Genomic DNA, 144179 nt, shown 5'->3' with positions numbered 1-144179 from the left:
ATATTAAAATAGCCGGTGGGACCAGGAGTCCCATCCTATTACATGATATGATTAAAAGCCCGGCTGGGCATACCCAAAACCCATAATAAAGCATCAAAATAAGCAATTACAGTTGCAAGTCTTTTCCTTCCCTACTTACTACCAGTGACAACCTATCTTTGATAGCTCGAAGTGCGACCTTCTGCCTCTTGAAACCTCTCCTTAACCCATACCCTCATAAGACAGATAATCATAACAAGAACTCATATTTTGAAACTCTAGAGTAATCACCACACCCCAGGAGATAAAGTAGCAAAGAAAGATTATTCAGATTAAGACTAGTTTAAGCGAAAGAATAGTCTCTCAAGCAAGGTATTAAATTTCGACCGAAATTCGAAATTTCAGACCAAAATTTCAGGTTTCGGTGGAGACCGAAACCAAAATTGGGTAAAAGTCGAAACGTTACCAAATTTCGATCGAAATTTCGTTTTCCCCGAAATTTCGGTCGAAATTAAGGAAATATCACGAAAAAATCTGAATTTATTTATTATTTAATATTATCCCGAAATTTCAGGGATTTCGTCTAAATTTGGTACGGGAAGTTGTTTGATTTCGATAGATTTCGTTCTAAATTCCGAAATTTCAGTTTCGGTGAGGACCGAAATGCATTCCGAAACCAAAATTTAAAACCTTGCACTCAAGCGAAAACCTTTGAAGTTGCAGTTCCTATGGATATAGATCAAATACATTCTCTTTGCTATGTGACCATGACACTCATCCCACTATAGTAAAAAAAAACTAATAACCATTCTCTCCAATTCTCACCCAAATTTACACATCTAACAAAACAACCAGATAGCTTAGAAGAACTTTTCTCAACTCAGTTGTGCCAATGCCCTGAGGTTGTCTCCCCTAATCAACAAAATTTCTAATTCTTGAACGCGCACCAAGTGTTTAATGTGGAGAGGGAACTCGTTGATTATCAAGAAGCCCCCTCCCTAGTCTTCTTTTCAGCCTCTTTTTCTCTTTCCTTTTTTCCTTCCAAGTCACTTGCTGCCATAGCCAGGAACATTTCTTTAGTCGCCCCGAAATCCTCCTCATATCCAATCCCAAAGACGTCCCCCATTGATAACAAATCATCAAACTCTTCTGAGAACGACCCTCGACCCTCAGTATCTCCTGAGTTATCTAACATCATTACACCCTTACCTTTAGTGTCCACGCTAGGCCCTAAACGCTCAAGATTGGTAGCAATTTGAATTGCCCTTATTATCTCCGTAGAGATGTGTGGATGGGGGCAATGAGATACGAAAGTCTAAAATAAGAACTTGAAAAGCCATACAATCTCACTGGACGCTGCTAACATAGAGCAATATTCATCTTCGGCTGATGATTCGGAAACACCACCTTGCTTCTTGCATTTCCAAGAAATGGGTCGCCCAAGAACAAATACTACTCTGTTGTTGAGCTACGCATATCAGAGCAACCTACCCAGTCGGCATCAGCATAACCACTCAACTCCAAAGAAGCTAACGGAAAAAAAAGGCCTTGAGCCACTATTCCATGTAATTATTGGACAGTGGTCAAATAAAGCATGGAGAAGAGACAAATTGGCTTGTTATCTAAATTCTAAACTAGTAAATACACATGATTTGAAGGCTAACTTTCTTGAGCATATTGAGAGACCTGGTTTTATACTTTGGTGATAAATAAAAGTAATGGAAAACAAAGAGATTTTTGTCTCGGACCTTAGCATGATACTAGAAGTTGGGCCCATAAACAGGGTACAAAGCATCAAACCCTAAGGTTTAGACCTGCCTCAACAAAGAAAAGAATTTATGCTAAATGTTATGCTTACTTAATTCATAGTAACTCAAATTTTTATTAACGAACTTAAAAGAGCTGACACACAAATCATGTTTTTATAATTTCATTAAGCAATCCACTTTAAACATGATACTTAAAGTGTTTGCTAGGTGATAAAAAAATTTCCAGCAAGTTCATGACATCATCATGTTATAGATTTGTCACGGTATATAATGTTCCCGCTGTGATCATTATATGATGCAAAGTTTGTGTGTCAGAAAATGAGCTATTCTGTATCCATAAATACAAATCTGCTGAAATCTTTCTGTGACTTCCCCAAACTAATAAGATTCTCCTCATTTTTTCCTTACCATTTCGTAATATGTTTAATGTATTAAGCAAAAAAAAAAGTAGACATATTGAAATGTAAACACCGCCTCAGGTCAAAATGCATTTATGCTGATATGCATCACATTTAGGTGCAAAAGAGTCGTGGCCACATTTTTAGAAGGTAACTAAATACATACATATGTGTGTGGGTAATATAGGGAAATGATATCAGCACAACCATATTTTGATATTTGCACAAACCCAACTGTCTTTTCTTCTTTAATTGGCCCCTGAGAGCGTTTTGGGAAATGTAATAACCTTTTGACAGCTCTTTAAATACTAAAAGACAATATGTTTTGTAAAAGAGAAAAGGGTTCCTGCGCTCGAGTGCAGAAAACAAAGGTGGGGCCACATTGTTGGGGTGATCCTAAGCATTCATTTGAAAGGCCCCATCATGGATGGGGTGTGTACCAAAAATCAGCTTCATTGGATCATCATAGGGTGTCCATTTGTGGGGGTGAAACTGGACAGATACTGTTTGTCCACTAATCTGCCCATTTTTTCACCCCACAAATGGACACCCTAGGATGATCCAATGGAGCTGATTTTTGGTGGACACACTATCCATGAAAAGGCCTTCCAAATGAATGCTTTGGATCCCCCCAACAATGTGGGCCCACCCCTGTTTTTGCACTTGGGCGCAGATAAGCTTATCTGCGCTCAAGCGCAGAAACCCTTTACTCTTTGTGAAAATATCAAAATAAGGTTGTGCTGATATCATTTTCCTATATACATATATGCATGTGCGTGCGTGCAAGGATTTTGGAGAAAAGTAAAGGTACCTGCAAGGATTGCAGTTTCTTTGTCGGCAGACTAGAACGTTTCCTTTCACCAATGGAAACAGGTGATGAATGTTCCACTTCTCTGGAAGAGCTCAGCATGTTATCCTCTGCAATCGTTGTCTCCTGTTGAAAAACTGATACCCTCGAACTGTCATCTTCCAAAAGTGGCACAGCGGACATGGAATTGAGAAAACCAGGTTCATGATTCCTTTTCTCTTGAATATTTGTAGGAGATCCATAACTTTCCAAATGACCCTTGATCAAGTCAAGTTCAACTGCAATTCTGGTCCTTTCTTCATTGCATTCTTGCAAAGAAGCTTCAAGTTCTAATTTTTCTTCTTTACAGCACTCAAGACTGATCATACAGCACTCTAATTCAGGCTTCACCCTGTCATAATCCCAAACCTTTTCTCTCCTCTCTGCAAGAACTGTCCGAAGCTCAGCCTCCAATTCCAATATTTTCATTGATAGCTCTTCATTTCTTTTCACATGAGAAGCCTCACTTCTTTTTCGACTCTCAGTCTCATCAAGAGAATTTTGCAATTTCAATAACATCTCCTCCCCAAGTTTTTTGGATCCATATAGCTGACTTCTCAGCTCTTGCAACTTAGTTTCACACTGTTCTCTGATAAAAGCAATCCGCAAGGACTCCTGCATAGCAACTGATGGGCTTTCGGTATCTGTTTTTTCACGAGCTTGCAAACATTTGGCATCGGCTTTGTCTTTGAGCTCTTTTAGATGGATAGACAAGTTCTTGAACTCTTCTGTCTTCAAAATTTGTTCAGAGAATCGGTAACTAAGCTCATTGTGCTGGTTTCGTAACTTCATCAACTCATCACCAAATTCCTGCAACAATGATATCTGGGCACATTGTTCGTCCAGTTTGGATTTGAGGACTATTGCAGTAACTTCCAATTCAAGCCGTGAGGACCTTAGGTTGTCAATCTCTTCTTCTGAAGCCATTACCACACTTCTCAGTCCTTCAATCTCAACTTCGAGCCTGCCCATCTCTTGACTATTACCAGCTTCCACAATCATTTCCCTGGTCTTATATGTCTCAATTTCAGCACACATAGCAGTTCTTTTATCCACATAATCCTCAAGTTCTTTTTTCTCGCTGATAACGGTTTCTAATTCAGACCTCAATGACTGAAGGGCTGTCATCAATCGTGCATTTTCTTCAACGTATTGTGCTTCCCTAGCCATGCATCCATCCAGCCTTGTAACTACATCCAGATGCTTTAAATGAAGCTCCACATTGTGCCCATCTACAAATTTAAGTTGATCAAGAAGATCTTGTATCCTGCTATGGAACTGATTTTTTATGAAAATAACTTCAATGTCAGAAACTAATAAATATTCATGCATTGCAGCTAAATGAGTTTCCATATCAGTAATTTGGAGGTGAAGTAATGAAGCATCTTCATCTGCCTTTCTTTGGGATTCCTCACTGTGCAACAAAAGATGGCTAACTTTTGAATTTTCTAATTCTAGATCTGATACCTGTTGCTTAAGATTGAGTAATTCCACTTTTTTGTCATCAAATGAAAGAATCTGCTCCTGTTTCACATTCAATTGAGAAGTAAGGTAAGTAATCTGTTTGTGTTTCTCATTCAACTGGGAAGTAAGATCTCTAACTGAAGCCTCCAATTCCCCTCTGAAACCTCTCTCAGACTGCAATTCTTCATCTGTACATCTCAAACTTTCTTTTAAGCTACTAATATCGTTTTGCATCTGAACAGACTCCCCATTGCCAGCTTGAAAAGACATCATCAAAGCTTTGTTTTCCTGCATACAATCAATAACAGTTCTTTTAGTCCTTTCAAGCTCCTTGTTGTAACTCTCAGAAGTCAGCACCTCTTGAGCAAGATCCTTGTTTTCACATGTAACATGTTGCAATTCAAATTCCAACTCTGTAACCTTTGATGAAAGCACTCTGTTCTTCTCGGCACATATTTCTTCAGCTTCTGAGCTGATCTTAAGTTTATATGCAACTTCTTGGAGCTCTAGCTGAAGCTTTTCTAATGATCCTTTAGCAATATCTCTTTGTTCCTCCATATCCTTCTTCTCCTGACTGAGTTGAACAATATTTTCGTATGCTTTGCGCTGAAGCTCTTCCAAATGCAAGATGGTACTCGTGAGGTTATTGTTGTCCAATTCTTGCCATGGAGAATTACTAGTAGTCAATCGTTCATTGATTTGCTCGCTGTAATAAACCATGCTAGATCTCATATGCTCCAACTTATCTTGCAGAAAAGTGACAGTTTTATCCAAATCATCCTTCTCAGTAGAATTCTTTCCAGCCTCTGCTTTCAAGACTTTCAGTTCTTCAATTAGAGAGTTAATCTCACTCCGAAGATGACTTTTTTCCACAGTTTCCTGTTTCAACGCATTTTCCAGGTCACTTTTTTTCACAGTTTCCTGTTTCAACGCATCTTCCAAGTCAATTTTTTCTTCAGTGCAAGCCTCATACTTGCTTTTATAACTAGCGCATTTTGTGAGCACGCCTTCACATTCTGTGGCCTTTTCAGTAAGAAGAAGATTTAGATGACTTCCTTCCAACGTTTCCCGTTTCAACGCATTTTCCAGGTCACTTTTTTCTGCAGTGCAAACCTCATACTTCCTTCTAAAACTTGCGCATTCTGTGAGCACTCCTTCACATTCTGTGGCCTTTTCAGTCAGAAGAAGATTTAGATGACTTCTTTCCACAGTTTCCTGTTTCAACGCATTTTCCAGGGCACTTTTTTCTGCAGTGCAAGCCTCATACTTGCTTCTAAAACTTGCACATTCTGTGAGCACTCCTTCACATTCTGTAACCTTTTCAGTAAGAAGAAGGTTTTCTTCTGAAATAATAAATAATTTTGTTTCCATAATATCGTTTTCCGACTTCAAATTGTCACACTTGGCAATGCACTTAGCCTCAGACTCCTTAAGTACTTCAAAATCACACAAGGCAGTCTGCAACTTAAGCATCAACAATTCCTTTAATTCATTTGAATGCCCTAGCTGCTTTGCAAGTTCATCCATCTTCTCTTTCATGAGCTTAATCTTATCATTTGCTTCATGCAGAGTTTCTTGCAAGACTTCAGAAAATATGTTCAAATGTAAGTTCAGCATATACATTTCAAAAACTTCACCTTCTTCCTTAAAAAGGAGCTCTTGTTGCAATTGACATGGTCCTGTAATTTCATTTTCATCCAGCAAGTGTTTCTCTGGTTCAGCATTAACACCAGATTCATGGGGATTTAGTTTCGACTTAAAAATGGTGCAATTCACGGGAAATCCCTCCTTTGGATGGCTCAACGGACCATTGAGCTTTGACAAAAGCTCCTGCTCAGTTTTTCTGGGTATATCTGCTGCGATACCTTCCATCCTTGCTTTGTACTGTTCTCTCCGGAGTCCAGTCTCTAAATCATCATTATACAAGCATGAGTGTACCTCTTCAGAACAACCTTCTATATACTCCTCAAAACATAGTTGGGAAGCTTCTGTAAAGGCCTGCCTTGCAAGGTTCTGATTTGTCTCAAACATGGTCAAAACCTGGAAAGAGAGTAGTTCAAGGTCTTTTTGTATCTGATCAACTGCAATTGAATAGTTCCAGCGGAGCCTTTTGAGTGCTGTTTCCGAGGTGATAGCCCTTTGTTCAAGGTCCTTGTTAAGAGACTCCAGGTCACACCTGTCTTCAGAAAAGCTTACAAACTGCTCATTCATGTCTTGTTGCATTTTTTCCATCTGATTTTTTAAAGTCGAAATGGTGAAGAGACAAGTGGAATGCTCGTTCCTGAGGCTCTGCAACTCATCTATCACTTGTTTCTGACTTTCCTCAAGCTCCTGAATAAGAGCTTCATAGTAGCACTCCATCTGGTTCATTTTTTTCGTCAGACCTATGCAACCGGCTTTTGACTCTTCTAAGTCACTTAAAAGTTCACAAATTTTTGCTCCCATCGCATCACTAGTACCCAGGTTATGTTCTACAAGGTCAAGCACTGGAGGAAATTGATCAGGTCTAGGTCTACCTGAAGAATGAACCATGACTTCTAAGGGATATAAATCTGCGTCAGAGCCCTCCAGCCCTTCTTTTGGGGTAAATTGCTCAGACTGTACAGACATAGGTCCAAGCTTTCTCACATCTGTTACTTCCACTGGTTCTACATTTAGTAGAGAAGTTACTTGTGAGGTTCCTTCTTTAAGATCCTGCAATACATATTCCAGAGCCTTGAGGTCCGGGTGAAGAAAACCCAAGTCTCTTTCATTGTACCCCAGGCTGGTCTTATTTTGAATTGCTCTCACTTTCTCCTCCATTACTAAAACACCCTGCACCCACTTTGTCTGCAAATCATGCAATAGGCAATTCAGATTGTTTCCATTAGCATTCCTCTCAAGCTGACTATCAAAAGAAGCACAATCTAAAAGATCATACTTCATTACTGCAGGCAAAACTTGAACATGAGGAGATGGAAAACTGGAGTTTTTCTTATGATTTCCTACTTCATTTTTCTTTTGTTGTTCAAAATCATCTTTGAGTTTTGAACATTCTGATTTCAGAATGGAAACTGCTCTTGCCATTTCTTCTCCTGAGGTAATTTCTGCAGAAAGTTGCTCAGCTAACTTTTGAGTTTCTCCACCTAGCTCATCAGCATGACCTTGTAAAGAGCTTAATTCTAGCTTAAGCTCCAAAATAGATGCCTCGGCTACCTCCAAGCTTCCTCTAAGTCTACTGTTCTCCTCATAAGCTGTGGCTAAATCATTGTCCAGGGAATAGTCTGAACTCCACCCATGAACCCAATCACTGCTCCCTTGAGCCAAAAGTCGAGGATCACACTGGTCCCCTTTTTGAGGGTGAGGGCTTTGACTTAAAGAAAATCCACCTGATTCACCAGAGAATGTGCTCTTGACGCTATCAACCTCATTGGCGGTGGAAATGTCAAGCTTTTCAGCATAAATAATTTCTGAAGTATGGGATGAACCATCAATCCCAACAACTGAATCGGTGTAATCTTCATTCAATTCTCCCTCTTCATTGAGTGATGGAAGTTCCAGTGAGTCTCGTTTGAATCCAACTCTTGCGTTCATCTATTTCAAAGTGAACACAACAAAGAAATTATCACAATCACAGTCACATTTAATAAACAAAATTTAGAGACTTAGAGAACAGAATTATAAAGGAATGTGCTCCAAAGCACATAGCTAGAAGCTTCAAATTAATCTTACAGGGATTAGTAATCACAAGCTTCAATATTAATCTTAAGAAAACAGTAAGACACCTCTTCTGGTAGTTCAAAAGTGTCCGAGTTCAACATTTTTCTAAAGGTAGATAGACTGAGCATAAAACAGTTAAACATCCAAGAAACATCAGAGAGCATTGACATTGTCAAAAGGTGGCAACAATAAGTGTTTTTTTCCTTCTGTGTTTCTGTCAGTAATTGTTCTCATTTCCAAACATTTTATAATATTAAGCCATCTTCAACAAGGCTGATACGTGATTCTCATATGAATGTTTAAGAGTGAAAAGAAAATAAATCATGTGTCTTGGTGATGGTCCATACTCCACCTCTTCTAGTGGTTTGAATAGTGTTCGAGTTCAACATTTTTCAACAGGTAGGAAAAAATAGACTGAATAGAAAACAGTCAAAGGTCCAAGAAACATCAGAGAGCATTTTCATTGTCAAAAAGTGGCAGCAATAAGTGTATTTTTCCTTCTATGTTTCAGTCAATATTTTTTTAACCCGGAATATATCTAGGTACTAGGGCCAGTACCTTAAATTTTATTGTTAAAGGAAGAAAGTACACAAGAGGAAGACATGCCGCCTAGCCTCAAAACCCCCAAAAAATGAAAAAGAATCACCTGATCCTAATGTTAGGAAAGGCTAAAGCATCACATCCCGCAGCTCCCCTAGCCACTCTGGTATAATATCAAAGTAAGTATCATGTTCCTGGATACGCCACTTTCTTTGAATTCACTATCATGCGTTTTTCTTGTTAATATCACACATTTGAAATTATAATTTTGAGTATTTGAATCTTATGATGCTATTTTAGATTTACTTTTAATTGCATTTTCAGTAAAATTTAGTTTAGTTGTATGGAATGGTATTTATACATGTCTTGTGTCTAGCATGGATGTTAAAGTATTTGGTATGAGTGCGGGTATCATATCATGTCAGCATGATATGCTTTACCAACATAATTATCCGAGTATCATAGATTTTAAGTATCGTTTATCACACATATAACGTACCTAGTATGAAAGGGATTTCAGCTTAGGCAATATAGAAAGGCACCCCATATTGGAATATTGGGTATATTCATAGTAGCAGTGGTTCCATCATATGGAATGGCATGATGTGTATATCGGGAAACCATGACTAGAAATCCATTAGCTCTCCAGTGGGCTCACGACAAGGCTTTATCCAGCATTTGTCAGTTGTCACAGGGTAAAATAAAAAAGAGTAACTGGGACCTCACAGAAAAAATTATAAATCAGAAAATCATAATTAATTTTAACACTGATTTTCTAGTAAGTCATGATGATTTGAAGCTGTGTGAAAGGACAGCGAGGCATCATTCAACTTTCGAATTATTTGTTCAGAGATGATCACCAGTCAATAAAGAGAAAACGTAGGCAATGAGTAAAGGAAATGTCTATCCAGCCAATAGACTGGAATTTTAAGATATATCCAATCACACAAAGCTTGTTGGACAAATAGTGAGTATTTACCTTATCAATCTGATCATTGACCATCCCTGCAGCTGCTGATACTTTTTCGGCAGGTTCTTCATGCACACTCGGGTCAGTGATCACCTGAAATCCCTTCTCCCTGAGCTCCCTCTGTTGCTCAAACTCTCTGTGAGGATCCAATGGAACATAAGAGAAGCTAGTTGGAATAGTTAAAAATATAAAACTCAGATTGTCTTTGAAGCAATACCTGAAACCAGTTTTAGAAGTAAGCAGCTGGACTGTGACCTGGGATCAAATATAATAGTTGACCATAACATTAGCAAGACAATCTTTATGATCTGTACCTCCACTATAAGCTAGGAATTATCAGCTAGAGTTAGAAGAGACAAAACAACAAACCAAAATTGCAATCAAACATGAAAGTGAGTGCCAAAATTGGAAATTTTATTTTGTAATAGCCACATATATGACCACCTCTCATTTACGGCATGATACAATATACAGTAGCAACTGAGATGCAATAAGTTTGGTTATCCACAAGTTTAATTCACCACCAGAATTATCCTGAATATTACAATGAGAAAAGGGGTCACTCGAAAAGTTTTGATAGATTAGCATTCTTACATGCAAAACAGCTCCCAAGTCGCATCCATGAAGAGGCAATGCAAGAGAAGAAGGTTGTGATGCATCTGCATACTCAGCAAGGTTGATGTTAGCCTCACCAAGGACGCTAGAACGAGAAGAACCCTGACGGTACAAAGAGACAGTTTTACTTCAGAAGTTTCTGATTTACAAATGCATTTAGAATAAAATAAACGAAAAACAAAAGAATTAGACTTCAAAATTGCCTAATCCAAAGTCCTGAAAAATTAACAAGGAAGATCATTTCCATTCTGATTGACTGTGAATCAAAAAGAAAATGCAGATCGTAGGAAGCATTGGTACCATTGTCACCACAAGCTTATACAGCTTTTCATCATATTTTTTGGTTTTAGAATCTTGTAGAAGTCGTGTTGTCTCATATATAGGATCTGACCATCTGCAATTCCCATTCCTCACGTTTGCTTTGGTTGTCTTTGCCGTTGCCTTTCCAGAATCAGCAGGAATGAAGGACACAAACAATTTGTCCCACCCTGGCTGTGGAATCTGAAAAAAGTAAGGAAAAACATCATATTCAATCGCAACAGAATTTCAAAAATAGATGCACAGAACTAAATGCCTACAGCAGAATTTTTTTAATAGAATGAAGCATCCATTTGCTGAGGCTGCAGAACATGCATTATAGCCCAAAATCGCATTTAAAGTTAGAGATTAAATTTGATGGCAATTCGTGAGGGTATCAACTTAAAATCATGTCCATAACTTTCAGCTGACTAAATGTAAACAACCCTTGTATGAAACAGTGCACCACATAACGTTGGACAGTTCAAAGGTGGAGCTGAGGTCCCGGTTATGAACCGTTGTTTTGTGAACTTTCCATCAGAAATGTTTATAAAGACGTCATTTGGTACGACGCCGCTCCACTTGAGGAGTGTCATATTTTATTAGGCTGTCCATGGCAATATGATCATAAGACTACCTGTGACAAGGAGAAAAAATGCGTACTCATTTGTCAAAGATGGCAAGAAAAGAAAGTTGAACCCGGTAAGGGATACTCCTAGGCCATCAAAGGATGTGGCAACACCCTCGAGAGACAATGAATGGGGTACTAATCCCAAAGAAAAAGAGTTGGCACCATTCTTAAATCTTAGCCCTAGTCCACATTCTTGGCCTGTTAAAGGTTCAAAAACCTGCCCTAAACCCCTCCAATACATGACCTACACCCACCGAACACCTAATTACTCATAAATTCAAGAACTTACCTAAAATCTCATGCCTATAGTCCTATACCAACCCACGAATCCAATACAACCCCTAACCCGTCTTTTCTTTAATTTGTCATTAATCACAGTCCCCTTTACCTTTGTCTGCAAATTTCAGAACAGCCTCACCTCTAACCCCTACAGTCCCAAGTTCCTTTCAACCATCAATAGTCCAGGTCTGTCTTGACAATCCAGATCTGTTATAACAGCCCTCCTTTTCTACCCTATTGTTTATCTGTTCTGTTTCCATACCCCTGAATAACTTGTTTCCTTATTTCCTTCACTTTATATACCCATGGTCCATGTTATATGGATTTCTCCGAATGGGCGACATACCTGTGTCGAACACATGTTAGATTCCAATACTTTAGGATTCTCTAAGACACTTTCTAGATTTCTTTTTATATTTTTTTTTTCCTAAATACTACTACCGTAACTTTACAATTACCATATGTTTTGAGTTTTAGCCATCCTAATAGTGAATTAGTGAGTTGTTATAGGAAAAAAAAGCATTATTTTTACTTATCCGATTAAAATTTTCAATATGTTACTTATTATGCGTAACCATATTATTATGTTAAAAACTAACAGTTGAGAATTAATTTGAATATTTTAACAAATTTGCGAATCTTTCTTTTTGAGGTTTGTCAAATTCGACACTTTATACCCATGTCGGATTCTAACACGCGTGCCCGTACTGATGCCACATAACTTTATACCCATCCGATTAGAGTAAACCCTAGCCTATTATCCCTTAACTCCCTCCAACCGTAATTATAATCGGTCGACATAAGTTACATTTCCTAGATTGTCCTGCATTATTTTGGTATCAAAGCCTAGGGTTTACTCTAATCAGATGGGTATAAAGTGCTTTGGTTCCCCTTCATCAAAAGTTGCCTGTCCCTGTACTACACCAAGACCGGTCCCTGTAGGCTATCACCACTAATAGAAAAAGTACTTGCTTGACCCGGCTTACCATTTTAAAAAAAATGATCACAGCTGTCTTGATGGCTTTGGTCAGGACCAAATGATCAGAGCTGTCTTGATGGCTCTGGTCAGGTGTGCTAGAGAATAGTGGAGGACACAGAAGCCGAAACAAAACCTAAATCATTGGAATGACATGAGGGGCCAGTTGTTCGAAAGATTTGCACCAAAGACTCTTCAGTGGTTCAAAAGGCTACAATCGATAAGGAATCGAGAGGAGAAGTCCAAGGCGGAAGCAGTGAGGCAATCCGTTTGTCTGAGGATCCAAAACTCAAAATTTCACCCATCGTTTTCGCTCCTATTTCCAAACCGATTTTTTACGTCCCTAAATCACCCAGATTTCTCTGTCTATGAAATCCAAACGCCGAAATTGAGAACCTAATTTTTTCTACAATAGGCGCATTGCAGTTGTTATGGTATTTGTGAGATTTGAGACCTTGAGAGACTTTTGCACGTGGGAATTGAATCACTTTCTTTTTGAGTTGCTGCAATTTCAAAATTGGGAGACTTGTGATTTTTTCTATTCTTGAATTCTTGCATGCTTTTATTTGGATTGATGTTATAATTAGTTTTGCTCATGGAAAGTTTTAAGTTCTCAAATTCTGATCCATTTTTTATGCCATAACCCTAGAATCTTATTTCTGTCTAGATTTTTACTTTCTTTCCATCATTCAACACATATCTTCTTTGATTTCTTGTGTTCTAATTATGATTTCTAAGTAATTCTGCTTGGTTGTGATTCGTCCTACATCATGCCCTCTGATATATTACTGTAATTTTTTTTCTTGATTAATAAAGTTATCTTCTCAGAAAAAAGTGCTACGCAGGCGACAGATTGAAGCTCCAAAGACATTGAAGAACAGAGTGTTAAGACCATTAGAAGTAAAACTTTTATAAATCCTCCCATTGTTCATAGACCAATACCCTATTTCCTAGGATTCCCTCAACCTATTAATATATTTTATCCATCGGCTAATAAAACAGGAAAAGGAAAAATAACGAAGTTTCCTTACATCTCAATAACACATGCTTCCATGCGGATGGAAAACTAAATGCAAATTTCATTTTTGAGGAAACCATCGGCAGATTGAGCGCAAGGTAAAAATTTCTGAAAGGAGCCTGTCAATTCTCTAGTACAACAACAGTCGTAGTCTCATAGAAGGATCATCAAACAGGTAAGCTACTAAGCAATGTCCAATTGGGCATGAGAAAAGAGATCTATTCCAGTGATGGAACAAACCCATCAAGAAAGAAGTTCCATCAGCGCGGAAGATCAGCATTCTTAAAAACGTAAAATTAAAAGCAGAACTTACATGTGTGGCATGGAATTGCAGCCGAAAAACAACTTTTACTTTTGTCTTTTCAACCTTCCACTTAGCAACCCTCGACATTATTCCACAATCATTCGCTCATCACCAGAAACCAGACAGATTCACTTTATCAGCCCTGCATCATTCAATAAAAATTACCACAACTCCTTGCTTCGTTTGTAAGAAAAATGATGTGATGAGACAAGAAAATCTTATAAGTAACAACTCCGTCGTTGCTGTTTTTAGATGGCATCTAATCAACACACCAAAAGCATTCGAGCTGAAAGGCAAAGGCAAAGGCAAAGGCAAATCAATAGAGACGAACAAAAAATGGTGCTTCCTCAAATTTATACACTAGGCCCAAATCAGATAAATTTAAGTGCATAAAAAAGAACCTTAAAGGTGAACTTGTGCTGAGGTGGTTAGATAAATCTGACAAAGGGATGAATAAATAGTACCGAAAAGAGAAAGTTCCATAACCTTGAAGCCCAGTGATTAGATAAAAATGCACCCCAGAAACTACTCATTGATGATTTAGGCAAAAGTCAAATGGAGAAGACAACATAATAGTCAGTTCAACTTTCTCATACTCGAACACTAAACCTAAACCACAGAAATTTAGATTCCAAAAAGCGCATACAGGTGTATCAGTTGAATATGGAAACTAATGATTCTACTCTAGTAAAAGTTTTAAAAAAAAAAACTCAAGCTACTCCCATCCATCTTTAAGACTCATATCTAAGCATTCTACAATGATATACCTCATTACATAAAATCACATAAATCTTTGTCAGTTTCGTGAATTTCAACCTAGGACAATGGCAATCCATTTAGATGCCGCAAGGTGGCAAAAAATAGAACTCCTAAAAGAATGTCCAAATAAATCGAGCAAAAAGATGCTAATGTGATAATAACAAACTCAGCATACTCCCATCCCTAACAAAAACTACAAAGCAAAAATTCCTGATGCAAGCAAAATGCAAACAGGGGAAACCTGACAAAAAACTCTGTAAATTTCTCAGCTTCTTACACTAGATTTATTACTTCTGAGTCCAAAGGGCTCCACAAAAGACTGAGGAAGCCTGATAAATAACTTTGTAAATTCTTATACTAGATTTATTACTTTTGAGTCCAAAAGGCTCCATAAAAGACTCCAACATGTCCAACAAAATAAATAAAGATATTCCTAAACAGTTAAAAGAAATAATAGTCTGGTATACTCCATCACATAAAAAAGGCAGAAACCCACAAAAAGATCAACATAAATTCCTCATATTCAAACCCTAGGCTGTAATGGGATCCATTTTTGAACACTAACAATGACATGGACGCAATGTACACCAAAGTGTCCACGTAAATCTAGTAAAGAGGCGCTGAGAACGTAAAGGGATGCTTTGACAATGATAATTGTGAACATCTCAAAAAGATCAGAATCAGAAAAGGATCAAATTCCAAAGGAAAAAAAAATCGACAAAGATCATTGTGAACATCTCAGATTTACATTTTCCCAGCCAACAGAAATAAAACTCACACACTCCAGCATAAAATGTAAATAATTAAAATTCCAAAGTCAAAACCTCAGATCTCAAATTTATACCAAAATAAAGTGAGGAAAATCAAACACCAGACCTTCAACTTCAAATCTCAAACTGTTACTACTATATGACTGCAAAGAGACTACAAAATCAAACGCATCTGTAAAATTCTCCGATTCAAATACTAGAATCTCAATTCAAATTGAATTCGCACCAAAATGTAGAGCAAAATACAGAAGAAAAACTTAAAACTGCAAAGTTCACACTAAAAAAAAACCTGGAAGAGATAAATCCAACAAAATGTAGAAATCCTATCCCGTTTAAAACCCTAGAATTAAAACAGAGATGCTCTAGAGTGTGAGAAACGGTAAAAAAACAAAACTTAAACCAAAATCTCAACTAAAGTAAGGCAAACACTTTACAGAAAGTAAAGGAGAGGTGATAACGTACTCTCTTCCTTAATCAAAGCCTCAAATCCGAAATGTCCGTCCGAAAAAAACCTCGGAATGCAGAAAAAGTAGGAATCGGGAAAAGAACTGGGTAGAAGTTTCAGATTCGAGACCTAAATTTGAACGAAAGACGAATTTCAGTCTTAGAAAGTGAAAATAAAGTGATAAAAGAGAGTGCATCTCAATCTCATACCTAATTCCACATCTGATGGTGCTTAAAGAACAAGATAGATCGCGGAATCTTCTAACAGAAGCTTTGTTATCTATTTTAGAGCGAGATTTAGTGTGAGAAAACAGGAAATCTAGGGTTTTTTTTCTCCGTAGAAAAAAAATGAGAATGGGATTGAAGATGAAAATATTGCCCTTCAAAGGGGTTGATTAGAAAAGCGACATCCCGCCAAAGCCTGTAATTATTCAGTAATTAAACAGAAGAACTAAAACTATTATTGCCACCGACTAATTTTGGCGATTTCCACCGAATAAATGAAAAGATTCGTAATTAGAAATTTAGAAGAATAGGTGGAAATACCAAAAATGGTGGGGGACATTACTGTGGAATTTTTTCCTTTTTTTTTTTAAATAACGCTGTCATTTTCAAGTGACTTGACTTACGTAAGCACTTGCTTAGAATTTTTTTACAGATGAAAATCCCCTTGGATCGGATCCTCTTGTCTGGGTCACGATCCATTCATATCTCTCATGAATAGACATAATAAGGGTACCCTCCATTAGGATATAGGACCGTACATTGGATTTTGTTGCTATGTCTGTCTGTTTTTTATGGCCGCTATATCTACGTCATGTCCCAAAATAATTTCGGACCTTTTGATATGGATAGAGGACAACATTCGGATCCAACTGCTGTGCAAAAAAAAAATTGTCCATTAACATTCGGACCGTCTGGATCCAGATTAGATATTCCTAACCATGGTTTTAAATTTCGACCGGACCGAAACTGAAATTTTCCGAAATTTCATTTTTCGCCATTTACCAAATTTCGGATTTCGGTCCGAAATTCCATTTAAATGCCATTATTTATATTTTTTTTAAAGTGTCACAAAATTTTGTCCGAAACTTCGGAATTTTGAACCAAAGTACCAAATTTCCGACCGAAATTTTGGTTTTCGGTGGGGTCCGAAACGGTTACCGAAACCAAAATTTTAAACCATGTTCCTAACTATCCTATATATTGCTCGGACGGTAAGCAAAAGATATGTGCAATTTCCTGTAAAAATATTTCATTCTACAATATTTATCTATATATAGTTATATACTATCTCCAGAGAAGCCACCTCCTACAGTTTAGAGGGCAATTAAAGTGTTTTAACTAAGGCCCTATTTGGATAGTAGGAATTTTCTAGAAATGTATGAAAAGAACAAATATTTCTAAAAGTCATGACTTTTTTTACACACTGAAAGATAAGTTGAACCAACCTTGAGACCTTCAATTAATGATGATATCTCTCTAAATTAACCATAATCATACCATTTTCTTCTAAATTTGGTTAGAAATTTTTTCTGGCAAGGGGTGGACTAACCGACCATCCCACCACTAAAAATCCATCATACCTACAGAAGTGGGGCCTGGCCATCCTTGATTGATTAAATTTGTATGATGACGTCACCTTGGGAATTTTTTAGAAGAGATCAAGGTAAAGAACAAAATTAAAAAGAGTGCTACTCCTATTGATTTTCACGATTTTCTATGGCATGTCTCAAAACAGTTATGCCATGTTTGGCAATCATGATTTTTATTTTCATGATAAATTAGTTTCTCAAGTGTAGGGCGGGTGGGAGAAGGAGAGACTTGAGAGTCATAAATTATAAGAATATTTTACTAATCTTTGTTAAATTACAATGACCCTAACAAAGTAACAAGTGTTTGAACACTCAAAAGATAACATAGAAGGATGAGCAAGCATTGATTGTGGAAAGAGATAAAGATAGAAACATACTTATTTAACCTAATTACTAACCTAACTTAACCTAATTGCTTACTCAATTGATTGTGGAAAGAGATAAAGATAGAAACATTTTTAATACTTAAAAATTGCTAATACAGTTGCTTTTCTAATACAGTTGGTATCTTTTTAGTGCCCAAAACGTTTTTAATTTTCCCATTAAAACTTAAAACAGTTTTTATTCTTTATTCTCCCCCATACATTTTTGCTATTGACACCCCATTAATGGTGTGACCGTTTTATCTCCAACAGTCACAAATATGACTATAAAAAAGGAGAGAAACGTTTCAGCACTTTAATGGTGTGTTAATCTCTCCCCAACAATCGTATTACTCTCTATATAAGAGAGAGATGGTAGCAAGGTTGAGGGAGATCTAAGATCTTGCCACAGATTTACACACATTTTTGACATAGATTTCACATGTGGTTTTGCTACTATTTTACACGAACATATTCGTTTTTCTCTTTCCTCCTCCGTTTCTTCTGTCTAAGCACAATTCAAAGGTGGATCTAGGTGGACCAGTCAGCGAGTGTAAGTGGACTGGAGTCAGTTTGGATGTTTTATCTTCGAGCGTCGATTCACGGATCTCAATTGCATCGTAGGGGGCGAATACGATTCTTAAGGAGAGTGATCATATGGCACGACTCGGCCTCCTTCCTCAATCATCTAAATCTGAATTTTCCAAAGGGTTTTCGTCAAAGATATAAGTCCAAATTGTTTTTTTTTTTTTTTTCATTTATGTAATTTCTAATAGTGCTGGAATTTTGGGTCCGAGTTGCACAAACTTGGGGCCGAGTAACCAACTTGGGTTCAAGTATCATGTTTTGGCTCCGAGTAACCAAGTTAGATTCAACCTACTGATTTTTTGGTTCAACTAAATCATAGATCATTTATTCGTTATGTTAACAGTTCTAACACTATCAGATTTGTAGTATTCTGATCATCTAATTTTCCAACGCTAGTGTCGATCACAAAAGGCTATCGCGGATGGGCTGTTCCATCTGAGAGCAGCCACGTCATGAATGAAGACAAAATCTGCAGAAAAGTGAGCCTGTGTGGCAATTCTCACATGCAACAGTCCATCTGCGAAATGCCTTTTGCGATGGACGCTAGCAAACATATTTATGCACAAGTAGAAACCCCAATTCTCCCTCTCTCTCTAATACACCAGAGGGGGGGCTGGCCCAAGTAAGAAAAAGGGGTGAATTTGTTATTTCCCTTTACAATTTAATCAAGGACATTTTAGAACAATCCCTTTATAACATTTATGCAGAAGTAGAAACCACTCCTCTCTCTCTCTCTCAATGCGTAGTTTTGAATGTGTCAAGATGATACAATTGGGTCCATTGATCCCAACATAAGAAGAGTACAGGACAGCCGTTGCCTATGCACTGTGCATGTGGGCCAGACTGCGGGGCTCACTAGCAGATCCAGATAATGAAGATGGGTCCACTGTAGGCAAGGGGATGGGCCCACTGTGATTTTTGAACCCTTGATTAGATTACATATTTGTGTGAATCATCCACATGCTCCTAATTTTGTATGAATAAACAATTAAATTAAAAAAAACTCCATAGAAAAACCTTTAAATATACTTTAAACAGCTTTTTAATATCACAACATTTTTCTCAATATATGAGACAGAAAACAATTACAAGGTCGTTTTCCAATTTTCTCTATGTCATTTTATGCAGCAAGCATAAGATATTAAATAAATAAAATAGAAAACACAATTTTTTAGCCCAAAGACAACGTGAAGGGTTCCCCAAAGCCAGAAATCGTGGGTTCGAGTCTCCCGACAAGGTTTGTCTCGTTTTGACATTTTTGCAAAAGAAAATGGCGAAGGAATAATCATTAAAATAATCAAATATAGTGTTAAACTGTTAACTCGAAGAAAATTCGACACACCGTCTCATGATTTTTAAATAATTATATCAATTCCCGAGATATCGCCCGTATCTTAGTTGGGAACGCGAAATCCTAACTTCTTCCCATCTTTCAAATTTTTCTGACGGCGCGAGATCTAAAGAGATAATAAGTTAGCATGCATTATATTGCGGTATTTTAACTTTAAGGAAAAATTAGTAAAAAAATGCCAAGTTTTGGTTCCACTGTGAAGAAAGGGTACACATTTCAATCTAATCTAATCTAATCTAACTACTGTATATAAAGGCGGAATCGTGGGTTAAATTCTTCCACCCTTTGCCAAAATTCCCATTTATATCCCAGCTGTATTATGCCTATTATCTTTAATAATAAGTTATGAAATTAACTACTTTTTTTAGGGTAAAATCGTAATCTACATACGAAAAGTACCGACACAAGGTATCTGTCTATGACAATACGAAAAAAAAACACCGAGAAGAGATACAGACATATGACAATGACAAAACAATTACTTTATATTAATCATGCATGACACTTGCAAAATATTGACGTATTCCGGGCACCTCAAGAGGAACAACAATTATGGAAACCTCTATTGATTGGAGGGCTAGGATCAGCCTATATCGATTGGAGAGCTAGGATCATATTAAATAATATTAATAATTATTTAATATTATCCCGAAATTTTAGCCGAAATTATCAAAATTTCTGTCAAAATTCTATACGAGAAAAATAGTCGTTCATTGATTTAGTCAGATTTCAGACAAAATCTGTGAAATTCATAAAAATCAATTTAAAAGATACTTTAACTCGGTCAAAATTTCAGTAATTTTGGTCGAAACTTCAAGATAATATTAAATAAGGGATAAAATCCATATTTATCCATAAAAATCAATATAAAAGATACTTTAACTCGGTCAAAATTTCAGTAATTTTGGCCGAAATTTCAAGATAATATTAAATAAGGGCTAAAATCCATATTTTTTTGGGATATTCCTTAAATTTTGGAACGAAATTTCGGGGGGGAAGAAATTTCGATCGAAATTTTGAAAATTCGGTTAAATTTCGGAATAAAATTTCAAGGCAAAATGAAATGTCGTTAGAAATTTCATTCCATTTTGGGTTGACCGGATTTGGATTTGGGTTGAAATTTCAAACCATGCTTAAGAGCAAGATTTTAAATTTCAATTTAAGTTTCGATCGTCTTGGAAATGTGGACGTTTCGGTTTTAGATGAAAATTTCGATAAAAGGTAATGTAATACTGTTTTCCCTATTATATGAATAGATCATAGGTACTTATTCCTTTTAATCAACTCCAATATTAGATTGCCACTTCATTTTGCACTAATTGAACTGATATTTGGGTCTCACGTGCAACGCACGTGCATTTTTCCTAGTTTTATAAAAAGGGTGGTCAGTGAGAAAATATGGCTTTTAGGACAGATATACCCCCTTGCTTTTTTCCACCACTTTTTGTGGTTTTAATCCCAATGTTATTCACCTACTCATTTGACCTTTTTTCTTTCTTCTTCCCTAAGCCTTCCTCCTTCTAACGTGAAAACTCCATTGCCATAGTGAAAAAGCTCAATTGCCATACTGGCTGCTCTCTCACGCAACTCCACCCACGAAATGCCTTAATGCGAAAGTCCCTACCAAATCTCATATTATAGTTAGACAGAAGGTAGAGGATCTGAGGGAAAAAAATATATCGGGGCCTGCTTATTTCAGTGATTTAAACAATTTACTTGCTGGGCCCTTTCATGTAGTGCCATAAAATCTTCTTTACAGGATGATCATAACCCTCTGATTTGTTAAGGCTGTTTTTATGGGATCCATTCATTCTAACCCTCTATAATCATAATGGTTCAGATCATCCTATGGAGATCAATTTGAAAGCAAGTCCTATCTATCTATACCAGGGCCCAAACAAATAAATGGTTTATGTTCACAGGTCCGCACCTGTGTCCCACCTTAGAAATATGGGATCCATAAGTTTGATTAGATTATCCTAGACCCTTGATCAAACAAGTGGATCATCTAAGTTTGTTCCAAAAGATCACATCTTATACCCCAGAACCACTAAGAAACCAAATTTTATACCCCGGAACCACTAGGGAACCACATTTTATACCTCGGAACCACAAGGGAACCACATTTTATACCCAAGAACCACTAGGGAACTACATCTTATACCCCGGAACCAATAGGGAACCACATTTTACACCCCGGAACCAATAGGGAACCACATTTTATACATCGGAACCACTAGGGAACCACATTTTATACCACAGAACCACTAGGGAACCGCATTTTCTGCCCCGGAACCACTAGGGAACCGCATTTTCTGCCCCAGAACCACTAGGGAACCACATTTTATACCTTAAAATCATTATGGAACCACATTTTATACCCCGGATCCACTAGGGAACCACATTTTCTACCCCGGAACCACTAGGGAACCACATTTTATACCCCGGAACCATTAGGGAACCCTGCCTTAAACTCCGAGTCGGAAGTCCGAACCAATGGTCAGACTTCCTAATGGAAGCTAGTATAAATGGCAAATCTACTGGTTTCCGTCGGAAATCTGAAGGTTGGTTCTCGGAAGTCCGAAACAATCGTCGGATTTGCGACGGAAACCAGTAGAAATGGAGCTTTAACACGTTGGCAATGGAGTTTTTTTTTTTCTTCAAAACTACAATGGCAATGGAGCTTTATCACGTTGCAAATGGAGTTTTTTTTTTCAACACTACAATGGCAATGGAGCTTGGAAACGTTGACAGTTGAGTTTTTTTTCTAAACTACAATGGCAATGGAGCTTGGAAACGTTGCCAATGAAGTTTCGCGTTAGAAGGCTTGTGGAAGGCTTAGGGAAGAAGAAAACAAAAAGCTGATATGGGTAGGTGAGAAACATAGGGATTAGAGCCTCTAAAAAGGGTGGGAAAAGCAAGGGGGTATAGTTGTCCCAAAACCAAAATTTTCATACCTGACAGCCCCTACTTTATGAATTTGAAATGTCTACCCTTGATTCACAATAAAACTAAAACTTTGTAGTTTTTTAATAATTTTCCCTAACTTTAAATGTAAACTTTTTCATCGTCTCGTAATCCATCCTCCATTCGTTACAAGGATGCACTTGTCACACCTCACACGTACCATGTAGAAGAGACATGATGTCCACACTCTCTGTTCATAAGGTTGAGATTTATATGGTGAAAGCCCTTATAGTCCCCTTTTATTAAAAAAGTAATGTAAGGACCACATCATAGGATGATCCAGACCGTCCATGCGATGGTACACATCGTAAATAGGTTGTGCCCCAAAAAATCATTGCCACAGGTTGATTCCAGCCATCCAATCTATAAGGTTTTCATATTATGATGTTCCTCTATAGACCTGAGGGCTAGGATCATCCTACGGAATTGATTTTGTTTCTTGACTCTGGCAATTCGAATGGACCCTAAGGGCTGTTTGGACACGCGGATTTTAGAAACTAGGTTATAGGTTGAAAAACAATGTAAAAGAGAGTTCATGATAAGCTGTTGTATGTTGCGTGACAATGTTTCTTGGATTTCAAGCAAGAAAACTAGGTTTTAGAAATCTCTCCCCCATCCTGCGATTTCTAATACCTGGAAACATGGGGTGATCTGCTACTCTCTTGCTGCTGGAAAGAAAGGCGAGAAATAAAAAAAATGACGGCTGGTCTCCTTCTACTCTTGTCTCTCGTGTACAATTTTTGAGAAAATCTAGGTTTCTAAAATCCGCGTATCCAAATGGCCCCTGCTACGTTTGGTTGCCGGAATTTCTTTGATTCTTGAGACTTTTGTGGAATTTGCGCAGGAAACCCACGTTTAGTTCGTGGGCCCAAAATAATCCCAAGAACCAAAATAACCCCGCACGAAACCCCAGGAAGGAAAAAAAAAAAACTCCCAGGAACCAAAAATAATCTTGCAGAAGAATTTTTTTTCTTCCCAACAGTTCAAGCAACCAAACAATCCCACCATAGTCTGGTCAACCAAACATGGGATTTTTATTTTACCGGGATACTTCCAGGGAGTTTTTTTCCCACCAATCTCTCAGGAAGTTTTTTGTTCCACAAAAATCCCAAGAACCAAAAAAATTCCAGCAACCAACCCTGCTGAGGTTGGTGGTCTTTTGAGATTAAAGTTCAAACAGCAGGTGATCTTTTTTATATCATGAAAAGTGATTTTAATAAGTTCAATTATCCAAACGTGGTAGTGCCAATATCAGTAGAATTTAAGAATACCAAAACCAAAAGCAATATTGGCGTTTTGAATTAATCACGAACTTCGGTTCTTTGACGGTGGAAAGAGAAATAGAGAATAACAAATAGACGGGGTGTCGATATCAAACAGCATGGAGCAGGATCGTAGATTTCGATGTAACGCTTTTAGTCAGTTTTCCAAGTGATTGATTACAGCATAGCCACTGCCGGATGGGACGGACAGGATGAATCCACGTGGCGATATGCTACTGATCGGAATAGAGGGTATCGGGTGAAGTTGTATCCAAAAAGGTCAACATGAGCCACATGGTTTTAGTAGCCATTATTTTCAAACGTGTCAGAGAGGCATCATTTAGTCCAGCTAAGCGCGCGCTCCTATTATCACGTGATCTCACATGTTTCTTCTCAACTTTGAAGTCGCATGTAAATAGTTTTAGCCACAGATTTCAAAAGTTCTACAGAGCTAATCAAGTGTTTTATCATGGAGGTGGTGAATGGTACCGAGCCACGTAGCCAACACTCCAAGCTTGGTCTATCCTTGCTCCAAATTTTTTTAGTTGGAGTATAAATGATAAAATAACACAAACTCTCAACACCTTGCTATGTTTGGTTGCTCGTAGATGGCTGGGAGAATAGGAGAAAAATAAGTCAAAGAGAATTAGACAAGAATGGAAGAGAATGAAAGATGGGGAGAATATTAGGAGGGAGATTTGCGAGTAGCGTTTGGTTGCGAGATGAAATTAGCGGAAGATGTAGGGTGTCATTATCAAAACATTAGGAAGAAGAGAGAGAAAAGTAAGAGAGAAAAATAATAACACAAGAATTTCTCCTAATTCTCCCAGCAAATTTCTCCATTTTAGTGAAAAAAGGAGAGAGGATTATTGGGGGAGGGCATCTACGCCACGTAGGCCCCACCTAGGATAAAAACCAATAATGATGTCTAGAAGTTGTTTAGTGGTCAAAGGTGTAAACGACAACCTAACCTGCTTTTGGGAGATCTCTGGGAGACCTCGTGCATTTAAAACTCCTACAATCTCCCCAAAACAAGCAACCAAACAGAGCAAGCTTTTGGAGAAACTGGTTGTTTGACATTTAAACTTGGGAAATGATTTTAGCACTCCATTCTTTTGATAGGTGACGAAAGCTTCTCCTGTCTTTTAGTCTTTAAAGGGCTGTCAAAAGATTATTTACAGTTCCCAAAAACCTCTCACATGACCAATTAAAAATAAAAAGACATTTTACTTTTGTCACCTATCAAAAAGAGTGGAGTGCTAAAATCATTTCCCTTAAACTTTTGGAGTATTTTTTTTTTTTTTTTCACATGTGATCCGAGCTATTAGCTCTCACGCTAGATCCCGGTTTAAAAACTCAAAAACTCCATGATATTAAAAATCCGATGTATGGCCAACCCGAAAAAAGAAAGAAGGGCACATGTGAAGCGGAGTGTTGAAGTATAAATGATTAAATAAAACCAATTCTAACCACTTAAGCTTTTGGAGTAATTAGTTGTTTCACAAGAGGTTGTTTCACCTCCATGCCTGAAATCAGCTCATTCAGTTTACCGTGAATGGCTGATAAACTGTTTTTGTAATCTCACCCATTCAAGGAAATGCGAATGAGCTAATTTTAGGTGACACACTTTATAACAACGAAGGTGAAATCGACTCTACTTCTTGAAGTATGATGTTGGATTTCTGGACCTATAAACAAAGAAAATAAAAGAAGGCAACTGATTTCAGTACATCCTTCATGATTTGATAATAGGGGCGAACTCACCTTGTCATATAAGATTAACTAGTTGTTAATACTCCCAAAAAAGCTCTTAGTAAACTTTTGACAGTTGGTTGAAGCATATGCGACTAGTGAGTTTGTGCCTGTTATCAAAATATGGTTATGCTTATATCAGTTATCTAAAAGAAACCTATAAGGTGCCCCCCAGGGTCCATAGAGTTTAATGCACCGATCATCCTTGAATTCAGACTCTTTTTTGTAATTACTTGGTCCTTTTACTATAAGAATGCTAATTAAACTCAAGCACACCCAATTCAGATTTATGGAGAAAACCACATCTTTGGATCTACTTTAGTATGAATTAGTTGAATCCCAAATCCAGAGTTGTTAAAATCTCTTACATGTTGGGAGGCCCCAACTATTTTCATCATTCCCCAGGTCCCATTTCCATACATTGAAAGGCTTTAAAAGTCTCCTTGTCTATGACGATGTTGAGAAAATACGGGTGTAAAATAGATGCACCTGCAATTAGTAACGGCTTACTCCTAAAAGACGTAATTTCATAGAATATCAACATGAATGTGAACTCAATAGCATTAGATAAAGAAGTTTAGTCCTGTCTCTAATTACATCTATTGCTGAAACTTATACATTTCCAACTTGAACATACACATTAAGCAACATGTCAAGGACATCACGCGCTGAGTCATATGGAAAACCACTATCTTAACAAAGTCAATTTCTCCATATTTTACATAATGATTAGGGGGATTGATAGACCATATGGTCTGTTGGATCCATACGATCCGAACGATAATTATCGGGATTTGGGCACAACAACTGGATCAAACCGTATCCAATTGATCCATAACCTAGGGTTGGATATTATTTTGGATTGAGACCTAGAGGTAGCCACAAAATCTGGTGGAGGGTCCTAGATCATAATGGAGGGCACCCATCTACGAAATTGCCCTTCAAATTTAGTTTATTTTGTCTATTCACAATGTTGTTTTTGTAACATAAAAAACCCTACTCAAATTTATTTTTCTTTTAGCATTTTGTTCTTCTTGATTCCTCCCCCCCCCCCCCCCCCCCCCCAACACACACACACACACACAATGTCAAGCCCTAACTTTGTACAACCTAATTATAGGACCTAAGACACTATGACAGATGATCCAATTCAAAATGACCCAGACTCAGAAAGTAAGATCCGAAAAGCACTCCAAAAAAGATCCCGCCTGGTGAGGGACCCAATGGATTTGGACCATGACATACGTGACTAGATCCACTGGCACCCTTAATATGGATCAACTAAAACATAATACACATTTCCTACAAACTAAAACATAGATCTTTCCAATATCTCTCCTTTCCATATGTGTAAATCCATTTATATTTTTTTCACTTGTAAGGTACTGAGTTTGAAACCAAAGCCTTTCTGTTTTTTGTCGAAAAACCAATGTGTGATAAGTGCATATTAGTGGTGTTAATTGTGTGCGCAAGTAACAATTTGACAACACCAAATACCCAATGTCGAAAAACCAATTTTAATCAATCCTTGAAAGTGCGGATTGTTGGTATTACAGAATTGAAATGTTTGAAAAAATTGGATGAATGAAGGAGGGCTTTGGATTTTCTTTCAATAAGGAAATCAGCGAAAAGCCATGAAAAGCTAATTAGTAGGTGTAAGACAAAGTGCCAACATAAAATATATGGTAGTGCGGATATCAGACCCTTTGTATTTATCACAGATGGAGGTCTGTTTCGATTGCTGGAATCAGGAATCAGAATCGATTCCAATTCCAATTCTCCGTTATGCAGAATGAGGAAAAACTAAAATATAAAAATTTCAATTCAAAAAAATTATAATAAAAACTCTATTCCAAACGAGGCAGAATCAAAATACCACCTGTTGGGGGCAGGAAACAGATTTCGATATTTCCCCTCTAATTCCGCTCTAGTGTGTAGTGTCATCAATTCTGCCCCCTTTGAATCCCTTCTTGTTTTTTGTGAACCAAATGCCAAAATAGGTTAGAATTGGGGCGCTGATATTCCCCCCCCCCCCCACACACACACACACACACACACACAAGGCTGGCTAACGTTTTCCCACCATTTGACCTCTCTCTCTCTCTCCACACACACACACACAACAGGAACAGTTGGTGGGCCCAACAGAAACCGTTGGTGGAATGGTGGGCCCATCTTTGAACAACGTAGGCCCCGCCCATACCACACCACCACACCATAGGATAATCCAAACCGTCCATTTAATGGTCCATAAACGTAAATAGGTTGTGTCCCAAAATATTATTTCCATAGGCTGATCCTAGCCCTCCGATCTAAACAGAAACTACATCTAATGCAACCTCTATAGATTGTAGGGTTCTGATCATCCTACGGAAATGATTTTTAGGGCACAACGTATTTGCATTGTGGCCCATCAAATGGACGGCTTGGATCATCCTATGGTCTGGATGGTACACTTCATTTTCAAAAATATGGGTGGGGCCTAAATTGGTACGAACCACACCATAGGATGATCCAAACCATGGACGGCTTGGATCATCCTATGTTGTGGACGGTACGCTTCAATTTGAAAAATATCGGTGGGCCCTACGATTGGGCCTTAATATTAGTGTACGACCAACTCCATAGGATTATCCAAACCATGGACGGCTTGGATCATCCTATATTGTGGACGGGCCTTAATGTTACTGTACGACCACAGGATGATTCAAACCATTCATTTGATGGGCCAACCGTTTTAGGGGCACAACCCATTTACGTTATGGCCCATCAAATGGACGGCTCGGATCATCCTGTGGTCTGGACGGTACACTTCATTTTCAAAAATATGGGTGGGGCCTAAATTGGGCCTTAATGTTACTGTACGAACCACACTGTAGGATGATCCAAACCATGGACGGCTTGGATCGTCCTATGTTGTGGACGGGCCTTAATGTTACTTTACGACCGACTCCACAGAATGATCCAAACCACTCATTTGATGGGCCACAAAGTAAATAGGTTGTGCCCTAAAAATCATTTCCATAGGATGATCACAACCCTACAATCTATAGAGGTTGCATAAGATGTAGTTTCTATTTAGATCGGAGGGCTAGGATCAGCCTATGGAAATAATATTTTGGGATGCAACCTATTTACGTTTATGGCCCATCAAATGGATGGTTTGGATTACCCTATGGTGTGGTATAGGCGGGGCCTATGTTGTTCAAAGATGGGCCCACCATTCCACCAACGGTTTCTGTTGGGCACACCAACTGTTCCTGTTGTGTGTGTGTGTGTGTGTGGAGAGAGAGAGAGAGAGAGAGAGAGAGAGAGACCGGTCAAATGGTGGGAAAGTGACATATACGTTAAATCCTAAGGTTTAACGTTAGCCAGCCATCAAGGGCCCGGTGCACGGGGCGGGGCGGGGGGGGGGGGGGGGGGGGAGGGGGGGGGATATCAGCGCCCTAGAATTGGAATCGGATGCTTGCTCCGGTGATCAATTCCAGCAATCTAAACACACTTTCGGAAGAGTTTCTTATTACCATTTCGAACTTAGTCTTCTGATGTTGATAGCTAAGAAAATGATATTTCCACCCTTTTTTCTTGCATTTTCACCCCTCTTATGTTATCTTTTCTTGAAAAAGACCTCATTATGGGTGCAAGTGGGTCGATTTTTAGGAATTCGAGTTGAGCTTTCCGGATAGAATTTTTTTGGTTCTTGGGACTTTTGTGGAACAAAAACCTTCCGGAGAGATTGGTGGGAAAAAAAAACTCCCTGGAAGTATCCCGGTAAAATAAAAATCCCATGTTTGGTTGACCGGACTATGGTGGGAAAAAAAAATCCTGGTAAAATAAAAATCCTTATTGTTTGGTTGCTTGAACTGTTGGGAAGAAAAAAGTTCTTCTTTTGGTTATTTTGGTTCCTCGGATTTCGTGCGGGATTATTTTGGTTCCTTGGATTTTTTTTTCCAGCTTTGGGTTTCGTGCGGGGTTATTTTAGTTCGTGGGATTTTTTTAAGCCCACTATTTAACCGGCAACCAAACGTGGGTTTCCTGCAGAAATTCCACAAAAGTCCCAAGAACCAAAAAAATTCTGGCATCCAAACGGAGCTACGCCCCTACAAAAATAGTCAAATTACCCTCGTCTTTTGTATACCCCTACATGATAGTGTTTAGGGGAATTTTGCTTATTTTTCATGAGAAGAACTCCGTTTGGACAACAAGAAAAACATTTCAGATGGAATATTTATTCTGGCAAAAAAAATTTCCTTCCTCGATTCGGAAGGAAATGATATGATTATGGTTAGTTTAGAGGCATTTTCTCATAAATTGAAGGTCCCACGGGGTTAAAATTGGATATGATTTCTTCAAGTTATCTCTTTTCACGTGTAAAAAAGCAGGAAATTTTAGAAGTATTTTCCTTTCCAAACTTTTCAATAAATCCAAACAGGCCCAAATATTTCCCAAGATAAAACTTTACGCACAACCAAACATGCCCAAATATTTTCCAAGATAAAACTTTACGCACATCCAAACATGCCCCTCATTCTCTTGCCTGGAGGAATGATAGAATGAAGGGCGCCCTGGCAAAAACCAACTTCAAGGATCCGTCATTGGTCAATTTTAGCAAAAGTGAGTTTAGTATGGCTCGGAAAAAAGTGGATGGCGCTGTAAAAGATGGAACGGCTTTGACTTTTGCTGAAATTGACCAATGAGGGCGCCCATAAAGCTGGTTTTTGCAAGGCCGCTCTTCGTTCCCTTTTTTTTTTTTTGGATGGGCAAGCTGGGGTTAGGCAGGACCCCTACCAGAATTATAAAAAAGAAAAAAAAAGACATTACAACCTGTGAGGCTGTGATAAGAAGAGCCAGTGGCATCTTTCATTACAATCTCACTCAAGAGAGGGGAAATAAGGGATGGTTGAATGTTATCTCCTTTGATAGGGCAATCAGCTTTAGAGAGGAAGTCCGCAGCACCATTTGCTTCTCCACATGTGGATCAGCTTCCATTCCTCAAAATTTTGAAGTATTGCTTTTATGTGTGTTAGAATATGTGAGAGCCACCGTTGGATTAGGTATAGATCTCACCGTTAGATCTTCTTGTGGGAGATTAGGCAAGTTGGTTAATGAGGCAACCCACTAGAATAGGCGGCTAGATTTAATTAGTAAGTAGATTAGATTAGAATATTCCATCATTATCTCTTTCCATAGTCTGCTTGATCTCTTTCTATGTTTATCATGCATGTACTCAATATAAGCACACCATGAGCTCAATTGTAAATCATCCAAGAGTTAGTGAAATCTTCTCTTAATTTTACAATGTGTTCCAGGATTGGCGCTCTTCATTCGATCATTGATTATCTACATATTCTTAAAAAACTTTTAAGTCATACTCAAGATTCATAGACCTATCACTCCAAAAAAGAACCCACTTTAAAGATCTAACCTTCAATAATCCCAAACCACAACCTATGTCTGAGTCTCTAACCACTACTTTAAGAAGCTAAAGTCCCAACATCCCCCAATTATTAATGACACCCCACCAAACAAACATCAAACATTCCTACAACTCTCCATCGGTTTCTCCACAGAATTAGCCACGCTCACACAAGACTCCCCACTCCCATCTCCCGCCGGTAACCCATTCTCACCGCCAGCCACCTCCCCCTTCTCCTCCACGATAACGTCTGCCACCACCACTGGCCCCTTATCTTTTCCGGCGTTAATCGAAGCCGAAGCCGCCACCGCCCTTAGTAACAAAGCAAGCCCACAAGTATTAAATTTCCAAAATCTTACAGCACCGGCCAACATCTGACGACCGTTGAACGTACACCCGCCGCAGGCAGACGCCTTAATGCTCCGGCCGGCGGTCTCTACAGCTCTGACTACTTCCACGTAGGCGTGGATGCTGGCGTATGCTGACTTGGCATGGATTGTGGGCCCCATCGTGTCCACGTGGAAGTCGTAATTAATGGCCCCACGAACGAGTGCTTTTGAAACTAGCTTTGATATTGCCGACATTCTTATGGCTCTTTGTGTTCTGTTGCTGAGGTCGACCGTACCGGCCGATACGTTTGTGAATGATCTATCGGCCGATACTTTCGTCATCGCGTCTCTGATGCCCATATTTTCGAGGAGTTCGTTGCTTCGTTTCACGATCTTTGATGAGGCCCATGTCCAAAACTCGGTTTCGGTTCCCGTTTTTGTTTCGGATTCGGCCATGCAAAAAGTTGTATCTGCAATTAAGAAATGAACTGTGACTGACAAAACTACCCTTGATTAAAATGGTTAAATTTCATTGTAGTCTTTAGAAAATCTACTGCCTCATAAGGGGTAATTTTGACATTTTGTTTTAATCGGACATTGTCCACTCCCTTTTGCTTGTCTTTTCCTTTGGAAACACATTTGGTTTGATTTGGTTTGCTTTTTCCATGAAAAGGGGTTTTGTAATATCATTTATCAATCACAAAATATGAAAGGAAATGATATAATCTTCCCTCTTTTTTTTTTTACTTGGGAGGGCCCCTCTATTTATGACTACTCTTTTACACTATAGGCTCTGGTCACTTGTTTTCCCGAGAACGGAAAAGAAAAGGTTTCTCGAGAATCTGACGTGGAATTAGGAAAAGAAATCCAGGGAAACTGTGTAGGAAAAGGTTTCCCGCGCCTGTTCACGTGCGCAGGAACTGTGCAGGAAAAGGTTTTCCGAGAAACTGTTTGGCCATATTTTTTCACTAATTTTCTCGGAAAAGCAAATCCGACTATTCGACCAAAATAGTGGAATTTGGTTTCCCACACTTAAGAGTAAAGAGACATTTCCATGTCATTATTTGACATTTTTTCACCTAAGCTTGTTACTTTCTGAGGAAAGCAAATGAACATCAGTATTCTGTATTGTCATGGTCTTGTCAAGGAAAAAGGAGGCTGTTTTCCAAGAATTTGCTTTCACGGGAATGCAAGTGAACAGAGCCAGGGCCAGATAAAAAATGGGGCGAATATATCATTTTCCCTATATTAAAAAGAAGAGATTTGCTAAGCTCCATCGCAAAAGTCTTTTCGAGGTTGGTCTCTCGCAATTCAGACGAGCCACGAAAAGCAAACTATTACTCAACACCTCCTCTTTTGATAAATAAACCCATCTCTTTATTATAGGGTTCCTTTCTTTCTTTGCATGCTACATAACGACAAGTCCCGAGGACTAGTAATAGCCAATGGGGAGAAGTGAAGGACCTTTTGAATTGACCAAAATATCCCTAAAGAGAAACTGCATGGTGAGCTTATGGTCCATAAAATGTAGTGAGGGTAGGGGTATAATGGGTAATTTGTTTCATAAGTCATAACTAATGAGAAAGTGATGACGTGATGTTCTCAATCATCCTCTTTCCTCAAGATATTTTGGTATTCACACAACTTCATCCCATTGGCTCTTACGATTCTCAAGTAGTCGTCAGTTTAGCCTCCAGTGAGAGAAACTTAAATAGTTAAATATAAAGGGAGGGTTGTGGATATCAAATCAAGGGGCCTTTTTTGTCATTGTCCGAAATACCCAAATATATGCTACCTAATTTAGAAATACTAAAATACCTAAACAAAATCTCATTAAATTTTTTTTTTTTTCTGAAGGGACGCAAACTGCTCGAAAATTTTGAAAAACCAAAATACCCATTACTTCTCATATTGACGAAAATACCCCTCAGAGTACAAAATCAAATTCATTCGTACTTTTTTCAGAAGCCTTGATCTGCTATGCAACAAAAACAAAAAACAAAGGCTACTGATACTGACACTGCCATGTTTTGATAATGACACTAACTCATCCTGTTTTTAACCATTTAAACAGCTATCAAAGGTTATTGTAGTTCCCAAATAGCTTTCAGAATCCAGTCAAAAGGAAAAGACAAGCTGGGTTTGTGCAACTATCAAAACATGCTCGGGCCAATATCAGTGTCCAAAACAAAACACCAAATTCTAAACAAACAGAAGAGAAAAGAAACTCACCATCTTCTTTTCCCGAACAATCTTCATAAACAGAGTATTTCATCAGAATCCATTCGAGTTTCTTCAAATCTCCCTCCGAACAGCTCTCTGGCAATGTCAATCCATACACAAACGCCGGGAGAGCAAATGAGAATCGCCTAGGGCCCACTCTGAGAACAGGGGAGTCTTTAGCTACGGGCCATTGATGCTCATCAACCAAGCAAATGGTGAGAAAAAGCGGGCTTTCGGTCTGATTAACGGCCCGAATAGCAAATTCTCCTGCCCGAATGGAAATAGCCCTGGAATCTCCACCCCCCATTACTGCCAGCTCAGCACCCAAAATCCTCTTCATTTCCGTGTCCGTACCGGTTGGAAATTCTACCACACTCTCTACGTTCAACAGCATGCTCGAAGATTCCTCTTCCATTTTGGTGTTAGTTTCTGCATGAAAATAGAGGGTGTTAGTATTGTTATTTTAGGTAAAAATAAGGGTTATTGTAGAACATTCGAAAATTCTATGTGAGAAGGAAACTTGAGAAAATAAGATATGGGTTTTTTGTGTAGAGTTTATGAATGTGTTTAAAATGTTGTTTGAAGAAGAAGAAGAAGAAGAAGAGATAGGTGTGTGTGGGGGTGTAGTTTATAGAAAATGGGTAGAGGAGATTGAAGGGGAAATGTGAGGAAGAGGGATAGAAAATGAGAAAATAGAAATGGGTTTTCTCTAGAATAAGAAAATAAAAATGGGTTTTCCCTAGAATGAGAAAATAAAAATGAGTTTTCTCTAGAATTACCAGAGAGAGAGAGAGAGAGAGAGAGAGAGAGGTTTGAATGGATTGGAGGAAGACTTGGAGGGAGGAGAATAAATAGAGGGAGAAGAAAAGGAAGGAAAATGCGTGGCGTAGAGTTACTAATTGCGTGGTTAGCATGCATTTGATGATGTTTACGACCCTTGACACATGGCCTTACAGAGAGAGGGAAAGAGGCATGCATGCAAAAGAGCCAGAGGCTTAGGGAGATTGAGATGGGAGGGCTATTTTGGTAAGAAGGGAGGGTATTTTGGTAAAGAAAAGAGTAAAAAGAGAAAAACCAGGTTTAAGGTAATGTAATGTAGGCACAGTCCCCACGTGCCAAGGTGCTGTCTATTTTACCCGAAAATAAGGGTTGTGTTGGCTGTGTGCATGCAATATTAGTTGGGTCAGATTCTTCCATTTCAGGAAGAAGGAAAACGGTTCCACTGCCCACACCATAGTACCTCCTCATTCTTGAAAACTTTTCCAATTTTGTAAAACGCTTAAGAGGTATTCTTAACTGAAGGGCACACTTGCAAATAATAGGGTGAAAGGGCGCCCCCATTGGCTACAAATCACCAAAGTGTATTAATACTCTTTGGCTTTCGCCCATCATAAATGCATGATGGTGACCTGCAGCCAATGGGGGCTCCCTTTCACCCAATTTTTGCAAGGGCGCCCCAGACCAGCCACCTCATTGAATGAAGACAACAGCTTTTGTCTCCATTCACGAGGTGGGTAGTCTGACATGCGATGACCAGCCACAAAATGCCTTTTGTGATGGACGCTAGCAATTCTCTAATTATTAAAAGGGATTATTTCACCTTTATAGGTGCTGAGAATGAGGGAAGCCAAAAAAATCTCAAAAATCTTATTTGGCCACCTGACTTTCAATGCCCATTTTCATAATTTTTACCTTCTATTTTGACTAAAATATGAGATTCTTTGGAGCTATTCAGTGCTGATTTTCATTAATATATTTCCAACTGTTTAGGGCGTGTTCAGCAAGGCTAGGTAAAAAGGGTGTATTCCGATTTCTTAGATGCGGAGAATGAAAAAAGCAAACAATCTTTGTAAATCCCAATCGGTTATGCAACCTCCAAAGCCTGTTTCTATCCGTTAACTTACCAACTTCTCTAAAAGCTTAAGCTGTTGGAGAAATGCATTATTTATCTTTTATACTCTAACACTATCTTTCTACTTTTTTTATGCGACTAAATAATGAGGTTCTTCGGAGCGACTCGGAAGTGCTTCAGAGATTCCCGTTACTCTATTTCTACCCGCGTTTTCGGGAGAGCATGGGAAGCCTTGCCGAACATTTTCATAATTATACTAGAGAATGGTATTCTGGTAAATTATAGGACAGAGGTAAATTATCTAATCAATGTCATTGCTATTAAGGCCGTTATTAGCGGCCGGTTGTGGTAAATTATACTAGAATTCTGGTAAATTGTAGGAAAATACTTGCGAAATTGAGTGTTGTTCTGAAAATAAAAAATGAAAGTAAAATGACCAAATTGCCCTTATTTAAGGGTTAAATTTTCTAATCAATGTCATTGCTATTAAGGCCGTTATTAGCGGCTGGTTGTGACAAACTCTGACAGGGGGTCTCTCTGGAAATTATGGAGTCAGAGGGAAGTCTGGTCGTGGAAAAGTAGCTTGCCAGCTGCCAGAAAATCGATAAAAATATTCATTAGATTTCTGGCATTTAATAGGACACAATTTACTGGCCAAACTTTGTTGCGCTGCCCTATTGGTCATGTGGAAAGATTTTGATCGGTAGGGTTGTTAGATAATATTTTAAAATTTTGCCCCTAGAACATGGGTATTTTGATTATTTCTTTTGAAGCAAGATTCATCACACACATACGATTCATGTCCTCCTCCTTGTTTTCACGAGCATGTGTCATTAGGGCTGCAACAGGGTAGGGTTGGGTTGGGTCTGGTTTTTCAAAACCCTAGTCCAGCCCTAGAACCCATTATCTTGACCCTGACTCTAGTCAGGGCCGAAAAACCTCAACCCATTGCCCGCTCTACAGGGCTCAGTGCTGGCCCTGGCCCACCCTGATTGGGCAGGGCCGGCACTAATTGAACCTAGTGCAAATACCTGTTAAGAGTGCCAAAAATAAAGCAACCACTTATCATATAGAACAAAATGATTAATAAACAGAGAAAGGGAACAAAATAAGATAATATGAATTCAACAACATGACGGGCAATAGAGACAATTAATAATAATAATCTAAAGAAATATCAATCCAAGATAATAGAAAACATTAGCAAAAGAAACATGCACAGATGATTCAATTCTATAATAGAAAACTTAGGGTCGGGCCGGGTCAAGGTACCCGAGGCATTAACCCAGAACCCAATCCGACCTGAGTCAGGGTCTAAAATAATGAACCCTGACCCGCCCTCAAGGTTGGAAAATCCAGCCCTGGCCCTGTTCGGGCTCAAGGCTGACAGGGCCAAACTTGCACCCCTATGTGTCATGGTACTATGAACCCATTTTTTGGAGCGACTCAGAGTTGGTTCTAAAGATTTTCAATAATACATTTCCACCCGTTTAATCAGGCGATAATGGGAAGCCTAACAGACCCATAATTATACCAGAGAATGATTTTCATATAAATTATTGAAAAAACCTTCCAAAATTTGATTCTGTATGAAGATAAAAATTGATGCAATCAAAGAACTTGCCTAACATTTCGAGCTACATATCACTTAAAATTACATAAATCCCAAGTACGGAAACCAATTCATTTCCATCAATTTGGGGGGGCTATGTTTCGTAGTTTGAATTGTGGGAAACTTCAAAGATCTGAGAAGCATGGTTTTGAGAATATATGAAGATATTGGCAACTTTAAAAATTTAGAAACTTGTAAGATATGGAAAACACGGTCTCCACCAGTAGTTTTACTTTGTTTTCTAAGGTAGTTTGAAAAGGATTATAATTTTGCTATGGGAAACACTGTTTCCAATGGCGGATGTTGGAGCACGAGACAAACTGGCCACACTTCGAAGAAAAGTCGGCGATCTGACGGCCTAGATTCTCCACTTGGAGCCCAAGTGAACCATTTTCATGATAGGGTACGAATTCATGCTCTAGTGAATCCGCGTGAAAGAGACAACAGTAGTTGAGAATCCGTACTGAGAATGGAGATGCCCAAGTTTCTTGGAGGCTTCTTCATGAAAGAGTTCTTCAATTGGTTCTACACGATGGAAAGAATTTTCTAGTTCAAAGGGTATCCAATCCACAAGTAAGTTGAACTTGTCGCTTTGAAGTTGAGGGGACGAGTCATAGCATGGTGGGTGCAACTGGGATTGATATGATCGCGTTGAGGAAAGTCCAAAATCCACACATGGGAGAAGATGTAGAAGAAAATGAGAGACCACAATTCAATCGATGACTACACCAACGAATTCTATCAACTTGTCACCTATAACAAATTGGCAGAAAGTGAAGAGCAAATGGTGGAGAGATATACTGGTGGATTGAGACCTTAAATGCAAGATATTCTTAATATGTATACATTTTGGATAGGGGTAGCAATTAAACCCGCGGAAACGGGGATACGCCCCGCCCTGGGCAAGGATTCCCCAATTTAAGCGGGGGACGGGTACGGGGGTGGGGATTGCAGAAATTCTCCGAAGCGGGGATGGGGATGCCTTTGGCCCCGCCCCAACCCGTAATCCTCATCTATAAAATTACATAAATATCCCTATAAGTGGCTGTCTTTCCATAAATTGTTATAATTTTGTTTAGAAATTTGGATTCTTATTTAATAAGTGTTTAATTAGATTAAAAAAAGTATAAATTTTATTATAGAAAGGTGGGAAAGGGGTGGGAAATTTTAGATTTCCTCCTCGGGGCAGAGACGGGGAATGTTTCTTGAGGCGGGGACGGGGACAGGAGTGCAACATCCGGCCCCGCCCTGCCCCTTGCCATCCCTAATTCTGGACGGTTTTTAAAGTACTTCAGAAGGCGTCGGTTCTCGAGAAGGCCGGCTCATTAAAAGAGTATCTTCCTATTTATTAAATGCGAAGAATGATAAAAGCAAAGAATCTTAGTAAATCTCGGTCGGTTACTTGACTTGCAAAGCCCATCTCTGTCTTTTTTTCTACTTTTTTATGCAACTAAATAATGGGATTCTTTTAAAGCGACTTGGAATCACTTTCGGGATTCTCGTCACTCTATTTCTGCCTTCCTTCTCGGGAGAGAATGGGTAGCCTCGTTGAACACGCCCATTGGCTGAGAATGAGAAGCCTAGCCGAACATTCCCGTAATTAATTCCATAGAATGGTATTCAGATAAATTATATTTTGGATCATTTTTCCAACGTTCAATAAACCACCGTTCATAGGCCAAACTTTCTTGCGACGTGTAAAAAGAACTTTGATCGTTTTATCTTACTATGGCTACGATCTGATCCTGCCAATGGGGAATAAACGTTGGCCCTGTCAACTTGTACTACGAGAAACTAGTTTCAACCCGTGACGTCGGTACAATAGTGGTTTTGTTTTATGGTATTTCGATGCCCCCGGGCTTAGTACCGATTTTTGTTTTGTGGTATTTTGTACCCCCGTTCAGCCAACTTAATAGTGATTTTTGGTACTTCGGTTCACCTGTCTTTTGTTACTTTGGTACCTCTGACACCATTGATATTTGATATGTGACCATAGCCTATGCACATTGAGATTATTAGTTTTTGTATATGCTTATGTTTAACTTCGTCTTAGTTTTATCAGCTTTGATGAAAAACATGGATTTCTGATATTATGTTTTGTGCCCCCATCATTTTTTATCATGTTGTGCTTAAATATCCGTTTTAGCCTCTGTTCTTGGCATGCTCGGACCCAACTAGGGTAGTGTTATATTACTTAGAGGATTACAAGCTCACCCGTATTTTTTTTTATTTTCAAATTCTAAGACATGATTTTGCGTGGGATCAGGTAGAGTGCTCGCGTAGACTAGCACTTTATGAGATGTAGTTACTTGACGTTATTGTTTTATTTGATTCATGTGAATAATTATTTGTTTCGGACAATTCGAAGAACTGAAGGGTTTAAATTTACTAGTGGGATTGGAGAGTTGTAGCTTTTGACAGTTTAGTTTATTTGTAGAGATGCTTAGTTGCTCTGAGTAGTGCTCTAATTTACTAGGAATGATTTGCTAGAGTTGTATAAACTGTTTGATTATTAAAGCTTTGCGTGCTTGTGAAGTTCCACCTTGCAGGCATGCGCCGCCTGTCATGCCTTCTGGTCGGGGGCATGACAAAAAGTGGGTAAAAGGGCGCGAATTTATCATTTCACTATGTAATATACTTGTTACCAAAACCCAACTGACCCAAGTGTGGTATCTAACGTCGACCCATGTGTGCTATCTAAGGTTTGAAGATTAGAAAAAATCACGACAACAACTGGGTGTTTTTCTTTCAAGCCATAGAAAGTCATTCCTAGTGCAACTAAACAGTAAACATCATGGTAAAAACTTGCCTTTCCGAGGTGTTTAACCTTCATCGCAATTAAGTGTCGCTGGAAAATTAGCCGGTCACTTTTTTTGAGAATGGCTGATGTTAAAAAAAACATGTTTTTAGTGGGATTAATCTCAGCCTTCACAAAAAAGTAAAAAATGGATAGGGACCCATCTGACCAAGGTGAAAATTAGGGGTGCAACTCAGGTCGGGTCGGGTTTGGGCATAGATATAAGAACCCGAGTTGAGTTCGGTTTGATTTGGTTTGATACCCGACGTTTTTTTATATATTTATTTTTTTAATTTTTACTTTTACCTTTTGAAACTTAAAACTACATGCCTAAAATTTAGCTCTCCTTAATCCTAAAAGCGTCTCTTCCTTAACCTCTAAATTCGGCCAAGGCAAATATCCAGCGAGATCTCAGGCTCAGAGGTTCTTCTCTTAGCTAATAGTGATTCTCCCTGTTCCTAAACCTTCCACAGGAAGAAAAAAGGAAGACAACAAAAGAATCAGGTTCTTCTAATCTTCTCTCAGCTTCCTGTTTATAGCTATTCTCTCTTGAACTCATCTCTTTCTTCTCTTTCACCTCAAATTTTTATATATATGAGGAAAAGGATTGTGAGCTTGAGCGTTGGAACCTTATGGTGAGCTTGAGCTCTCAAACCAATGAGGCCCATATTGTTAGGATGATCCAAAGCATTCACTAGAAAGGGCCTTACATAGATAGGGTGTGTACAAAAAATCAGCTCCATAGGATCATCCCAACCCATCCATTTGTGGAGGTCAAAATGGACAGACCACAAATCTGCCCATTTTTGCCCTCCACTTTTAGAGGGGTTAGGATGATTCAATGGAGCTGACTTTTGGTACACACCCTATCTATGATAGGGCCTTGCAAATGAATGGTTTGGATCCTCACAGAAATTGTGGGACCCATGTGAATGGTGCACTCAAGCGAACCATTTGGTTCCAACGCTCAAGCGCACGAACATATTCCTATATATATATGTGCTAGATTGGATTATTGAAGTTACAAAAAGATGCATCGTTGAAATGTTTTTAATTAGGTGGAGGTGAAGAGGCATTCCTGAAAACACATTTGGGAATTATAGATCGATGGGTTCTGACCGTTCATAGGGCTTTGGTTGGGTGGAGAGAGAGAGAGAGAGAGAGAGAGAGAGAGAGAGAGAGAGAGGAAGGGGTGTGTTGGCTGAATTTTAGGAATTCACTGATTTGGAAAAATGTTGGTGTCAGTTTGTTTTAGGGGTTAAAGGAAGTGTTTTTTGGGAGCTAGAAAAAAAATGAAGTGGCATTTGGAATTATGGCTGTTACGTCAAAAAAAAATAAAAATGGTTGAATGCGGTTTGCAAAGGGAGTGCCACGTGGCACACCCTCCGCATACCACATCGAGCTTTATATATATGAGGAAAATGATTGTGAGCTTGAAGCTCATATAGCTTATATGAGCTTGAGGGCCCAAACACATATGGGCCCACATTGTTAGGATGATCCAAAACATTCATTTGAAAGGCCCTTACATAGATAGGGTGTGTACAAAAAATCGACTCCATAGGATCATCCTAACCCATCCAAAAGTGGAGGGCAAAATGGACAGACACCGTTTGCCACAAATCTGCTCATTTTTGCCCTCCACTTTTGGAGGGGTTAGGATGATCCAATGGAGCCGATTTTTGGTACACACCCTATCTATGATGGGGCCTTGCAAATGAATGTTTTGGATCACCACAAACAATGTGGGACCCATGTGTTTGGGCCCTCAAGCTCATATAAGCTATATGAGCTTCAAGCTCACAATCATTTTCCTATATATATATATATATATATATATATATATATATGAGGAATATGTTCGTGCGCTTGAGCGTTGGAACCAAATGGTGCGCTTGAGTGCACAATTCACATGGCTCCCACAATTTCTGTGAGGATCCAAACCATTCATTTGCAAGGCCCTATCATAGATAGGGTGTGTACCAAAAATCAGCTCCATTGAATCATCCTAGCCCCTCCAAAAGTGGAGGGCAAAAATGAGCAGATTTGTGGTCTGTCCATTTTGACCTCCACAAATGGATGGGTTGGGATGATCCTATAGAGCTGAAGCTCACCAAACTTATGGTGAGCTTGAGCTCTCAAACCAATGAGGCCCACATTGTTAGGATGATCCAAAGCATTCATTTGAAAGGCCCTTACATAGATGGGGTGTGTGCCAAAAATCAGCTCCATAGGATCATCCTAACCCATCCATTTGTGGAGGTCAAAATGGACAAACATTATTTGTCCACAAATCTGCCCATTTTTGTCCTCCACAAATGGAGGGGTTAGGATGATCCTATGGAGCTGTTTTTCGGTACACACCCTATTTATGATAGGGCCTTGCAAATGAATGGTTTGGATCACCACAGAAAATATGGGACTCATGTGATTGGGGCGCTTAAGCTCACCATAAGTTTGGTGAGACTTATGATGAGCTTAAGCTCACCAACACTTTCCTCTCTCTCTCTCTCTCTCTCTCTCTCTCTTTCTCTCTCTCTCTCTCTCTCTATATATATATATATAAGATGCTTTCCGGGCAAATCTAACCAGAAAGCATCCCTGTCTTGGCTATAGATTTTTAAGTTTCAGTAGCGGCTGGAGATGTTAAACAGTCAAGGCAAGTACCCATGTCTTGCCCATCCTCCATGCCCTAAGTATCGGGACAGTCGAGGCCAAAAAAAAACAAAAAACAAAAACTTATAAAATGTTTACTTAGGGCATGTGGTTGTGAACAATGTAATCTTGGGGTTGGGCCTGTAGCTCAATGGTTGAGGCTTTGTTTCTCAACTATGAGGTCGTAGGTTCGATCCCAGCTTACCTAACCAAAAATAATAATGTATTCTTAGGGCATGTTTTGATCTAGAGCCTAAAGGAAATAATAACTAGGTCAACCCGACCCGACTTGGGAAATCAAGTCTGGTTCGAGTTGGGATATATAGTATCTTTCGAGTCGGGCGGATTAACCACCATCGGGCTGAGAGTCGTATCAGGTCAGGTTATGGTTGGAGGATTAGACATTCAGGTTGGGATCGGATTGGCCTAAACCCGAACCAAGTTGCACCTAGTGGAAATGGACTCTTCCTATCTTTTCACCCCTTCTCTCCCCACCAAAGTGACTTTATTTCTAAAAAAAGACAAATGAAACAAGTGAAATTGTTGTAAAAATGCAGGAAAAGGGGGTGGAAATATCATTTCCCTTCAGGAAAAAGGATATTCTTCACAATCAATGAAATTTGTGCACACCATCAATAATTTTGAAAAAGTCGTTATCGATTCAAGATACTCTTATCATCATATAAACATCTTTTATTTTAATCTTTAGGGTACTTGAAACATGCTCTTAATGCGGAGACCTTCCAATCTCTTGATAAATCACCATACACATTGAAGCTCAGTGCATATATCATCTCCATATTTGTTGACATTGCCAATTTACTCTTGCTCCGCCTCCAAAATCAAGCCGCGCTCACACCAAGTTTCAGTGTATAATTTACACAATCACATCTCATTCTTAAATACATTACAGACAACTGGTAGAAAGAGAATATTAATGAAAACTCTTCCAATACATTACACTTGAATGGTTAAACGGGAACAAATTGTAAAGTGCTCAAAAGAGTCAAAACCACCTCATTTATCTACCGAATTTCGCATTTCACCCGGTTTTCCGGCAGAATTGAACGACGGAAAACTGCCCGGATGAATTTTCTTACCCATTCTCTTCATCGACTCGAAAATTTTCGGGCCGGGCTTTTTCTCTTCAGAGGTTTTGTGTTCTCTCTTTCCTTCTTTCTCTTCCATTATCTTCATCTTCTCTTTGTAGAGCTTCCTTTGGACGTAGGCTTCGGCGAAGGTGCCTCCCATCGTCGACATGGCCGGAAAACTGGAAATTAAGTTAAAAAACAGGCCGGAGATGTTGGGGTCAGATGTGTATATTGTTGAAAGCTTTTGGTGGAGGGATGGGTATTTATAGGATTCGGTTGGCTTGATGTCCAAGTTTTTATTAGTGTTGGTGGTGTCATGTGTGACGACTTTGGGTCTCTTTTGGCCGTCACCTTGGGTTGGAATGGAGGCTTGTCCAAATTTGGTTGTTATATTGACTTTTCTCATGGGTGCCATGTCCACATTCATTGTATGAAAAAAAAGAGGAGAACGGGCCTTTCTTGATTTCACCATCTATTTTGACTGAAAAAATGAGATTCTTCGAAGTTACCCAGTGTTAGTGATGAAGATTCTCATGGATACGATTTCCATGGCACGAGAAGGAGAAGCCTCGCTGAACATGACCATATAATGGTTTTCATACAAATTGTACGAAAACCCTTCCACCAAAATTGTTGCTTCTTCCTCCCCTCCCTCGCAGCTTTTCAAAGTTTGGAGCATTCCAACAACTCCTCCTAGAGTATGTGCCGGACAGATTTAGAAGACTTTGGGATTGGTTCACTTATAAAGGGCTGAAACAAAGATGATGGAATAGGATTAACATAAAGAGTTTCCTTGGGCATGAAAACAGGTGATGATTGGCTGGCTTATTAAAGAAGGTATAAGGTTGGGGAAAGATGAAGTAATGAAGTCGGCTGAAAATAGAAAAGAGAAGGTGAGTTTTTGGGACTATTTTGCAATGCTAGAACGTAGGAAAAGTAAAGGGAAATTTGAGGCAAACCTAGAGATAGGCGGCAACGAGCAAACAACAGATGGCATCGTTGATTTGGACGCCGTCTCATATCTTCCAATCTGGCCATTGATCTTCTTGATCTTGCCAGGTGCATTGCATCAACTACCCAGACTGACTTATGAAGATTCTCATCAATACGGTTTCCACTCTTTTTAGGTGCGAGAATTACAAGTATTGGTAGAACATGGCGATAGAATGGTTTTTGTATAAATTGTAGGAAAACTTTTCCAAAATTGTCGGACATATCTTGCTTCTTCCTTCCCTCCTTGCAGCTTTTCAAAGTTTGGAGCATTACAATTGCTCCAAGAGTTGTAGGAAAACTTTTCCAAAATTGTCGGACATATCTTGCTTCTTCCTTCCCTCCTTGCAGCTTTTCAAAGTTTGGAGCATTACAATTGCTCCAAGAGTGTGCGGGACAGCTTGCCAATACAGGATTTAGACGATTGATCACCTCCGTCATTGCCACACGCTTATTGTTGACCACTATGCCCGATGCTTATTGTTGACCACTATGCCCTTTGTGTGGTGGTGGATGAGATATTGGACCATATGTTTTTTCACTGTAGGTACTCTAGAGCGGTGTAGGTACTCTAGAGCAGTCTAGGCCAAAATTTTGGATCAATTCAGGAGCTCTTGGGTATTCCTAGCCAACATTTTTGAGCCTCTTGACAGTTGGTTTTCGTGTTGTGGCCTAACAAGGGAGGAATCTTATGGAAGCTTATATTGTTGGCCACTTTTTGAGTCCTTTGAAAATAGAGAAATGCTCGCACATTTTAGAATGTAGAAAAATGCGCATTCTTTTCTTCTTCGAAGATTGCTGCTTTAATCATGGGATAGAACCCTCCCGAACTTATTCTTCTTGTTCAAAGAACTATGAGATCTTCCCCATGGGAATTTTATCATCCTCGACGATACACTGGGGTTATCGAGATCTTTCCGGATGGGTTTTTTTCCATCCTCGAGGGTACACCATGGTTACCACGCCCCAGTTCTGATAGCACTTTTTGGGACCTGCGTAGAACTCACCCTTAAAAGCTAGCTGTTAAGGGAAGGATGCGCAAGTCCTTATAAGCCCATCGACCTCATCTAATCACTTTTCCGATGTGGGATCTTTGCTTTTGCTTGGAACCCCAACAATCTCCCCCTCCACGTGGAAGGAACATAGACATTCTCGTCCCTCCGAGCAGGAGCATTGTGGGAACTACGAGATCTTCTCCGACGTTATTTTACACAGTGTTTAAAAACTCGTTGACAAGACAAGGAATTCGCTCAAGTCGACAAGGATTTTTATTGGCCGCGTTCCGCATTGCACTACATCTGCATTCTGCGTTTTGCTCTGCAGAGTCAATTAAAACTCCTTTGGCTCTCCTGAGTTATGACAACGTCAACCGCATTCTTGGCCGCGTCCGTGCGGAGTCGGCAAGAATTTTTCTTGGCAGCATTCCACGTCACATTCGCATTTTTAAACACTGGTTTTACCATCCTAAAAGATACACCGTGGCTACCGAGATCTTCTATGATGAAATTTCACCATCCTCGAAGGTACATCCGGGGTTAACATGCCCCTGCTGTCGTACCACCTGTTGGGACCTGGGTAGAACTCACCCTTAAAAGCTAGCCGTTAAGGGGAGAGTGCCCAAGCCTTTATATGCCCATTCACACGTCTCTTCACTTTTCGGACGCGACGTGAGATCTTTGCTTTTGCATGGAACCCCCAAGAGTTTAACCTCCATCCCAATTAAGTGGGTCGCCCGAAAATCAGCCATTCACTGTTTTTGTGAATGACTGAGATTAAAAAAAAAATATGTTTTTTAGTGGGATTAATCAAAGCCCTTAACAAAAAAGCGAAAGTAAGATTTTCAAGGGATCCGCTCAGTTGGATCGAAGTGGACCGAGGTGAAAACGGACTCTTTCCTTTATTTTCACTACTTTTCTCCCAGTCAATGCAACTTTATTTCTACAAAAAGACAGATGAAACCAAGTGGAATTGTTGTCATTTTTTTTTATGAGAAAGCTAGGGTTACGCAGACCCCGACCAAAAATTTGATGCATTGTTGTCATTGTTGGTGACAGGGAAAAAAAAATGAAGTCGCAGAAACGAAGGGAAAGGGGGTGGAAATATCACTTTCCTCCTGGAAAAGGATATTCTTCACAACCGATGAAATTTCAGCACACCATCCATAGAAAGAGTCGTCATCCACTCAAGATACTCTTATAATGAGGAAACCTCCCAATCTCTTGATAAATCACCATGGGCCCATATTATACATTAAAACTCAGTGTATGTCATCCCTATATTAGTCGACATTGCAAATAATCTTGCTCGCCCTCTAAAAGCAAGCCATCGATCGTTGTTACACCAAGTTTCATTGTATATAATTTATACACAAAATTATTTCTCATTCTTAACTCTTGCACGAAAACAGGTAAGAAAAGTATAAAGAGAATATTAAAGACAACTTGTTCAACACATTACATGAATGGTTACATGGGAACAAGTGGTATAGTGCCAAAAACCACCTCATTTATCTACTGAATTTCGCATTTCACCCGGTTTTCCGGCAGCATTCAATGACGGAAAACTGCCCGGATGAATTTTCGTTCCCATTCTCTTAATTGACTTGAAAATCTCCGGGCTGGGCTTTTTCTCTTCAGGGACTTTGTGTTCTCTCTCTCTCTTTCTCTTCCATTCTCTTCATCTTCTCTTTTTGGAGCTTCCGTGGACATAAACTCGCCAAGGTGGCTCCCATCGTTGTCATGGCCGAAAAACTGAAAATTAAGTTAAAAACTGGCTGGAGATATTTGGGTCAGATGTGTATACTGTTGAAAGCTTTTGGTGGAGGGATGGGTATTTATAGGATTCCATTGGCTTTGTTTGAATATGTTGATCTCACCGTTGGATTATCTGTATGGTTGATTAAGCTGATAAGGCAAGTATATATGTTAGAATATAATCAGATCTCTCAAGATCTTAGATTAATTAGGCCTAGTTTAGGCAAACCGAGTTGATTAGGTAACTAGATTAGATTATGTTTATCACTTTCCCTTATTATCATTATCTCTTTCTATGTTTATCCCAGAGTATTCTATATAAACACTCTTTGTACTCTTTGTAATACATCCAATAATTAGTGATATTTTTAAAACTTATGAGGCTTGATAGCCAAGTTTTTGTTAGTGTTGATGGTGTCATGTATGACGACTTTGGGTCTCTTTTGTGGCCCTCAACTTGAGTTGGAGTGGGGACACGTGACAAATTTGATTAAGTTCTATTGACTTTTCTCACGGGTGCCATGTCAGCATTCCTATTTTTTCCCACTTTTTGTTGCATCCAAGCAAACCCTTAGTTGCCAGTAAAATTTTTCTCCTAGGAGGTTTTAGTAAAATTTTCGTCCCATCCCGTAGAATTTTTTTAATCCCTCTCTTGTAATGATTGCCTTTTCATCCCATCCCAAAATAATCCCACGAATCAAAAATAAGCTTGAGAAGACTTTTTTTCTCCTCAACCGTTCAAGCAACCAAACAAAGGTTTTTTTTTTTTTCCCACCATAGTCCGGTCAACCAAACATGGGATTTTTATTTTCCCGGGATACTTCTAGGACTTTTTTTTCCCCACCAATCTCCTTGGATTTTTTTTCTCCCACATAAATCCCAGGAACAAAAAAAAACCCTGAAAAAAGAGGGGGAACGCCCTTCCTCTATTTTCACTTTCTATTTTGACTTTAAAATGAGATTCCTCTGAGCTACCAGGAGTTACTAATGAAGATTCTCATGGATACGATTTTCACTCACTTCATGGTGCGAGAAGGAGAAGTCCTGCGGAACATGATCATAATGGTTTTCATATGAATTGTAGAAAAACGCTTCCAAAATTGAAGGACATATCTTGCTTCTTTCTCCCCTCCCTCGCAGCTTTTGCAAGTTTGGCGCATTCCAACTCCTCCAATAGTATGTGCGGGACAGATTTCTAGTACAGGATTTAGACGATTGATCACCTCCATCATTGCCACATGCTTATTGTTGACCACTATGCCCTTTGCATGGGGGCGGACGAGACATTGGACCATATTTTTTTCACTGCATGTACGCTAAAGAGGTCTGGGCAAAAAATTTGGATCTATTCGGGATCTTTGGGGTTTTCCTTGCCCACATTTCTGAGCTTCTTGACAATTGGTTTTTCGTGTAGTCGCCCAACAAGGGAAGAATCATGTGGAAGCTTATATTGTTGGCTACTTTTTGAGTCCTTTGGAAAGAGAGAAATTTTTGCACATTTAGGGGCCGTTTGGATACACAAATTTTAGAATCTTTGATTTCCTCATAATCATGGATGGGAGACAAGAGAAGAAGTAGACCGTCCGTTTCGCTTCTTTTTAGAATCCTAAATTTTAAGTAAAAAATCTAGGTTTTAGAAATCTCTCCCCCTTCTGAGATTTCTAAAACCTGGAAACATGGGATGATCTCCTACTCTCTTATTAACGAAAAGTGGGGCGAGAAATCAGAAAACGACAGACGGTCTCCTTCTTCTCTTGTCTCCCATCCAGGATTTTGAGAAAATCAAAGATTCTAAAATCCGCGTATCCAAATGACCTCTTGGATACGCGGATTATAGAATCTTGAATTTCCTCAAAATCCTAGATGGGAGACAAGAGAAGGAGGAGACCGACCATTTCGCTTCTCTTTAGAATCTTGGATTTTAAGTAAGAAATTCAGGTTTTAGAAATCTTTCTCCCATCCTAAGATTTCTAAAACCATCTCTTACACTCTTGCTGATGGAAAGAAGGGCGAGAAATCATAAAACGACGGTTGGTCTCCTCCTCTCTCGTTTGCAATCTACGATTTTGAGGAAATCCAACATCATAAAATCCGTGTATCCAAATGCCCCCTTAAGAATGTAGTAAAATGCCCATTCTCTTCTTATTCGTAGATTGCTGCTTTAATCATCTCATGAGCTAGAGCCCTCCCCAGCTTATTCTTCTTGTTTGAAGAACTACGAGATCTTGTCCGAAGCAATTTTTTTCGTCCTCGAAGATACACCGAGGTTTTCAAGATCTTCCCTAAGGATTTTTCTCCATCCTAGAGGGTACACTGGAGTTACCACGTCGTGGCTCCCATACACTTGTTGGGACCCGGATAGAAGTCACCCTCAAAAGCTAGCTGTTAAGGGAAGGGTGTCCAAGTCCTTATAAGCCCATCGACCACATCTATTCACTTTTCCGATGTGGGATCTTTGCGTAGAACCCCAGCAATCTCCCCCTCCACACGGAAGCAAATGGAAAATCTCATCCCTCTAGGCGGGAGCAACGTGGGAACTATGAGATCTTCTCTGATTGAATTTATTGTCCTAAATATATGTTCACCGACATCTCTTCACTTTTCAGGCGTGGGATCTTTGATTTTGCATGGAACCCCAAGAGTTTAACGTCCATTGCAATTAGGTGGGTTGCCGTTGTGAATGGCTAAGATTAAAAAAAAAGGGTTTTTTAGTGGGATTATTCTCAGCCCTTCACATAAAAGTGAAAGGCCAATTTTCAAGGGAACTGCTCAGTCGGATCAAAGTGGACCGAGGTAAACGGACTCTTTCCTTTATTTTTCACAAAATTTCTCCCAATCAATGTAACCTCATTTCTGAAAAAAAGGACAAATGAAACCAAGTGGAATTGTAAAAATAAAGGACTCTTTCCTTTATTTTCACAACCTATGAAATTTCAGCACACCATCACTAATTTAAAAAAAATCGTAATCCACTCAAGATATTCCATCATCAAATCAAGATCTTTTTTTATTTTAGGGATTTTTGCTGGATTAGTCCCTACATGGCAAAATAATTGCTTATCAGTCCCTAAGAAAACCTCCCAATCTCTTGAAAAATCACAATGGGTCTAAATTATACATTGAAACTCGGTATATGTCTCATCTCTATATTTGTCCACATTGCCTATATCTCTTGCTCGCCCTACAATAGCAAGCCGCTGATCAAAAGTAAAGAACAGCCGAGCAGCGCTTATGTCTGTACACCAAATTTCAGTGTATATAATTATAATCTATACACAAAATCATTTCTCATGCTTAAAAAGAACGTAAGTATAGATTGAGAATATTAAAGAAAACTCGTCCAATACGATTACACATGAATGGTTACACTGGAACAAATGGTAAAGTACCAAAAAACCACCTCATTCATCCACTGAATTTCGCATTTCGCCCGGTTTTCCGGCAGAATTGAACGACGGAAAACTGCCCGGATGAATTTTCTTACCCATTCTCTTCACCGACTCGAAAATTTTCAGGCCGGGCTTTTTCTCTTCAGAGGTTTTGTGTTCTCTCTTTCCTTCTTTCTCTTCCATTCTCTTCATCTTCTCTTTATAGAGCTTCCTTTGGACGTAAGCTTCGGCGAAGGTGCCTCCCATCGTCGACATGGCCGGAAAACTGGAAATTAAGTTAAAAAACAGGCCGGAGATATTGGGGTCAGATGTGTATAGTGTTGAAAGGTTTTGGTGGAGGGATGGGTATTTATAGGATTCGGATGGCTTGATGTCCAAGTTTTTATCAGTGTTGGTGGTGTCATGTGTGACGACTTTGGGTCTTTGTTTTTACGGCCTTCAACTTGAGTTGGAGTGGGGACACGTGACAAATTTGGTTTAAGTTCTATTGACTTTTCTCATGTGTGCCATGTCAGCGTTCATTTTATGAAAAAAGAGGGAACGGACCTTTCTTCATTTTCACCTTCTATTTTGATTAAAATACTGCAGAGTCGAATACGGATATGGTAATTGGTGTAAAAAAGGTGGTGAAGGATCAGGGAGGGTAGGTAATTGATGAAACACTAAGATGGGTATTTGGTTAAAGAGGATCAAGAATTCAAGAACTGGTTAAAATTATGGGGAAACAATTAAATAATTCAAGGGAAACGGTGATGTTTTGTGAAACTTACCGATTACTCCAAAAGCTTAAGCCGTCTGGAGAAGGTAGGATTTAATCTTTCCCCCTCACGTGTGGCCGGCCATTCTTTTTAGGGTTAGCCTACACGTGGCACATGTGGCCCTTCTTTTGGGTTTTGCCATTGCATGTTGATTTTGCTATCAAGGATGTTTGAACCCAGGCATTTGCTCTGATACCATGTGAAACTTACGAATTACTCCAAAAACTTAAGCTGTTCGAGAAGGCAGTATTTAATCTTTTATATTTTAACATGTTTGGGCCTTGGGGCTGCTAAAGTGCCTGAGATTTAAAGAAACGGAGGGCTCTTGCGTAGCTAAGAATAATAGTTAGGTGGACGATTATAGGATTTGAGTAAAATGGATGGGGATGGGATATAAGCCACATGCAATGGCCAAACCCAACAGAGGGGCTACATGTGCCAACCCAAAGAAAGAGGTGCCACACATGAGGGGAGTGTAGAAGTATAACATGTGCTACATGTAGGCCAACCCAAAGAAAGAGGGGCCACACATGAGGGGGAGTGTTGAAGTATAAAAGAATAAGTAACGCTTTCTCCAACAGCTTAAGCTTTTTGGGGTAACTGGTTGTTTCACAAGATTATTGGTGCATGCTCAGTTATTGGATCAACGGTTATATTTGGGAAGCTTTCTTGGGATTATACTTGGGCTGTTGAGGATTAAATAGTTAGAAGGATGGGAAGTGGCTTCGGTTGTGGGAACAAGGCTGAGGATAATGGAGTGTTTGGGTGGGTGTTGCGTGTAAAAGAGGGACTAAACAGGGCTGTGGGCTAGTAGTTCAGGCTTCAGGGTTCAAGGGATGCCTAAATTTAGAGGACTTTGGGATTGGTTCACTGATGAAGGGCTGAAACAAAGATGACGGAATATAGGATTAACATGAAGAGCTGTCTTGGGCATGAAAACAGGTTAGGATTGGCTGGCTTATTAAAGAAAGTAAAAGGTTGGGGAAAGATGAAGTAATGTAGTCGGCGGAAAATTTAAAAGAGAAAGTGGGTTTTTTTGGACTGTTTTGCAATGCTAGACCGTAGGAAAAGTAAAGGGAAATTTGAGGCAAACCTTGAGGGACGTAGGTGGCAACAAGCAAGCAACAGATGGCATCAACGTGAGCCGTTGATTTGGACACTGTCTGATATCTTCCAACCTGACCGTTGGATCTACTTGATCTTGCGAGATGCACCTGCATCAGCTACCCAAAGTTACTTATGAAGATTATGTTACGTGCCTAATTGGCTGTAACGCAAACTAACAAAATGAAAGATAGAAAAAGGAGGGAGAGAGGTTGTTTTGAGGCAACCGGACCTCCTAGTGGTTCAAATCGAGAGAAACCATGACTCTCCTAAACAAAGTTTCCCTTGTTTGCTATAAATTTCTCTTCTCCTTTCATTGAAATACCAAACTTAAATACAAGCGTAAAATTAATAGTTTTCAATGACTACCCGACTAACCCACTTACATAACAAATAGACAACAACTAACACCCACAACCTACACATAACCACATAACCAACCCCACTAACATGCACATATCAGATTCTCATCAATACGATTTTGAGTCTTTTCAAGGTGCAAGAATGGCAAGCTCTTGTTGAACATGGTTTTCGTATAAATTGTAGGAAAACGCTTCCAAAATTGCCGGACATATCTTGCTTCTTTCTCCCCTCCCTCGCAACTTTTCAAAGTTTGGAGCATTACAACTCCTCCAAGAGTATGTGCGGGATAGCTTGCCAGTACAGGATTTAGATGATTGATCACCTCCGTCATTGCCACATGCTTATTGTTGACCACTATGCCCTTCGTGTGGGGGTGGACTAGACATTGGACCATATTTTTTCAATGCAGACACGCTAGAGAGGGTTGGGCCAAAATTTTGAATCTATTCTGGATCTATGGAGTTTTTCTTGCCCACATTTTTGAGCTTCTTGGCAGTTGGCTTTTCGTGTCGCAGCCTAATAAGGAAGAATCTTATGGAAGCTTATATTGCTTGCCACTTTTTAAGTCACTTGTAAGGAGAGAAATGCACGCACATTTAAGAATGTAGTAAAAGATGGATTCTCTTCTTATTCGAAGATTGCTGCTTTAATCATCTCATGGGCTAGAGCCCTCCCCAGCTTATTCTTCTTGTTCGAAGAACTACTAGATCTTCTCCGAGGGAATTTATCGCCCTAGAAGGTACACCGGGGTTGCCGAGATGTTCCCCGAGGGTACACAGGGTACCACACCCTGGCTCTTATACCACGCCCCAGCTCTGATACCACCTATTGGGTCCCAGGTAGAACTCACTCTTAAAAGCTAGCCGTTATGGGGAGGGTGCCCAAGGCCTTATATGATCGATAAGATCAAGCAACATCCTCCTCTTAAGAAGGCTCCACATCATCAGGAAGATATATCTTCACAACCTAAACTAAAGGAGCCATCTCCTATTGTTTTGGAGATATCCAAACAACCTAATCATGTAGCTCCTTCATGCACGTTAGACACATCACGTAGGATAAGCTATAACAAAACTGATTGAGCTATCCTATATTCATATTGGTTGAAGTGTATCCCCTGTATCTTTTTGTACTCTGTATCTTTTACTACAAGTTATATATATATAAGAAGAAAGTGAATGTGGAACTGATTCAAGAAGACAATCAGTCCTCTTGCATCATTTTGTTTATTATATATGCCCATCCACTTCACTTTTCGGACGAGGGATCTTTGCTTTTGCATTGAACCCCCAAGAGTTTAACTGGGTTGCCTGAAAATAAGAGATTGAAAAAACATGTTTTTTAGTGGGATTAATCTTAGCCCTTCACATAAAAGTGAAAGGCCGATTTTCAAGAGACCCCCTCAGTCGGATCGGAGTGTACCGAGGTGAAAACGGACTCTTTCCTTTATCTGTTCACTTGTTTTCCCTGGAAAGGAAAAGAAAATGTTTCCCGGTAATCTAACGTGGCATTAGGAAAAGAAATCCAGGGAATCTGTGCAGGAAAAGGTTTCCCTAGACTGTTCACTTGCGCAGGAAAAGGTTTCCAGGGAAACTGCTCGCCCTTCTTTTTGCACTAGTTTTTTCGGGAAACAAAATCCTAGTGTTTTTGGTCGGAAATGAAATCCCTAAAGGGGGGAAATGGGCTTTTCCATGTCATTTTTTGACTTATTGTAGAAATTCCACATGTGTAATTCTATTTTCCCTGGAAAACAAGTGAACACCAGAATTCTGTCTTATCAAGGTCTTGTCAAGGAAAAAAGAGGTTGTTTTCCAGGGATTTGCTTTCCGGGAAACGCAATTGAACAGAGCCTTAGTTTCACAACTTTTCTCCCAATCGATGTAACTTTATTTCTTAAATTCCCACTCGTTTTAACGTGAATTGACGCAAAAATCGTTAAAAGTCTACCAAAATTTAACATTATGAAGGGTGCGAATTATCCAACAGTGGGTGCGAATTTATCATATCCCTTCTAAAAAAGACGAATGAAACGAAGTGGAATTGTTACCATTGTTGGTGACATAAAAATAGGAGTCGCGGAAACGCAGGGAGAAGGGGTGGAAATATCACTTCCATTCAGAAAAAAGATATTCAACCAATAAAATTTCAGCACACCATCAATAATTTTGAAAAAGTAGTTATCAGCTCAAGATACTCTTATCATCAAATCAAGATATTTTATTTTAATCTCAGGGTACTTCAAACATGTTCTTAATAAGGAAAACTCCCAATCTCTTGATAAATCACCATGGGCACTCTATATTATACATGGAAACTCAGTGTATGCATCATCCCTATATTGTTTACACTGCCAGTTATCTTGCTCGCCCTCCAAAAGCAAGCCACTGATCGTTCTTACACAAGTTTCCGTGTATATAATTTACACACAAAATCTTAACTCTTGCATGAAAACAGGAAGAAAAGTATAGTAGAGACATAAAGACAAGTTGTCCAATACATTACGCATGAATGCTTACACTGGAAAAAATGGTAAAGTGCCAAAAACCATCTCATTTATCTACTGAATTTTGCATTTCACCCTGTTTTCCTGCAGAATTCGATGACAGAAAACTGCCCGGATGAATTTTCTTTCCCATTCTCTTCATCGGCTCGAAATTTTTCGGACCAGGCTTTTTCTCTTCAGATGCTTTGTGTTCTCTCTTTCCCTCTATCTCTTCCATTCTCTTCATCTTCTCTTTATGGAGCTTCCTTTGAACGTAAGCTTCGGCGAAGGTGCCTCCGATCGTCGACATGGCCGGAAAACTGAAGATTAAGGGAAAAAAGCCGGAGATATTTGGGTCAGATGTGTATATTGTTGAAAGCTTTTGGTGGAGGGATTGGAATTTTATAGAATTCGGTTGGCTTGACGTCCAAGTATTGGGTAATGTTGGTGTTGTCATCTATGACGACTTTGTGTCTCCCTTGTGACCTTCAATTTGAGTTGGAGTGGGGACACGTTGCCAAATTTTGTTAACTTCTATTGACTGTTCATAAGTGTGCCATGTCAGTATTCATTGTATGAAAAAAAGGGAGAAGGTAGTGCATATCTAGAATTAGAATTGGTGCAACGTGGCATCATCCCATTGCGTTTGGGAGAAGTGCATTTGGTTGTACAAAAGCGTGGACGGCTAAGGGATTTTGAAAAGTTTAGGAATTTCACTAAACTTGGTGATTACAATCAATCACAAATTGTGCTAATATAGAGCACTTACAAGATAAACATAGAAACAAATAAGGCCAACTATAGAAAGAGAATAAGTATAGAATATTGTAATCTAACCTACTTACTAATTCTATCTAGCTGCCTAATCTAGTGGGTTGCCTCACTAACCAACTTGCCTAATCTACTATAAGAAGATCCAATAGAGAGATATGCACCCAATGGTTGGATCTCACATATTCTAACAGATTTTGCTTGACATTTTGGTGCCAATGCAACATTGAAGTAATCTCTTGGTTAATCATTGCATGTTTGCTGTGTGTTACCTGTGTTCCGTTCTTATAATATTCAAGCCCAAAATCACAAAAAAGGTGAAATTTTGCTTGGATTTCTTGGGAATGATGTTTTCCCCTCTCTCTCTCTCTCTCTCTCTCTCTCCCTCCCTCCCCTTGACAACAAGTAATGACACCCCTTGACAACAAAAAAACTACCGTGCCTCTATTCTCCAAGGTAAGTTCCAGGCAAATCCAATGATTGTCTCCTCCTAATTCCTCGCAGTGTCTGATCTTGATTGGACGGTCGTGAGAGATTGAGTCGAGGTGAACTGTGGTTGTGGGTGTCTAATCTGATCTTTGATTAGCAAAATAATATTCTAGTGGTCCACCCTTAGGCCTCGGATCGCAGGGAAACTTTTTGATAGAAATTTTTACCTATAGGATAACTTTTTTTTTCCACTTTTTACAAGAAAATGATATAGATATGGATTATTTAGAGGGATATCATCATTAATTGAAGTTCCCTACAAATAAAACTTGAATAGTGCTGGTTCAAGCTATTTTCGTTAGGGTTCAACTTGGGTCGGGCTCAACCCAAATCCGATGGGTTCAACCTGATTTTGGCTAAGGTTGGGTTGGCATTTCCTTAAGTCGGGTTGGGTTAGGGTTGGGAAAAGCCAACCAATTTAATTTCGGGTTGGATTAGGGTTGAGGACTTGGTAGCCCGACCCGACCAGAACGTGAACCCGACCTTCGTCCTCTAATTTTATCTTGATTTTTATGGGTTATTGTTTTCTATTTGGCCCAAGATGAACCCGAACCAACCCTACTCAACCCGACCCGATTTTGGTTAGATGAGTTGGTTTAGGGTTGAGAAATTTAGAGGCGAGTTGGGTTAGGGTTGACCATCCTCAACCCGAGGCCCGGGTTGGGTTGGGTTGGGTTAGGGTTAGGGAATGCTATCTCGGGTAGGGTTAGGGTTGGCCTCAACCCGATCCCGAGTTCCACCCCTAATTTTCTTTCACGTGTAATTAAATAATGGAAAATTAAGAACTTTTGAGAAAGAATTTCCTTTCCAAACTTTTCCTGCAATCCAAATAGAGCCCACTGTTGCTGCAATTGGCCAATTATTATTATTATTATTATTATTTTTGGATAGGTAAGCTGGGGTTAGGCAGACCCCGACCAGATATATTGAATAAAGGGAAAGATTACATCATCAGGTTACATTCTTTCGTAGATAGTGCCCATTGCATCAGAAGCAATTACATCATTTAAAGGGGGGATCTAAAATTTGGGAGAATTGACTCACCCACGTTTAAAAAAACAGTCCCTTTTCGACAAAATGTGAGCAGCCTTGTTTGCTTGTCTCCACATATGGGTCATAGTCCAGGTATGAAATTTCTTCAAGATCAGAGAAATGGAGGTAACAGTGCTAAGCTTCCTCCATGGGCATCTCTGTTTCCCGTTTATGACTCGCACAGCATGGATTGAATCTGATTCGATCCAAATGTTGGTGATATGAAGGTCCATTGCTAGCTTTAGACCTTGAAGAACAGCCTCAATTTCCAATTCGTGAATGGCAGACCCCATCGTATTCTTCGAATAGCAAGCCAGAGCATCTCCTTTATGATTCCTAATGACACCCCCTCTGTTTTAAATTTCTGTCACTGGTTGTCACAATTCACAACAAGAAGGTACCAACGGCTAAAAGTTTAAGATGAAAAAATGGTGTGAATAACTAAACAAAGAGGTTATAGTATCAGCTCCCTTCCCTTTATTTCAGTCGTCTTCAACAATTGCATAATTTGAACTCACCCGCCTGGAATCCATCTCATCTCCTATCCATGATGAAGATTTGCCAAATTTTTTGGTTGGTATTTTGTAGTTTTATCAAAAAGATGTGGAGGTTTGAACACTTGAATAAAATAGAAGAGGTATGACACTATCAGAGAGTTCAGATTTCAGAGTCCTCAAGATTGGATCCAACAATACAATATAAACATTATCTGGATTGTTCATCTGGTGGCCATAGCCCAAATCAGTAGCCCCCAAATGGATAATAACAGATCACACCACACTGAATTGGCCATAGCCCAAACTAGAAATTTTGTGACATTGCAAGGCACTTAGTTGTACTTTTTTTTATCAGAATATCTCAACTTGACCAGAGAAAGAAGGAATGAAAAACTAAAATCGATCCATAAAAATTACCCATTAGAACAAAACAGACTAAACCTGCATCACAAAATTGAAGGATTATGCTCATCAAAGTGATGAAAAGCAAAATATAGCATAAGAAACTTGAATTACTCAATTGCGTACATTCGATTTTAACAAAAAATCTGATTCGATCCAAATGTTGGTGATATGAAGGTCCATTGCTAGCTTTAGACCTTGAAGAACAGCCTCAATTTCCAATTCGTGAATGGCAGACCCCATCGTATTCTTCGAATAGCAAGCCAGAGCATCTCCTTTATGATTCCTAATGACACCCCCTCTGTTTTAAACTTCTGTCACTGGTTGTCGCAATTCACAACAAGAAGGTAGCAACAGCTAAAAGTTTAAGATAAAAAGATGGTGTGAATAACTAAACAAAGAGGTTATAGTATCAGCTCCCTTCCCTTTATTTCAGTCATCTTCAACAATTGCATAATTTGAACTCACCCGCCTGGAATCCATCTCATCTCCTATCCATGATGAAGATTTGCCAAATTTTTTGGTTGGTATTGTGTAGTTTTATCAAAAAGATGTGGAGGTTTGAACACTTGAATAAAATAGAACAGGTATGACACTATCAGAGAGTTCAGATTTCAGAGTCCTCGAGATTGGATCCAACAATACAATATAAACATTATCTGGATTGTTCATCTGGTGGCCATAGCCCAAATCAGTAGCCCCCAAATGGATAATAACAGATCACACCACACTGAATTGGCCATAGCCCAAACTAGAAATTTTGTGACATTGCAAGGCACTTAGTTGTACTTTTTTTTGTCAGAATATCTCAACTTGATCAGAGAAAGAAGGAATAAAAAACTAAAATCGATCCATCTAAATTAACCATTAGAACAAAACAGACTAAACCCGCATCACAAAATTGAAGGATTATGCTCATCAAAGTGATGAAAAGCAAAATATAGCATAAGAAACTTGAATTACTCAATTGCGTACATTCGATTTTAACAAAAAAAATGTACAATTCTATCTCAAATGATTCTTCAACCTCCTTGAAGCTTCAAGAATGGAGTCTCTGTGACCAAAAGCGCCAACTCTGATAAACCCTTCACCAGCAGGACCAAATCCTCTACCTGGAACTGTAATTATGTGTGTTTTCTCCAAAATCTCATTGAACACATCCCAAGATTTCTGTCCAGGAAAATGTACCCAAGTGTAAGGTGAATTTTTTCCACCATATACCTCCAAACCAAGCGACGAAAATGTCTCAGCGATTATTTCTGCGTTCTCCTTGTAGAAGTTAACCACGCCATGTATGGCCTGAAAATGGAAACGATTGAAGGAGAATCCCATTAGAAATCAACTGAATATGCATGAATTTTTACTGCTTGTTACTCCATGACGATACAAAAGTCCAAGTGTTCAATTCAATTTATGGTTTTATGAAGAGCTTGTGATGAGAAACTTACAGTTAAACCTTCTGAGGAAAGGCAAGCTAGCCCACCAGCTTGAGCAATATTGGATGCACCATTAAAGCATGTACAAACAATGCGATTGAAGTCTTTTACAACAGGGTATCCATTTGAGTACAACAGCTCCTCAGGAACTACTGTCCAACCAAGGCGGACTCCGGTGAACCCAGCAAATTTGGAGAAAGATGAAATTTCAATGGCAACCTGCAGAAAAAATATAGATATCTTAAAAAGGCGAAGATTTGCTGATTCTTGGTTAAAGACTTATGTTTATCTCTCGAATTCTATTCTATCCCATGTATATTCCTAGAATAGAAGATCTTGGATGACCTTCGACTGGGGATGTAGTCGCACAACATGACTAACAATGTAAATCTCTTGCTCTACAATTGTTTTTGTCTAATTTCACTGTTCTGTTTTGCATTTGGATTGAACCAATGTTGCATCAGTACAGGTACAAGTGTCAGATTCTGACATGAGTAGAGAGTATCATATTCCGCAAACTCAAAAAGAAAGATTCGTGGATTCACCAAAATATTTTATGTAAGTCTCAAATTTTAATTTTTTACATAATAATATGGTCATCAAAAATAATATACTGAAAATGTTAGCAAGTTAAGTAAATACAATGTTTTATTTCAATATAAAAACTTACTATTAGGATGGATAAAACTCAAAACATGAAGTAATTTTAAGTTGTGCTAGTAGAATTCAGAAAACAGATAAGAAAAGGATCAAGGAATGTCTTAGTGAATCCTAAAGTATTAAAGTCCAACAAGTATCTAACATGGGTATTTCGCTCATTCAAAAGAATACATGTAACATGAGATCGAACCCTAGATCAACGCTTTTCATATCAAATGAAGTAAATAAGGAAATATTTATGAGTGCATGTTTGTCTATACACAATCAAAGACGTGTACAGATAGATTATTTATAGCAGTAACAATACCTCTCTAGCCCCAGGAATTTCAAAGATGGATCTTGGGCTGTCATCTGAGATATAAGCAGAATAAGAAGAGTCATATATTATAATTGATCCATTTTCCTTCGCAAATTCCACCAGTTCTTTCAACTGCTCCCTTGATACAGCATAACCAGTTGGGTTGTTTGGAGAACACAAGAAAATGATATCCGTTCGCGAAATAGTTGACAAATCGGGGAAGAAAAAATTGGCAGGTGAACATTTCATGTACTCAATGTTTCCATATTTGTCACTGTCTTCTTGAAAATCGCCAGCCTGACCCATTATAACACTTGTATCTATATATGCCTGTTGTTACAAATAATTCATTCAGTTAATCAACCCAACAGAAAGTTCCATCAAAGAAAATACCCAAAGAAACTAAGTTTCCATAGCATCACCGGAAAGGTAGGGTCCTGCAGTGCGACCGTGACATTGGATCCAAGAAGCATCTGAGAAAATAAGTGGAGTAGAAATCGGAGTTTAATCTTAAGCAATTTGATCAAACATGTCAGGTAATCAAGTTGTAGGAAGAACTTAGGCCCTGTTTGCTTTGGATTTTGAGAACCGATTGTGAGCCCAGAACTGATAATTGGACTCAAGTTTACGTTTAATTTTGAGCCCAATAATCAGTTTTTGACTCACAATTGGTTCTCAAAATCCAAAACAAACAAGGCCTTAGTAATTTCAAATGAATAATAGACCACTGTAAAGTACGTTTTGGATTAACAATTGGTTCTCAAAATCCGAAACGGACAGGGCCTAAACATAAATTTGAGTTCAATGATGATTTTTGGACTGACAACTGGTTCTCAATATCCAAAACAAGTATGGCCTAAGGGGAGGGAGAAACCTGAAAGTGAATTAGTATATATACTGGCATAGTAAGAAATGCACAAGTTGGGCCTCAAAGTACAAGTTGGGCCACAAGTACAATTTACAAGGTCAGTATAAGTTATCATCAAATTAAGTGCTTCATGGGGACCCTTTTAATTACAATATAAAGGTGGAGAACACTTAGATAAATACAAGAATTAAAAATTCAGAAGTTTACATACCTGAAGGCGTGCAATGTCACTTTGTGCACCATCTGATACAAAAATCTCAGTGTCTTTTATGCCTAAATCCCTGTAGATTGTTTCTGAAATTGCTTTTCGCAATGCCTGTCACATGGACAAAGAAAGTTAGGTCCCACAAAAAATGAACATAAAACATCCAAGAACTCCCAATACTAGAACACTAGATGATATATTCAGAAACTCTCCTTGAAAGAATGCCTCATTGCAGAGTTCGACTACATGTAGTATGATGCATATTGGGCCACATCATAGTATGATAATTGAAACTCTCCAAAACACTTAGAACTTTATGCTAATTGAAAAGTGTGAAGAACTGACAGAAATCCTAACAAAGAAAGACCACTCACCTCTCTTATATATAGCTTAGTAAGTGACTAAAAACTCATACTACATTCGTGTAGCAGACGAATGGAAGGAAAATCTAATTCCACCAATAGAATCATCAGCACCATTTCAGAGGGTATTTGAGAGGGTATCAGAAACCTGGATTGTAGCCATTCTCCTCTCAAGGAACCAAACTTGTTAGAGGTTCTTTCTCTGTCCCAGCTTGGCATTTCTCCTTGCTGTCCAAGGATTCAAAAGGATTGCTGGATTCTATGGAAGAGACCCCCTAAAGGAACTCTTAAGCTCAACATAGATGGAGCTTCGAAGGGGAACCCTGGAGAAGCAGGTGGAGGAGGAGTTATTCGAAATGAAAAATCAATGATTATCTTAGCTTTCTCTCTTTACTACGAGAAAGGCACTAACATGGTTGCGGAAACTCGTGCGCTCTTGGACGGGCTCCGTTGTTGCAAGGCCTTTAATATGAGCAAGATGATCGTGGAATCAGATAGCAAAGTTCTAATCGATCTCACCGACGGGAAAGGGCAAATCCCTTGGGCAATCCAATATCTCTGGAAAGAGATTCAACCACTCCTTTGCATTTTGTCTCCCACTTGCAATCACCAATTCAGAGAGGGAAACTCAGTTGCAGATGCCCTTGCTTCGGCTGCTCATCAAGATCCAATTTGTTCTATCCCTCCTGGGCCTCCATGCCTCGCCTGGCAAGAGAGCAGCAAGATGTGATGCACTTGGCATTCCCAACATCAGAAGCAAGATCAACTAAGGGCACTCTCCCTTATAAGCATTGATTGTTGTCTTTTTCTATGGCTTTTGCTTGCTATTTTGTCGAGTTAGAGGCTTCCCCTCCTCCTTACTCTCTTTCTAAGGCTACGGCTTCCTGTATTAATGGCTACGAGGTTTCCCCTCCTCTTGTATGGTCCCAACTTTTTATATATAAATTTGCCAATCCGCCCCGGGGTCGTTATCTTTCCGGGTTTAAAAAAAAAAAAAAAAAAACTCATACTACAACTAGAACTTGCCCAACATAACACAAACTCAACTCGGGTGAGTCAATGATTGATCGAGCAATTTTTAAAAAAATTGATTTGGGCATGCTAAAGGAGTTTTTGACTGACTCGATTTGGCAAAACTGAATTGACTCAACTGAGTAAATGATTAATTTAGGGAAATATAAAAGGTAACTCTAATTACATTATGATGCAGAACGTGCATATTGGAATATGTCCTTAGTCTTCAACTTCTATTTTCGTCATCTTATTTATATCCTACTTTTTAGGCATCAAATCTTGTTTGTTTGACTTGATTTTGGTACCATTAAAAAGGTTTTTTTTATTACCTATCTAAAGAGCTCAAGATCACGCGATTTAGACATGATTTAGCAAAGATAATGCGGTACATGCCTATTGCGGGATTTCAATTTTAGGGTTATTTTGTCAAGTTTTTAACATTTATTTAGTTTACTTTAGATGACAACTGAGATTAATTGCTTGGGTCTTACTTCATGTGTTATATTGGAATTTTTTTTTCTTCGCAAAACCATAGTACGGGTTTTTCAAACCCCTACGAGTAGATTTAGTTGCTCCTTGTGTGATCTCCATTTTGTGTTGTTGCTCGACGGTCACTGATTACTTTGAGACCATTTCCTCCTAAGACTCAGACCCTACTTAAGAGCTTAGGCATTGCACCTTCAATTGGTTGTTTTTAGTAAATTTTAGATAAATCTACATGAATCCAGATAATGCAAAACCATAGCATGAAAATCCTTAGCTATCAATGCGTCAACAAAGTATTCAGTTCGGATGTTAGAGATAATGAAATTTAGTTACAAGACCAAAACTCCGCGAGATCATAAACTCTCAAGTTTAAGACCAAAAAAAGCTTATAAATCCAAAAATTTTCTATGACGGATTTTCAAAAGAAATAACTTCTTGTCTACTTTATCAATATACTTTTCTAAACGACAGTAAAAGAGAATGACTTTTGCAGGCATGAATAGAAAGGAAAAAAGAACAGATAAATTAATCATGATACAAAGAGAAATTAATTAGAAAACTGTAAAGAAATCCAAAACCCCATCACATGAATAGTTGTAGTAGCAATAAAATACCTGTTGGCCTTGCTCTGCTCCATAACCACTGTAACCTTCAATTGTTGATAGAGCTAATGAATACTGCAAACCATCATATGGGTTAACCAACCTTTGAAAATACAGCACCACATTCAACCTTTTATGAAGCTTTTGAATGTTTAATGGACTATCTATTTTCACATTCCACAGAGAAAAGCAGGGCTTATAAACTTTCAGTAAATACGAAATTTAAAGGGCAGTGATAAATCGACCTTCTAATATCTTATAATAGACCCTCTCTCTCTCTCTCTCTCTCTCTCTCTCTCTCTCTCAGCACTGCCCTATATGGCTATATGGGACATACTCAGTCAAGTGGTGGCCCACCAGTTCAACTGCTCAGATCATGAGTGGTGGTTCATTGTATTTCATAGGTCATGTTTGGATCGCAGGAAAAACATTTCTCGTGGATTTTTTTTCTAGGATTTTTTTATTTCTACAATTTAGAGGAAAATGTTGGGATTATAAATTATTTAGAAGGGTCTTGTAAATAAAACTTTAATTGGGGTGGTCAAGTTTGTTTTTTTCATGTGTAACCAAGGAATGGAAAAGTAGGAAATTCTACAAAACTTTTGCTTTTCCAAAAATTTCCAGCAGTCAAACAGGGCTAAGAGAAAACGAATAACCCAGGAAGAGATTAGCGATAATTCATTCTCTTTAGTCCCTCAACAAATAAAGTTTCTAAAACAAATCTAGGGTCATTTTCGTAATTCATCTCCATAGCTTCCTTTCTCGTGATCTTCCTAGGAATCATGTAATTTTCTTCTCATACACACGTCACGTAGCTGTAAATATGGTGTGTCAGACCTAACCAAGCGTAGTATTAATTACACGAGATCAAGATATTTGATGGAGTGGTCCGTACTTTGAGCAACATGGCGTATGTCCCAGATATACAGAAGCATCTTGTGTATCTAGGTCGGTTAGACTTCAGGGTTCCACATATTCACCTGCTGGTTGAGCTATGAAAATCACACACAGTTGTATGGTTTTGATGAAAGGATATATTGTGTGGCGAATTGTATTATACGGTTGAGGCAAGGTTTTAAATTTCGGTTTCGGGGGTAATTTTGGTTCTCACCGAAACCAAAATTTTGGCCGAAATTCAGTAAAGGCGCTCGAAATGTTGGTTTCTTTGGCTGAAATTTCAGTAATTTCTGCTGAAATTCTGTAAAGCAATAAAAAAATTATCGAAATTTCGACCGAAATTTGGTAAATTTCTACAATTTCGGTTTCGGAACGTTTCAGTTTCGGTCCTAAATTTCGGATTTCGCTGAAATTTAAAACCTTAGGTTGGAGACACAGTGACTAGTGTTCATAAGATCTTGATAGTTAGATGGAAACAGAGTAGCGTATATCTAGATGGACATAGTGATAGTTCTTATGACGGGGAGGATGGATCGAGATCCTCTTTATGGATTGTGTGAAACGAGTTCGCAAGTACACAGGTGCATTGCAGAACGATAGATAGATAGATAGATAGATAGAGAGGGAGAGAGTGCTTCTTCTTGGTTTTTATCTTGGACTATTGTATGGTCTTGGTTAAGAGGATGGGAAAAAAGGAATACGGTTTGTGGGTTTTATGTTAATCCGTTGTAATCCTATTATTCTACGCGTACCTACATATCTTGCCTTTCTTCTTTTGATAAATTATTAAACACTTTTTTTATACTCACTTTTTTGAAAATGCCATTTCTTACTTTATTGAATACCTTTTTATTGTCCATCGACAAAAAATTTTAGGAATTGGACCACTGTAAAAAAAAAAATATCAGTGTTATCAAAACAAGGGAGTGTTCATATCATTTCCTACGTATATGACGTACAGCCAATGCAGTCTGTTAACGTAGCTATACATTAGATTATTCCTTGCGTATTTAAAGAAACTAAGCTAGGGCCCACCTTGCTCTAAGATCCAAACCATTCACTTGTTGTGCCTCAATGTGACTAGGCAGTGCTCAAAAGGTTATCTGAATTGGATGATCCTAACTGTCTGATCCGTAGATGTGGTGTAGTTCCTCTACAGATCGGAGGGTTAGGATCATCCTTTGTAGATGATAATTTGGACACTATTTATGTTGGGCCCAACAAATGAACGGTTTGGATCTTCTAATAAGGTCAGCACTAGGGTATTTTAGCCCAGCTCTACTTTGTAGGGTATAACTAGGCTTAAAACACACATTAGATAAATCTGAATGGAAAAGTCACTAAATAATACCTCAGCCATAGCTGATGTTACAATGTTTGGTATAGGCTGAGTTGTATCACCAATCCCAAGGCTAATCAACTTCGCATCTGGGTACTTCTGAATGTGTTCAAATCGCCTCGTGGTAATCTGATTCAAATCGCATGAAAAATAACAAAAGTTCAATTTAGAAACTTATCATTTCTGCCCATTTTACATAGAAAAAAAAGGGTAAAAACTGAGAGTCAAGTGGATTAATTAACTGTTGACTCGGACTAATCAAATGAGATTTTTATTGAGTTAGAGAACTTAAGCTGACTTGACTATAGCCAGTCAATGATTGACTTTGACAGTTTTAAAAAAAGAGGAATTCTAGACTGAAGGGAGCCCTTGCAAACAAGAGGTGAAAGGGCTGCCCCATTGCCTGCACATCACCATCAGACTTCCTCTTTTAAAAAAAAGTAATAAGTAAAGCCTACTAAATTTCGCACCACCATGTTTTGATATGGGACGAACTCGCTTGTCTTTTGTTTTTTAATTAGCTGTTGAGAGCTTTTGGGAAAGGGCAGTGATAAATCGACCCCCATATATCATATATCGACCCTTCTAACGTAAAATGTAAGGGCATGTGAATAAAGTTGCCATCTGCCGTTAAACACCGTACGAGTGTACAACTCACACGCCCTAACATTTTCTGTTAGAAAGGGTCGATTTAAGATATATGGGGGTTGATTTATCACTCCCCTCTGGGGAATTTTAATAGCTTTTATAGCGGGTTAAATAATAAAAGATAAGGTGATTGAGTAGGTCTCGTTAATTAGCAAAACATGGAAGTGTAATGTAAATATGAGTAGCCTAAATAAGTAACAATAAATAAAGGGGCCGGGGTGTCGATGCTATCCATTTTGATAATCGCACTAATTATTTGCTTTACACTTTTCTATTGAATGCCAAGGTCGTTTGGATGCACCAAAAATTAGTAACAAAGGAAGTAAAAGGACTCGTTTTCCATTTCCTAACATTTCTTGGTGGCCATCTATTCACATGTCAGTATTGGTCAGACATAAATTTTCCAAATGCAAGGAGGATTATACTCTTTTGACTTGAGAAAACCAAAAGTTGTCTAGACAAACCCTAAATTGTAATTGCTTTTGACAAGTAGTATCAAAAGTGTTAAATGAAGAGACAGGTGCCATTATCAAAATATGTTAGTGGGTGTAGGTGGTTGATGCAAACTAATTAGTGAACTCGTAGGGGGTTGATTCAAATTAATGTTAATGCGTGTAAATGCTATGAATATTTTTTGCCCTTTTCTTTTTTTACTTTTTTCGCTTTTTATTTTTCGATAAGATTGATGATGAGGATGATGTGAATTTTGAAGATCATCTTTATCGCCGTTTGTAATTCTATTCTTTCATTAGTGAACTGGTAGGGGTCCCCCAAACCCTACCAGTTGGGGATATATATCAGTCCCAATACACTGTAATATCCTACCTCAGGAAACAAATAGTCGTTTTGCAGCTTTTCCATATTTACATTGCGGCAAACCTTTGTGCGCCATCCTGTTCACATTGCATATCAGCCATTGCTCAAAGCAAGATAAAAACATGTTCCTTTACTACTACATGAAGATTGAATAAGAAATTAAAGTGCAAAAGAGACTGAAATTTTAATAAAAGATGAAGAATTGATCAAAAAAAGTACCTGCAGTAACAGTACACTTTGCAATGCATGCACCAACTCGTCTCTTCCAAGGACTTGAACTCCTAGAAATCATCCAGAGCATACAAATTTAATTTTAAATTATGTTATATTATATTCTATCTATATAGCATACAATTTCTTGAATCAGACATGATGGAAGTGCAAACATTACCTGGTTTGAATTATCTTGGGCGGCATGGACACTAAGGATAAATGAATCGGATGCATTTTTTTGTTTAGAAAACTTTGCTTGAACAGAGGGTTTACTCTTAAATTCTGCTAATATAGAGTAACAATGTAAGCAAGGATTTTGAACCCAAATCCCAGATATTGGCAAGAGTAGAATGCAAGAGAAATGGGAGCAAAACGAAGCCTCTGCTCTGATGTGATTCATTCTGTAGAGCCAATGCTATATATAGGGAAATGATATCCATGCACCCTTGTTTTAATGACGACACTACCCGTCATTTTACACTTAAGGAATATTATAATCCCCAACAACTATCAAAAGCCTCTCAGACAAGTCATTAATAAAGTTAGGAGTGCCAATATCATTTTTCTTGCATAAAATATAGAACGTAATGGCAACTTACAACAGGTCAGAGTTGGACATAGAAGAATCTGCTGAAAAAGTAAGCAGCCACATCGAGATGTCTCGAATTTACTTCCTTACTAATGTGGACCCAGAAAAACTTTCATAGATCAGTCTCTATTTTCATAACACGTGAAGTTTTATTTTATCATAGAAGGACTTAGAACGTATCAAATTGAATAACTAAACCAAAGTTCATGCTCTCAGAGTCACCCAATTTTCCAACACCTTTGTCTTCCACACTGTAGATATAGTGCCCGTGATTTCTTCTTCTGATCTGCTGAAAACTGATCTAACGTGGTTTCTTAGAACCAACCAACAACACCATCACCAGATTCTCTTTGAACAGTCTTTGTTTTTTTTTTCTGGAAGAAAAGGCTGATTTGTTTCGGCTTTTCTTGAAGGAGAATTCATTTTTTCTATGGCAAATTCCAAATCTTCCAAATGGGTATTCTCTCACCTGAAAGGCATGTTATTTGAATGCTAGTCTCTTACAAATTACAACGGCATCCTTCCTTGTAGTTCCTTCGTGGAAGGTGCACTCTGACTCACACAACGTTTGACAAACCCCAGGGTCACGAGAATTGACTTTGGCATCTTGGTTTTGGATGTTAAGAATTGATTTTCAGACTAAGACAGATTAGACTCAAAATTGCGTTTACTATTGAGAACTAATTAAGTAAACAATGGTTAAGGCTCTCTTCATTATTTTTTTCACCTCAAGCTGCTCATCCCATGGAAATTTCTTTATTAGAAAACCTTTTCCAAAGAAAAAAACACAAAGGTGAGGTGCATCATTTTACACGTAAGTTTTGATACGGTAATCATCTCTATTCAAATCCCATGCATAAGACGAAGTCCACCTTTTTACACCATGTTTTGATAGGTTGGGTAGTGCCAACTCCACTCAAACTCATGCATGGGATGGAGACCACCATTTTACCTCATGTTTTGATGGACTGGGTCCCACCATCTCCACTTAGGCCATGCATCAGGGTGGGGCCCACCATTTGACACCTCATGTTTTGACGGAGCGGAGTACATTATTTTATAGCATGTGCGAAGATGTGAGTGTGTGTAAAAAGAATGGTAAACTGAAGGGTGATGAGGTTCAAATAGAGGAGCCACCCCTGGCGGCTACTTTTATGAGGACGCCACCCTAATGTTTAGCATTCCTCTACTAGAGGGGCTGCTAGCAAAACAGGATTTCGTTTGGACAATGAAGTTGAAATTGACCGTATCGTTTGACAATTTCACTTTCATCATTATTTTCCAAACCAAAAACCCGTTTTGAAAGTGTTCTCCTGTATACCATTCTGAGATTATTCATTTTAGGATCATGGAAAACTATTATAATTTCTAACAGAGAGAGATCGAGGGAGAAAATACGTGTGGCCTTAGTCACGGAGACACTGGAAATCTTCTCTTCTCCTTTTTGTTGATATAGACACATAGTCAGGCCAAGAAAATACTGGTTTCTTCTGTTTGTCTGCTCTATTGTATCCACCATTCCTTTTTATTTGATATGGTTTGTCTATGATAAGAAAAATGTGTGATTCCTTAGCAGCCATGGAGCTTACGTTAGGACTACGTTAACGTCAAGTCTTAATGGCCATTTTCTACATGGATGTTGATCTCCATTAACTAATTCATATGGTAATTTAGGCGTCCGAGGGTTTCAAATTCGATGTTTATTAGAGAAATCATGTTTATTGAATAAGATCAAACTTGGATTGCATGGTTCACTCAATGCCATATGTTGAGAAGCAGGAGGAATTAGGGCTGTCAACGGATCCGCTTCTGATTATCAGATTTGGAGTGTTCTTCGGATCCTACTTCCAATGTCACAATCATGATCGATTTCATATCAGACCGTCCATCGAAGTGTCCTAGTAGGTCCTACAGTATACATGGTTAAAATTCTCAGATGATGACGAATGCAAACGTGACCCATAGCTGGGTGTATGAGCCGGTGGCAACTTAGTGGGCTAGGGACTTGTCAATGGATAGAGAAAGAAGAGAGAAGAGAAGAGGGTGACTTGAGAGTTGAGACTTGAGAGAGATGAATAAAAAAATATTAAAATAAGAATCGTTTGAGAAAAATACATGGGGCTTATTATTACTAAGACACCCCTAAATTATTACTTAAAGCCGGCGTTTTCGTAAAATAGTATAATACAATTGGATTTAGGACTCTCCTCGGGCTTCTGTTGGTTGTCTGGATCTGATTGGTAATAATTTCGGATCCTATGATAGGGTCCCGAAATGTGTCCATGGATCATGGGAATGTCTCTCTATCCCGTCCGTTTATGTTCTTTAAGTTCGGATTCGGATGGTCCATCTGGGTCCATTGACACCCCTACTGAAGGGTGATGAGGTTCAAATCGGGGAATACTCTGCGCGACCTCATTTTAATACATTGTTGGTTATTAGTACGGTTACAATTGGTAGGGGTGCAACTTGGGCCATTTCCTATGGTTGGGTTGGGTTAGGTTTGGGAAAAGACAGCCCAATTAAAATTTGGGTTGGGTTAGGGTTGAGCTCTTCGGCAGCCCGATCCGAGATCCGACTGAAACTCACCTTCATCCTTTAATTTTTCTGTGATCTTCAAAATCTTAGGGTAATGATTTCTTTTCTTTTCTTTTTTGTATTTTTTATGTTTTTGCACTAGGCTAACCTGAACCTAACCCAAGGAAATGCCAACCAGATTTGGGAAAAAGTGGTCAGACAGGTTGGGGTTAGGGCTGAGAGATTTAGAAGTGGGTTGGGTTAGGGACCATCCTCGACCTAAGGTTCGGGCCCTGTCGAGTTAGGGTTGAGAGAATGCATGCTATCTTGGGTTGGGCTAGGGTTGGCCTCAACCTAGACCCAACCTTGCCTGAATTGCACCCCTAATCAACTGTAGTCTAAACTAAAGTTGTTAGTTGTGAATCCAAACCCAAACATAAGTTCAATGTCAACCTCTACACCAGTTACACAAGTAATGATTTAAATCAGAATCTTCTGGTGAAATTCAAACTGATTTTTAAGTGTATTGACTAAATCTCTTCTGATTTCTTCACATTTTCTGAAACTTCTACCAAATTATCTAGAGCAAGTTCTCTGAACCAGTAGACAAGCAATATAATTTTTTACCTGATTTCTACCTAAATTCTTTGACTAGAGTTTGATTCGAAAATGGTACAATGAAGACCCTTTGATCGAGAAATGGTACAGAAGCAGATCTTCAACTGTGGAAAAAGTAAGCTTCTCATCTATAATAATACTATATATATTGGAAAAGCTTTGGTTAAAAGTTAAAACCTTATAAATCTAAAATTTCATTATAAACCTTATAAATTTATTAGGTATGGCCGACCAACTGATCAAGTCTCTCCCTCTCCCTTTCCTCTACTCTTCCTCTCTCATGCACCTGTGCCCACTATTATTTCATGGAATACTTTTTCATGGTTGCCAAACATGGCCTTGGATAAGCTAATGTTCCATGAAAAAGAAAATTCATGGTTGCCTATTGATCTTAAACACGTATTATGCTCACGGGTTCGGGGTTTCTATATCCTTATTTTTCAAACTTTCTGAGCCGTCCATTTTACATCAAATACATCCTATGGTTAATAATCATCCCAGATGAAAGATTTTGAGGCCACACAATAGAGTTTTTATATGGTGTAAGCCCGTATAGTCCAGAATTTTTCAAAAAGTAATGTACGGCTTACACGTTAGGACGATCCAAACCGTCCTCTTGATGGACCTCAACGTAAATAAGTTCTGCCCTAAATATCATTTCCATTGGATGATCAGAACCTTCTGATCTAAAGAAGTATCCAAAAATGTAGTTCCTCTATAGATTGTAGGGCTAGGATCATCCTATTAAAATGATTTTATGGGAAGAACCTATTTACATCACCATAGTATGATCCAAACCGTCCATTCGATGGGCCACAACGTAAATAGGTTTTTTTTTTTTTGATGAGTGAAGCCTATCGAATGGACGGTTTGGATCATACTATGGTGTTGGCCGTACAGTGCTTTTTGAGAAATATCTCCCAAAAAATAAATGGTTTAGATCATCCAAAGATGTGGGCCCCATATTACTTTTTTTTCTGCTGATTTAACTTAATGCGTGCAAATAAGACCGTTGAAAAGGAAACATTTCGCGCGTTTTCTCTAATCTGTTCTGTTTGAAAATGTCACTCAAGGAGCCCCCACTCTCGCCATGTCTCTCCTCTCCTTCAGATTTCTACGTATCCCTTCTCCAAACAAGCCTGAAAAACAAAGACCAGATCACTGGAAAATCAATTCATGCCCGGATAATCAAAGCCGGGCTTCACTTGGGAGTGTTCTTGACGAACAATCTCGTCAACTTCTACGCAAAAACCGGATTGATTTCTGATGCTCACAACCTGTTTGATGAAATGCCTCTAAAAAACACATTTTCTTGGAACACCATAGTCTCCGCCTATGCGAAAAGCGGTCGACTCGAGACCGCATTACATATGTTTGAGAGAATTCCCGTAAGGGATTCAGTTTCTTGGACTGCTATGATTGTTGGTTATAATCAAATGGGTCGGTTTGAAAACGCGATAAGACTCTTTCTCGAGATGATTAAGGATAGAGTCCCACCCACCCAATTCACTTTTACTAACATTCTAGTCTCTTGTACGGCTTTGGAAGCTTTGGATATAGGCAAAAAGGTGCACACTTTTGTGATTAAACTTGGTTTGAGTAGCTACATTCCTGTTGGAAATTCACTCCTCAACATGTATGGAAAATGTGGGGATAATAAGACAGCAAAAGTCGTTTTTGATAAGATGAGTTTGAGGAGCTTGTCAAGTTCGAATACCATGATTTCTTTGTATGCACAGTCTGGCCATCTTGATCTAGCTCAAGCCCATTTTGTGAAAATGACAGAGAGGGATGTTGTTTCTTGGAATTCGATCATCGCGGGCTATAACCAACACGGGTTTGATCTCAAGGCATTGGAATTTTTCACACAAATGCTGAATGACGCATCAATAAAACCCGATGGGTTCACGATAGTTAGTATTCTATCAGCTTGTGCAAATCTTAAATTGTTGAAAACTGGGAAACAAATCCATGCTCATATCATTAGAACCGAAATTGATTCTCAAGGGCCGGTTCGAAATGCTTTGATCTCAATGTACTCGAAGTCTGATAGTGTAGAAATCGCTCAAAAGCTTGTTGACCAAACAGTCACTGCGGAACTCAATGTGATATCATTTACCGCACTACTCGAGGGCTACATAAAACTTGGGGATTTGCAACCTGCGAGGCAAGTTTTCAACTCGATGAAAGACCAAGATGTGGTCTCATGGACAGCCATGATAGTGGGCTATGTGCAGAATGGTTTAAATAATGATGCCATTGAGCTCTTCAAATCAATGCTAAATGAAGGGCCTATGCCGAACAATTACACTCTAGCAGCCATGTTAAGCGTTTGTTCAAGCTTGGCAACACGAGATCATGGCAAGCAAATCCATGCCATGGCCCTAAGATTGGGGCAATACTCATCGGTCTCTGTTAAAAATGCACTCATTACTATGTATGCTAAAGCTGGAAGCATTACTGAGGCAAGGTGTGTCTTTGATCAAATTTCTAAGAGTGGAGATACGGTTTCATGGACCTCCATGATTATAGCTCTAGCCCAACATGGGTTTGGAGAAGAGGCTTTAGAACTTTTTGGCAAGATGTTGAGCTTTGGGGTCAAGCCCGACCATATAACTTATGTTGGTGTGCTTTCTGCGTGCACCCATGCAGGGTTGGTTGAACAAGGCCGGAATTATTTTGCATCAATGCAGACCCTTCACAAGATCAAACCCACCCCAAGCCATTATGCGTGTATGATCGACCTATTTGGGCGTGCTGGATTACTCCATGAAGCTCAGGATTTTATAGAAAATATGCCAATCGAACCGGATGTTATAGCTTGGGGTTCACTTCTTGGCGCTTGCAGAGTTCATAAAAATGCAGAGTTAGCAAAAATCACAGCTGAGAGACTACTCACTATTGATCCTGATCACAGTGGTGCTTATTCTGCACTTGCAAATGTGTATTCTGCGAATGGGAGATGGGAGGATGCTGCTAAAACGAGAAAGTTGATGAGGGATAGAGGAGTGAAAAAAGACCAAGGTTTCAGTTGGGTTCAGATTAAGAATCAAGTTCATATTTTTGGAGTTGAGGATGCACTGCACCCTCAGAAAGAATTGATTTATGAGATGGCTGCTAGGGTTTGGAAGGAGATTAAGAAAGTGGGCTTTGTTCCAGACACGGACTCTGTATTGCATGATCTTGATGATGAGATGAAAGATCAGATACTCAGTCGTCACAGCGAGAAACTTGCGATTGCCTTTGCGTTGGTCAGTACTCCTGAGAAAACTACCTTGAGGATTATGAAGAACCTTAGGGTCTGTAATGACTGTCACTCTGCAATTAAGTTTATTTCTAAGGTTGTAGAGAGAGAAATCATAGTGAGAGATTCAACTCGATTTCATCATTTTAAGGAAGGATCTTGTTCATGTGGGGATTATTGGTAGGCAATAATAACAAATGTCGGTAGAATGAAAAGAAATCTGTGATTGCATTTTTCTTGACAAGAATACATGACTGCTATTGGAGGCAGGTACAATCCAAGATGAGATGAGGCACTTAAAGTCTGATATTTTCCAAATTGCCTCTTATTGGTGTCAACAAAGGCATAAGAAGATTGTTCTTAAAGTGATCCTCATATGGAAATCCTTGAAATTCTGAAATCATCAAGAAACATGGTGAATTTACATTTCCACATCCACGTATTAGAAAATGCCATGCATGGACAGAACTTGTTGAGGTGGAAATCAAAATCAACACAGACGCCTGTCTATCAAGTGATACAGCACATGTTGGTGGCATTTTTAGAAATCACAAAGGTAGCTTTATTTCTGCCTTTCTGATAAAAGAAAGCGTAGATGTCATCTACATCCCGGAATTAAAGATTTTTTTGTGAAGCACTTCAAATTCCTACGAACAAAGGGTTCAAAGAATTTGTCTAGAATCCAACTCTCAGCTTGCTGTTCAAATTGTGAAAGGAAAGACTCTCCCCTGAAAAGCTACTTTTGTTTGAGCTGTTATGTTCCTCACTGGCAAAGTTGTAGACTTTCAAATACTACACACATGGATGGGGGGTGGGAGTGCGTGGGGCGGGGGGCGGGGGGCGGGGGGAGAGGGGGAAGCATATATGTTTGCAGATTATCTTATTGAACTTAATTTTCCTCTTGAGGATCTGAATATTGATCATCTTGTAACCCTTGGATCTTAGAGAAGTTACTTATAATATTGCATTGGCAAAGAAAATATTTGTATTTAATTGGTCTAATTCATTGCATTTTTCTTGTAAGGAAACATCGACCGTCTCCTGATTATTATAGATTAATGCATGAGATTTGTAATTCTTTTTTTGGTCTTTCGGGGTTAGTTGGGTTATGTCGGGTCACATTGCTGATTTGTTTGAGGCTTGGGAATTTGTTCCTTGGCTATCTATTGGTAAATTCCTTGGCAACCTCACTTTTGTTGTACTTTGGTTTGTTCGGAAGGAAAGAAATAAAAGAATCTTTAATGATATGCGCAATATTAGGATGGAGCATCTTAACCTCATGTGGGATCCTTGTCCTCCGGGATTTCTGAAGTTAAATTGTGATGGCTCGAGCCTCAGAAACCTGGATCCGGTTAGAACAGGGGGTCTTCTAAGGAATCACGAGTGGGAGATTAGATGGGCCTTCTCCGGTCCATTGGCAATAAAGACTCTAACGAGGTGAAAGTGCAGGCCCTCCTTTGCAGTATTCACCTTTTGGATCAGTCTTTGCTTGATCACCTTATCATTGAGAGCGACTCCCTCAATGTTGTTAGATGGGTGAAAGGCGGATACAACTTCCTGTGGAGATTTGCAGACACGATTGAGGAGATTAGCGACGTGATTGAGGGCTAATCTCCGATGTGATTGAGGACTATGATATTTAGATTAGATGTGTGTGGTGATCTGCTAATTGTGATGCTGATCGGCTTGCTCACTCCGGTGTTCTTAGAGATGTTGTATCGGTCTTTTATCATCTTCCTCCCCGAGGATCTCTGACTCTTTTGTTGTTTTCAGGTTCGATTTTTGTGTTATCTTGATTTTCTTTGTGTTGAGATCTCCTCGGTCTCGTAGTTTCTCTCGCTTTTCTTTATTTAATGCATTACCATTTAAACAAAAAAACACTCATTAAGTGCTATGAAGTCACTAATTCTTCCCTTATCACGATTTTCTTTTGAAGCCCCAATTACTACTTGCCACAGTATATTGAATATTCGGATGCCCACAATCTACCTCTCAAGGAATTACAATAATTCAGACTTTAAAAAGTTGACTATCAGCTATTTAGTTTCTTCTTCTAGCTCTCTATCTCCAACTAGAAATCCACATCTATGAGGAGAAGGATGTAAAAAAGGCCGTCTTGTGCCAATGGATAGGAACAAGGTTGCAATAGCAAGCAGATTCAACAATCAAGTGAAATGCAACCGACAATAAAATAGAACTAAAGGGCATAAGTGAGACACCTCATCTCAAACTTAGGTGTGTCCTGAACCAATCCAAATGATTTAACACAGAATTGGACCAACATGGGAAACCAATGCATCCTCTACTTTCTCATGCTCCACTCTGGAGAAAGGATATCTTGTATAATTCATAATAACTCCAAATAACAAAAGACAACCAGTTAAAAAGTAGACAGTGCTATCTGACATAATGATAATGAACCAAATCAAAACCAGCTTATAAACATGTTTAACCAATCATTCACATCTTTCCACATTAAACCAAGCAAACATATAGTGAGTAAACCTAGACGTGTCAAAGATACCGTCACGCAATGTTTTTGAGTTTTGACCATCTTTCTCCCTTCTCAGTTCTCCCTTTGTTTCAATTTTTCTCAAGTTGTTTGACCACGTCGGTTTTGTGTTTCTCCCCCTTTTTATATATGTGCATCGCCATTTAAGAAAAATATCACAATATGAATTGTTTGCTAGCAAGCTGACACATACTAATCATTCATCTAACATCCAAACTCATGCTTATTAGATAATAATCTTAAAATTAATACAACAAGCTCATATCATTCTCAGAGTCTCAAACATCAAGTTGTCGTTGTTGACTGTTATCATCGTCTCCCTCTTCAATGTAAGTAATGCCCTCAACCACATATAGTGTGCTAGATTGAGTGCACATGCCGACATGCGTTCCCAAAAGAAAGTATGAGAAAGTAAGTATGTTGCAGTATTAATATTTAAGTACACACGCACTATAAATAAAAAAGTAGGAAGCATAGAAAATAAACAAAGAAAAACTAATCTCACGGTCCACAGCTGGTTTCCATCTTGAGCAATAAAGGTAATATATAAGTCCCCACATACTTCAAATATCAGCCAAAGAAGGTCCGTCCTGACCTACTTTTAATCTCAGTGTGGAAAAAAGAAGAGAAAGGTGATGCTTGATAACAATCCCCTCCATCACTTAGGGCCTGTTTGTTGTAGATTATGTCAACCGATTGTGGAATCCAGATTATGGTGTGCCTGTCCGCATGCTGTCCTGCAAGTACGTCAAATTCCCATAGCCACACCCATCAACCGCACCAAAGGATCATTTATGGTATTGAATCCAGATGCCTTTTGTTGTTCCTCTAAGAAAGGATGATTAGGTTGGGGTGGGGTGGGCAGAATTGGCGTTCAAACATTGTCCATCCATCATTTGAACATTTTCATGGTTTATAACAAGAAAAGAGATATAATATCTATATTAAGGCAGTAATTCCATGTTTGTGAATTACTTCATAATTTCAAACTAGCTGGCACTTATTACTCCCCATCAGCAAGTGGTAAAAATTTTAGAGGGTAAAAACCTCAGAATTGTTATAATTAATCTCTACAGATTATCATGAATGAGAGTAATCCGGAGAAGAGCAGAAAAAGAACCCAGGGAAAAGCTAACAACGGCTATTGGTTCAAGAAAGATAATTTCATGATTCTGATTCCAATTTAACCTCTCAAACGGCATGACATTTCTGAAAGAAAAGAAGAAGAAGAAAATATTACCATTCATAAAAATAAGAATTTAGGAAATATTATGACAAAAGAACCAGTATGGATTTTGATATCTTTTCAGACAGAGAAGATAACTAGCATTTAACTACAAAATTTGAATCCATGATACATAGGAAACAGAACTACTAACCGTCCACGTTAAAGCCTGGAAGACATTACACTGCCTCAGATGGACATCATATCTGACCCAGATGAGTTTATAGGATCTCGCCTTCACAGACCATCATTCCCTTCGCCCGATTTAAATATTAAAGAATCATATACTTGAATAAAAGAGCAAATGTTGATACTGAGATACATGGACGAGTAATCGGAATTATAGCAAGCTCAAGCTGACTGCAGCCACACACTGATCTGGCTCGAGATGGCATGTAGTCGTTGGCCAAGTCTGTGTTACCTGGAATATGAGTTATGCCAGTGTCATACCGAAATATGAGAAGTCCTTTGGGAAATCCAGAGTTTTCCTCTATCTTCTCAACTTTTAAGCATTGATACTATTCATCACTCCTCATCAGGGCTTCAAATGCTACTACTATTTTGTATTAAACAAGTATTGTCTTTTACCTCCTGTGTCCAAGTAAGATACCTTTAGTACAGCTACATTGAATCCAAATGATAGAGTTTTGTTCCAATTAGACATCAACTATTTCTTCTGTTTTTCCAAATGATAATTTGATTTTTTCTTTTATGATCCCCAAAATTCCTAAGTGATCTTCAGAACTGACATGATCAAGTAGATTGCAAGAAATGCGCGGATGAGCACTCAAAATCCCACTGAACATCTCCACATGCACTAAGAACTGTTGTGAGGATGAAATCATCCACCTTAATTCCCTCTGCTTGCATTCGATACATGAGTTGTAAAGCCTCTTTGCACAGTCCATTCCTTGCATACCCTATAATCATCACCTTCCAAGAAACTAAATTCCGCTCAGGCATCCTATCAAAAACGCGAACTGCATCCTCAAGGAAGCCACATTTTGCATACATGTTGATAAGTGCACTACCCACATACACATTTGATAGACCATCGGTCTTGTTCGCACAAGCATGGATCCATTTCCCTTCGCTCACAGCCTCTAGTTTAGAGCATGCTTTCAAAGCCGACGAATATGTAAACGGATTAGGCTCCACACCTTCCCATAACATATCATTCAAGAACTCAAGAGCTTCCGAACCATGTCCAAGACTAGCATAGCCCGAAATGATTGATGTCCAAGAGATTACATCTCTCAAAGGCATACCGTCTAGAACCCTGGCTCCATAAACATATTCCCCACACTTGCAATAGAACCACACTAATGTGCTTCCAATATAAACATTGCTCCCAATACGATTCTTCAAAATCTGTGCATGAATTTCTTTTCCCAAGCATAAAGATCCAATCAAACCGCAAGCACTGAGAATGCTAACAACTGTATGGTTGTCAACTAATATACGCCGCCTTTTCATTTTTCGAAATAAACTCATGGCCTCCTCTCCAAGCCCATTTTGCGCATAACCCGCGATCATAGAAGTCCATGTAACCGTGTTTCTCTTCGTCATCTTATCAAAAACTATTCTAGCATCTTTCACCTGCCCACACTTCACATACATACCTACTAGGGAACTCCCAATAAACACATCATCCTTGATCATTCTTTTAACTATGGCACCATGTAGCTGTCTCCCAAATTTCAAAGCCTTCTCTTCGCCACAAGCCTTCAGAACACTGCACACTGTAAATTCATTTGGGCAAATACCATCAAACTGCATCCGTGAAAACAGTGAAAAAGCCTCTTGCCCAAGCCCTTGTTGAGCGCAAGCTGTGATCATAGTTGTCCAACAAACGACATCTCGTTCGGACATCCCGTCAAAAACTCTAAGCGAGTTTGTTAGATTTCCACACTGAGCATAGAAATTAAGAAGGACACTATTGACAATCAAATTGCTCCAATTTCCTTTCACAACACAAGCGTGAATTTGTTCCCCAAGCTTAATATCCATTCTCCTACCACACAAATTCAAGGCACAAACAAATGTCCGACTATTGCCTTGAATACAATTTTCAACAAAGTCATTGAATAACATCAAACCTTCTTTGTCCAACCCAATTTTCAAATACCCATTAAGCATCGCGGTCCACGAAACGACATCTCTTGCAGACATTTTATCAAACACTTGACGAGCTGAGCTTAGTTCAGCAAATCTTAGATATGCTGCAATCAAATTGTTATCAACAAATGTTACTGATCTTCCTAATCCCTTTACAATGATTGTGTGTATGCTTTTCGCTTCTTTCCCATTAGAGCAGGACTGAAGGAGAGAAGAAAGTACGTTATGATGAAGAAATTGCTCGATCGATGGAGGGTTTGATAATTTGGCATCTAGGTTCTTTGGAAATACAGTAATGTTGCATGCGTTTTCTGTTTGGGTTGAAATTGAAGGGATTTGGCAGGCTAAAATGGGGTTTTTGAGAAATTTCTTAATGCCCTTGTGGGTTCTATTTCTTGGCTTCTCCTTTGGTGGTGATGGATTATGAGAAATTTGGAGTGGATGAAATTGATGAATGTTTAGAAGTGAGGGCGCAAGCATTTCCGAAAAATGGTAGTAAGATATTGTTCTTTGCAAAATATAGCCGTTGCCCTGTTTCACTTTTTGGCGGAATGTATTGCCGTTGGGCTTTTAAGCATATGAAACTATGCTCGCTACCCGTAATACACTGATTTTACATCGAAAGAAATTAAAGGCAAGGAAATGCTAAAAACAGTAGGGATGCAACTTGTGTGGGACTGGGTTGGCATTTCGTTGTGTAGGTTTGGGTTGCGTTAGGGTCCCAACCCGATTTAATTTCAGGTTCAGTTAGGGTTTGAGGCCTTGGCAACACGACCCAACCCCGAACCCGACCTCTAATTTATCTTGATACCCAACCCAATCCAACCCGATTTCGGATTAGATGGGTTGGGTTAGGGTTGAGAGATTTGGAGGCGGGTTGGATTAGTGTTGACCATCCTCAACCCAATGCTCAGGTTGGGTCAAGTTAGGGTTGAGGGAATGCCATTTTGGGTAGGGCTATGGTACCCTTAACCCGATCCAACCCGACCAGAGTTGCACCCCTTAAAACGACAGTGAGAAAGTTTAGCAAATTCAGTTGTGTCATCAGTTAGTGACCAAATTAGTGAAATTAACTACGACAAATTTATTTACTCCTAAAAAGACCAAAATATCCTCACATGCGAAAAGATAAAAATGGCATTAATATTAACTAAAAGCCTTTCATTGAAACAATTTATTATCTTCTTCCTCATATCCGTTTGCAACTGCTAAACCATAAAACAATAAGCAGAAAATAATCTCATTGTCCTGGCAGTACTAGCGCTCCCATCATCATCACTCTGCGAGGGGTTTGACATAACTCACAGTTTGGTCATAAACACGAGTGAGAATCGTTGATACCAGTGAGAATAATGTAAAGGAGAGAGCGGCCCGCGCCTTGTTACCGTGTTCCACATGTTGCCCTACAAAGTACAAAGTCAATAAAAACTCCTTTGACTCTACCGAAATATGACCGTGTCAACCGAATAGTCAGCCACGTCAACCACGTTCTTGGTTGAGTCCGCACCAAGTCAAGGATTTTTCTTCGTCGCATTTTGACCCGCATCCACGTTTGTAAAGAGTGTTCAAACCATTATTTTTTTTCTTAAAAGGCTTCGCTATCTTATTTCTATTATTATTTACCTTTCTTAAAAGGGAGATGATATTTTCAAACCCCCCCCCCCCCCCCCCCCCCCCCCGCCCCGCGGCGCGGGGCATTAACCTGATTTGACAGGGAGGTGAAAATGTCTGTTATCCTAGGGCTACTCTAAAAATAGAAAGAGTCTTGCACTACTCTACTAACATATAATTATAGGACTGGCCCAATTTGGGCTTTTTCTAAATTGAAATCTAGGAGGTCCAATGTACAACTTCAGTGAACACCCAAACACAATTAACCCACCAAGGGCAGGGCGCAGTCCAAAGAAATAAGCCCAACAGTAAGTTGGCCCATTCCTACAAGTACGATAGGTATTTATAAAACCACTAACATCCTAGTCTTTTAGCTAAGACTCAATCTTAACCATTGATTTGTATTGGTTTTTGGTTTTTGTTTTTGCAACGCCTAATCAACAACAAGTACTCTGACTCTACTCAACGCATAAAATCGAAATCTAAGAAGATTTAAGAAGATTTCTAGTGTTTCAAAACGAATTTGTTGCAATGGAAACGTGTTGCAACAAAACAGTAAATAAATTCAAAAATTTAAACCCTTATCCCCTTGCATCATGGAGACGTGGATCATATGATTAGTTTAATTTAATCTAATTTGCAATTGAGACATTAATACATTGAAAGATGAACTGCAACAAGTTCTTCTATAGTAATACTCCTCAATTATTTGTGACCCATAAATATTCACAAGCAGCAAAACAAAGATAAATTAAAACCAAAGCAAAATCCTGCCTACCAAAAGAGAGCAAAATCTTTACAAAGGAACTGAAACAAATTTCTCAAGCTGAGAAGAACCCATTAATGGCTGCCAAACCAAACTTGCTTTTGGGCTCCAAAACCCTCTTTACAATCTCAAATCCCTCATTCCTAACCTTGTTGAAAGAAAACTCCTCAACCCACAAAGGGAAAACAGAGAAAGATGAGGGCATTGTATTGTATCCCTCCTCTCCTCTCTGCTTCTCCAAATTCCTCCTCCTCTCAAACTCCTCTGCAACCAAAATAGCAATATCTGCCATATCACTTTAGCCTAAATTCCAAAACAAAATCAAGATCAATTTCCTTTCTACAGTTGGGTTTGATGGGTTTGTTTGAATACATATAGATTATATGATGGAGTGGTTTTAATTTGGATAAGGTCAATGAGCTTTTTAGTTTCTTTTATTTTATTGGGTGATTTGGTTTTTCTTCTAGTCATCGTGGGAATAATTTTATATTAGAAGGTGATAAGAGATTCATTAGGAGATAACTGAGATGGGTGAGATGTAGGGGTGCAACTCGGGTCGGGTTGAGGCCAACCCGACCCAACCCGAGGAACCCATTTTTCCAACCCAACCCGACCCGACCCAACCCGATTTGTAATTTTCTCAACCCGACCCAACCCGGCCCAACCCGTTTTCCATTTTATTCTTGTATTTCTATCTCATCCTAGTGATTAGATGTTCCCCAACAAGAGGGTTAATTAGGACAACTTTCACCAAGTTTTTTATTTCTTTCTAGATTTGAGTTATATAATGACAAAACAAATATAGAAGTAAAAATTTTATACATATTGAAATTGGAAATCAGGTTTCGGGTCGGGTTGCCCGACACCCCAACCCGACCCAACCCGATTTCCAATTCGGGTTGATTTTTCCCAACCCAAACCAACCTGATTTTTTTAAAAACCCAACCCAACCCAACCCAAATTCGGGTTCGGGTTGAACCCGACCCAAGTTGCACCCCTAGTGAGATGACTGTTGAGAAATTGAAATTCATATTTCCAATGAATTTTAGGCTCACTCTCGCGAGCAAAATATATTTTCTTATTATGGGCCACTGTATCATGGCACTAGAATGTGATTAGGCAAAATTTATGCTGAACGAAGATCCTGTACGTTGAATTAAGGATTGCAAATATCAAGGATCAAAATTTTGTGGGGAAAATGACTGAAATGCCCTCTTTAGATTCAGTTGTAATAAACCTCCCAACATGGTTTTAAATTTCGACCGAAATCCAAAATTTCGGGTTTTGGTTGGGACCGACACCGAACGTCACTTAACGAAATGGTATTTTATTTTATCCGAGATTTCGGTCGGAATTTCAGAATTTTGGTCGAAATTTTGTTTTTTCCGAAATTCCGAAATTTCACCCAAAAAACAGTTTTGTTTAATTAATTTAATATTTTACCTAAATTTCGACAAAATTTTCCAAAATCGAATAAAATATTGTTTTTATTGTTTCGCCGGATTTCGGCCAAAATTTTGAAATTTCGATTTCCTTAGGGTCCGAAAACGGTACCACCTAAACAGAAATTTAAAACCATTCCTCCCAAAGCAATTCGAGTATTCGACCTATTGCAAGCTTGATGAAAAGGCGTCCTTTAAGAATTAAGATGTTTTCAAGCCGTGGATATTTTAAGTCTGAGTGAGATCAACTTTGTAATTGATGATTCAGATCAAGTGATCTCTTGATAATTTGAAAAGTGGTCCCCTTCCAAATCTACGGATACAAAGAGACAAGAAAAAGGTCCCACATTCAACATTTATGATCTAACCGTTAAAAAGAATTGACCGACCGATTTCATGCAGTATGATTTATAAGATGGGGCTCTCTAGAGGTCTATATCATGAGGAATGGAGGATAGACCTCATATCAAGCCTTCTCAATGAAGATTAGATTTATATCACTTTCCAAATTTAAATTTAACACGATAAGATAAGTAAGCGAGAAATTGGAAACTGCGGCGGTCGAATTGCTTTGTTGGACGGCACGTCCAAATAATCAAAATATCATTGTTTTCATCGCCCAACGCATTCGCCCCCCTAACGACGTGCACAGTTGGCTACTTTAACGCTTTTTGACGCCGAATCACGTTAACAGTGGGGTGAATGCGTACTGCAGGGGGGTGAAAATATCATGGCCTATATTTGTTGGTGTACGTCAAAACTGGTAAAATACCTCCGGTTTTGAAAGGAGGATTCGAGAAGCTTTTGTTTTTTTATATTTGAGCGAATGGATACCTTACATGTGGCATTTAAGTTTTTGGGATTTTAGTACAACTAGTAATCCGGACCCATGCTATGCATGGGCTAAAAATGATGGGTCCCACGCGATAAAAATAAGGTGTTAAACGGTGGCCCCACCCTAATGCATAGGTTTGGGTAGAGCTGGTGGGCCCCATCCATTAATAAAATTAGGAGAAAATGGTGGGCCCAATCATATGCATGGGTTTGGGTGGAATGGTGGCCCCGCTGAGCTGTAAAATGGAAGGTTGGGCCCACACCCTAATCCACAGGTTTGGCAGGTTTGGGCAGTGATGGTGGGTGTCAATGTGTCATCCACTCATCCATAATAACATTATGGGTAAAATGGTGGGCTCCATCCTATCCCTATGTATGGTTTTGGTCGTGATGGTTGGTCTATCCCATCAAAACATGAGGTGTAAAATGGTAGACCCCGTCCCATAAAAAACATGAGATGTAAAATAGTGGGCCCATTACATCAAAACGTAAGGTACAAAATGGTGGGCCCAAACGCCCAACCCATGTTAGGCATGATTATAAAATGATGGCCCCAACCTACCATAGCATGGGCCATAGGGTATAGAATAGTGGGCCTTACCATACATGAGATTTGGTGGAGAAGGTCAGCTCACGACATCAGTTGACAGGATGATCTTATAATCATATTTATCCAACGGAGAGGGTGCAAAGCCCTTTATACGAAAAAAAGCCCTTTGTACAAACCACCCAAAAAAAAAAAAGCCCTTTATACAGAGAAACTTTATATAGCTCCTCTTGAAGATTATTTACAAACTACAAATGAAAGATACAATAAAAACCAAAAGAAAATCGTTACAGTGTACAACTAAACTGAACAAATTTCAGAATCTTCTGTCGAGGAAGGCCCAAAACTCAAGCTGAGAAGAACCCATCAATGACTGCCAAACCGAACCTGGTTTTAGGCTCCAAAACCTTCTTTGCAAGATCAAATCCCTCACTCCTTACCTTCTTGAAAGAAAACTTCTCAGCACTCCAAGGAAAGACAGATAAACAGGAGGAAATTGTATTGAATCCCTCTCCTCCTCTTTCCTTCTCCAAATGACTACTCCTCTCAAACTCCTCCATGACCAAAAGAGCAATATCTGTCATTTCTCTCTAACTCAGATTTCAAAACAAGGTCAAGATCACTTTGCTTTCTGCACTTGGGTTTGATGGGTTTACTTGAAATTTATAGTTTTTGATGGGACGTTGATTTTTTAATTTGGATAAGATCAATTGATTGTTTTCTATTTCGTTGGGTGCTCTGGTTTTGGGCCTCATTGATACCGTGGACTGGGAAATGTTGGTATTATATTAAAGAACATATCAAAAGGTGACAAGTGGTAAGGCCTGAGCTGGGTGTTGAAAACTTGAAATTTATCTTTGTCAAGTACTGTTGGGCCGACTCTCCCGAGCAAAATATTTCTTGTGACAGCGTCACTCTGTATATTTGGCACTAGTGCAATGGTTGTGGTCTAATATGTCTAATCTAAGACTATATAGCATAAGAGAAAAGAGAGAATTATTATCCATTTAACACGTCAATGGGAATATTTTTACCGTTTTTTGCACTCCCTACATATCTGTACATACTATCTATGTGAAGGTAAAATCGTAATCTGCATACGAAAAGTACCAACACAGGGTAACTGTCTATAACAATTACAGAAAAAAACTACCGAGAAGAGGTAAAATCATATTACAATAATGAAAGAACTACTTTATATTACTCATGCAGGACAATTGCAAAATATTGACGGATTCAGGACACCTGAAGAGGAACAACAAATTATGGAAACCTCTATCGATGGAGGGCTAGGATCAACCTGTGGAAATGATTTTACGGGCACAACCAATTGCTGTTGTGTTCCATCACATGGACGGTTTGGATCAACCTATAAAGCCACATAATTTCAATCTTACCCCCCTCCTTTATGCTTTTTTAATAAAAAATCTATAGGGTGATCTTAACCATTCGATTTAAGAGGAACAACATATTATGGAAACCTCTATAGATTAGAGGGCTAAGATCAGCCTATGGAAATGATTTTTGGGGCACAACCTAATTATGTGTTGTTCCATCACATGGACGGTTTGGATCAACCTATGATGTGGTCCGTACAGTTCTTTGTCGGCCCGTGCATCACACGGGGTTTTTTACTAGTATGTATATATAGAAGAATGGAAACTAAGGGAATTATTTCAATTTCTCCCAAAAATCTGTGGAAATTACACATCACTTTTTTTTACATTTTTTAACAAAGGCAGTCATTCACCCACATATTTACAATCCTACCCGCTCCTTTATGCTTTCTAACAAAGGCACCCATTAAAGCCACTTAATTTCAATCCTACCCCCTCCTTTATGCTTTTTTAACAAAGGCACCCATGAAAGCCACATAATTTCAATCTTACCGCCCTCCTTTATGCTTTTGTAATAAAAAATCTATAGGATGATCTTAACCATCCGATTTAAGAGGAACAACATATTATGGAAACCTCTATAGATTGGACGACTAGGGTCGACCTATGGAAATGGTTTTTGGGGCACAACCTATTGATGTTGTGTTCCATCACATGGACGGTTTGGATCAACCTGTGATGTGGTCGGTACAGTTCTTGGGCCTGGTACGGGTTCAAGATTCGTGACCCGTAAATTTTTCCCGGTCATTTTGACCTGGCCTGTGTCACCCGGACCCTTACGGGTCAAGTCAAACCCTCCCATATTTTCAAAATCTTTTTGATGGGCCCAAAAATTAATCTCTTCAAATATTTGAACTGGTCTATCCCCCATAGTTGGTGGGCCCAAATATTAATTTCTTCAAATCTTTGAACGGGGTAGGCCCCACCTGTATTTTTCAAAATGAATTGTACGCACCGCCCCATGATCCAAATCCAAACCCTCCATTTGATAATCATAGCCCTCCGATCTAAAGAAAAACGGCATATTACGGAAACCTCTATAGATTGGAGAGTTGTGATCATCCAATGGAAATGATTTTTGGGGCACGACCTATTTACATTGTGGCCCATCAAATGAATGGTTTCGATCATCCTATGGTGTGGGTCGTGCATTAACATTAAGGCCAAATTGCAGGGCCCACCCAGATTTTTCAAATTAAGTTTGCGGTCAACGCCATAAGATGATCCAAGCTGTCCATTTGATGGGCCGCGATGCAAATATGTTGTGCCTCCAAAATCATTTCGATGGGATGATCGCAACCCTCCGATCTATAAGATTTCCGTAATATGCAGTTTCTCTATTGTCTATCATGAGAAGCTAAATATAATGTCTTCCCACTCTCCGTGCATCGCACGGGGTGTCCCACTACTGTATATTTATATTGATGGGATTAGTAAGAAATTTGTTCACTACATAGGCCATCAATGGTATTAGGATTTGTACAAACCATCACACACACACACACACACACACATATACATATATATATATATATATATATATATATATATATATATATATATATATATATATATATATATATATATATATATGTAGGGCCTCCCTACAGCACAGGAGTAATGAAAGTTTGTCATCTCTTAATCTCCTTCTTTGTAATTCTTTGTTTATCATCGGATAAGGGGACCCACGGATCCAATTATTTGATCATTTTCCAATTCATCATGGATCAATGATCAAACGCGAGAGCTACACCATCACCATTAATTGGTGGGCCTAATAAAAATATACCACAATCGATAAATCCTAACCATTTGATCAATTATGTTTTTTAATTATTGAATGCCAATCATTGAACATTTTCCTTAGGGGACTGATGTCCGCTACCACATTTTGATAATGACACTACTCAGCTTGTTTTATACTTATTAGTTTTATACTTATTAGCAAAAAAAAGGGCCAACAAAGAATTGTACATACCACATCATAGGTTGATCTAAATCGTCCATGTGATGGAACACAACATAAATAGGTTGTGCCCGTAAAATAATTTCCATAGGCTGATCCTAGCCCTCCAATCTATAGAGGTTTCCATAATTGTTGTTCCTCTTAAGGTGTCCATAATTCGTCAATATTTTTACGGTGTCCTGCATTCGTAATATCAAACTTTTCGTAATTTGACCCGCACATTGTGAATAAGGAAAAGTAGTTTTTTCTTCATCGTTAGGGGTGCAACTTGGGTCTCAACCTGACCCAACCCGATTTGCAATTTCCTCAACCTAACCCAACCCGATTTCCAATTCGGGTTAGGTCGAGTCGGGTTGGGTCGGGTTGACCCGATTTGATATGGTACCAATTGTTGACCACCTCAACTCAAGCCGGGTTGTTTTGGATTTTGAGAACCAATAGTGAGTCACTAATAATCAGTTTTAACTCACAACCGGTTCTCAAAATTCAAACCAAACAGGGACTAACAATTAACAAAGGGAAATGTTATCCGCACTACTATATTTTGTTGATCACACTCCTCACTTTATTAAAGTACGGTATGGCCCGTACCATAGGATTATCCAAACCGTCCATTGTAGACTGTGGAGACTATTTCACTGTTGAAAAAGAAAACACATATATAGAACTTCTTTAGATGGAACCCAAATTCGGGTTTCGGGTCGGGTCAGGTTGCCTGACAGCCCGACCCGACCCGATTTTCAATTCGGGTTGATTTTTCCCAACCCAACTCAACTCGATTTGCAAAAAAGCTTAACCCGACCCAAACCAAATTCGGGTTGAACCCGATCCGTGTGGGAACATCCAAGTAACAACGATGGTTTCAAATTATATATAGTGCTAATGTTCTCACTACCATATTTTATAACGGCACTACTCACCGTATTTTGATGATCGCACTCCTCACTTTATTAAATTGTACGGTATGGCCTGTACCATAGGATGATCCAAACCGTCCATTAGATGGGCCACTGCCTACATAGGTTGTGCCTCAAAAATAATTTTCATAGGTTGATCCGAACCCTCCGATCTATAGAGGGTTATAGGTTGATCCAAACCGTCCGATCTATGGAAGTGATATTTTGGAAGTGTCTTGCATGCGTAATATAAAGTAGTTCTTTCGTCATTGTTATATGTCTTTACGTCTTCTTGATAGTTTACTTTACGTCTTCTTGGTAGTTTTTTTCCGTAATTGTCATAGAAAGGGTACTGTCGGTATTTTTTGTATGTAAATTACGATTTTACCCTCAAATAATTTATCATAGAGATAGATGTTAGATATCAGCAAAGTAGTTAATGGTAAAAGAGTAATGATGACGTGTAAATCCAATATAAAAATAAAAGAAATTTCTTTTTCCTCCCGCTATATTACAGTAGATGTCATTGAATGTTGATAGCTCCTTGAGTGGTGCCATCTATTATAATATGGCAATACGTCCCACGGATGAGATAGACTAGATAGACTTCGAATCTATAATAATGTTATAAAACCTATTCTTAAGTCTTAACTATATCGATATCAATTTACCGATTAAATGTGGACTATTGAAGACTTTAATCTTAACCGTCCATCCAAAATCAAAAGGCTATGCCTACCTAATCGATGTGATTTTAAAAATCGTACGTTTCTTTCTATAAAAAGAGTTCCTTAGAAGAAAGGAGACCTGTAACCCCAACCTCTCCCTTTTCCTTCATAACTCTTATATTATTTTCTTCTTATAAGCTCTGAATCTTTCAATCATCTGTTTAGGAATTCGGTCCTACGAATCCTTGATTCGTCCTCTATAAAATCAAAATTCTTCAAATTCAAACTCTAAATCCGTACTTTAACCGTCCTAATTCGTGTTCGTTGGAAGCCTAGAACTGGAATAGGAAATCTAGGTTATCATTTACAGGTATGATATAAACGCTGAGTATTTTTCTCTTTCGAAGCTCTGAATTCTAGTTAAAAAAGTTTAGAATTTCTCTGTTTTCTTTCCTTTTGATGATATCTGGTTGATTGCACTTTTTTTTCAGTTCATGATCTTTCTACTCTTGCCCTAGGTGTTTTTATCAGTTTTTTTTTCCTTGTGGAATTGTGGCGCGACTAAACTGCGGTGTGGCTTTCTGATCTTATATTTGGTGGGAAAATTACATGATGGCAAGGAAAACCAGTAATTGCGCTATATGTGAGAATTCAAATCTTGCTTCAATCTGTGCTGTCTGCGTCAATTACAGGTAAGTTCTCCTCAAAGCTGCTGTTTAAGGACTGCTTAGATTTTTCAGCTCCATAGCGTTGTCATTTTATTGTTTTAGCTCGAAAGTGAAAGTTTTATAAGACAGCTGTGAGGCCAGCCATGCTGTGTGGCTCATAATGTTGGGCCACCAAGAAGCAGCATGTGCATAAGATGAGTGTAGCGGAGATGCAAATGTTTAGATGGATGTGCGGCCACACAAGGTTAGATCGAATTAAAAATGAAGACATCCGTAAAAAGGTGGGGCTGGCACCAATTGAGGAGAAGATGAGAGAGCACCGCTTAAGATGGTCTGGGCATATCTAACGTAGGCCTTTGGATGCTCCAGTGAGAAGAAGTGACTCGTGCCAAGTTGTTGGAGTAAAAAGAGGTAGGGGCAGACAGAAAACAACTCGGGTAGAAACAGTGAGGAAAGACTTGAGGGTGAGGAACATAACAGAGAATATGACCTTGGATAGAATAGAATGGAAAAAAATGATCCATGTAGACGAACCGAAGGCTTAGTTGAGTTGAGCTCGAAAGGAATTCAAAGTAATGGAGGCTTGTTGTCAAATGAACAATTGGTTAATTTTATTTACAATCGATTTCCTTGTCGTGTTAAAAGAAAAAATAATGATTTCTTTAGCATCGGATCTCTTAAATTGTGAAATGTTGGTTGAACTGTTGATATAAAAGAAAAATAAAATACTGAACTTCAAGGTCAATTTTAGTATCATTCTCTTGCCCACTATAAATCAAGACCATGTTGGCTATTTTGTGGATCTTTAGCATAGAAACTTAAAATTAAATGATATTGTTTTCGTTGCAGATTAAATGATTACAATGCATATTTGAAATCATTGAAGAGTGTTCGGGATTCGTTGTACATGAGAATAAATGGAGAGCTCATTGCTAAGGTTTGCCATGCTTTCGCTCTGTGATTTCTTAGGGTCATAATCTCAAATTTTTTATTGCGATGTTTCCATATTGTTTCGTAGTTATCTTTAATAAGCTATGGTTCTAGTCACTGGTTTAAGTAGTTTAGTGATGATCGAGAAAATTAGAACTTATTCTCTAGAAAATAGGCCATTCTTGTATATCAATTGACATTAAAAATTAAGGGAAAGGCTTATTTCCAAAGAGACTGACCTTTAGTGATAGGGTTCATGAACTCTTGTTTTCCATCACTTTATTGTTATTATTTTTTTGAATGGTAGAGATTTCATTAAAAACACACCAAAGAACAACAAGACCGAGGATGTCTAAACAAGGAAAACAAGAAAAGAAAAACACAGAAAATGGGTAAAACAAAAGAAACCACTGTATCTAAACTACTCAAGGAGGGAGGCAATCAAAACTTGCAAGTTAAGCTCTCACTATTCCTGAGCGAGCAAGATGTTTTCCATCAATTTATTTTTAAGGGTTTTCATTTATTGGTCGAAAATGATTGTCAGGCAAAAAGAGTTGGGGTGAAAATAGTTGAATAGGATAATATAGGCAGTGGAAATTTGTTTAAGGGTTGATTGGGTAAACTTTTATGGATACACATCTTTTGTCTTGATGAGTATTCCAATATGCAAATTTGTTACGATATTTTCTTCCAGGCAGCAAGCTCTGTATTCTTGTGGAAAAGTAAGTTTCATGTTCAAGGCCTCCTCAATGTTATTTACAGCCACAACAATTATCTATGTCGTACCATTAAAAAAAAAAAAAAACTATATCATCTCTTAGACTTCCTGAAATTCTTTGCATATTGCACTTTTATTACCTTTGTTGGAATCTTTCTAGTGTTTCTTGTTATGCTTCACGACCCACGGCCATCCAAATCCTCCACTTTCATACCTTTGCTTGTTCTTTCTCGAAAGGCAGGCCTTTACCTTTCGAATCAGTGCCGATATACCACAGAGGATCTTGCCTACCTTGAAAATGTCTAAGGTTCTCCTCCTTTGTACATGGTGCTTGTCACTCAGAACCGTTCTACTGTCAAATTTGGAAAGGAGGTTTGAGTTGCCAATTGCAACACCACTTTGGTTTGAGTTGCCAATTGCAACACCACTTCTGCAAACTTTACGCTCTGGCACCAACAAGCTTCCTTGAAACAAGCCTTATTTTTTGAAATCGAAATTTTTTGGAGCAAATTCCCAATCATGTCAAAAGAGAAAGATGATTTCTAGGTAAAGTTATAATATATAGGTTAAAAAAGGTGATCTACAAAGTCATATCCATTAAGTAGTCCACTTTTATTCAAGAGCATCAGATCCTGGATGGTGCTCTGATTGCTAATGAGGTACTACTCTAAAAATGCGTATAAGGAGATTGTGTGCACTAGAATTGACATCACATTCCTTTCTCATTCCAATTCCCCTTGTAAACAGAATCTCAATTCCGATTTTAGTGTTTGGGGAAGCACTAGAATCATCGCATCCCAAGAACCAAAATCTCCAGTGTGCATTTCGTCAAACACTTCTCGAGCATCACCCACGAACTCAAATCTCATGTACAAGTGGATCAAATAAGTAGGCATAAAGAAATCCTCATTCTAAAATATTTGCAATATCTCCATCTCCTACACTAAAATACCTGACGAGAAAATCCCTAAAACAAAGCTACAAATCCCTCAAACCATCCCATGTCTCCTTCTCCTCTTTACACCAACCAACACAAACACCCTCTCAAAACTGGCATGAAGTCCCCAACATATGCCTCTGCCTTGGCCCCATTCCGCCGCATTTCTTGCCAGCAAAGGCTCCTGCAACAGCTCATGAATCTTTATCTCCTCACTCCTGTCCTCCAGCTTCACAAAGCTTGCACTTGCTGAAAAAGAGTCAGCCGATTTGTGGTTTTGATAGAACAGTGGGCTACACTTGGGATTTTGATAGAATAATGAGCTGCAGGAATTTTGGAATGGCAAGTAGAAGATGGGTGAGCCTCTGCCATGAATCGGGAGATGGCCTTTGGTTGATTTGGTTAAGGGAGAGAAAAATGGAGGTTTTCCTCTCTAATGACATTGACAAGTGGATGACATGGCCTTTTCCTTTGCTATTTGTTTGGAGGGCGAAGGCATTTTATTATATATATATATATATATATATATATATATATATATATAGAGAGAGAGAGAGAGAGAGAGAGAGAGAGAGAGAGAGAGAGAGATGAGAGAGAGACAGGAATTGAGAATATCACCTCTTTGGTGGGTAACGTAATCCACCGAAATTTTGTCCGGGATCTTTCTTTCCGCTAAATTTTCGGACCCAAATGTTAGAATCGGCGGAAATGGAATCAAATCCCAATTCTTATTCCCTATTCCGGCAATCCAAAAGCGCCCTTTGGGTTATCCTACATAAAAAAAGAACTTAGTTGTTTGGAGAGAGTATCTTGGGTATGCTTCTTTATCAAACCTACCAGTGTATTTCATGCAATTTCAAGCTATCTAGCGCAATGACCAATAAGGTAGGAAAACTTCAATGTTGCCCCCTCGTTGTTAATAGTAATATTTTCCTAATTTTCATATTCATTATTCCTAGGGACGTGATGTATCCGCCCCTTTTGATTACTTGGGACACCCAGCAGCAGTGTATCAATGACGGCAGAGGGGCTGATGTACTTCACGTCAGTAGGATTCAATGGGGTTGATTGCCACGTACACTACTGCTGGGTGTCCCAAGTAATCAAAAGGGGCAGATATATCACTTCCCTTATTCCCACCGTGCTATCTATAATTACAGTACACACTGTGCTATTTCTTGCTGATTTGACAATTCCCTGAAGTTGTTAATCATCTTTTTCAGCAATGGTCAAGTGGTTACTTTGAGGGATATGATCAGGATGGAATGATAGAATATTTTATGATGGTGTCACTCCAATATGGAGACTTCTGTGAAGGGAAAAGGGGTATGATTATGTGCTGGCATTGGCAAGAAAGTAATTTGGAGTGGTTGTACAACATCTAGATTTTAGTTGGAGATACGTATAGGAAGTGAATCAATGAAGTGATAATAGCACATTGGAATGAACAGCCTAGTGGCTACATCAACATCAACTTTGATAGAAGCTCGATATGTCAATGGGTCCCGTCGGATTAGGAAGAGTTATTATCGATTCTAAAGGACATATGAGATTAGCCTAGAATCCTATTAGGAGTCAAAGGTTCTGTTAACTTACCAACTTCTCCAAAAGCTTAGCTGTTGGAGAAAGGCATTATTTATCTTTTATACTTTAACACTCCCCGGCACGTGTGACCCACTTGGCAAACACCTGGCACATGTGGTCCCATTTTGGGCCGACCATCGCATGTGAATTTTTGCTATCCGGGAGGTTTGAACTCGAGACCTTTGGCTCTGATACCATGCTAACTTACCAACTTCTCCAAAAGCTTAAGCTGTTGGAGAAAGGCATTATTTATCTTTTATACTTTAACAGGTTCTAATGGCTGAATACTAATGTTCTCTTCGAAGGTTTGTGGCTATTTGTGAAAGATTAGATGGGAAGTTACCATTTAAAGGGGATTCTTTAAATATAGTTAGATGGGCATCCATTGAAAGAAAAATCTAAACAAATAATTAGAGGGGCATCTAAGAGTAGTTTAGGATCTTATATGTAGTGGGTATTATTGATGATGCGGGACTTAGCGAGCATTATCACCTTATCTTTTAGTTGTATCTTCCAAAAAGACATTGTAATAGCAGGCATTTTAGCTTGGGAAAGGTGTGTATGAACAAGAGCTTTGTGTAGAGCATTCTTTACTTTTACTTTAACATTTCCACTTTTGCTGTTCTAGGGCTGGCAATTTAACCCGGAAAACCGGGGATCCCCCCCCCCCCCGTTCGGGGAGGGGATTCCTCGATCTAGCGCGGGGATGTGGCGGGGACGGGGATTTTTAAAAAATCCCCGGTGCGAGACGGGGCGGACCTTGGCCCCGCCCCGATTCATTACTAGTACCTTGCATCATAAAAAATAACTTATTTAAAATTTGAAGATCTATCAAATGATCATTTCATTTACCAAAGGCTCTCATGAGCAAATTAATGAAGAAAAGACAACTGAGGTTGTGCAAATATCATTTTCCATAAAAATATGCTTATGATTTAAGTTTGTCTTATATTCTATATGTAAGTAGTTCTCACATTTCTTATTTCATTGGGCGGGAATTGTATGGGGATTTTTTTCCCGGCGGGGACGGGGAATTTTCCCCGAGGCGGGTACGGGGACGAGGAATGCAACATTTGCCCCGCCCCCGCCCCCGCCCCACCCCATTGCCAGCCCTATGCTGTTCTAATAATAGATTATTAGTTATCCTGCGAAAATAAAAGGAAAAAGAAGAGTAATTTTTCATCCAAGTTTTCTTGGTTATAATATGCTTACTATATAACACTCATGAAATTCAGGTATAAAAGTAATGCATTTCAATAAGTGGATAATAACCTTTTTTTAGAAAGGTGTCCGACGTTAATCATATAGATGCTGTTGACTCCGATTTGATTTGAGGAGTGAAGAATTTATAAATGTTCACATAGGGCGTACATTTAGATGGATATAGTTCAATGAAGTATTCAAGATGTAAAGTCAGTGTTAATTGGTTTTGGTTTCTACCTCATTGAAATTCTGAAGAACTAATCCAATATAGTACCCTTATTACTACGTTGCGGTTGGTCTTTGTTGGGAGTGGATCTATTAGCCATTATAATGGGAAAGGTTTACCATGATTGAACAACAAAGAATATGGAACTTCAAATCAAGTGCAATGTATTTGAAGTTACAAAGGATTCTGTTTCATTTTATCTATAATCTGTATTTTGGGACACACTGCCATGTTCTGATTTCTATTTTTAACTTTTTGGCAGGAGCTATCATTAGTCCTAGATGTCTCTTAACACTTTGAGGCACGCAATGCAGTTATGGTTTCTTTTTTCCTTGAGGTTTCCATTTACGTTTTATTTTTTTCATTCTCACCAGAATAAAGCAGAGGAGCAGCTCAACTGGAGAGTACTTCAAACTGAGAAACTTTCTTGTTTGAAAGACAGGCTCCATCTTACTAAAAAACGACTCTCTCAAGGTTGGTCCCTTCATAGGTAATGTGCATCTTCTATCTGGATTTCGATTTTGCAGATTCTTTTTCTTTCTCACGGTAACATCTTGGACAACTGATGTTTTTGTAGGGAAGGCTCAGGTTGAAAAGATATCTAATGATTTGAAAGTTAGATATGGGTTGTTGGAATCAGCTTTTGTTGCGGTAATAGAACTTCTCTGCATCTTGTTTTGTTCATAAACATTGGAACTGTCTGTTTTAAGCCACCATTAAGTTTGATTATTAGCATCAATGAAAATGATTTATTTATGTCATTCTGTGGTTGTAATAATGCATTTCTGACTACAGTTGGAAAGAAATCGTGTGGACCAGCTGGAAAAGTTCTACCCTAACCTTATATGCACTCAAAGCTTAGGGCATGTAAGAACCCTCCTTCATAATTGGCTAATCTTTGAATACATCTTTCACTCTTGGCACATTTTGGGGACCCATAATTAATTGCAAGATTATTTATATACTTCATGTTCCTAGTTAGATTTGTTGTTAAATTGTTTCTCTCTTGGTCCTGTTCTTTCGTGTTTCTATTGTTTCTTGAAAGAAAGAAGTAAACAAGAGGGATTTTGAAGCTTTAGGGTCCATTAAAGACCTGTTAGGAGTCGGATGTTGCTGGATTCTGTCCTTGCGAATTTCATTGCTTCAAGGAGTCATTGATTGGGAAACAGGCCAGCATGATTCAAGTAGCAACATGCACAGGCAAGAAAGAAAATCCGTGTGGAACATGCATGTGGCACAGTATATCTGAGATTGAAGTCAACAGGGCATCTGGCATCAGCCATGTGAATGCTTGTGAATGGTGGCATCTAGTTCAATTCATTCTAACGTCTCTCCAGGATGTTCCGTTGCATTTTCTTTTATGAATTTCTTTATTTTATTTTATAAAAAATGATACATGATTCATAGGTCAATCAACTGATCCATTACATTTTATCAAGGCTATCAAGGTTTTAAATTTCGATTTTGGTTTCGGTCGGCATAGAAACCGAAACATTTCGGTTTCGGTGGAAATCTTGTAAAATCACAGAAACGTATGGAAACATATGCAAATGATGAAATTTTAAGATGAAACTTTGGGGAATTCTAGAATAAGAACAAAGATGTACTTAGAAACCATCACATAAGCAAGAAAGCCATCCATAATGGCCTAATCACATCGAACACCTAGTGACATGAGTTGTTGCACATGTCTGGAATAGTAAAGTCAATAAAGAATAACAATGTAATGAAGTATAAGAGAGTACAATGATCATTCTCCCCTCCAAGGATCCCAACTCTATTTCAATGCCACTTGGAGTTACGAGGAAAAATGTGTTTCTTCGATTTGCAGTGCTTTTCGATTTACAATAGATTATGCAGGATTTTTTTTTGTTTTGAGAAAAAATTTGCTTTATACAATGTATATCATAACATCTTTCCATTTTTTTCGTTCTGACCATTTAGGTTGAATTTCAAGAATTTCAGTCGAAAATTTGAAATTTCAAAGGAAATAACGTGGAAGGAATTCATTGAGATTTCGTTTCGATGGAGATGGAAATGGAAACATTTCGGTCGTTTCGGGGAAATTTAAAACCATGCCTTTGATAATGTTTAATAGTTGCAATTGGAATTGTGCTAGTGCGTGGGAAATGGACATTTAATCAATTTCTTCTGTTTTTTTATTCCTTCCTTTTTTTCGGACATTTTCATACTTATTCAAATATTGTCTAAAGTGCTCTAGTAGAAAATATAGACTTAAAACTACTGTAAAATTTGATTTCCTTTTAGTATTTCGATTTGGGTACAGTATACATATTGGCATAACTACTATTAGGATCTTGTGCTTGAATTCACTAATCTCTGTAATTTATTCTTATTGGCTTCTAATCTACCCTGTATCAATGCTCATGATATTGCATGGATTGCAGATGGCAATTACCTCTGAACGTCTTCACAAGCAGTCGGTGGTTATAAAGCAGATATGCAAATTGTTCTCACTACGCCGGGTAAGAATTTAGTTAAACTTGCATTTATCCTGAGTCCTGACTATAATAAGTGAGTGGTTATTATTGATTATCAGTGATCTTGTTATCACAATCAACTTCGAATTTGGCAATAGTTTGATGAGGCAAATGATAAAAAATGAGAAAATGTTGGGAAACGATCAAGAAATTTCATGTTTTTTATTTAATACACACGCACACGTATATGTGTGTGTGTACTTAATAAAATATAACTGAAAGCCGCAACTTGTTGGTCAATTTGATTCACTTGAGGTTTTTTAATGGTCATGGGTTCAAGTCCCAATTTACTCATTGTAAAAGTTTTATTAATTTTTCATGGAAATTTAATAAAATTGTTAAATATTAAAAAAAGTGGCAAACTATTAGGTAAATTGCAGATTTATTCAATAAATTCACAATTTATTTAAAAAAAAAAACTCATGATTTTTATGATATAGATACTTCTCATGATTTCTCAAATAATTTGTAAATTTGGTAACTATGGCTATAACGGTATAATAACCCATGCCAGTTGTGTCATATGCATACAATCTGTTGTAAATACATATTGCAACAGATTTTATTTTTTGCATTTCCAAAGCTCGGGATACAACTCTGGAATTGTCACTTACAGCTTTGATGGGGAGACTATTCCTTGCTCCCTAAATTTTTAATGTGTCTATCATTTATGGGCATCCTTATCATTTTTGTGGATGTCATTAAAAGGGGTGACAGTATCAATATTAATTGAGGATCAATAGGTACGTATGACATCCTGTAGGTTCCATCACTTTGCATCCTCTTAAGTGTTTGATAAAACTATTGTTCGAGTCTAGGTTAGTTAATTCTTGTCTGTTAGGGCATTTTTAGGTAGTAGTTGTGTGTGTGTGTGTGTGAAATATATAATAATAAAAAACTACAAAGTAGTGGGGGGCTGATTATTATTAAGTTAAAACATCAATATAATAATAAGAAAAGAATTAAAAAGAGAATGATTGACTGTTGTAAGTAAAACAATTGGTATATTATTCAAATTAAAAAGGACATAAAAGCAGAGGCTGACTGCTGTAAAGTAAAACCGAAATTATATATAGTAATAATAAAAAAATTAAAACAATAATAGGACTCATCTACCCCACTTACCACAAATTTTCTAACCCAGAATTTATCCTGGAACCCGGGGCAGCAACCTAAATTTTCCCACTACCACAATTTGCAGTTACTTTTTCTCAATGATTGCATCTCAAAATGGTTGACACGGTGAAAAAATTGTTAACACAACCAATTTAAATCAATACTTTTGACAGTACGTCCATATGTGTCAAGGTGTACCAACAATAACATAATGGGCTGTATCAGAAGATCGCGTAAATCAGAGATTTTATCTGTATCAAGATGAAGTAATTTTATATTCAATAAATTGAAAGTTGCTGTTAGTTGACCCTGAGCATGTGTTGATTCGATTTTTAGCTTTATAAAAAAAATACTGCAAATTGGCTCTCCTCAGATACATTTGAATGATATGGATTTGTTTTATGATCCAGGTGAATTTAGATGGAGAGAGAAAAGATGGGTCTGGTGGTCAATATGATCAAATATGTAATGCACGCTTGCCTAGAGGACTTGATCCTCGTTCAGTTCCACCTGAAGAGCTTTCAGCCTCACTGGGGTTAATGATTCTTACTTGGAAACCCAGTTATTTATATATTTTTTAAATTAATATATTTCATTCTTATACAAACTTGAATTCCAATAAATTTGGTAGATATACTTGCTGCGGAAGCACCTCATTCTTTCATCGGTCACTTTCTGTAAATCATTACTTCTCTAGCATTCGAGCAGTGTCGCAATCTTATTCATTGATGAAGCCACAATTTTTGCCCTAGTAACTATCATTGTTAAAGCTCTATCACTCCTCCAGCTTTGTGGACATGAATTTTCTAGAGAAAGCTCAGAAATCAACTAGAGTATTAGTCCATTTCAAACCCATTCAGCTACACGATGTAATCCATCAAGTTTTTATTGAAATCAGTTAAAAAATCATGTGTGCAAATTAGCAGCTGAGGCAACCTTTCCAAACATTTATGGTGGAATAACCAATGATCTAGTGACTCTTGCTTCATTTGGATTTGTGCCCCTAGTGCAATTGGGAGTAAATGGAAGTACTATTGTATAGCCTCAAACATGTCTCCATTCTTTAGCTCCTACCTTCTAAATAGACTGGAAGGGCACTTACTTGGTGTCATTTGTTGGGAAAGTTTGGAGAATTCATTATGTGAACTTTTATTGATAAGAAATGGTGGTAAATGTTTAAAACAAAAAGACGATGAAAGAAATGCCCTAGGAAGAATTCCTAGTTTTCAAAACTAAGGGGCCGTTTGGATGCGCAGATTTCAGAATCTTGGATTTTCTTAAAATCAAGGATGGGGGACAAGAGAAGAAGGAGACCGTCTGTTTCACTTCTTCCTAGAATCCTGAATTTTTAAGAAATCCAGATTTTAGAAATCTCTCCCCCGTCCTGAGATTTCTAAAACCTGGAAACATTGGATGATTTCCTACTCTCTTGCTGACGGAAAGAAGGGCGAGAAATCAGAAAACGACGGACAGTCTACTTCTCTCATCTCCCATCCAGGATTTTGAGGAAATCCAAGATTCTAAAATCCGTGTATCCAAACGGCCCCAAAATTGCATGGTACGTCTTACTCACTGATTCAGTGATTGGAGGTCATGGGCCCGTAAAGTGCAACAGAGGCTTTGGTTGTACCGATGAGAATCCTACTTGTAATTTTTCACATTGACAATTCAAATTTGAGGCCATGTTGGTGAAGAAATTTATTTTCCAAAGCAGTGCAGTCCTACTTTCAGAACTAAAATGAAAGGCATATTCTTTCTAGACTTCTGGAAAAATCCTATTTATGAAATCTATCTTGTCGAGTAATCCTTGGCACTGCACCTTGGTTTTGAATATTTGATTTCATGTTACTCTATTTCCCATTTGTTTTTCTATGCATGGCTGTTCATTCTATTCCTCACATAAACTCTCTCTATATTTAAATAGTTTAAGAACCGCATAGGTTTTTCATTTTATGATAAATAACACTTTACTATGAAACAAAAAGAGAGATATTTACACAAGGACAGATATTTAACACTTCGTCAATTTATTGCATAATTGGTTTTTATTAAATGTGATATTCTTGTTTTAAGCCATTATGGCATTATGTTCTTTTACTAAACACAAATTGTTTTTCTATGCATAACTGTTCATTCTGTTCCTCACATAAACTCTTTCTATATTTAAATAGTTTAAGAACCGCATAGGTTTTTCATTTTATGATAAATAACACTTTACTATGAAACAAAAAGAGAGATATTTACACAAGGACAGATATTTAACACTTCATCAATTTATTGCATAATTGGGTTTTATTAAATGAGATATTCTTGTTTTAAGTCATTATGTTCTTTTGCTAAACACAAATTGTTGAATAACAGATATATGGCACAACTTCTGAATCTTGTCATCCAGAACTTGGCTGCTCCAGCACTTCATAATTCAGGTTTCGCGGTAAGCCTCAATCACAATGCATGTTATGCAAAATGATCTAAGCATCTTAATCAACATTTGGAAAATTCACAATTGACAGTTATTGAAGGATTTTTTTTTTTTTTTTTGAAATGGAATTGGAGGGTATGTTTATGGTATATATTCGCTGTTCAGGTAATTATTTGTTATTCTTAATGTGAAATTGTCGCTTCAGGGTTCATGCTCACGTATATGGCAACGAGATTCTTATTGGGATGCCCGCCCATCATACCGAAGGTAGAATATTTTCTGTGTGGAGACATTCATCTTTTCAATTAAGCTTAAAATCTTCAACCTACAAAAGTGATCATATGTTTTCCATGCAGTAATGAGTATCCCCTTTTTATACCACGCCAGAATTTTTGCTCCCCCAATGGGGAGAATTCTTGGTCCGATAGAAGTTCTAGTAACTTTGGTGTCACTTCAATGGAGTCAGAAAGGAAACCCCAACTGGACTCTGCTGGAAATAGTAGTTTTAATTATTCTTCTGCCTCTCCACCTTCAGTTGAAACTCACAAGGACCTTCAGAAAGGGATATCGCTTCTGAAGAAAAGTGTGGCATGTGTTACCGCATACTGTTATAATTCATTGTGTCTTGATGCTCCCTCGGATACATCCACTTTTGAAGCATTTGTGAAGTTATTGACCACTTTGTCCTCTTCCAAGGAAGTCCAATCTGTTCTTTCCTTGAAAGCGGCACGTTCAAGGTATATTGCTCTCAGCCCTTCTTCTATGTGATGCTATCCTATGTATTCATTAGAGCTTAAGTGTTTTATTGTGACTTGCAAAAATCATACTTTGAAAACCGTCAAATCAACGCAGACTTAAATAGCTTTTGGGTGTAGTCTGCATGCTACTCAATTTTTGCAGAGCAACTTCAAAATTTTATTAAAATGCAAGGGACTTTTATAACCAAAATACCTTCATAACCAAAATGCCAATATACATACATACATACATATATATATATATATATATATGAGAAAACTGTATCCAATCGATCGAGTAGATAACTTATCTTCTCCACCGGCTTAAAATACAGTGGGGCCCACTTTGTTTGGGTGATGCAAACCATTCATTTGATAGGCCCTCACATAGATAGGGTGTGCCCAAAAAATCACCTCCATAGGATCATCCCAACCCTTCTATTTGTAGAGGTTAAAATCACCTTCACAAATCTGCCCATTTTTTACCTCCACAGTTTGAAGGCGTAGGATGATCCTATGGAGCTGATTTTTTGGGCACACCCTATCTATGTGAGGGCCTATCAAATGAATGGTTTGCATCACCCAAACAAAGTGGGCCCTACTATATTTTAAGCCGGCGGAGTAGATAAGTTATCTACTCTACTAGGGAGTACATACCCTTTTCTCACATATATATATATATATATATATATATATATATATGAGAAAAGTGTAACTACACATACGTGTAGCTAACTTAGCTACACTGGCGGCTTAAAATACAGTGGGCTCACATTGTTTGGGTGATCCAAATCATTCATTTGATAGGCCCTCACATAGATAGGGTGTGCCCAAAAAATCAGCTCCAAAGGATCATCCCAACCCTAAGATTTGTGGAGCCAAAAAAGGACGTGTAAAAACCTTCACAAATCTGTCAATTTTTGCCTCCACAGTTTGAAGGGTTGGGATGATCCTATGGAGCTGATTTTTTGGGTACACCCTATCAATGTGAGGGCCTATCAAATGAATGGTTTGGATCACCCAAACAATGTGAGCCCACTGTATTTTAAGCCGTCGGTGTAGCTAAGTTAGCTACATGTATGTGTGGCTACACTTCTCTCTCTCTCTCTCTCTCTCTCTCTCTCTATATATATATATATATATATATATATATATATATATATATATATATATATATATATAGGGCGTGGTTTCTGAGCTGTAGCTCAGGCTAAGCTAGAGCTTAGAATACACCATCTCCCATAGTAGTTTGACTCATCCAACCCATCTATTTTATACTACCTCACATAGATAGGGTGTTCCTAACAAACCAGCTCCATACCATAATCCTAACCATCCGATCTATAGGACCATAATTTCTAGCCATCCATTCTAAACCTCCACAAATCATAACCATAACCTATAAACTAAATGGGTTGGATGATTCAACCAACTATGGGAGTAGTGGTTTCTGAGCTCTAGCTCAAGCTGAGCTCGAGCTCAGAAACCTTTTCCTAACGTATATATTTATATAGGAAAAAAATAGATAAAAGAGAGTTTGTTGTAGTATTTAAGAAAAATTAGTTAAAAGAGATCTAGCTTGTGTCACAACAAATACTAAAGTATTGGAATCCAACACGGGTATGTCACCCATTCAGAAAATCCATGTAACATTTTTCTTAAAAAATCAGTGTAACAAGTGATGCGATATGCCTTCATTTTTATGACATAGGTAGATATATCATCACCATTTAGAAATGATTGGAGCACGTAAGGTTCCTTTATTTTTTTAATATTTATCTTGCATGACATTATGCATGCGTGCAATCATATGCTCATGGATTAGATGCAAGCACCCCTGCATTATAAAAGAAAATGCTCACATATGTCCTTAACCAGTTGTTCTCATTTTCCAGATCTCGTAGGGAGTTTCAACCGTTGAACAAGTCTGTATGGCATGTAAATTCGGCCATTTCTTCCAGCAGCCTATCGGAGAGCGCACATACAACACCTCTCATGGTATAACCCTTGATTTGGCAAGGCTCTGAAATCAAATTATGCTTGACTATTAATGAAATGTAACCTTAACTTCCCATGTTACTTGAAGTCTCATTGATGTTATGAACTATGCTGTTACCAAAGCTACTGTCAATGATGCATTGAACTAATCTGCATTTGTCTACTAAAATATGAAAGCCATGGTCGTCTGGATTTTTCTCAACCGACCAAAATTCCTGGTGCACAATTTCTTATCCTTTTTTTTTTCATGAAATAGAAAGATGCTTCTTTTGAAGTGAATTAAATTATCAATAGGAACTTGAAGAAAATAGATTACTCGCACTTTCACAACTCTATCTCTATTGTCCACAATTATGGCATCAACACAAAAAGGATATCTATGTCCATTGAAAATTCATTGGCATGTTGTGTCTTTTTTCCCTCTTCATTCCAACACAGCCATTCTCCTTGAGTTGAGCCCGATATAGATGCTTCTCATTCTTTCATGTCTTTCTCTTTCGCTCTGCATTTTGCTCATTTTAGTTCAAAGATCCTTGGAAAGACGAATGATATTTTGGTAATCTTATAGAACCATGCGAGGTGATCTTTTTCATATAGGTAACGCTTATCATTGTCTTATGAATTTATTATTTTCTTCATCAGCGAAACACTTTTGACAACCTTTCAAACTCTGCCGCCAGTTTTCTTTATACAAATGAGATGGCTGATACTGAAAAATCCGAAAGCCTTGCCGAAGAGTGGGATATTGTGGAGCATCCTACCTTCCCCCCTCCTCCATCACAGAGCGAGGACATTGAGCATTGGACTCGGGCCATGTTTATCGATGCTACTAAGAGATAATCCACATCATTTTGAATTTTGTAAGTGACCATTACTTATTCACTAAAATTGTGTAGACAAATTATGATTTTACCATTCAAAAAAAAATAAAAAAAATAATGATTTTCCGTGTGTTTAGACTAATTGTGTCTAAATTTTCAATGATGTCATCCTGCACCAAAATTTTGTATCAGACAACTTCTATGAGAACAGGGAATGCATGCATGCCTTGTCACAAATGACTAACATGACCCTTGTTAATTTCACTCCCTGTTTTGCATTTTAAATTGGACTAATATATTTGCAATTGACATTTCTAAATGGTAATTAACTCTGTTGAGATTGGCTGTTACATCTGTTGGTTTATTACTTGCAAGTCTGCCTCTGGCTAAGATTATACATTTTCTTGGTGTTAGTTAAGCTTTCTTATATTTATGTCACCCACTATTTGTAAGACCTATATTTAAGCGCCATTGTTTGTTCTTGTTTTTCAATGTAGGCATCTACATTTTATGTCATTGTTGCTCCAAATTTTTCCTTTTCTTGATTTTTTGAAATAACTAAAGACAGAAATCAACATTGACTTAAGGAAAAATAGATAAAATGCAAGAAAGAAAAAGACTAAAAATAGTAACCATACTATTTTGAAGCATGTGTTTATTGAATACATTTTAGCTTTTATTTTTTGATATTTTAATAAAGCTAGTGCCATTACAAAAGAAGTAGCAGGGTGTAGCCAATACACAAAACCAATCTATGGGACTTTTTACAGAAAACATCAGCTACTACTACACTACACTTTTAATGCATATGTGATGGTATTAAGTGATTCACTTTCGACAAGAAGCTGAACACAGAATGATTTATTTATTTTTATTTTTTTCAACTGGTGAGAATTTATTTAAGGAAACAGAGGAAAATAGCATAATAGGACAAAGGGTTAGGTCGGAAGCAGAAAAAAAGGAGCAAAACAAAAGATACGGAAAAATAACATAACAGGATAAAGGGTTAGGTCAGAAGCAGGGGAAAAAAGAGCAAAACAAGAGGCAATTGGTGCCACGGTATTACACTAGAAAAACTTGACCGTCGGAAATGCTAAAATTCAAGGAGATGGCCTGAGGGAGGCTTCCTCCATGATTTGCTAGCTTGCTAAACATAGAACACCTTATTGTTTTCCTTCAATTTTTTTTATTGCAGTGCCCATCTTTTAAGAACAAATTGTGATGTAATTAAGATTGGCATAAATTGGTTCCTTGTCTCTTTTTAATCCAAATCATGAATGAAGACTGGGGAACTGTATTACCTGGAGCACAACAATTGCAATGGAGGTGCTAGAAGATGGGCACTGTATTACCGGTGTGAAACAACCAATTGCTCCAGAAGCTTAAGCTGTTAGAGTTGGTGTTATTTAATCATTTATTCTTCAACACTCCCCCTCACGTGTGACCCCCCTTTTTTGGGTTGGACGTACATGTGGCTCGTGTGACCCCTCTTTTGGGTTAGCCGTAATCGTAGATTTTTAATATCAAGGAGTTGTTGGGTTTTGAACCCGGTACCTGCCGTGAGGCAATTGCTCTGGTACCATGTGAAACAACCAATTGCTCCGAAAGCTTTTGGAGCAATTGGTTGTTTCACATGGTATCAGAGGAAAAGTATGGCAATGTAGGTGCTTCAAAATGGATATAGACTTAATACCTGGACTCAGCCTTCATATTTTAGTGCACATCTTCATGAGATGATCTTCCTTCAAAACTGTGAGTAGAGCAGCAACAAACTCCGATTGTGAAGAAAAATTTCAAGATGCTCTTGTGCTCCTTGAAATTTTTACAAGGAGCACCTGAATAGCATCAGCCCTTTGACCTCCATAAAGTCTTAAAATGACCATCTTTACCTTTTGCTGTTGAAGAAAGTTTGTAGAATTCTTGTGAACCAGACAAAGGGGATCTTTTAGAATTGCTAGTGTCAAAGATCCTCTTATCCATATCACTAGTCATTATTTGCTCCAAAAGTCAATATGTCCCTATTATCCCTATCACTAGTCATTATTTGCTCCAAAAATCAATATGTTCTTGATATCTTAGAAGGCATGTGATTCCATCATTAAACTACATTCTGAACTTCTTTAGTCATCAGAATTCAGAAGCACATCATCTTCACAGATGTTGATGGAAGCTGATTGAATCCAGCTGAAACTTGCCAAGCTAGGTCAATCTAGAATTACTAATATGGAAGATCCTGTTTTTGCTGATTTGGAAGATCCTGTTTTGAAGATAGCTACTCATTACTGCATGTCACTACATTCTCTGTAAAAGATGGAATTCTTGTTAATTTGTTATTCAATCGTGTTTCATTTTCTCTGTTCTGATTGATATGATAATCCGTAGAATTGCAACATATATTTTCATCAGTTTACCATCTTAAGGCCATGGCATTGTGGATGATCTAAACAGATGGGAGCTGCCAATAGTGTGACTCATTGAGCTACTATTCTTCTCTAGATTTTCATGCTCTATATTTGTTTTGCATTATAATACCTCGTTCATTCACCAAACATGAAAAGGTCACCCACTACAAGATTAGAGTAATATGTATGTATGTGTTCACATTCTTCTTAATCAGTTGATGACATTGGTTTTCACTACATGCTTCAGTTGTCAGATTCCAACATCTGTTTCTTGGCCAATGCGCTTCAAAGTTGATGATATGAAAGCAAAATCTGCAACAAACGGCCAAAGATCCATACTTCCTTCACCAAAGAGTGTTTGGTAATTGATTATTTGGTTTAATCACCCTTTGTTTACAGTTCCCTGTAAATATCTTATCAGGAATTCAGACCTCCCTCTATTTTCTCTTAGCAGCTCATGATAAGTATTGAAGCAATCCTAAGCAATCTTCATTTTGTGTCTTTCCTCGGCCATTGTATGTTGGCCTTTAGTACATAAAAGAAACGAAAATATTTCATTTGACTAAAAGCTGGTTTTCCTAGTAGCAAAATCTGAGTAACAAAGAGATGGGTATGGAAAAGGTGGTACTCTGCAGAACAAAATTAGATCTCCTTGGTGTCCCTTAGGTTTAAACTGATGGGTCCCACATATTTTGATTTCCCCGTACGTTTGGTTGCACAAATGCTCGGCATTCATTTGGAATTTCTGCCGATTTCTTGTTTGATTGCCAAAATTGCAATGAAACTCCACTTGACTTCCCAACATGCTTGGGACATCATTTTTGCTTTTTATTCCATGTGGCTCTCATGTGGCACCAATGTTCCCCTTACTCAGCTTCCAACCAAATTCTACTAAAATGGTAAAATTTTGGTAAAAGAAAAATGGAAAAAGGTTGTCTTTTCTCTTTCTCTCTTCCCTATCTCTCTCTCTTCACTCTCTATATTTGTAATGAAACCCTTACTTTTTTCACTACTTTTTGAGAGGACTATTGCGCAACCGAACACTATTTACCACTATTCCATTATTCTCAGAGTAGTAATACTACTCATCCTCTATGCTTGTATCCTCCATTTTTACTTCTTATTCCACTACTCTCCGAGCCACCCCTGCGCAACCAAGCATATAAGTGGAGATATTGGGATGTCATTTCCACTTGTTTGAACCCACGGAGTATATAATTTGGAGAGAGAGAGAGTCGATGTACAACCAATGACAATATGAGAGGAAGAAACACGTGGTTCGGCAGTGTGTCTACGTTTACGGATAGTAGATTAAGGGATATGGTTAAAAACTCTCCTTTTACCTTTGTTTACAGTAAAAAAACACCAAAACTGTACCTCAATGTAATCATGAACTCAGCATATGGCTTATACATATGTCTATTGAGAGAAGCACTATAGAAAAGATCTAAACATTTCATTTTACTGGTATTGCTTTGGATCTCTTATAACTTTAAAAAACACCTCAATTGCTCAATCCAAACATGTACTTTTCCTTGTTGAAAATGGATGGTCAAAAACTATTTCCAGGCAATGGTTCTCGTTCAAAAAAAAAAATACAGGGTTAGGTAGGTAGGTTCACAAGGTGGGAATGATTTTTTAAAATACAGTTGATCAAAATCAAGGCATGTCAAATGGAAAAGAAGAAAGGATCCATTGAGGGCCAGAGTCAAAATGGGTACAAAAAGGGTTAAAAATCATAGAGATCACTCTTAAGGTGGATAAACGTCTCATTTAAGCTTACCCAAACTGGGCTATCACCATCACATTAGTCTAAATCTAAATGTAAGAGCTCTAAGTCTTTTCATGCTTGAGAGAATTAGCACGCCTTTGAAACTTCTCAAGTCATGTATGTCTAACCATTGATTGGTCACATTTATCTCACTATTAACTGATCCTCTATTAATTCGGCTATTTGCCAGCTTGGCATCAACTGATGGCTGGAATTTGTCTTCCAAGAACATGGTCTAAATACCCATTTTTAGTAGTAATTTTTTCATAGAACAACTCTAATGGCCCAAAAAGTCCTAATGCCAACAGGAGTCTCTCCATCTGGACAATTCAGTGTCAGAAGAGTCCAGGCAGAGATACTCCACTAGAAATAATGTCATTTCCCAAAACAAAAACAGAAGTAAGGACCCATTTGGATACCACATATTTTGTATTTGGATTTCGAATTGAGTTTTGAATACAAAATGAGTAGATCTGCCAGCTCATGTTGAGAGAGACAGAGATGGAAGGGGGTACTTCCTACTGGAGTGGAGAGGTTGAGGAGCAAAGAGGATGAAGAATACTGCCAGATTTGTGGATTTCCAATTACTTATTTCCACAGCATATTTCGAAATTTGATTTTTTTTTCACTGTCAGTCGCTGATTTGGAAATCCAAGGATTTGATCTGGATTCAAATCACAATGCAAAATGGGCTGCAAATGTGGGAAATTCAAATCAAAATCTTCTCAGCATCCAAACAGGCCGTCATTCCAGTATTTTGGTTCATGGTAATAAATGTGTTCCAAGTATTGATACTGTTTTTGAACAACAGTCCTAGTTGAACCACAGGGTATCATTAACTCACCCTCCTGCTCTGGGTATCATTTCTCAGTTCTTTTAACTCAAAATTGTTGAAGAGTTTGGTTAATCTATCAAGGTAAGTAAGAAGTAGCGCATGCATGCTTTTTCCTCTCTTCCAATATTACAATAGTCATGTCCAATGTGTGAAAGCAATTCACCAGAGCATAGATAATAAATAAGGTTCAAACATAGTGGATAGGAGCAGCAAGGAAATTACTGGCAAAGATATAAGTTGAAATTTTCAATACTTATTGGATCACAAATCTGTAATCTGATCAATTGGGCCAATTTTGGGTTAGCTATTATAAGAGGACCAATGTACCCTCCAACTGCACATCAACTGTTTTGCAACCAATATCATTGACAAAAAGAAATTTTATTAAGCTATGATCAGTAATTGGGTTGACAGATTTCAGATAGAATGCTAAGAAGCTGATAAACATGAGATAAAATACAATTACAAATTTGTAAGGAGCATCATTTACAACTATCCCTTACCTTTAGCCAAATAGAGAAACCAAATCCCAACTAACATCCGCTAATGTCGAACGAGAATCTATATTCCACGCGGCACTTTCCTGTGTGTCTTCATGTGACAGATCGCTAAAGGATCACTTCATTTCTACCTTCAAATCACTTCAATTCTACCTTCAAATCATCGGGAGGGCTTTGAATTATAGCAACCCAAGTGTCTTCAATTGCTGAACATGGTCAGGTGGGAGTGGTGGAGGGCACCAATTTGAATCTGTCATCTCACCATCAACATCCTCCACAACGTATTCCTGATAAGCATTGCAAGACGAAGAACGATTAACCAAGTAGAGCGTAAAAGAGAAGAAAATATGAACAACTCTGACTCACTTTTGTTAGCATTCTTTTTGCAAGTATATGGTAATGCCGCTGCCAAATCCGTTGGCCTACCATTGTAGCCACAAGTACACTGTAAAAAATGCCAATCACAGTGAAGAGTCCTAGTACAATTAAACCCATGATTAGTAGTAATGGTAACCCAGCTTCACCAGCTCCTCCTAAGCAACCACATTCACCCATTGTACTTGCACAACCCTCAAAGCATGTGGTGCAGTCGGTCCACATACAGAGGGTGCCAGGTAGATGGCAGTCTGCACACATTCTGCATGACGAGAAAGAAATGTTGACTCAACTCATCTAAAAAAAATCAACTGAAATCAATCAGGGTTAAAAAAAAGGAAAAAAAGAAACTCCATCAATATTTACAAACATATTACCACAATCACAATGTGTAACTGTGTGTCAATATTTAGATACATATACACACACATTTGTATTGCTACTTTTCCTATGGAGTGAAATCGTTAACTTACAAAAATAAATACATATATACACACATATGCATGAAAATTTGAAAATAGAACTTGTTAAGAAAACATGAAATGAAAAATTGGATTCAGAACTACTTTTTTTTTAATGGCAGGATTCAGAACTACTTAACAGGAAAGTAAAATCTGATTCATTTCCATAAATTCACATCAAGTCAAGCACGGAAGTTCGTAAAAATGTGTCTTTTGAATTCCCAATACGCCTTATAAAGAAGGATTCAACAGAGTTCTGAAAACTGAAAAAAAAAAGAGTATCAGATTAGTTATTGATATAGGCCTCCAGTTCTGGATAAGTCTGGATTTGTGGAAGTTCAGGCTTCTCCTAGACCAAGACTGAAAGCAACTATTGTTTTATTTCATATCTCCACTAAAAAGAGTTTTGAACTTCTGAGAGTTTCAAAACCATTTTGATATCTATCAGCACCTCCCTTCATAGGTTGAATGAGGATAGAGGGATGTTTGGCTTGCAATTGGCAAGTATTCTTAGAATTTTCAGTCTGTATGTTATTGTCTTAGTTTACTTTGTTCAAGGATCCAGCAGCTCCGAAACATGAGAAAAGTACTGGCACTGGATAATCAACAATGGTGTTTGCAAGAAATGTTAAAGTTGTTAACATGCGCAATAGAAATATGACACGACTAAGCATTAATAAATGTTCAGACTTTGGCAAGAACAATACTATATCGATTTTAAGAATCGATAATAAGCACCGAGTTAAGAGCATGAAGCACAAACAAAAAGAACATACCCAGGTTGGCAGCAACAAAGACAAACTTCTCGACAAGGCTGAGCTAGATCGCTGCGCACTCGTCGATCATAACAAGTTATGAAGCATCCAGACAAACCAAGCAGAGCGAAAAAAAGTAGTGCCCCTGCACCCATCAGCAATGAATTAACATCACAACCACAAGGAAATGTTATCCAGTAAACACAAAGATGAAAATAAATGGCATAAAAATATTTTTTGATCTGAAATCCAAAGCCCTGAAGTCCACAATGCCAGAAGCATTCAAATTTTCTGGTACTCTCAGCTAGTGTGAAACAAGTACACCAGGAAATCTTAAAACCAGGTACAGTACTATGTTAGAGAGACTAAAAATATAGTGAAGAATAACTAAAGGCAACCAATATCCACATGACCACGATTTGATGATGGGAAGATATTACGGTCCTGTGTGGGGGCCCGCCTAGGTATGGGACTAGGTGGGACCCAGCCTGGTATGGGGCAGGTTTAAAGGGCCTTGCCTAGCGCATCCCATCAGCTCTGGAGCTTTTGGCATATTGGTAAGGTACCTAACAGAAGACTCACTTTGCTTTACACTTCTCTGATTGGCTGCTGAGAGCTTTGTGGGAATTGTAATAGCCTTTGGCAGCTGGTTAAACAATGTAAGACAAGGTGATTTCGTCCCATTAACAAAACATGGTCGTGTGGATATCAGTCCCCTATTTAAATATCATATCATATCTTTCATGCTCAGAAAAAATAATTACGCCTAAAAATTTCATTCTAATTCAAAAAACCTAACCAACAAAGCTTCTTCTGTTGCAATGTTTGAGTGAAGGAACATTGTTTTTACAGACACACATTCTAAATGTGAATTATGGTATGATTGTAAAGTTTGTTCCTTTGCCAGAACCCAGAAGAAACAAACTTTCAACGTTCCGAATGATTGGGCCTAACCCCAACATTGAAGACCAGTGGGAATCTCAGAGAGATTATTGTATCAGCATACTTAATGGTGCATAATCCATTGCTCTAGAAAAATGATTGGACACCAATATCATATCGACCTCATTCAACGAGCGATGGAAAGGACTGGGAGGCCTCTAATGCTTCCAATCCCACTTTTGAAGGTGCAAATTTGAAGGAAGTGCACTTCTTGATGAAGCTTATTTGATCATAAAATTCACAAGGTTTGGTGATTTGGCTACAACTTTAATCATCTTGCAAAATATATTATTCCAGCACACACCTGAAATAGAGTATGTACAGGAGAATAACTACAGAAAAGTATCATTACAATGATCTAGCACGTATATCAAGTTCTTGAGATTTACTAACTTTCAAAAAAAAAAAGGTTCTTGAGATTTACCACATATGTAGTAGAAACTAAGTTCACTTTCAAAAGCCCAGGTTAACCGCAGCCAGAACTGCTGGTAACCATCAATCAAGTATACTAAATATGCCAATGAAGCAATTACCTACACATTCACATACAAAAATGCAAGAATACTGAGATGGTGAAGATTTGCACTATACCAAAAGAAAAAGACTACCAAAAACAGCTTAAAAGGACAGTATGAAAGACTTACAAGCTGAACTGCCGCAAAGATAAAAATTATATCTCTAGTCACAAAGAAACGAAATTTCAAGGTTCGCCACTTCCTATCAAGAAGAGCATGCACTCTCAGGTGGTATGGAGCCTTGCAGGTAGTACAATGAGCAAATGCAAATCCTTCCTGCAGAAAACAAAAATGATTGACTAGGCCATGCTGTTCTAGATATACTTGCACCAACAATTGAACATCAAGAGAATGATAGGATCACAAATCTCTCATTTATTGAAGATGAACTCACTGATGTTTTGTACATCTAGTGACAAGAATACAGTCCTTTATAATCATGGTTTTAAATATTCACCGAAACCATCACGAAGAGACCAAAAAGTTTCAGTTTCCAACCCCATTGAAATGCATACCAAAACCAAGACCGTACTATATTAGTTGTATAGTATACCAGCATATGTCACATAATTATATTTAGATGAATTGCATATGAAATCTGGTATATATATTTAAAAAAAATATTTATATGAATTACACGTGAAATGTGATAGTATTGAATAAACAGACATGAGCGACAATGAATATCATTAGGTGTTCACTGTTCAGTGTTATTAAACCATTATTGATCGTTTTTTTTAATTATGTGATAATTCTTTAGTGTGTATTTCTGTGGTAGCAGATGAGATGAGAACCACAAATTCAAACTAGAAGGAGATGAACCCTAATTAAGACAATGAAGTATATGGTAGCAGCTGATCTGACCGGAATGAGTAAAATCAGAAACTAAAAGGGCATGAGACTCCAATTCAGATTTCCAATATGCAAAGATGAGAACCAAAAATTCAAACTAGAAGGAGATGGACACAAGAATGAAAAGTGTGAATAAGTACAGAAGCCAAACAAGAAAGACAACTACAAATTCAAAATATGATGCCATGTCCATATAAAATTATCTTAAAAGGAGGTCAGTATCAATAGCATAATTCAGAACTTAAAATAAGAGACTGTCAAGCTCATGCATACCTTTACGGCACGCCAGTGATCCAAACATGCACGGTGGACATATTTGGACGTTCCTTTGCACTTGCAAGGAGCAATAAAATCCCTGCCTGGAATAAAAGAAATAAACATGTTGGTCAACTCAAAAAATTAGATAGATTTTACGCATTGTCATCATGCTTTGATGAGGACATGATTTGCTTTGAGAGAAAATATTCAAAACCATTCCTAAAACTAAGAGAAATGATCTGCCACCCTTTTTCCATTTTTCTCTTCTGAAACTCTTTTTCAATCAGTGGAGAAATGCATCTATGCCCATAAAAACACAACAATAACAACCAAAGCCCCTCCCAGATACCAATATTAAAATAAGAAGAATCGCATTATCAAAATGTGAGGGTTCAGGTGGCAGAAATCCATTCAATGAGAACATAGAGACATACATCAATGTTACACATAGATATATAGTGTCAGACACAAGAATAAGAGAAAATCACAACATGCTGACACAGATGTACAATACAGCCAAAAGATAATGTTGAAGAATATATATTTAAACAGAACAATAGTTCATAAAAGCAGCATATATAGAACAATGAATAAAGAAAAATAGAGATATGTTTAAAATATAAAGAGTTTGTAAATAAAACGAGAAAACAAGACTAAAAGAAAGCTCTCATTTTTAGCTAATAGACATGAAGATGTGCCGCTGACACAAGTACCCAACATGATTTTCTTTCCTTTTAAAAATTTTCGGTGTTACATAACGCAAAGATAATGTTAAATTTTCTCCGCTTATCATTCTAAAAATGGAGCGGAACGATATATCTTCTCCCTCATCCAGCCCTTTGAGTCGGAAGAGGATTTGATACTCGGAACCTTTGGAACTGGAGGAAGTCCTCCGTAGGTTGAAGATGATGACTTATGATGAAGAGAGGGCTTTGAGGAATGATCCAACCCCCAAGGAGATTATCAAGGGTTTTCTCAAGATACAATGGAAACTGTTCAAGGAGGCGGCCCAGCTAAATGCTGATGAGTTCTTCCGTCTAACGGGGGCACATAATGTAATGGCGACTCACACGCCCATGCACAAACACCCTTTCTTCAACAAAACACTGGTTGATGAGAGGAGGCTTTGGAATATTCGCTGGGAGGCTGCAAAGGCGGTGGGCTTACGAAGGTTGGAAGAATGGATTGCTCGGAAAACGGTGCGCGGAAACTTGGAACTGGCCCCTATGAATCCTCCCCCCTTCAACTCAGAAGATGACGGACTGGAACTTGAAATTGAGTCTCTCCTGAAGAACTTGGGAAAGTGTTCCTCCTGTTGGAGAGTTTCCAGATACAGGGGTTATTTCATTAAGTTATGTTTTTGGCAGGTTCTTATCAAGGTCTTTGAGAAAGACCTATTGCGGTGGGGGAAAGTTTTATTCAATTCTCAAGATCTTCGGGGAAGATCGCACAGGTTTTGGTAGATTAATTTTCTTTAGGAAGGATCTTTTAGGAATATTGAAAAGGTGGGAATTTCAGCTTGGTGGTGATGAAACTAAAATGTTTTGGAAAGGGAGAACAGTTTTTTTTTAACTTTGTTTTTTCAGGGCCTGGAGCTTTCTCGTATGCCATCATACGTTGTAGTTATATGGGGACTCCTGGTCCCTCTATTATGTGACTTTCATATGAATATAAATATATCTCTGTCGCTTTTCAAAAAAAACAAAAAAAAACCCAAAGAATTAAAAGACAAATACAGAGCCTATCAAGAAACTCATTCCAAGAAACGTTATCACAGTAACTAGTACTGAATTTGCTCCTAAAATAAGCTGCAATTACACATTTGAACTCTACTTCACAACGTATATGAGTCCTTCAATTGGGTAAAAATCCAAAATAATCATAAAATTCCAGTCGAATTTCCTTTTCCTTTTTTTTTATAAATGTTATAACACTAGTACTGAATTTGCTCCTAAAATAAGCCGCAATTAGACATTTAAACTCCGCTTCACAACGTATAAGACTCCTTCAATTGGGTGAAAATCCCAAATAATCATAACATTCCAGTCCATTTTCCTTTCCTTTTTTTTTCCCCTTTTTTCAGTAGGAAAGCTATGGTGAAATACCACTTGAAAAGGCAAATGTCTTTAAGAATTTGAGTTTTTATAGTGTATCAGCCACATGAAAATCTGGATGCTGGAAAGCATAGCAATCAACATGCCCACAGAAGAAAATAAAAAGTACTAAAATGTTTATTCTAGCAAGAAGATGCATCTCATTGACCATAAAGTACTAAAAATACCCACAAAGAAAAAAAAAATTACATCAAAAAATTTGTTTACACAACTATATTTACTAAACCTTACCTGTGTCCATTTTCTTAGTATGAAAACAAGAAAAAAAAAACGAATTTTGAATCCCTAGAGATCGGAAATATACCTTTAATCAACCAAGATAAATGCAAATTTCCAAAATTTGATACAATCAAATAATTTTCTAGTGAAAAAAAAATCCCTTTTCAACACCAAAACAGATGAAATTGCATTACAAAGGGCGAAATTCATATACGATAGAAATTATATAGCAACCAATTGTATTCAAGCATTGGGAAAAAAGGGGAATTTAAAGGGATGAGTCGAAAAATTAGGGTTTTTGGAAAATTACCATCGGATTCGAGGCAGATTCTGCATTGAATTTGGTCGCCGGGTCCAGCTTCTAGGTCAATCTCTCCTGGTTGGGGGATCGGAAGAGGAGCGATCAAAGGGGAAGAACTTTCTGGATTTGCCATTGATGATTCCATGGAAGGAAATTCAAAGAGAAGAAGAAAAGGAGGAGAAATTCATTGACAGAAAAACCCTCTCTTCCTCTCTCTATGAGGAAAACCAAACCCCTTTTCATATTTTCATTTTCAACTACTGTCAATGAAGGGAAATTATATCGGCACTATTCTGTTTTGATATTTACACTAAAGGATCTTGTCTTGTCTGTTAGTATTCAAAGGCTGTCAAAAGGTTATTACAGACTTACATTTACCGAAAAAGATCATTACAGTTCCCAGAAAGATCTTACGAGCCAATTAAAAAAGAAAAGACAAACTAGACCGTGCAACTATTAAAATAAAACATTGTTGTGGTGATATCATTTTTCCCATAATGAAATTACAAAGAACTCCCTCAACTTTCTTGATTTTGACTAATGAGGCAAGCGAGGATTATTGATCTGAACCAATTTATGATCAAACGTAGAAGGTAAATTGGGGTCCCACGACAAGGGTGTGAAATCAAGACTGTTGATCTTGTTGAACATCATAAGGCGACTCATATGGATTGAGTCCCATCTGGAACGAGGCTTGGTGGATCAAGGGTCTAGATCGTCCGATCAACCAGGGTTGAATTCCGATCAAGGGATATGATCAAGTAAAGGAGGCGAGAGTTGAGATCGAAGGAAATGATGGGATCCGTCTTGTGTGAGCGGTGATCCTTGCCGGCCGTTGATTTGATGGGCCACCACCAGATCGGCCGTTAACATAAACAAATGATCGCCCGAATCACTATAATTTCCAAAAAAGATCGAAGAATTGATTCCAGAGAATCACTAATCAGACGGTTGATCTAGTGCAGCGATTATGATTAAAAAAATCCTAGTAAATCCCATCGTACGTCTCAAAGGATGTACCAATCCAACTGTTGATCTTGTCAGTCTTAAAATGAATTGCCATACAGCATATGTATTGTGCATTTTGTGCTTGAGAAAAATGATTGTGAGCTTGAAGCTCATATAGCTTATATGAGCTCGAGGGCCCAAACACATGGGTCTCACATTTTTTGTGGTGATCCAAACCATTCATTTGCAAGGCCCCATCGTAGATAGGGTGTGTACAAAAAATCAGCTCCATTGGATCATCCGAACCCCTCCAAAAGCGGAGGGCAAAAATGGGCAGATTTGTGGCAAACGGTGTCTGTCCATTTTGCCCTCCACTTTTGGATGGGTTAGGATGATCCTATGGAGTTGATTTTTTGTACACACCCTATCTATATAAGGGCCTTTCAAATGAATGCTTTGGATCATCCTAACAATGTGGGCCCACATATGTTTGGCCCTCAAGCTCATATAAGCTATATGAGCTTCAAGCTCACAATCATTTTCCTCATGTTCATGGTCAAAATTAAGTAGGGTAGATGCTCTACCCTTTTATCACCATATCCTCATGGTTCTATTAGACCAGAATAGCTAAATTAGCTATGGTTTCATTGAGGGGTAATCTGGTAATTTCCTCGAAGGCAATTGGTGTTCGTGTTCTATTCACTGATATTCTCACGTTAGACAAAGTCACCTTGTCTTTTATTGTTTAACAACTGTGAAAAGCTATTACAATTCCCAAAGAGCATTTAGAACCTAATTAAAATAGAAAAGACAAGGTGAATTTGTCTCATTATTAAAACATGATGGTGTAAATATCATTTAGCTCTAAAGCATACCAAAAAAAGAAAATGTCTGAGCCCGGGCTCGAACCGGGGACCTCTAGTGTGTGAGACTAGCGTGATAACCAACTACACCACCCAGACTTCGTTGTGTGCTTTGGAGACTATTTATTTATGTTGAGAAGAGTTGTGCTATAGGAATAGGCTGCACGACTAATCCAAGAATTGGTCAAGCCCTTGCTCGCTAAATTTGAGTCCAATAATCAATTTCAGACTCACAATTAGCTCTCAAAATCTAAAACAAACAGAGCCTAAGAGAGACCGACAACATATTCGCCCGGTCATGGTGATGAGATCAGTTAACTTCGAGTCTAAAGTAGAAGGGACTTCGAATCATGGTGATGACCAAAATAAGGTTATTCGGATGCCATTTGGTGAATAGGCTAATCAGTGTGGGGACAACAATTTCTTTACAGAGTAGAAGGAATGGGTCTATTAATTAGGAAATCATAACAATTTACTCGATGAACAAGTTTGTTTATCGTAGGATAGCATGTTTATTGAATGAGAAAATGATTAGTTTAGATCCTTTGTTTTAGTATAAAAAAAATACTATAATTAAACGTTGGCCGAACAAATCAACGAACATAATCACCTGCCACTTACCATTCATAGCTTAGATCCTTCATTTTATTAAAAAAGTTATTATAATTGGAGAAAGATCGAGCTAATCAATGAAACTAAGGACCAGCCATTTATCATTAATAGTTTAGATCCTTCATTTTGTTTTGTTTTTATTTTTTTTAATGATAAAGAAACCTTAAAAAACAAGGGGAAACCCCACCAATTGTGATGATCAAAGGACCACAAAACAATAACAAACTACCCCGATGATACAACTCAAGGAGGAAGGTAATCAAATACTTCCAACTCTAACCTAGAGCACCCTTCCCTACCTAACCTATCGGCCTCATAATTGGCCGACCTCCTAATATGGTGAAATGATATAGCGAGATCCTTCATTTTATTACAAAAATTACTATAAAAGGTTTTACCAACGACACATTTAGTAGAGGATTTATGACTGCCAGTATAACCTTTACCGGTGGACAGTTTATATTTTACCGGCCGTTTTGATTGCTGGCAAAAACCTACTTTGTTGTAGTGTTTGTCATTGCCATAACCGTCGTAGTTTAGATGGTGCTTGCTCCAGAAGGTTTATTTGTATTTGTAATTACATGAAAGAAACCAAGAAAGACAAATTGTTCGTGTATATATGTGTGTGTGAAACAGCCAGTACTCCAGTTGCTGAAGTTGTTAGAGTTGCCGTTATTTGATCCTTTTCACTTCAACACTCCCCCTCACTTGTGGCCCCTCTTTTTTGGGTTGGCTGTACACATGGCACTTGTGGCCTCCCTTTTTGGGTTGGTTGTACACTTGGATTTTTAATACCAAGAAGTTGTTGGGTTTTCAGCACTGACGTAAAGCAATAGCTCTAATACCATAAAGAAACTGAGATTTGAAGGAAAAGTGTTCCTTACATATTAATGATATTGTTTTAAATACAATACAATGGAGAAGGAGGTTGTTGAGTCTGCACAGCTAAAAGGAGACCACTAATCATAGACATAAAAGGAAAAGCAATAAATTAAGCAATGAAGTGTGAAAACCAAAAAGGAAATGCAATAAACTGAGTAAGGAAGGAAAAATGTATGAGAGGAGAGATTCTATCTATTTCTTTCTATGCACATTGTGCACACTTTCTATATTTTATCACTTCCACTCAAACAAATGCGTGGTAAATGCATTAGCTCAGAACGCAAGACATCAAAGGCATAGCGAGCAAGACCTTTAGTAAAGATGTCAACAACTTGGCTTGTACTCTTAACAAAACGTACTTAGAGAGTACTATTGGCAACAAGCTCATGAGCCGAGTGGTAATCTATCTCAATGCATTTTAGTCTGAGCATGGAAAATAGGATTAGCAGCCATGTTGATTGCACAAACATTTTCACTCTGATACCAATTACTCCAAAAGCTTAAGCTGTTAGAATTGGTGTTATTTAGTTTTATTCTTCAACACTCCCCCTCGAGTGTGGCCTCTTCTTTTTTGGGTTGGTCATACACATGACACATGTGGACCTTCTTTTGGGTTGAATGTAGACATGGGTTTTTAATATCAAGGAGTTGTTGCGTTTTGAACCCTGCCCCCTGTCATGAGGCAACAGCTCTGCTACCATGTGAAACAACCAATTACTCCAAAAGTTTAAGCTGTTAGAGTTGGTGTTATTTAATCATTTATACTTTATCAATATGTGCATTTTACACCTATGTTATCATAAGGCATCAATTGGTTTCTTCCAAAAGATCTATGAATATGAATGCTACTTGATCCAAACCATTTTATAAACAAGTTCAAATTGGAGGAAGCCATTGTCCTATGATCAAAGGGAAAAACACATTTTAAGGATTATGCCGTAGTTGTCACCTTTGATAAAAAAATATATTTTAAGAATCATGTTATCTAAGAACATGATTAATGCACCTCACTTGTGTATCACTTGTATAGTGATTTAGGCAATTAGTTTGCCGTATAACCAAATTCAATTAAATTGGGAAATGAATATAATTAATCCATTATGTAGTACTTCGGCGAATTACTATTGTTATGTCAAAGACAACAAGACTTTTTTTTCGGTTAGTAGAATGAGCTCCCTAGATTGACCATGGGCTCCCTAGATTGACCAAGGGCGTAGTTCATTGTGATGCTTTGGATACGACACCTATAGAGGTCATCTATATATAAGGGAAGTGTTATATTCGCCCCCTTATCTTCCCTGGGCCAGTCCCTTCTAGATATTTATGACTATCCTTTACACCACAAGGGGGTGTCCTAAGAAAGAAAAAAGGGCCAATGTATCATTTCCCCATTTTTAAATCTTTTATTTTCATGGGCTTGGAGGACAGGCAACATGTTCCCCTCTCGTAACTTTCTTATCATATTAATAAAATTTAAGGTGTCTTCCCTGGTTATTTTCATGCCCTGACTCCACTGTGTAGATATTCTCCGGTTCTGGGTCTCAACTTGCCCCGGTATTGTTTTCTAGAAGCACTAACCTTGCCCACGCCGCAGGGATCCTGAAAATGCATCTACATGAGAGAGAGAGAGAGAGAGAGAGAGAGAGAGAGAGAGAGCCTAGTCACTTTTTCTCCCTTTCCCATGTGGGATTCGACAATCCACCCCGTTAGGGGTTAGTGTCCTCGTTGGCACACCGTACTGCGGGATGTACGGCTCTGATACCATTTTGTCATGCCCCAACCCCACTGTGTGGATATTATTCGGTTTTGTGTTTCAACCCGTCCTGATTTTATTTTCCAGCAGAACTAATTGTGTTCGACCCACTTTGCAGGGATGTTGAAAATACATCTTCGCATGGAGAGAGAGGTCTACATATATAGCCCAATCATGTTTTCTCCCTTCCAACGTGGGATTCCACAATTACTATGTAAATTAAAGAGGAGGAGGAGGAGGAGGAGGGGTGTTGGGCATGCAGCCCAATGGTTTGAGGCTTTTATTTCTCAACCTTGAGGGCACAGGCTCAATCGCAGCTTACCAACAAAAAAAAATTACGGGGCAAAAAACCTCTCCTCTTGAAAGATGTCCTTAGAGTGAGGGTGAGGAACATAAAATAGGGAAGTTCTGTAGGCAATGTTTGGTTGCACAAACTCTCAGCTGCCATTGGGATTTTGAAGGAATTTCATATGTCATTCCTTGTTTGGTTGACTTATTTCATTGAGCTCCCAAGACTCCTTGGCATGCTCCCTAGGTTATTATTTCATATTAGTTGAGGTGGACCTTTTGTTTGTTCCTTGTAGCTTTCAAACTAAATCCCCCCAATAGGTCGAATTTTGGCTGAAAATATAGGGAAAGAAAACAATTTATGATCAAACGTAAAAGGCAAATTTGGGTCCCACGACAAGGGTGTGAAATCAAGACTGTTGATCTTGTTGAACATCATAAGGCGACTCATAAGGATTGAGTCCCATCTGGAACGAGGCTTGGCGGATCAAGGGTCTAGATCGTCTGATCAACCAGGGTTGAATTCCGATCAAGGGATATGATCAAGTAAAGGAGGCGAGAGTTGAGATCGAAGGAAATGTAGAGGGGTATCAATTGAAGATGGGATCCGTCTTGTGTGAGCGGTGATCCTTGCCGGCCGTTGATTTGATGGGCCACCACCAGATCGGCCGTTAACATAAACAAATGATCGCCCGAATCACCATAATTTCCAAAAGAGATCGAAGAATTGATTCCAGAGAATTACTAATCCCTTGATCTACTGCAGCGATTATGATTAAAAAAATCCTAGTAAATCCCATCGTACGTCTCAAAGGATGTACCGATCCAACTGTTGATCTTGTCAGTCTCGAAATGAATTGCCATACAACATATGTATTGTGCATTTTGTGCTTGAGAAAAATGATTGTGAGCTTGAAGCTCATATAGCTTATATGAACTCGAGGGCCCAAATACATGGGTCCTACATTTTTTGTGGTGATCCAAACCATTCATTTGCAAGGCCCCATCGTAGATAGGGTGTGTACCAAAAATCAGCTCCATTGGATCATCCGAACCCCTCCAAAAGCAGAGGGCAAAAATGGGCAGATTTGTGTCAAACGGTGTCTGTCCATTTTGCCCTCCACTTTTGGATGGGTTAGGATGACCCTATGGAGTTGATTTTTTGTACACACGCTATCTATGTAAGGGTCTTTCAAATGAATGCTTTGGATCATCCTAACAATGTGGGCCCACATGTGTTTGGCCCTCAAGCTCATATAAGCTATATGAGCTTCAAGCTCACAATCATTTTCCTCATGTTCATGAAAATTAAGTAGGGTAGATGCCTAGATCAGTTCCCTTTTATCACCGTATCCTCATGGTACTATTAGACCAGAATAGCTACAGAATAGCTAATTAGCTATGGTTTCATTGAGGGGTAATCTGGTCATTTCCTCGAAGGCAATTGGTGTTCGTGTTCTATTCACTGATATTCTCACGTTAGACAAACTCACCTTGTCTTTTATTGTTTAACAACTGTGAAAAGCTATTACAATTCCCAAAGAGCATTTAGAACCTAATTAAAATAGAAAAGACAAGGTGAATTTGTCTCATTATTAAAACATGATGGTGTAAATATCATTTAGCTCTAAAGCATACCAAAAAAAGAAAATGTCTGAGCCCGGGCTCGAACCGGGGACCTCTAGTGTGTGAGACTAGCGTGATAACCAACTACACCACCCAGACTTCGTTGTGTGCTTTGGAGAATATTTATTTATCTTGAGAAAAGTTGTGCTATAGGAATAGGCTGCACGACTAATCCAAGAATTGGTCAAGCCCTTGCTCGCTAAATTTGAGTCCAATAATCAATTTCAGACTCACAATTAGCTCTCAAAATCCAAAACAAACAGAGCCTAAGAGAGACCGACAACATATTCGCCCGGGCATGGTGATGAGATCAGTTAACTTCGAGTCTAAAGTAGAAGGGACTTCGAATCATGGTGATGACCAAAACAAGGTTATTCGGATGCCATTTGGTGAATAGGCTAATCAGTGTGGGGACAACAATTTCTTTACAGAGTAGAAGGAATGGGTCTATTAATTAGGAAATCATAACAATTTACTCGATGAACAAGTTTATTTATCGTAGGATAGCATGTTTATTGAATGAGAAAATGATTAGTTTAGATCCTTTGTTTTAGTATAAAAAAAATACTATAATTAAACGTTGGCCGAACAAATCAACGAACATAATCACCTGCCACTTACCATTCATAGCTTAGATCCTTCATTTTATTAAAAAAGTTATTATAATTGGAGAAAGATCGAGCTAATCAATGAAACTAACGACCAGCCATTTATCATTAATAGTTTAGATCCTTCATTTTGTTTTGTTTTTATTTTTTTTAATGATAAAGAAACCTTGAAAAAACAAGGGGAAACCCCACCAATCGTGATGATCAAAGGACCACAAAACATAACAAACTACCCCGATGATACAACTCAAGGAGGAAGGTAATCAAATACTTCCAACTCTAACCTAGAGCACCCTTCCCTACCTAACCTATCGGCCTCATAATTGGCCGACCTCCTAATATGGTGAAATGATATAGCGAGATCCTTCATTTTATTACAAAAATTACTATAAAAGGTTTTACCAACGACACATTTAGCAGAGGATTTATGACTGCCAGTATAACCTTTACCGGTGGACAGTTTATATCTTACCGGCCGTTTTGATTGCTGGCAAAAACCTACTTTGTTGTAGTGTTTGTCATTGCCATAACCGTCGTAGTTTAGATGGTGCTTGTTCCAGAAGGTTTATTTGTATTTGTAATTACATGAAAGAAACCAAGAAAGACAAATTGTTTGTATATATGTGTGTGTGAAACAGCCAGTACTCCAGTTGCTTAAGTTGTTAGAGTTGGCGTTATTTGATCATTTTCACTTCAACACTCCCCCTCACTTGTGACCCCTCTTTTTTGGGTTGGCTGTACACATGGCACTTGTGGCCCCCCTTTTGGGGTTGGTTGTACACTTGGATTTTTAATACCAAGAAGTTGTTGGGTTTTCAGCACTGACGTAAAGCAATAGCTCTAATACCATAAAGAAACTGAGATTTGAAGGAAAAGTGTTCCTTACATATTAATGATATTGTTTTAAATACAATACAGTGGAGAAGGAGGTTGTTGAGTCCGCACAGCTAAAAGGAGACCACTAATCATAGAGACATAAAAGGAAAAGCAATAAATTAAGCAATGAAGTGTGAAAACCAAAAAGGAAATGCAATAAACTGAGTAAGGAAGGAAAAATGTATGAGAGGAGAGATTCTATCTATTTCTTTCTATGCACATTGTGCACACTTTCTATATTTTATCACTTCCACTCAAACAAATGCGTGGTAAATGCATTAGCTCAGAACGCAAGACATCAAAGGCATAGCGAGCAAGACCTTTGGTAAAGATGTCAAGAACTTGGCTTGTACTCTTACCAAAACGTACTTAGAGAGTACTATTGGCAACAAGCTCATGAGCCGAGTGGTAATCTATCTCAATGCATTTTAGACTGAGCATGGAAAATAGGATTGGCAGCCATGTTGATTGCACTAACATTGTCACTCTGATACCAATTACTCCAAAAGCTTAAGCTGTTAGAATTGGTGTTATTTAATCTTATTCTTCAACACTCCCCCTCGAGTGTGGCCTCTTCTTTTTTGGGTTGGTCATACACGTGACACATGTGGACCTTCTTTTGGGTTGAATGTAGACATGGGTTTTTAATATCAAGGAGTTGTTGCGTTTTGAACCCCGCACGGCCATGAGGCAACAGCTCTGCTACCGTGTGAAACAACCAATTACTCCAAAAGTTTAAGCTGTTAGAGTTGGTGTTATTTAATAATTTAGACTTCATCATTATGTGCATTTTACACCTATGTTATCATAAGGCATCAATTGGTTTCTTCCAAAAGATCTATGAATATGAATGCTACTTGATCCAAACCATTTTATAAACAAGTTCAAATTGGAGGAAGCCATTGTCCTATGATCAAAGGGAAAAACACATTTTAAGGATTATGCCATAGTTGTCACCTTTGATAAAAAAATATTTTTTAAGAATCATGTTATCTAAGAACATGATTAATGCACCTCACTTGTGTATCACTTGTATAGTGATTTAGGCAATTAGTTTGCCGTATAACCAAATTCAATTAAATTGGGAAATGAATATAATTAATCCATTATGTAGTACTTCGGCGAATTACTATTGTTATGTCAAAGACAACAAGACTTTTTTTTGGTTAGTAGAATGAGCTCCCTAGATTGACCATGGGCTCCCTAGATTGACCAAGGGCGTAGTTCATTGTGATGCTTTGGATACGACACCTATAAGGGAAGTGATATATTCGCCCCCTTATCTTCCCTGGGCCAGTCCCTTCTAGATATTTATGACTATCCTTTACACCACAAGGGGGTGTCCTAAGAAAGAAAAAAGGGCCAATGTATCATTTCCCCATTTTTAAATCTTTTATTTTCGTGGGCTTGGAGGACAGGCAACATGTTCCCCTCTCGTAACTTTCTTATCATATTAATAAAATTTAAGGTGTCTTCCCTGGTTATTTTCATGCCCCGACTCCACTGTGTAGATATTCTCCGGTTCTGGGTCTCAACTTGCCCCGGTATTGTTTTCTAGAAGCACTAACCTTGCCCACGCCGCAGGGATTCTGAAAATGCATCTACACGAGAGAGAGAGAGAGAGAGAGAGAGAGAGAGAGAGAGAGAGAGAGAGAGAGGTCTACATATATAGCCTAGTCACTTTTTCTCCCTTTCCCATGTGGGATTCGACAATCCACCCTGTTAGGGGTTAGTGTCCTCGTTGGCACACCGTACTGCGGGATGTACGGCTCCGATACCATTTTGTCATGCTCCAACCCCACTGTGTGGATATTATTCGGTTTTGTGTTTCAACCCGTCCTGATTTTATTTTCCAGCAGAACTAATTGTGTTCGACCCACTTCGCAGGGATGTTGAAAATACATCTTCGCATGGAGAGAGAGGTCTACATATATAGCCCAATCATGTTTTCTCCCTTCCAACGTGGGATTCCACAATTACTATGTAAATTAAAGAGGAGGAGGAGGAGGAGGAGGGGTGTTGGGCATGCAGCCCAATGGTTTGAGGCTTTTATTTCTCAACCTTGAGGGCACAGGCTCAATCGCAGCTTACCAACAAAAAAAAATTACGGGGCAAAAAACCTCTCCTCTTGAAAGATGTCCTTAGAGTGAGGGTGAGGAACATAAAATAGGGAAGTTCTGTAGGCAATGTTTGGTTGCACAAACACTCAGCTGCCATTGGGATTTTGAAGGAATTTCATATGTCATTCCTTGTTTGATTGACTTATTTCATTGAGCTCCCAAGACTCCTTGGCATGCTCCCTAGGTTATTATTTCATATTAGTTGAGGTGGACCTTTTGTTTGTTCCTTGTAGCTTTCAAACTAAATCCCCCCAAAAGGTCGAATTTTGGTTGAAAATCTAGGGAACGGTGCTCTCTCTCTCTCTCTTAATGACACCCCTACTCATATCCCTTTTCTCCGGTCTATTTAATGAAACCAAACACTACTATACTACTATTCTCTAAGGTAAATCCAGCCAGATCTAATGCCTGTCTCCTCCCTCTTGACCTTTTGTTCCAGCTTCACCATCCTGACATCTCTCTCTCTCTCTGAACAAACAGTACAACAAGTTCAACTTTCACTTGAACACTTCCTTTTTTTCATTTCTGTTTGTTACCGTGTAAAGCTTTTCATTCTGGTCGAACATTGTTTTACACGTTATTAACCATCCGGGGTTCTCTCATTTGCGTTATTACAATCGTTGACGACCTCCATTTCTCCTCTCCCTAACCATACCCACCACGTGATATTGGTGTTACCATGTTTTGATAATTGCACAAACTAAGCTTGTCTTTTCGAGCTTTTCTATTTTAATCGGCTTTTGAGAGTTTTTTTTGGAAATCGTAACAACATTTGACAACTGTTTAAATATTAAGGACAACATGAGTTAGTGCAATTATAAAAAACATGGCCGTGCCCGGCCTTAATAATGTCATAATAAAGAAATAATAAATTGAAACTACTGTATATAACTTATTTTGCAAGAAAAATCTTCCACATAACGCCCCCTCGACGTCATATAAAAACTGCGGTACATTCGAAACCCTAATTCTCCCTCTCCCTCCCAAAACCCTCCGATTCTCTGTGTTCTTCGTCGCCATGGCCAAGAACAAGAAGCAAAAGCTCGAGAAGAAAGCGTTAAAAAAACTCAAAAAATCAGATAAGAAGAAGAAGAAGCAGTCCGAGAAATCAATCGCAGTTCCCGATCCTAACCCCGATTCCGAACCCGAACCCGAACCCGAATCGGACTCTGAAAAGATCCAGAAGCTTCTCGAACCCTACACCAAAGACCAATTGATCGAATTCCTCTGTGAAGCCGCTGTATCGGACTCAGCCCTTCTTCACCGGATCCGCACCACCGCGGACCACGACGTGTCTCACCGGAAGATTTTCGTCCACGGTCTAGGTTGGGACACGACTCGTGAAACCCTAGTTTCAGTTTTCGAACCTTTTGGTGAAATTGAGGACATCAATGTGGTCATAGACAAGAACACAGGCAGAGCTAAGGGCTATGGATTTGTCCTATTCAAGACCCGCGTCAGTGCCGCTAAAGCCCTAAAGCAGCCGCAGAAGAAGATCAAGAACCGTGTGGCGTCGTGCCAGCTGGCATCTGTGGGTCCCGTGCCTCTAAACCAGAACTATGATACGGCGGGGAGGAAGATCTATGTGAGCAATGTGCATTCAGATGCAGATTCTGATAAGCTTAGAGCGTTTTTTGGGAAGTTTGGGGAGATCGAGACGGGTCCGATAGGATATGATCTGTTGTCAGGGAAATCAAGAGGGTTTGCTTTGTTTGTGTATAAGACATTGGAAGGGGCGAAGAAAGTGCTTGAAGAGCCATATAAGATGTTTGAGGGTCATCAGCTTCATTGTTCAAGGGCAACTGATTCTTCCCAGAAGGCAAAGATGGGGATACAACCTCCACAGGCTACAGCATTGGCCGCTGCGGCCGCTGTGCAAAACTTAGCATTGTTTACTCATAACCCTAGTCTTAATCCCGCGTTTAACACACTACTTGCGAATCAGAATGCTGGGTTGTTTGCGGGTTCTGTCAACCCGTTGGCAGCGACGATGCTTAACCCCAGCTTGAGTTCCACCCCTCATATGCCAGCGAATTCGTTGGGGAGCACAATGAGCTTAGGGAGTTATGGAGCATCAGGCTTAGGGGGTTACGGGGCATCGGGCTTAGGGGGTTATGGGGCATCGGGTTTAGGCTTAGGGGGTTATGGAGCTTCGCATGGTTTGGGTAGTTTGAGTAGCAATTCTTCCGTGCTTGGTGCTTATGGTTCTCAGGATTCATCTTTGCAAGGGTTTCAGTCTTACCAGAGCCCAAATCTTGGGCAGAATCCAGCTTTGCAGGGGTTGAAATCTTACCAGAATACACAGCTTGGGCAATCTTCATCGGTTAGAACAAATGTGACGGGCGGATTTCCATCCTACATGTGGTAACATTCTCTTCATATGATTTTAGTATTTTTAATCATTTGATATTTTTTCCTTTACGGCCCGGTTGGATACAACTTGGAGTTGAATTTGGATTTAAAAAATATGTGGATTTGAAATCCAGAATCTTAAAATTCATAAATTTATAAATAGTGTCGTTTGGGGCATGTAAATAATTTTCCACGACTCAAGGGTATTTTGGTCATTTTACCCCACATAGTGGGGTATATCTGTCATTTTCCACGACTCAGGGTTACTCTTATCATTTTTACCCGATATGTGGTATTTGGATCATTTTTATGTCATGGGTGGTATTATAGTCATTTTTCATGATGTATTTTGGTTATTTTTCATGAACCGGGAGTATTTCAGTCATTTTCCCCTATATGAAGTATTTTGATCATTTTAAAGTCATAAGGGTATTTTAGACATTTCATAAGACAGTTGTGAGGCCAGCCATGTTGTACGGCTCAGAATGTTGGGCCACCAAGAAGCAGCATGTGCATAAGATGAGTGTAGCGGAGATGCGAAAGCTTAGATGGATATGCGGCTACATTAGGTTAGATAGAATTAAAAATGAAAACATTCGTAGAAAGGTGGGGGTGGCACCAATTGAGGAGAAGATGAGAGAGCACTGCTTAAGATGGTTTGGACATATCCAACGTAGGCCTTTGGATGTTCCGGTGAGAAGAGGCGACTTGTGCCAAATTGATGGAGTAAAAAGAAGTAGGGGCATACTTAAAACAACTTGGGTAGAAACAGTGAGGAAAGACTTGATAGCTAGGAACATAACAGAGAACTTGACCTTGGATAGATTAGAATGGAAGAAAATGATCCACGTAGAAGAGCCCAACTAGAGCCATGATTAGAGCCAGGTAGATTCCTTTCACCTTCTTTTGGAAATTTTTCTAAAGGATTCATTTAGCTGACCCCAACTAATTTGTGACAAAGGCTTTGTTGAATTGAGTTGAGTTGAAGGGTATTTAGACATCTTCCACGGCTCGGGGGTATTTTGATCGTTTTCACTCGATACAGGGGTATTTCGGTTATTTTCGTATTTGCCATTTTTCTTGACTCAGGGGGATTCTAGTCATTTTTACCCGATATAAGGGTATTTCAATTATTTTCCATGACTCGTGGGTATTCTAGTAATTTTCACCCTAAATGGGGGTATTTTGGTCTTTTTATGTCATAAGGGTATTGTAGTTATTTTCCATAACTCAGGGGTATTTTGATTGGGGTATTTCAGTTATTTTCCATGACTCGAGGGTATTCTAGTCATTCTACTCTATATGGGGGGTATTTTGATCATGTTTATGTCACAAGGGTATTTTAGTCATCTACCGTGACTCGGAGGTATTTTGGTCGTTTTCACCTTACATTGGGGTATTTTGGTTATTTTCTATGGCGCATGGGTGTTTTGGTCATTTTATGCATATTTTGATATTTTTATGCATGGGGGTATTTTTATGCATGAAGAGGATGTTAACCACAGAATCGGTCGTAAAATACCTACCAAGTTGAAGGAAAAGTTTTAGGACAGCTATGAAGCTAGCCATGCTGTACGGCTCAGAATGTTGGGCCACCAAGATGCAGCATGTGCATAGGATGAGTGTAGCGGAGATGCGAATGCTTAGATGGATGTGCGGCCACACAAAGTTAGATCAAATTAAAAATGAAGACATCCGTAAAAGGGTGGGGGTGTCACCAATTGAGGAGAAGATGAGAGAGCACCGCTTAAGATAGTTTGGGCATATCCAACGTAGGCCTTTGCATGCTCCAGTGAGAAGAAGTGACTCATGCCAAGTTGATGGAGTAAAAAGAGGTAGGGGCAGATTGAAAACAACCTGGGTAGAAACAGTGAGGAAAGACTTGAGGGCTAGGAACATAACAAAGAACATGATCTTGGATAGGATGGAATGGAAGAAAATGATCAATGTAGACAAACCCAACTAGTGTCAGGATTAGACGTAGTCAATTTGAGCCGGGTAGATCCTTTCACCTTTTTCATGAAAATTTTCTAAAGGATTTATTAGTCGATCCCAACTAGTTTGGGACAAAGGCTTAGTTGAGTTGAGTTTATGTGTGGGGGTATTTTGGTCATTTTTCATGATTAAGTGGGATTCTGGTTATTCTGAAAACAACATGGGTAGAAACAGTGAGAAAAGACTTGAGGGCTAGGAACATAACAGAGAACATGACCTTGGATAGGATAGAATGGAAGAAAATGATCAATGTAGACAAACCCAACTAGTGTCAGGATTAGACTTAGTAAATTTGACCCGGGTAGATCCTTTCACCTTCTTCATGAAAATTTTCTAAAGGATTTATTAGCCGATCCCAACTAGTTTGGGACAAAGGCTTAGTTGAGTTGAGTTTATGTGTGGGGGTATTTTGGTCATTTTTCATGATTAAGTGGGATTCTGGTTATTTTAACCTAATATAGGGGTATTTCAGTTATCAGTTATTTTTCATGGCTCGGGGATATTCTAGTCATTCTACACTATATGGGGGTATTTTGATCATTTTATGTCGTAATGGTATTTTAGTCATCTTCCACAATTTAGGGGTATTTTGGTCATATTCACCCGATATGAGTATTTCGGTCATTTTCCATGATATAGGTATTCTAGTCATTTTTACTTGATACTGCGTATTTTGATCATGTTTATATCATGTGGGTATTTTAGTCATTTTCCACTAAGGGATATTTTGGTCATTTTTACCGCCATGTTTAGGATGCAGGTGAGCTGTTAGGATTGTTAGGCCTAGGTGTGGCAACCCAAGGGGGGCGGGGCTGATTTGGGTGTATAAATTATTATTTTTTGCTCTTGTTAAGGATTTAATGAAAATTAAATCAAATAACATATTTCAATCAAGCACATGGGAGCTAAAAACACAAGTGTGCATAAAGAATATAGAAAGAAGGGATAGGAGTGCATCGAAGATTTTTTTAGTGCTTCGATCCAAACTTTGGACATACATCCACTCCATCAAAACCATTGGTGGCTTCACTAAAACCGATCTTCTTACTGGGTGAAGATCAAACCACTACAATCCAGGTGGCCCTGCACCTCAACACTTGCCAAATAACGAGGTAACTCCGCGCCTCTACACTTGCCAACCCGGGTAGCTCCGCGCCTCAACACTCTCCAACTGAGTTAGCTCAACGCCTCAACATTTGCCGATTACCATGAATCAAAGAAAGAACGAAACAAGCTTTCTTCAAAGGCTAATACACCAAGTAGCTCACAAGAATTCTCTCTCAAAAGATATACAATTTGAAAATCTAGATCCAATCCCTTAGATAAGTCCTAATAGAGGCACAAGGGTGATTTTTCAATCTAATATATGTTCAAATAATGTATAAGAGTGTGTATTCCAGGTTTAAGGGGGAGTAGAACCCCTTTATACAGAGCAAAGGGACCAAAACGAGCCATTTTAATCTCTAACGGGCAAAAGGATGAATCCTGGACGTATGCGGCCACTATATATATATATATTTTTTTTTGTATCCGATAGCTAGTCGCACGTCCTTACTCTGTTTTGGGCAGTTTTCCAGTTTTGCGCAGTAAACTTATGAAATTCATATCTCACTCGTTTCTTATCGGATTTCGATGATCTTGTGCTCTACGGAAAGCTAAGGGAGTCTACTTTCTATTAAAAATAATTTCAAAATAATTTTAAAATTCCCTAGAGCCATTATCAATAAGATAATGGCCTATGGTCAACCATTCAAGTGCCAATTTGGTTCTTTTTCAATGTTAATCTTCAATCATGCTCCATTGCCTTGATCCAAGCTTCCTTGACATTGCTTTGATCATTAACTAAAATCATCAACATAAAATGCAAAATTCATTAGTATTACAGAATGAATCAACTTGTATTTGGAATCATCAAAACAAGACTAGAAGATTGCCAAGGGTTGAACCGTTGGGCTTACATGAGCTCTAGGGTGATGCAACCTATAGGGAAGAGACAGGAAAGGGAATCCCCGGGACTTACCCGGGGTTTCCCTTGTTTGTTTGGGTAAAATTGTGGAATGTAAGGCAATAAAAAACTTAAAAAGAACTACAAATGACTTAAAAGAGTAGATTAAATTAAAAGATGACTTCTCGTATCCCCTCCCCCATTTACGACTTGCTACAGTACTCCCTACTTTGTCTTCTACCCAGGCGGGCAGAGAGGCTGGTTGGAAGTGGTGGCGAGATTGAGATAAGATGGCGAGATGGGCGGAAGGGCGGTTTGGATGGCGAGATGGGCCATGGATTGTGTTGAAGGGGCGGCTGGTTGGACGGAAGGGGTTTGCCGGGAGAACTTTTCTTCGCCTGAGACAGAGACAGAGAACCCAATTTTTGGGTTATTTCTCAGGTGTACGGGGGAGGTGCCACATCACCGACCGTCGCTCGACAACCCAGACAAAATACTTGGTGCCAATGGCAAACAAGCGCAGTAAAGCATGGGAAAAGTGCAACTTTTTGTACTTTTTTTGCTTGAGAAATTCCTGAGGATGCCGTGAATGTGGCATCCAAACAGACCCTTATAGGTTGACTTTGGATTTATAAATAACTTCGCTCAAAACAGATTTATAAATAAAAAATTTTATACTAACTTGAAGAATTTTGAATTTACGTGGATTTGGCTCAAATCCAAATCTGAACTTCAAAAATGCTTGCCAAATGCCAGATTTGAATTTAAAAAACCAAATTCAACTCCAAATCCAAACCCAAGGTGTGTCTAAATCGGCCCTTATGAATTTTTAATTTTGGAAGATTTCGGTTTTTGAGTTTGTGTTTTAATGTTTCACATTTTCTAGTTTTAGGAGTTATTGCTCCCATCACTATTTCCTGTTACATTATTCTACTTTCAGTTCTTTTTTGTGTTATTTTCTCTCACCTACTGAGTATTTTATCTTTTACCTGTTATATTATTCAACTTTCAGTTCTTCTGCCCAATATTTTCTATCTTCTTTATGATTTTATTTGATATTTTCCTCCTTGATTGTGATATGATTGTAACATTAGAAAAGCATGAAAAACAATGTAAACCAGAAAGATGCCCCAGCATATATCGTTGGGGTGAAACATGTCATTGTACACTTCATAATACATGCCATGATGAGCCAGTCTATGTGCCAATGGTTTCAACTTCTATGCCCTTGAGCCACCTTGAGTACATTTTAGGATCGACCCTGTGTTCAAGTGACCTTGAGTACATTTTAGGAACAAGAGCCCATATATCTCACATTGAGAATCCAGTGGGGAATCACATAATCTTAATAGCCTTCCTCCCTTACATAAGGTTACTTGAGACTTTGCCAGATTCTTTTCCCATTTCTGATTGAGTCTCCTATCCCTCCATTTGTAGTCACTTAAGTTGTGAACCCATCAGCTCTATCTTAGTTCATTGATATTGCCCTTTTTCGTAGTTTCAGTCGCTTTTCAGATGTTGATGTATATCTTAAAAAAACTGTTAAAAATGATTGATATTTCATGCTATCTTACTGTAGGCGCCTTTGCTTGTTGACATGTTAATATATAACTGATAACAATTTACTATTTCTCACCTGCGCTAGCTTCTACTGGTGCCTCATGCAACAATAATTCGCCTATCAATCTATCATAAGCGCGATGATGGTCCAACATAAGTGAAAATCTCCAAGGGAAGAAACGATAAATAAGTCTATTATGACTGGTACAAAATCCCAAAGAGAATATAATGGGATTTAGATGTTCCATTGACAGATTCCGGTCTGCCTTGTAAGATAGTCCACCTCTTGGTTGTGAATATCTGAATCAGACGAATGACACATTGTGGATATCTTTGCTTTACAACAAATCATTAAGAATTAGGGGATAATGTCAGGGTGTCCACGTCCTGCCATCATTACGTTATGGACACCTGCACGGTTTGATTATGGGAGCTATGATCATTATTAGAAACACATGTAAATCCTGGCAGCCTAGGTTTCTTTGGTCCCACACAACATCAAGTAGGGGTTCCCAATTTTAGGGGATTCTCTTAGGGCTTTGGAACTCCCGAACACATTTTAACCCACTTGGAGTAGGAGCTAAGTTTGATTTGTAGGAACACCCAAAGAACTCTGAATAGGGGATTTTCTTTGTGACTTCTACCTACATTATTATGGCCAGCAATTTTAATTGTTCTATATGCTCTTATGATGATGCCACTTCTGTCTCTTTAGAATTGAATAACCAACAAAGGAGCCAGCCCAAGCCCTCCACGTCTCAATCTACCAATTAATGGTAAACATGTCACAAGTAGAGGCTTGCCATGTTGAACAAATGAGCACAACAACCAATTCTCTCCCTTGCCGTGATGGCTTGGAACGTTTCTTAAACCTTATAGGTTGAGGTTTCGAGGATTGGTATAGGCAATTCAAAAACAAATGAGCACAACATTATGATATGCTTAATGTTCATTACGATGACAAGGACTTATACTTTTGGGACGCATTGCCTTACTCTTCATATTGTTGGTTGAGTTGTATTACTTTTCCATCCCACTTGTATTTTTTAAGTTATTTGAAATTTTGAATTTAGTGCTGCTATGCATGCTTTTCATTGTTAGCGGTGTAGTTATTGTTGCAACATAGGCTCTTTTCTTGTTCTGTTTTTCTGTATTTTGACCATCTCGGTCTTTTTTAATGAAATTGGTTATCATTCAAAAAAAAGAAAAGAAAGGTTGAGGCGTGTTATAATATATTAAGTTTTTCTTGTTTTTATCATTTCCTTTGGGTTTCTCTGGGCATGTAGCTTTTTTTTTGTTTAACACGCTTTCGTAATTTATGTACTTGATAAGTTTTTGATCCAATTGCATTTACTAATGCAATCTATATATTTTTGTACACCTTTTTTGTTAAAAATTTTTTATTCAACTATTTGTGGCTATGGAGAAGATGCCATTTTTGATTATTTTTTATTTAACTATTTGTGGTTATGGAGAAGTTACCATTGTTGCATTTACAACAAACTGTGCTTTCTGTTTTGCTTATCTCAATTTCTTGCATATTCCTACATAGTGTACTTCACTCCTTAGTGTTTGAAAGGTCAACAATCAAAATTTTTGTTTGGATGGTGTCTTTTTGACACACTTGGGCTCCTTATTTGCAGATATAATCCAGTTGATTGAGAGGGATAATGATGGTGCAATGTTGAAGCTGGTTTATCAAATGGCGTATTCTGTGCTAGGTAGTTATGGTGGGCACATCAGTACGAAGAAGCACCAAACTTAGATTGTTGTTGCCCAACATTTAGTGTTGTCAACAAATGTTGTTTTTGAAACTTGGTGAAAGACTTACTTTTTTTTCTTTTCTATTTTACGTTAGTTTTTCCTATTTTGGTAACTTTTTAAGTCAAACACTCTTTTGTTTTGTTTTGTTTATCATTAGTCTGTCGTTATTTTCGAGACTTTGTCAATACCATTGTCGTAGTTATATTAATAGTTTTACTCTTTATCCTTCCTTGAGTGTTTTGGCACCCTTTTTGTTTCCACTTAAATATCGTTGTTCTCTTTAATTTCCGTTGATAATTTATTTTCACATTTTATACATTATTTCAAGATCCTTTACCTATTATAGATTTAAGCTGATGCAGTTGTTTGTGTTTTAGTTTGTTCATATTCTAGAAGTACAATCTTTTAGTCATCATTAATTAGTCTGAAGCATTGTTTTTACATGTGGACCTCTATTGATGGTTGGTGTCATTAACATGTGTATATACTATTGTGGGTTGTTTGGTTATATTATTTTGCGTACTTTGCATTGGTTATTCTACTCATTATTTGTACTTTTCTTGTGCTTGCATATTTTATTGTTTTTTTGAGTTTGGATCAGGTATTTCAGGTCTACTTAAGCTATTATACCTTTTTGTTTTGCCTTTTTTTATAGACCAGCGAACATTTAGTTATGGATGGTCATATAGGAGGTTGGTTTAAATAGGTTGGGTTTTTAGGACATGTTTAAATAATTTAAATTTTTATAAACTTTTTGAGATTTCATGTTATTGTATCATTTTGTTCCTTCAATTAGATGTAAATTTTGTCTGGGGTTTCAAAGGATTCTGTTGGGTTTCAATCTACTATTGAGGATCACATTGTAAAAGCATCTACTAAAATTTCATCTCGTCCTCACCTGGAATTCCAACAATTTGTTTCTTTTTAGTCTATTTATACGGGTCTTCTAATTCTGCATCATTATGTGATGCAGAGGGCTTAGCCATGTGATAACTTCATCGAGCCTCTTGATGATAGACTCAAAACTATGAAGGAGATACGTTTCCCTTTATGAGCTTATTTGTTGTTTCTCACCTTGGCATTTTCATTTACTTGCACATGGAATAATGGAACACTAGAGAGTTTTTAGGCTATTTAAGTACGTAGTAACAATGGGTGATATAAAAGCAAATTCCTTCAATTTAAAAGGGAATCTTTTTTGTTTATTGTGAAAAGAGAATATCTTTAAATCTTTTGATCTTTCCTCTTGGGTAGGTTGATCTCATCAATCACTTTTGTTTTGCATCCTCGGTATTAGAGCAGCTTCCTTCTAGGAGTTGTGATGCACCAATGTAGATCTCTAGAATGTTGAAATGCTGATGTGGAAAGTTGCAATTTATTCTTAAGCTTGTGATGTGTATGTGGAGAAAATGTTGGATTATCTGATGCAGTTTGTAACATGTCAATAAGAGAAGCTGAGATTGGAATTAACATTGTTTGTAAGATCCAATTTGTGGAAATTTGTTCATTTCAAATCCTGGTTTTTACTGTTTTTAATGGAAAATCCTTGTTTTTACTTAGTCTCAAGTAGACAATGTTGAGACTTTTCGACTCAATGAGGCCATTTAAGGTGTTTATGACGATGAAGATTTAGGAGTGTGAATTTCTATCTCCCCTCTCTCCCTTTTGGGTAGATTGATTTCGTTGATCATTTTTGGGTGCACCATTTGTCATTAGAGGAAGTTCTCATGTGAGTTGTAACTTTCCACAATACATAGTTAGAGCGACTATTTGCTATTTGCAGTTGCTGAAAAACTAGTTGGAATTGTTCGTGATGTGGACACATAGACAGAGAGAAGTCTAGGTCGAAATCAATCAATGTTGTAGGATCTGATTGAGGGAAGTCAACTTCGAAATCAATTGATTTTATGAGTTGTACTTTTCCATAATTGAGACTTAGAGTTAGAGCGTGTGTATGAGTTGTATTTTTTGCATAATTGAGACTTAGAGCGAGTGTTTACGATTAGCAATCGCTGCAAAACAAGTTGAAAACTGATATTGTTCGTGTTGTGGACACAAAGAGAAAGGTGTCTCATTTGTTGCAACTTGTTGCGTGTTAAGAGAAGCCGAAGTTGAAATCAATCAATGTTGCATGATCTGATTTGGGGGAATCTACGAGTTTTTCATGCCTTTTTTTTCAATCTCCTTCAAGAGTGGATACTTAATATTGAGAGTCTGTAATTTGACGAGCCTGTTTATGATGTTTATGGCGTTGATGATGAGTTTTAGGGGTTCTAGAAGAAATTGGGATTAAGGAATGCTTGTATATGATGTCTACAATGATGTTGAAAGTTTCTAGACCTGCAGTGTGTGCTAGAGAAGGCGGGAGACTATTTCAAGGGGGGGAAGTTTGTTGGAGATAAAATAGTAGCACCAACAAACATTGATGATGCATGCCATGTGTTTGATAAAGGGCCAATGTTGTGTTTTGTTTTTGGTAATGAAATTGTTACATTGGCAAACACATAAGGTGCACGCAATTCCTTGATGCAGTGTTGTAATGTGGTTTGATTTTTGAGCAAGCTAAGTTTAAATGTCGTATTATTGATAGTTGAGTTAGAAGCGTCTGCCAACCGTTCTAAAAAGACATTGATGGTATAGTAACCACGCTGACTCATGAAAATCGACACAGGTGTCTGCTCCATGTATCTAATCTATGGAGAAAAATGTCTTAAACATGTCCATCTTAGCGAGTGTTTGCGATTAGCAATTGCTTGGGATGTGGGCACAAAGAGAAAAGTGCATCATCTGTTGCAACTTGTAACGTGTTACTAGAAGCTGAAGTCGAAATCAATCATTGTTGCAAGATCTGGTTTGGGGAATCTGCTGGTTTACATGCCTTGTTTTTCAATCACTTTCAAGAAGTTAATACTTAGGATTCAATGTTTGTAATGAGACGCGTCTGTTTATGATGTGTATGGCATCAATGATTAATTTTAGGAGTTCTATAAGAAATTAGTATTAAAGAATGCTTGTATATGATGTCTAAAATGATGATAAGAGTTTCTAGATCAGGAGAGTGTTAGAGAAGGTGGGAGACTATTGCAAGGAAGTGAAAGTTGTTGGAGAGAAATTAGTAACACCAACAAACATCAATGTTGCATTCCATTTGTTTGATAAAAGGCCAAATTTGTGTTTTGTTTTTGGACATCAAATTGTTGCAAGCACATATGGTGATGAGATGTAGGAGTGGGGTTTGATTTTCGGGCAAGCTAACTTTAGAGGTCATATTATTGTTAGTTGAGTAAGAGGCGCATTCCAACCATTTGAGAAAAAAACATTGATTGTATTGTAAGCTCTTTGGTAGAAGACACACAAATTGACACAGGTGTTTGATCCATGTATCTAGTCAGTGGTAGAAATTTCTTCAATATGTCCATCTAAACTTGTCAGCGATGAGTTTCTTCAACTGTGGGAGAATTATGTAAAGTGCTTGACCAAGTGATGATGAATATTGTAATCTATTAAAGGAAATCATCTCTTTTCTGTGGGTTTATTTGTTGCTTCTTTAGCTTGATTTCACTTGCACCCTTTGATTATCTTTAAAGGTCGATCATCTGATGCAGTTGGTAACCTGTCAACAAGAGAAGGTGAGATTGGAACCAACAATGTTGGGGAAATTTGTTGATTTCATGTCCTTGTTTTTACTTAGTCTCAAGTAGACGATGTTGCTGAATTTTTTCGATTCAATGAGACAATTTATGGTGTTTATGATGATGTGGATTTTGGAGTGAGAACTTCTATATCCCGTCTCTCCCTTTTGGGTAGGTTGATCTCCTTGATCATTTGTTTGGTCCATCATTTGTCATTAGTGGAGGTTCTCATGTGAGTTTTAATGCGCTACAATAAATTGTTAGAGTATTTGCGATTTTCTAACCAAGTTGGAATTGTTCGTGATGTGGGCAAATAGAAAGGTGGATCGTTTGGTGCAACTTGTAGCATGCCAAGTGAAGTCTAGGTTGAAATCAATCTCTGTTGTAGGAGTTGATTCAAGGGAAGTCAAGGTCAAAATTAATCAATATTCTGTGTTGTGCTTTCCCATAGTTGAGGCTTAATGCGATTGTTTGCGATTAGCAATTGCTGCAAAACTAGTTGAAATTGCTCTTGATGTGGACACAAAGAGCTGCACATCCTCTGTTTTAACTTGTAGCTTGTTAAAAGAGCTGAAGTTGAAAACAATCCATGTTGCATGATGTAATTTGGGGGATTCTTCTCATTTCCATGCCTTGTTTTTCAATTACCTTCGAGAAATTGATAATTAAGATTGTGGGTTTGTGATTCGACGAGTCTATTTATGATGTTTATGTCGTTGATGATAAGTTTTTGGTTTTGTAAAAGATATTAGGATTAAA

General features: G+C 38.4%; 8 protein-coding genes and 2 non-coding genes across 12 annotated transcripts in view; 3 read left to right on the top strand and 7 right to left on the bottom strand.

The window, feature by feature from the left end:
• The window catches only part of LOC143849072 (sporulation-specific protein), a 21822-nt gene extending 5645 nt beyond the window's left edge, over positions 1–16177 (bottom strand). Inside the window, exons 1-8 of one of the 2 annotated variants that reach the window (XM_077358116.1) lie at positions 15970–16177; positions 15778–15889; positions 13796–13928; positions 10582–10782; positions 10261–10383; positions 9884–9921; positions 9676–9802; positions 2958–8030 (exon numbers count right to left, since the gene is read on the bottom strand). In XM_077358116.1, coding sequence (XP_077214231.1) covers positions 2958–8030; positions 9676–9802; positions 9884–9921; positions 10261–10383; positions 10582–10782; positions 13796–13873 — 5640 coding nt within the window. In that variant the 5' untranslated portion in view covers positions 13874–13928; positions 15778–15889; positions 15970–16177. The remainder of the gene's footprint in view (positions 1–2957; positions 8031–9675; positions 9803–9883; positions 9922–10260; positions 10384–10581; positions 10783–13795; positions 13929–15777; positions 15890–15969) is intronic. The other variant, XM_077358117.1, reaches the window with a different exon arrangement.
• A 14708-nt stretch (positions 16178–30885) lies between these two features.
• On the bottom strand, positions 30886–34409 carry LOC143849171 (uncharacterized). The gene is made up of 3 exons (XM_077358221.1): positions 34384–34409; positions 33614–34033; positions 30886–31851 (listed from the first exon to the last, which is right to left on the bottom strand). Exons 2-3 carry the CDS (start codon positions 34017–34019, stop codon positions 31169–31171), a joined length of 1089 nt encoding a protein of 362 aa, XP_077214336.1. The 5' UTR covers positions 34020–34033; positions 34384–34409; the 3' UTR covers positions 30886–31168.
• Positions 34410–59624: 25215 nt separating this feature from the next.
• Positions 59625–68689, bottom strand: LOC143848940 (putative LL-diaminopimelate aminotransferase, chloroplastic). Its single transcript, XM_077357981.1, has 10 exons — positions 68664–68689; positions 68492–68553; positions 68282–68349; positions 66821–66937; positions 64585–64788; positions 62115–62219; positions 61458–61508; positions 61045–61365; positions 60090–60296; positions 59625–59940 (listed from the first exon to the last, which is right to left on the bottom strand). Exons 1-10 carry the CDS (start codon positions 68687–68689, stop codon positions 59647–59649), a joined length of 1455 nt encoding a protein of 484 aa, XP_077214096.1. The 3' UTR covers positions 59625–59646.
• Positions 68690–73256: 4567 nt separating this feature from the next.
• LOC143848609 (pentatricopeptide (PPR) repeat-containing protein) lies at positions 73257–76248 on the top strand. The gene has a single exon (XM_077357583.1). It carries the CDS (start codon positions 73271–73273, stop codon positions 75635–75637), a length of 2367 nt encoding a protein of 788 aa, XP_077213698.1. The 5' UTR covers positions 73257–73270; the 3' UTR covers positions 75638–76248.
• A 2123-nt stretch (positions 76249–78371) lies between these two features.
• On the bottom strand, positions 78372–82950 carry LOC143848918 (pentatricopeptide repeat-containing protein At4g18520, chloroplastic-like). 2 transcript variants are annotated; one of them, XM_077357964.1, is made up of 2 exons: positions 79345–82950; positions 78372–79174 (listed from the first exon to the last, which is right to left on the bottom strand). In XM_077357964.1, exon 1 carries the CDS (start codon positions 81786–81788, stop codon positions 79944–79946), a length of 1845 nt encoding a protein of 614 aa, XP_077214079.1. In that variant the 5' UTR covers positions 81789–82950; the 3' UTR covers positions 78372–79174; positions 79345–79943. The 2 variants fall into 2 exon arrangements, with proteins under 2 accessions (XP_077214079.1, XP_077214080.1); XM_077357965.1 differs by having other exon boundaries at positions 78372–78793.
• An 8610-nt stretch (positions 82951–91560) lies between these two features.
• LOC143848073 (uncharacterized) lies at positions 91561–110288 on the top strand. The gene is made up of 14 exons (XM_077356869.1): positions 91561–91803; positions 91953–92127; positions 92953–93040; positions 98076–98175; positions 98279–98352; positions 98497–98568; positions 100110–100187; positions 101729–101853; positions 103680–103752; positions 103946–104007; positions 104097–104477; positions 106373–106475; positions 107118–107335; positions 109946–110288. Exons 2-13 carry the CDS (start codon positions 92045–92047, stop codon positions 107313–107315), a joined length of 1437 nt encoding a protein of 478 aa, XP_077212984.1. The 5' UTR covers positions 91561–91803; positions 91953–92044; the 3' UTR covers positions 107316–107335; positions 109946–110288.
• Positions 110289–112666: 2378 nt separating this feature from the next.
• LOC143849017 (uncharacterized) lies at positions 112667–119852 on the bottom strand. The gene is made up of 7 exons (XM_077358067.1): positions 119606–119852; positions 116978–117063; positions 115982–116128; positions 115762–115870; positions 114417–114540; positions 113171–113441; positions 112667–113091 (listed from the first exon to the last, which is right to left on the bottom strand). Exons 1-7 carry the CDS (start codon positions 119739–119741, stop codon positions 112984–112986), a joined length of 981 nt encoding a protein of 326 aa, XP_077214182.1. The 5' UTR covers positions 119742–119852; the 3' UTR covers positions 112667–112983.
• A 1580-nt stretch (positions 119853–121432) lies between these two features.
• TRNAV-CAC (transfer RNA valine (anticodon CAC)) lies at positions 121433–121506 on the bottom strand. Its single transcript has one exon. It is a non-coding gene; the product is annotated as a tRNA-Val (tRNA).
• A 5087-nt stretch (positions 121507–126593) lies between these two features.
• Positions 126594–126667, bottom strand: TRNAV-CAC (transfer RNA valine (anticodon CAC)). Its single transcript has one exon. It is a non-coding gene; the product is annotated as a tRNA-Val (tRNA).
• Positions 126668–131081: 4414 nt separating this feature from the next.
• LOC143848096 (UBP1-associated protein 2B-like) lies at positions 131082–140017 on the top strand. The gene is made up of 2 exons (XM_077356903.1): positions 131082–132536; positions 139668–140017. Coding segments are annotated over exons 1-2 (1347 nt in total). The 5' UTR covers positions 131082–131190; the 3' UTR covers positions 139669–140017.
• The last annotated feature ends 4162 nt before the right edge of the window (positions 140018–144179 follow it).

The sequence above is a fragment of the Tasmannia lanceolata genome, unplaced genomic scaffold (assembly GCF_043159265.1).
Source record: "Tasmannia lanceolata isolate RefF3 unplaced genomic scaffold, GAP_Taslan_0.1 ptg000016l, whole genome shotgun sequence".
Classification (NCBI taxonomy): domain Eukaryota; kingdom Viridiplantae; phylum Streptophyta; class Magnoliopsida; order Canellales; family Winteraceae; genus Tasmannia; species Tasmannia lanceolata.
The sequence above is the reverse complement of the archived record's forward strand: the minus strand, read 5'-3'. Positions and strand labels throughout refer to the sequence as shown.

Excerpts from the sequence above, each read along its gene's own strand:
- LOC143849171 (XM_077358221.1), bottom strand. The coding sequence starts at position 34,019 with ATGGAAGAGGAATCTTCGAGCATGCTGTTGAACGTAGAGAGTGTGGTA. Across the intron at positions 31,852-33,613 it reads TTGTTCGGGAAAAGAAGATG|ATACAACTTTTTGCATGGCC; the intron begins GTGAGTTTCTTT and ends TCTTAATTGCAG.
- LOC143848940 (XM_077357981.1), bottom strand. The coding sequence starts at position 68,689 with ATGCCGCCCAAGATAATTCAAACCAG. Across the intron at positions 64,789-66,820 it reads TAACATCAGCTATGGCTGAG|TATTTACTGAAAGTTTATAA; the intron begins GTATTATTTAGT and ends CTTTAAATTTCG. Across the intron at positions 61,509-62,114 it reads GTGACATTGCACGCCTTCAG|ATGCTTCTTGGATCCAATGT; the intron begins GTATGTAAACTT and ends TTATTTTCTCAG.
- LOC143848609 (XM_077357583.1), top strand. The coding sequence starts at position 73,271 with ATGTCACTCAAGGAGCCCCCACTCTCGCCATGTCTCTCCTCTCCTTCA.
- LOC143848918 (XM_077357964.1), bottom strand. The coding sequence starts at position 81,788 with ATGCTTGCGCCCTCACTTCTAAACATTCATCAATTTCATCCACTCCAA.
- LOC143848073 (XM_077356869.1), top strand. The coding sequence starts at position 92,045 with ATGATGGCAAGGAAAACCAGTAATTGCGCTATATGTGAGAATTCAAAT. Across the intron at positions 98,353-98,496 it reads TGGAATCAGCTTTTGTTGCG|TTGGAAAGAAATCGTGTGGA; the intron begins GTAATAGAACTT and ends TTCTGACTACAG. Across the intron at positions 106,476-107,117 it reads CACATACAACACCTCTCATG|CGAAACACTTTTGACAACCT; the intron begins GTATAACCCTTG and ends TTTCTTCATCAG.
- LOC143849017 (XM_077358067.1), bottom strand. The coding sequence starts at position 119,741 with ATGGAATCATCAATGGCAAATCCAGAAAGTTCTTCCCCTTTGATCGCT. Across the intron at positions 114,541-115,761 it reads TAGTTTCTACTACATATGTG|GGGCACTACTTTTTTTCGCT; the intron begins GTAAATCTCAAG and ends TGATGGGTGCAG. Across the intron at positions 113,092-113,170 it reads CAAAAAGAATGCTAACAAAA|GAATACGTTGTGGAGGATGT; the intron begins GTGAGTCAGAGT and ends AATGCTTATCAG.
- LOC143848096 (XM_077356903.1), top strand. The coding sequence starts at position 131,191 with ATGGCCAAGAACAAGAAGCAAAAGCTCGAGAAGAAAGCGTTAAAAAAA.